Raw genomic sequence first — 144179 nt, 5'->3', positions numbered from 1 at the left:
TTGTATTTTAATGGGGCTAGTTCCAAAGAAGGGTCAGGGGATGGAGTAGTGTTTGTCTCTCTAGAGAAGAAGACATTTAGATATTCATTTACCCTAAATTTTACTTGTACAAATAACATAGTAGAATATGAAGCACTTTTACTTGGGTTAAAAGTAGCTACAAGTCATGACATTAAAAGGTTGCATGTTATTGGAGATTTTGAGTTAGTTATATCTCAGATTAGACAAACATATGCATCCAATAATAAGAGATTGAAATAGTACAAAAATGTTGTATGGGATCATATTGAAGCATTTGATACTTTTCGAAGCTCTTGGATGGATAGGAGTAATGATAAAATGACTGATCTTCTAGCTAATGTAGCCATTAAGCCTAATGACATTTCCTTTGCTAGTGTTTCAAAGATTGAAGGCATAATATGCCTTCAACCCTTGATAATATAGAGAACTAGCAGATATTTAAAGATGATAAAGATATTATGAATTTACTTTTGAATGAAGATAAATACCATGGCTAGGAGTTGGACTATAGTGCCTTGATTAAGAATATAGATGGGAAGGATATTATCTTTGGCCAAGAGATCTTGCAGCTGAAAATAAACAAAGTGCCTAAAAGGCTGGTAGTGCTAGAAAGTGTGTTTGATAATCAAAATAGGGTCCACCAAAAGGCCAAAGATAAGAAACCAAAAAATCTTGAAGAATTAAATCTTGGAACAAATGAGTCTCCCAAAAAGGTGTATATAGGTAAGACTCTATCTCCTACTACAAGAAAATCCTTGATTGATTTATTAAGGAAATTTAGACATGTGTTCACATGGCCATATGATGAACTTAAGGCTTATAGGGAAGAATTGTTCCAACATGTTATCCCCTTAAAGGATAATGTTAAGCCTTTTAGACAAAAGAAGAGACCTATCAACCCCACACTAGCCCCCAAAATGCAAGAGGAGTTGATGAATCTTAGGGATGGGAGAATTATTAAGCATATAAGACATTCTTTATGGGTATCAAATTTAGTGCTAGTTAGGAAGAAGAACGGTGATATAAGGTCGTGTGTAGATTTTATAAATTTAAATATTACTCCCTTGAAAGACAATTATGGTCTACCCAATATGGAAGTCATGCTAAACAGGTCACTAGCTTAGAGTTGATGTCCATGATGGATGGTTTTTTTGGTTACAACCAAGTGTTGGTTGATGAAAAGGAACAATTCAAGACAACCTTTACAACTCCATGGGGAACATATGTATATGTTAGAAAACCCTTTGGTTTAATCAATGTAGGGGGCTATTTTCCAAAAAGCTATGGATGTTGCCTTTGCTGAGTATATAGATTAATTCATGGTTGTCTACCAAGATAATCTAACTTATTCCAAGAAAGCCGAAGATCATTGCAAACACTTGGACAATTTTTTTCTCAAGGCTTTGGAATATGGAGTGTCCTTGAATCCAGAGAAATTCACATTTGGAGTTATAGAAGGGAAACTTCTAGGCCATATAGTATCCAAGGATGGAGTTGAGATTGATCTAGAGAGAGTTCCAACAATAGGCAAAGTTCCCAAGCCAAAAAATGACGAAGGTATTCAATCATTCTTTGTCCAAGTCAATTTTTTAAGGAGGTTTGTAACAATTTTGGCTGAAATTAATAGACCTATCTCTAAGATGCTTAAGAAAGGGGCAATGATCAACTGAGAGGGGGAACCATCAATGGGCTTTCAAGAAATTAAGGATGCAATAAAGAATGCCCCAGTGCTTAGGAAATTTGACTATGTAAAAACAATGCATATATTTTCTTTTGCTTCCTTCCACACCATTGCAATAGTTTTTCTCTAGAAGAATGAAGAGGGTTTTAAATAGCCCATTACTTTTTTAGTAAGTCACTCCAACCTATAGAGCTAAAATATGAAATCAATGAAAAATAAGCATATGCTCTTGTGAGGTTGTTAAAGCTTTTAGGTGCTACTGTTATAGCATTTTTTCCTAGTGATGTTGTAAATGATAGTTTTTTCCAACAAGAAGTGTCTAGTAAGAGGTACAGATAGATTAACAGAATCCAGGAATTCAACATTGAAATCCAAATTACAAAATTGGTGAGAGGCCAAGGGTTAGCTAAGTTGATGGCTAAGTCTAATTTGGATGCCAATCAAACAAATGTTGTAGACAAAGACCACAGGTCATATACTTGTGATATGGATGATTGTGAGTGGTATAAAAATGTTATTTATTACTTGCAACATATGGAAGCTCCATCTCATTTGACTGATAATAAAATAAGGTATGTCAAGCTACAAGCAATCAAGTATGTTATCATGATGGAAATATTTGGTGGAGAAATTTTGGAGTGTTACTAAAGTGTATTGATCATGAGGAATCAGTAAAAATACTCATTGAGATGCATTTAGGAGCATGTGGAGGTCATTATATTGCCAAGACTACAACCCATAAAGTAATGAGAACTGTATTTTGGTGGCCAAGCCTATACAAGGATGCTCATGTTTTAGTCATAAAATTTGATCCTTGTCAAAGATTTGCTGGTAGACTAAAAAAAATTGGGAATACCCCTTTAAAGCTAGTAGAAGTTCAAGCACCATTCTACCAGTGGGGAATGGATTTCATTTGGGAAGTATCAAACAAATCTAATACTGGCTATTCATGGATTCTAGTAGTAACTGACTACTTCATAAAATGGGTCGAAGGCCACTAGCAAAGTTGTGAACAATTTCCTACTGAATAAAATAATCACCAAGTTTGGATGCCTAGAAAAAATTGTGACTGATAATGTCATGTGCTTCAAATTAGAAGAGTTTGTATAATTTTGTGACAAGTATGGCATCACCAAATCAACTTCATCTCCATATCACCCACAAGGAAATTGTTGTCACTTAGGTTTGCACCCTTGTCTAAAGCCTATGCATGAGGACAACCTAGTGAAACATGGAAACAACCTCCAAGCTGTGGGACTTGAACTGTGAGGTTGAGTCTCCAGAGAAGGTCGGCTTCCTCTTACTATCAGGGTGCACCTAATTACTCTTGGAGGGGAAAAGGGAGAAGGAGAGCATGAAGAAAATCTACCTAATCTAATCTAAAGAGGTGATGCACCAAAATAGAGTGTTTAGACCAATCTCTACCCATACATGCACTATCGAACCAGAATGAAACCAAGGATATACGCATTCAGACTTGCTTTATTCTAATAACCACATACAGATCAGAGAACCAAAATGAATGACAAAAGGAAAGAGAAGATTCACTTATACATCATTCACAGGCCAAAAGAGATATAGTCATCCAGGTTACAGATATCCACAAAACACTAGTAGAGGCAAATAGTTCTTGTGCTTTCAAGACAATGGTTGAAGGAGATAAGGCCATATGTCATACACTTTAGAGGCACAAGGGAATTTACACTGGAATTGCAGAGCAATAGCAGAGTACAACAGAGAATGATCTGACCCTTTACAAAATCTACCAAAAGTTGCCTTTATAGTTCAGGCATAATTGAGATCTCTTCCAGCTGAAGTGACTTTGCAGCTACCTGCCATTAAGTCCTACAAAGAACAATCAAGGGGAAATCTGATCTGGATGCGGATCCAGACACAATGATTTGGAACAGGGCCCTGAGAAGATAGAAATGGCACCATTAATTGTCCTGGTCAGGTAGATGGGTCAAAATATGGGTGATTAAGTGTTCTTCTTGTTCTGCATTCATTTCATGGTAGTTGGGATCGATCATGAAGATCAGATCGCGCAAAAAACCCTATTCCTTATCATTTTTGGTGCATGAATAAGTAGGGTCAGCCAGTCAACCCTTTTCTATAAGCAGGACAGACCACGTAGACCAACAGCCTCTTTTTATTTTTCCGCCTCGCAAAATTCGTACATAGTTGACCATCTCTTTCATCACTAACTACACCAACTCCTCAAACTCTAGCTGCTATAGTTACACTAACTGCCAGTCGTTAATTGTCAACCTTGGCTCGACCCGCAAGACACGTGTCACCAAGGTGCTATGTCACTATGAATATCTTCCTCGCAGCTCTCCATAGCGAGATAGCACCCACCATGGATCTTTCTTAATCTAACGATCGTGGAGACTCATCGTATTTTTCACTTTTCTTTTCAACTTCTGGGCTCGCAAAATGCTGTCAACACACTTGGTATCTACTGGCATAACTTGGCATCATCCTTGAGGTTCACAAGATAACACGGGCCCACCTTGCATGTGTCACTGAGGCGCTATGTCGCTATGGTATATAGTGTACAACTTTTGATAGCGCAATAACGCCAACCATCGATCTTCCTAAAATCTGACAATCGTGAAGACTCGTCATAATACTATGCTTGTTCTTACCCTAGGCCCATCATACCTAGCACCATCTCGACAACTACACCACACTCAAATGACACCTAGCAATCCTTGGAACACATACCTTGGTGAGACCTGGCCCCCTTGATCCACGTGGTGAAAGGGTGCTATGTCGCTATGGTTAAAATTCTCGCAGTTCTCCATAGCAAGATAGCACCTACTATAGATCTACCTTAGATCTACGATGATCCACAAAATTGTACAACTGCATCTCGAGCTGGCTGAATGGACTAATGAAAAAATGCCACCGTATTCTGACCCATCTGACAACTACCATTGAGGATGAGATGTACTATCACTTTGAAGAAGGGCGGACCCATTACATCATCTATGCCACGTGTCGCCAAGGCATTATGTCGCTATGGGTATCTATCGTGCAACTCTTAATAGCGATATGATGCCAACCATGGATCAAATTCACATCTACGACACTCAAAACTCTTTGCAGGACTGCATACCTGGTTAATTGGATGGGTCAATAAGATCCGCCTACGTAATCTAACCTGTCTGACAGCTACCACAGAAGACAAGCCACCTGTTCATCCTGCAACCCACAAGATGGAAACAGACCCACATGCCACGCGTCACCGAGGCGTTATGTCGCTATGGTTAAAATTCTCGTAGTTCTCCATAGCGAGATAGCACCCATCGTTGATCTGAACTGATCTAACGACGAGCAAGATAGATTTGACCTCTTAGTGCATAGCCAATAGGAACTGGCCACATGCCAACTATTTGACGAATCCTTGCTGATATCTGACGGGGCACACCTAGGACCCACCGTACTTCCAAACCTTGCCGCAGGATCACTTTTTGTCTGGGCGCTATGTCGCTAACAGCGAGAAGCTCAAATTTTTTGATAGCGCCATGGCACCCACCATGGAACTGGCAAAACTTGACACCGGAGAAACAATCAAGGAAAAGGGGACCCACCTGACATGCAGCAGAAGGGCACTATGTCACTAACGTATCCACCGTGCAACTTCCCATGGCGAGATAGCGCCAACTGTAGATATTCTTTAGATCTGACAATGGAAGACTTGCGGGCCATAGAACATATTATAAGGTTTGATTGGGCATTTAAAATAATATTAACTCTGCACACTAGCCATTGGTGGGTAAACATTTGAAATTTGAATCTTGGCGGGGCGTAAAAAATGATAACAGAAATGAGCAGGAAGAATCTATAAACAAGAGTTTGTTGAAGATTATCAAAAGAATAATGGATAATAACATGAAGACATGGGGTTCCAAGCTACATCTGGTAGTTTGGGCTGATAGAGTGACAGTTAAGAAAGCAATAGGTGTTGTACCTTTTGATTTGGTATATGGAATTCAAGCAAGGATGCCTCATAACAACTTGATAGGTCTATACAATTACATCCAAATGTATGATGAGGATATAATAGATGGCATGCAAGAAAGGATGGATGAATTGGTTGGGTTAAATGAGATCAGAAAGGAAGCTTTTTCTAAGAATGCTAAGTTGCAATTACATGTAAAATATTTGTATGACAAAAGGACAGTTGCAAGGAAGTTTGAACCTGAAGATTTGATCCTAATGTGGAATGCTAGAATGGAAGACAAGGGTAAACATGGAAATTTTGATCCTATTTGGCTAGGCCCATATCTTATTCATGAAAAAAGGGGAGAAGATTCCTATCTTGTTAAAGAGTTATTAGGAAATATTTTGGAATTATCAATTCATGGACAATTCCTGAAGAAGTACTTCTATTGAAGTTACCTTTTTTTCCATGAACAATAGTTTAGGCTCTTCTACATTTGGAAATCCTTGTATATCTATTGTTTTCCCATGTTTTTTTTTTTTTTTTGTATATGTTGTGATTTTCCTATTGTGTGCGTAGCTCTTTGAAAAAGTTGTCAATGTGCCAAGTATGTGGTCTACTCAACCCATAGATTTTGAATCCTTATATGGATGCTATCTATAAATTATCCCCAGCAAGATCCACTATTGGTTTGGATATTGTAAGTGTATAATTTTTTCATTTGTGGCAATAGTAGGAAGCCCATATTTTGTTCTCTCGATCTGTGTTGTTCTCTATTTTTTTTATTTGTTGTGGTGTTAAGGGGAGCACCCTTAATCAAGTGGTATCAGAGCAGAAGTTCTTGAGTGTGTAAATAGATCCCTGATTAGGACAATTTGCACCAGAACCATGGTTTTGGATGAGTGTGTGGATAGAGAGTTGATTATGAGGCAGTTTACACTAGGGTTTCATCAGAAGTGCAAAAATACCTCTACAAAGAGAGCATGATGGAAGAGTTATAGATGTTATGCCTAAGAGTTTTAGAGCCCTCTAAAGACAGATACAAGAATTGGAAGAAAAAATGCATAAAGGAATAAATATTGCCATAAGAGATGAAAGTGAGGATGAAGAAGAAGAAGAAGAAAATGTTGAAGAAGAGGTAGCCCTAAACCTAGAAGAAGAGAGGCATTTTAGGACAATTTCCAACATTGGGAAAAGACCTAAGTTTGAGGTTTTCACATTTTTGGGAAATCTTTACCTGGAGGAATTGATCAATTGGATCAATGAATTGGAGAATACTTTGAGTATGAAGATATTGAAGATTCAAATGGGGTCAAATTTGCAAAGGCCAAACTAAAGGGTCATGCGAAGATCTTGTGGACGAAGATTTAGTTAGAGAGAAATAGAAGAGGAAAGAAAAAATTTATAAGATAGGTCCATATGATAGCTAAAATCAAGTGACAATTCATTGGTAGCACCAAGGACCCCTCCTCAAAATGGAATAGTTGAAAGGAGAAATAGATTAATCATGGATTGTGCTAGAACATTGATGATGGAGAAGAATGTATCACAAAAATACTAGAGAGACATTGTAAGTACAAAAATTTACACTTTAAACAGAGTGCAAGTCTGCTAGCATAAATGTTGATGGTATTCCTTTGGGGGAGTATCCTAACCATCGAAGAGTATTGACATGTCACATTCATGATTGTGTTTGTCATTGATGTCAATATAGCAGTAAGTCTGTGAAGATTGGTAGAGTAACGAACATAGATCATAGTTGTATGGACATGATTTTGATTGTTTGATGATGCGTGGTCAAGGACATGTTATATCTTGTGTCTTGATGATGAGGTCAAATGCATAGAGTCTAAGTTGAAGATTTACAGAAGCTATAAGTGATTTATAGAGAGCAGTATAGAGATAAAGTGCATGGAAAGTAGATTCTGGTGATCCTATTCTATCTTCTAACAGGGATATAATATGATGATGCATGGTTAGCCAATGACAGAGGATAGTCTAATGGTGGCATTAAAAAGTGCATAGGTCATAAAGTTGCACATGTGAAGTTTTATATATACTATGAGTTGACAGTGCTATTATAATTGCAAATTAATTAATTATCATCTTATAATTAATTGGGAAAGCCTCAAAGCTGACTCAAGAAATTATTTTGAAGATAGAGTATAAAGGAAAGATGTTTTCCTTGTTTGTAAGTGTGCATGATTAATTAATTAAATGTGAAGTAATCAAGGAAGTGTGAAAAGGAGCAGAGTATTGTGGCAAATGCGAGTGAGTGATCTAAGGGATTGTTGGATGCAGAGTTTGTGGTCTGGTATCAAGATCAGAAGGAGCAGAGGTCTAGTTGATAGGACAAAGAAAGAGGAAGGAATTACAATTCAAATATATTATTTTGCAAGGAATAATACATAGATCATTTGGATAGTAGGTTCATTGGTCTTGCCCTTGAAGCTATTTGGACACTGGGTCCATCTGTCTTCCATAATTCCTAATAGGGTTGACATAGCTCCTAATAAGGTTGGAATCTCCTAACAAGGATTCAAAGTCTCTTAACAAGGATTGATATGTACTAAATGTTGTTATAGACTCCTACATGGTCAATCCTCTAACAATGAATATTTATATTAGTATATCATCTTGTGGGTACCATCCCCACCGGGGTTTTCCCTCTGATCAAGGGTTTCCTAGTTAACATATATGGTGTTATTGTGCATGAGTATCTTCTTGTTTTTTATGATTATATTGTTCACATGGTTAAGTTTGATTAAGGCTGATAATTGTGATAATAGTTGGATAATTGATTCACGCACCCCCCCCCCCCCCCCTCAGTTATATTGATCGACTATATATTCTAACAATTGGGATCAAAGCATCAAGTCCTTGAAGAGAAATCTTAACAAATTTGGGAGATCCATGACGAATATTTTCAGAAAAGATAGTCTCAAGTTAGATAGAGGAAATTTAGACACACAAAAAGATGGATATCCTTGGTGAGTTATCAGATATTTGTAAAGATCTAAACATTGAGTTTCTTGATCCAGAATCATTTTGTTGCATGCAAAAGAATCAAAGCACAAGAAAATCCTTATATGAAGAAGACATGAAGACCAAAGAAGGAATTGATCTACTTATGAAAAGAGAGCCAGAAGGTATGAAAATTTTCATTTGTTGGACATGTAAAGAGCTTGCTCATTTTTCATCCAGATGTCCTATGAAAGCAAGAAAATGTAGAAAGAGTTCACTTTCTAATAAAGATAATGAGCCTAAATTGGTTAAGGAAGAGGAAGTAAAAAGAATAGTTAGCTCTAGTAACTATTATTGATGATTATAATCCAGAGACTAATAGATAGAATGTAGAAGTTTTCTTTGAGACTAACAATGATCTGCAAAATGATGTACAAATTATTGAGAAAAGAGGAGAAGGATCTAAACCAAGGGAAGATATAATAGTTGAGTTAGAAATTCCTACCTCTAATATAAATTTGACAAAGAATCCTCCTCCATAGTAGATAATTAGAAGTAAAGAAAAAGGAGTGATGACAAGAAATAGAGTTAATGAAGAGATATGTTTGATTTCTCAAGTTAAACCTAAGAGTGCAGATGAAGCCTATAAAGATGATCATTGGATTCAAGCACTGAAGGAAGAATTAGATTAGATTGTGAAGAATGAAATATGGGAATTAGTTCCAAGGCCTAAAGACAATAATGTTATTGGAACCAAATGGGTATTCAGAAACAAGATGAATGAACAAGGCAAAGTTATAAGAAATAAAGCTAGGCTTGTGTGTAAAGGGTATTCATAGCAAGAAGGAATAAACTATGAGGAGACATATGCCCCTATAGCCAAAATGGAATTACTAAGATTGTTCTTATCTTATGCAATGAACAATAAATTTAAAGTGTATCAGATGGATGTAAAATTAGCCTTCCTAAATGCAGAACTTGAAGAAAAGGTATACATTTAGCAACCTGAAGGATTTCCTTTGAAAGAAGAAAAAGATATGGTATGGAAACTAAAGAAAGCTCTGTATGGTCTGAAGAAAGCACCTAGAACTTGGTATGCAAGGTAGGACAACTATTTAGCAAAGCTTGGATTTTCTAAAGGTATGATAGATAGTAACCTATACTTGAAAGTAATAGAGAATGGTTGGTTGATAATAGTAATATTTGTTGATGACATAATATTTGGAGGTAATGATGAAGCAAGTGATAAGTTTGCTGAACAAATAAAGAATGAGTTTGAGATGGGTATGATGGGAGAAATGAAATTTTTCCTAGGCTTACACATTGTGCAAAATAGTAATGGCATTTTCATTTCACAACCTAAGTATTCAGAAGACTTGTTGAAGAGATTTGGCTTGGAAAGTTGTAAGAATTTTGATACACCAATCATAATTGGTCACAAGTTATCTAGCAAAGATGAGACACCTATAGTTGAGCAGAAGAAGTACAAATCCATGATTGGAGGTTTATAATATCTAACTCACACTAGACCAAATATAGAAAATGCAGTTGGGATTGTAGCTAGATTTCAAGATAATCCTAAGGAGTATCACTATGTAGGAGTAAAAAGAATGTTCACATATTTGAAGGGGACATATGATTATGGGATATGGTATGAAAGATTGAGTGATTTCACTCTATGTGCATATATTAATGTTGATTGGATAGACAGTATGAATGACAGAAAGAGCACCATTGGTGGAGCATTCTTTCTTAGAGGAAGAGTGGTTTCTTGGTTGAGCAAGAAACAAGATTGTATTTCATAGAGTATAGCTAAGGCAAAGGATGTTGTAGCAACAAACAATTATAATCAAGTGATGTGGATGAAGCAGATGCTGAAAGACATTAGGATAGAATTTTTAGAACCTGTTACCATATATTGTGATAACACAAGTATAGTGAGTATGTATAATAATTATGTATTGCATTCTAAGACTAAGCACAGATCTATTAAGTATCATGTTTTGAGAGAGAAGCTAGCAGAAAAGGAGATTAGATTAGAGTATGTGAATACTAAAGATTGGATTGTAGATATCCTTATGAAGCCCTTACCTAAAGATACATTTCAGTACTTGAGAGGTATGTTTGGGTTATGCCATTGCCCACTTTAGAGTAGATGATGCAAAGATTGCATTAGTCAAGTGGTATAGAGCACTATTGTTTGATTGGATTGAATGCTGATGCTTCCTATATTGGGGAGAATCTATGATGAGCAGAGTCACCAAGGAATTTTGGTATTTAGTATTGAGCAATGTCTTTGGACACTTGAGCTGGTTAAAGTCTTTTGACATAATGGGCTCTTTGTCATTGATGTTAGTGTGGAAGAAGAGTGCATGAAAAACATCTCCTAAGTATGTATGCGGGAGAAGAATGTCCTAAGTGTGTATGGGGAGAAGAGTGCATAAAAATCTCTACTCTATTAGGGAGATTTAGAAATATTCATGAATATCTCTACGGTGGAGATATACAACATGAAGTTGCAGAACAAGCAATATTCTAGAAGATTTGAAAAGATGAGAACAACAACAACAACAGTAAAGCATTGTTTGGTATTCTTGGAACTTAGATGTTTTTCATCTATGTTGCCATCAATGCCAAAGGGGGAGATTGTTAGCATAAATTTTGATGATATTCCTTTGGGGGAGTATCCTAAGCATTGAAGAGTATTAACATGTTACATTCATAACTGTGTTTGTCATTGATGTCAACATAGTAGTAAGTCTGTAAAGATTGGCAGAGTAGCATACAAAGATCATAGTTGTACAAACAAGGTTTTTATTATCTGATGATGTGCAGTCAAGGACATGTTGTACCTTGTGTCCTGATGATGAGGTTAAATGTGTAGAGTCTAAGTTAAAGATTTATAGAAGCTGTAAGTGATTTACAAAGAGCAGTGTAGAGACAAAGTAGTTTCTAATGATAGTTTCTAATGATCATATTATATCTTCTAGTAGAGATATAATCTAATGATATGTGGTTGGCTAATGATAGAGGATAGTCTAATGTGCGTAGGTCCTAAAGTCACACGTATGAAGTTTTGTATATATTGTGAGCTAACAATGTTATTGTAATTGCAAATTAATTAATTATTTTATTATAATTAATTGGGAAAGCCTCAAGGTTGACTCAATGAATTATTTTGAAGATAGGGGATAAAGGAAAGATGTTTTCCTTGTTTATAAGTGTGTGTGATCTATGAAATGAATGTCAAGTAATCAAGGAAGTGTAAAAAGGAGCAGATTATTGTAGCAAATATGAGTAAGTGATCCAAGGGATTACTAGATGTAGAGTTCGTGATCTGGTATCAAGATCAGAAGGAGGAGAGGACTGGTTGACAAGACAAAGAAAGAGGAAGGAAGTACAATTCAAATCTATTATTCTACAAGGACTAATACAAAGATCATTTGGACAGTGGGTTCATTGGTCTAGCCCTTGAAGTTGTTTGGACCGCAGGTTCATCTATCGTCAACAACTCCTAACAGGGTTAGAATCTCCTATCATGGATTCAAAGTCTCCTAACAGGGACTTATATGTATTGACTATTGTTATAGATTCCTAATAGGGTCCATTCTCTAACAAGGAATATTTATTATTTATATTAGTACATCATCTTGTGGGTACCATCCCCACTGGGGTTTTCCCTCTGATCAAGGGTTTCCTTAGTTAACATATCTGGTATTATTGTGCATGAGTATCTTGTTGTGGTTTTTTATTATATTGTTTACATGGTTAAGTTTGATTAAGGTTGATAATTGTGATAATAGTTGGATATCTAATTCACCCCCCCTCCCCCTCTTAGTTATATTGGTGGACTATATATTCTATCAAAGTCAAGAAAGGTACAAATATTACACACTTTGAGTTGTGGTATGGATATGCACCTGATATGAAGTATTTTAAAGTTTTTGGAAGCAAATTTTATATACTAAAGGATAATAGAAATGGAAAACTTGATGCTAAAATTGATGAAGGCATATTCCTAAGATATTCCACTAAGAGAAAAGCTTATAAGTGTTTGAACTCTAACCTAACAAAGTTGTGGAAAGTGCAAATGTGAAAGTTGATGAATATGTAGAAAAGAATAAAGTTGGTTGCAAGACAAAAGTACCTAAAGATTATAGAACATTCATATATGTGCATGAAGGAGATCCTTGCACCCTAACTAAGAAAGAGAAAAAAGTTACAAATCAACAACAAAATGTGAATGTCTAGTTGTAACAACAGGTTGTTGAGCAACAGATTGTAGGTGTAGCAACAAAAATATGATGTTGAGATACATGTAGAAAAAGCCGAACATCTAGAAGACAATGTCGAGCAACCAAAACCTACACCAAAGAGACAAAATGAACTTGAAATTATTTTTCAATATGAACCTGTAAAAGAAAAAAGAAGGAAAGAACCTGTACTAGAAAAGTATGTCAGAAGACACCATGCACCTAAGCAAATTATTGGTAACAAAGAATTTGGAGTTATAACAAGGAAAAGACTCAAAAGTGATACATGTTTACTTTGTGAGTTTGAACCTAAATCAATAAAATATGCTTTGGAAAATAAGGATTGGAGTCATGCAATGAATGAAGAAATTGAGCAAATAGAGAATAATAAAACTTGGACATTGGTACCTAGACCTAAGGAAAAAAATGTTATTAGAACAAAGTGGGTATTCAAAAACAAGCTAAATAAAAAAGGTGAAGTCATAAGGAACAAGGCTAAATTAGCATGCAAATGATATGCACAAGAAGAATGAATTGATTATGGGGAAACATTTACCCTAGTTGCAAGATTTTAAGGATTTAGAACACTACTTGAATATTTCTCTTATAAAGGATTTAAAGTTTACCAAATGGATGTCAAATATGCATTTCTGAATGGAATATTGGAAGAAGAAATTTACATTAAACAACCAAAATGATTTTTTGATCCTAGCAAGAAGAACATGGTATGTAAACTACACAAGGCTCTATATGGTTTGAAACAAGCCCCTAGAGCATGGTATAAGAGATTACACAATTATGTGGTGAAGATTGGATTTACAAGAGCTAATGATAACAATAATATATACTTGAAGACTAGTAGTACAATGAGATATTTTTTTTTAAAATCTTTATTGATGATATCATATTTGGAGGAAAATATGCATTATGAAAATAATTTGCAAATGAGATGAAAGAATTTGAAATGTTTGTATTTGGTGAGATCAAATTCTTTGTTGGTTTACAACTATATCAAATGAAGCAAGGTATCTTCATTACTCAATAAAAATACATTAAGGAGGTATTGAAGACTTTTGGAATGGAAGATTCGACACCAGTTAGTACACCAATGGCTACATGACATAAGTTATCTAAGAATGATGATTCTACTAATGTGAACCAAACATTATATAGATCAATGATTGGGAAACTACAATATGTTATTCACGGTAGACCTAATATTGCATTGGCAATTGGGATTGTTGCAAGATTTTTGTAAGTCCTAAGGAGAAACACATGATGGTAGTGAAAAGGATACTGAGATATCTAAAAGGAACAAAAGACTATGGCTTATATTGCAAGAAGAATGACAAGTTTGAACTAGAAGTGTTCATTGATTTAGATTGGGCAGCAAATGTTGATGACAAAAAGCACACAAGTGAAGGAGATTGCTTTCTAAGAAAGAGACTAGTTTCATGGACAAGTGAGAAGCAAAATCTCACTTCTCAATCAATAGTTAAAACTATATATGTGGTAGCAACAATGAATTGTTCAAATATTGTGTGGTTTAAGCAATTGTTGAAAGGGATGAAGGAAGATATCATTGATCCAGTTGTTATCTATTGCGACAACACTAGTGTTATAAACATATCAAATAATCTTCTGATGCACACAAAGACTAAGAATATTACTATCAAGTATCATTACTTGAGAGAGAGAGTTCAAGACAAAAAAGTGAGATTGGAGTATGTGAACACTAAGGAGAAAATAGCTGATATTTTCACTAAAGCTTTACCTATAAGAAAAAGAAGTGAGATTGGAGTATATGAACACTAGGGAGCAAATAGATGATATTTTCACTAAAGCTTTACCTACGGATGCTCATGAGTATTTAAGAGATAAATCAGGATTAGGGGTGATTACCCTAGACAAGGCTACTTGAGTTGAGATGGAATTCTACATCAAATGGGTTTATCATAATATCTTACAAGTTGATCCACACAATCCTACTTTAGGAGTTTCCTAAATTAGTAAAGGAAGGAAGAATGTTGTATCAGTCATACATAGATGACAAATGGAGAATTCAATACTAGCATAAGGATATCTACATGATCAAGATGTATGAGATAGCTAAAGTGTCTTTGGCATTATTGTAAAAGAGGGAGACATTCATTTACAATGGAGTAATATTCAGTAAGGAGAAACTACAAAGATGGAGAATCTATGCAAGGTATTGCCAGCAATACAAAAGAATCTGATTGATTTCATGATCTGTATGGATGAGAATCAAAATGAAACTGAAAAGAAAGAGATTTTTGGACACATAGATGAGAATCAGAAGGAAAATAAGGATATTAATGAAGATCTAATACTAAATGCAGAGGGAGATTTCTCGAAGCAGTACATGTTTTGGATTGCATAGTAACTAGAGGTGTTGCCATCAATACCAAATATTGAGACTACTAGAAACTACAATCGAGACAATTGTTATGTTGTCATTGATCTCAAACTTTATTGGTAAGACAATTTTATATCTGATTAGAGTGTCATAACTAGATGATTGATCGAGAGGATTTGAGAAGCAACATAACAAAAGCACCTAGAGGAAAGGTTGAGTCATGAAGAAACTGTTATAATTCTTGAGAATAACTGAGAGGAGGGGGGAGGGGGGGGAGTTGAATCAGTTATTCAAGGTCCAAATGCCATGATAAAACTTTTTATGTTTTCTCTAGAAATCCTTAATGGTGCATAATTGAACTTATCATGCATGAAATTTAAATATTGGAATAACTAAGAAAAGTAAACATGCATTACACCATAACACTAAGAATTTGATAACCCAGAAACCCTCCAGGAATAAGAAGGTAAAACTGGGTTGGGGATGATACCCATAAAATAACTGCACAATTGATTTTAACCACTTCTGATGGTTTTCCCTGTGAAAAGCCTGCATTGTTAAAGGCTACAACACACTGTTAAATGCGACCTTGTTAGAGGATTTCACCAAACTGTTAGGAATGGGCCTGGTTAAAGGACTTTGGAACATTCACTTGGAATGTCACCCTGTTAAAGGATTTACAACATGGCTATTAAACCAACCTAAGTCCATAGGTTTTATCTTAACTGTTACAATTGCTAGAAAGTAACAACAATAGCTTTGATCTTATTCAACTTACAACATAACTTGCAGATTACATATCACACTTCAGTTCAATCCTTTGCTTGGCTTTTAATCACTTCAATTCTATTAGCTTGTCTTCCTCTCAAGCTTTGTTTCCTTGAGTCTTCTTTACTCATCAAACCAATGCAATCATATCTGTGGTCATCCAGCGAAATAGAGTATTCTTTGTTCTCTTACTCCTTAGCACTTTTCTTTAGTAGCTCATGATTTCATACTTTCTCACCATCACTCTTCTGCTTCGTAACCTTATGACTTCTTAAATAGAAATTTGAAATATCTTTCCCGCTCAATTCTCCCTCTCCAATTTTAGGGTTTCAATGAATTAGGTAGGATACAATGTATGTACTCCATATTTCTTCTTCATCTAGAAACCTTTTCTAACATCCAATTGTATTCCCTAAAAACCTTTTTACATGGTGTTCTGTGCCACCAGCTCATCACTCTTATCTTCTATCTGGTTTACAAACTTCTAGGTGACAACCTTGTTGGCTCAGATCTAGCGAATCTTTGATTTCAAAATAATGCAGCAACTCGACATTATTGGTTTACTGATACTCGGCTTGTTCTGTGTTACTTGGCACTTGCATCCTAGTTGGCATCTATTTCTTTACTTGGCACCTGTTTCATGCTCGAACTTGATGTTTACTCGGCACTTGTTTTCTGCTCGGCATCTATATCTTTACTCGGCACCTGTTTCATGCTCGGCACTTGATGTTTACTCGGCACTTGTTTTCTATTCGGCACTTGATATTTACTCGACACATTCTAAAAGTGAACTTACTCGGCTTCAACTAAGAATCTGTTCGGCACTGACTTGTTTGCTCGGCTCTCTCTCTAATGAACTTAGTTAGACTTTACAAATGACTTAGCTAAAACCTTACATCTTTGATATGTTTCAGTGTGCCCATTCTCTGTGTCTTAGAGTATGTCATCAATATACTTTTTCATCAATGGCTGATCCTTGTATTTCATTACAACATCATAACTTCAACCTTTCTCTAGGTACTCTAGTTACATCTTATTGATGGCCTCCTCCTTGTCAATCAACCAATTGATAGTATTTGGATCACTAAAGCAATTGTCATTCCTGCAAGTAGCAAGTTTGACATCAATGACAAAACAATGATCGAGAACATTCTTTACCAGTTCCATTACTTTTTATGTATAATCTCTTCAGTCATTTCCAACAATCTCCCTCATGATCTTTTTCAATCATTTTCAAAAATCTCCCTCTTTGGCATTGATGGCAAACCAAACTGATCATTTGATCAACTTAGTTACCATCAAAATTACATATGTTTTTTTGCCACTTTCTATTTCTCCCTCTTTTGCTGTAGTTTTACTACTGATCATATATCTTTACTTTTTAGTTTCTCATAAGTCTCCCTCTTTCATATATATCTCCCTCATGAGTATCTTTCTCTTATTTTGTTTATTTTGATCAGTTTCTTCATATTTCCCTCTTTGATATAAATGCCAAAGATGTAGCATCTTTAACATGTGAAATATAGGCTTTGCATCTCATATTTTCTCCCTCTGTCACCATGCTTGTGACTGATTTGGAGTTTCTACTCCTGCTGTCATCCTCTGCATCATTCTTCTAATATTTCAATGGTTTATTCCTGTTGATGCAGGGCAGCTTCCTTGTTATTTTTATACTACTTGAGTTAGGGGTATTACCCCCAACTTGCCTCTAAGATATTCATAAGCATCCTTAGGCAATGGTTTGGTGAAGATATCTGCAGTTTGTTCCTTTGTGTGAATATACTCCATCTTCACTTGTTTGTCTTTTACCAATTCTCTGACATAGTGATACTTGATTGCAATATGCTTGGTTTTTGCATGCATTACTGGATTCTTGGATATGTTTATAGCACTTGTGTTATCAGAATACAATATCATAGGTTTGGTTACCTCTTCTTTCATTCCTTTCAATAAATGTGTGAGCCACACAATGTTTGTGCAATTGACTGTTGTTGCCACGTATTCTAATTTTGCAGTGGACTGAGACGTGCATGTTTGCTTCTTGCTAGTCCAAGTAACTAATCTTTTTCCTAAAAATAGTACTCCTCCACTTGTGCTTTTTCAGTCATCAATGTTACCTCCCCAATCTGCATCTGTGTATGCATTGAGCTCAAACTTTTCATTCTTTTTATAATATAGACCAAAGTTATCAGTTCCTTTGAGATACCTCATTATTCTTTTTACTACTATGAGATGATTTTCTTTGGGATTAGCAGAGAATCTAGCCACTATTCCAACTATTAATGCTATGTCTGGTCTGCTATGTACAACATATTGTAGTTTTCCAATCATGGATCTATACATTTTTTGATTAACTTCAGCTGATACATCATTTTTGGATAGTTTATTTCCTATTGCCATTGGTGTGCTGACAAGTTTAGAATCTTCTAATCCAAATGTTTTAAGTATCTCTTTGATGTACTTTGATTGTGTCATAAATATACCATGTTTTAGTTGATGTACTTGCAATCCAACAAAGAATTTGATTTCTCCAAACATAGACATTTTAAATTCATGTTTCATTTTGTCAGGAAAACTTTTGCAAATCACTTCCTTTCCTCCAAACACTATGTCATCTACAAAGATTTCAGATACAATAATATCCTTACCTTCTTCTAATTTGGTATACATGTTGCTATTGGCATCAGTTCTTTCAAATCTAATTTGCACTAGATACTCGTGAAGTCTCTCATACCATGCTCTAGGTTCTTGTTTCAGACAATAGAGTGCTTTATGTAGTTTACAAACCATATCTTTGTTGTTTTCATCAACAAAACCATCTGGTTGTTCAATGTAGACTTCCTCTTCCAATATACCATTCAGAAAAGTAGAATTTACATCCATCTGATAGACTTTAAAACCTTTATATGCAGCATATGCAAGTAAAGTTCTTACTCCTTCCATTCTTGCAACAGGGGCAAATGTTTCTCCATAGTCTAATCCTTCTTCTTGAGCATAACCTTTACATACTAGTCTAGCTTTGTTTCTGGTAATTTCTCCATTCTCATCTAGCTTGTTTCTGAATACCCATTTGGTACCAATCACATTTTTGTCAACTGGTCTGGGAACTAAATTCCAAGTTTTGTTCTTAATTTGATCAATTTCTTCTTCCATAGCTTTATACTAGTCACCATGTTGTAATGCATCATACATTGTCTTAGGTTCAATTTTTCTTAGTAGACATGATTCATTTCTTAGTCTATTCCTTATCATTGGTCTTGCATCTTTGTCACCAATTATCTATTCAGCAGGGTGATGCCTCTTTACATATTTGGACAATCTTGGTTTTGTCCTTGTTTCCATATTTGATCTTTCAGATTCAGGATCACTATGCACTTCATTGTTAGGTAGCTCTACATCTCTGTCATGTGTACTAACTTCAAAGTCAAAATGAGCATTTTCTTCATTCTGTAACTTGGCTTCTGAATGCAACTCAGCTTCTGAATGGAACTTGGCATTCACTAGTTGTGAGTTGGCTGAAACTAAAACTTGTTGTTGAATCCCAATTTGATTGATGGTATCTTTTTCAATGGGCATTCCTTCATAAGAATACACGAAGGTTCTATAATCATCCATTTTCTTTGGTTTTTCAACTTGGACATCTGCATGCTCATCAAAGTTTACATTTGCACTTTTCACAATTTTGTCAGTGTTAGTATTTAAACACTTGTATGCTTTACTTCTAGTGGAGTAACCAAGGAATATGCCTTCATCACTTTTTGATCAAATTTTCCATTTCTAGCATCTTTAAGGATAAAACATTTGCAGCCAAATACTTTGAAATGCTTTACATTAGGTGAATGACCATACCATAATTCAAAAGGTTTTGCATTTGTACCTTTCTTGACTTGTACTCGGTTCAATGTATGAACAGCCACACTTACAGCTTCTCTCCAATATTTTAGAGCAATAGTCTTTTCCATCATTAATGTTCTGGTGCAATCAATCACAGATCTATTTCTTCTTTCAGTAATTTCATTTTGTGGGGGAGTTCTTGGGGCTGATGTTTGTCTCTTGATTCCTTTGTCATTGCAGAATATCTCGAATTCATTTGATGTAAATTCACCACCTCTGTCTAATCTCAGGCATTTCAAACTTTTTCCTATTTCCTTTTCAACTCTAGCCACATACCACTTAAACATTTGAAAAGCATCAGATTTTTGCTTTAAAAACATAACAGTCATCATCCTAGAATAATCATCAACAAGCAACATTATATATTTGTCTCCTTTGTAGCTTTGTACTTCCATTGGACCACATAAGTCAGTATGGACTAACTCAAGTACTTCTTTAGATGTATAGTTTTTACTTTTAAAACTTGACTTGGTCATCTTTCCTAGCTAACATTGTTTGCACATGATAGTGCCAGGTTTCTTCAGTTTAGGTAAACCTCTGACTTTCTTCATTTTACTGATATTGACCAGATTATCAAAGTTGACATGACATAGCCTTCTATGCCATAACCACACATCATCAAATTTTGCAATGAGACAAGAGGTATTTTCCATATCAAAATAAAATAGATTACTTCTTGTTTGTTCTCCTTTTCCTATCAGTCTATCATCAGTATCATAGATTTTTGCAGTTTTATTTCCAAATTCTACTTTGTAACCTACATTGCCTAACTGTGAGACACTTAGCAAATTGTATTTTAGTCCTTCAACATAGTATGCATTATCACATGAAATTTGTTCTGTAAGCTTAATGGTACCTTTTCCTTTGACTTGACATGGAGCGTCATTACCAAATCTAACACAATTTCCATCATACTGAGTAAAGTTAACAAACTTACTTTTGTCTCCTATCATGTGATGTGAGCATCCACTATCTATGATCCATTTATCATTATTGTTCATGCATGTTACCAGTGTTGTTGGCTCTTCTTCATCAGATTGGTCCTTCATGGCCACATAAACAACTTCATCATCATTATCATCAAAATCTTCTTCAGCAATATAGCACTTCTTGCCTTTGTCTTTGTAATCTCTCTTATCATCTTCTCTTCTATTTTTGTACTTGTTGCCTTCCTTGTATTCCTTTTTTTGTGTACACCTCGCAGCAATATGTCCTACTTCATTGCAATTAAAACAAATGATAAGCATCTTACCTTTGAATCTTCCTTTGCCTTTGTGAAATCTTCTAGCTAGTAGTGCTTCCAATTGTTCCACATCTTCCTCATCAGTGCTACTGTCACTGGATACATATTTCATCTTTCTTCATTCTTTCTTTGATTTCACCTAATCAACATCTTTTAATGATAGCTTGGTTTTGAAAGCAGATTCAACATTCTCAGGTCTATAGTTATCAAAGTTAGATAACTCAAATGCAGTGAGTCTACCTACTATGCCTTCAAAACTTAGATTGTTTCCTGGCACACATCTTAGCTCTTGTATAGCTGATACTCTAATAGCATAGATAGGGAGCAAGGTTCTTAAAAACTTACTATTAACAGTATCATCATCTAATTGACCATTCAAGCACCTTATTGCACTTACCACTCCCTTTATTCTAGCAGCATACTGAACAACATTCTCACCTTCTTCCATTTTCATATCATCAAACTTTCCTCTGAGACTTTCTCTTTTTCCTCTTTGGACATTCTGATCTCCTCCATAAATGTCAAACAGGGCTTTCCACATTTTGAATGCAGTGTCACATCCTTTGATGTCATCAAATTCAGCATAGTTGAGTGCAGAAGCAATTTCCAGCATTGTTTGATTGTGTTCCTGTTTGTTTTTTAAATCTTCTACAGTAGGAGCACCAGTTGGATCAGCATGTTTAGTATCAATTGAGTTTTGGGCATAATCTCCTATGGATCCAAGATGTAGCTTCATCAATCTTTGCCAAGCAACAAAGTTGTCTTTGTTGAGCTTGGGAGCTTCTCTCTTAGGCATTTTGATCTTTTCTGCTTCTGGTCTTTTAAACTAAATCAACAGCTGAGGCTCTGATACCAATTGTTATAATTCTTTAGAATAACTAAGAGAGGGGGGGGGGGGGGGTGTGAATTAGTTATTCAAGGTCCAAATGCCATGATAAAACTTTTTCTGTTTTCTCTACAAATCCTTAATGGTGCATAACTGAACTTATCATGCATGCAATTTAAATATTGGAATAACTAAGAGAAGTAAATATGCATCACACCATAACACTAAGGATTTGATAATCCAGAAACCCTCCAGGAATAAGAAGGTAAAACTGGGGTGGGGATGATACCCACAAAATAATTGCGCAATCGATTTTAACCACTTCTGATGGTTTTCCCTGTGAAAAGCCTGCACTGTTAAAGGCTACAACACACTGTTAAATGTGACCTTGTTAGAGGATTTCACCAAATTGTTAGGAATGGGGCTGGTTAAAGGACTTTGGAACATTCACTTGGAATGTCACCCTGTTAAAGGATTTACAACATGGCTATTAAACCAACCGAAGTCCATAGGTTTTATCTTAACTGTTACAATTGCTAGAAAGTAACAACAATAGCTTTGATCTTATTCAACTTACAACATAACTTGCAGATTATAGATCACACTTCAGTTCAATCCTTTGCTTGGCTTTTAATCACTTCAGTTCTATTAGCTTGTCTTCCTCTCAATTTGTTTCCTTGAGTCTTCTTTACTCATCAAACTAATGCAATCATATATGTGGTCATCCAGTGAAACAGAGTATTCTTTGTTCTCTTACTCCTTAGCACTTTTCTTTAGTAGCTCATGATTTCATACTTTCTCACCACTACTCTTCTGCTTTGTGACCTTATGACTTCTTAAATAGAAATCTGAAATATCTTTCCCGCTCAATTCTCCCTCTCCAATTTTAGGCTTTCAATGGATTAGGTAGAATACAATGTATCTACCCCATATTTCTTCTTCATCTAGAAACCTTGTCTAGCATCCAGTTGTATTCGCTAAAAACCTTTTTACATGGTGTTTTGTGCCACCAGCTCATCACTCTTATCTTCTATCTGGTTTACAAACTTTTAGGTAACAACCTTGTTGGCTCAGATCTAGCGAATCTTCGATTTCAAAATAATGCAGCAACTCGACATTATTGGTTTACTGATACTCGGCTTGTTCTGTGTTACTCAACACTTGTATCCTGCTCAACATCTATTTCTTTACTTGGCACCTGTTTCATGCTCGACACTTGATGTTTACTCAGCACTTGTTTTTTGTTTGACATCTATATCTTTACTCGGCACCTATTTCATGCTCGACACTTGATATTTACTCGACACATTCTAAAAGTGAACTTGCTTGGCTTCAACTAAGAATCTATTTGGCACTGACTTGTTTTCTCGGCTCTCTCTCTCTCTAATGAACTTAGTTAGACTTTACAAATGACTTAGCTAAAACCTTACATCTTTGATATGTTTCAGTGTGCCCATTCTCTGTGTCTTAGGGTATGTCATCAATATACTTTTTCATCAATGGCTTAGCTGATCCTTGTATTTCATTACAACATCATAACTTCAACCTTTCTCTAGGTACTCTAGTTACATCTTATTGATTTCCTCCTCCTTGTCAATCAACCAATTGATAGTATTTGGATCACTAAAGCAATTGTCATTCCTACAAGTAGCAAGTTTGACATCAATGACAAAACAATGATTGAGAACATTCTTTACCAGTTTCATTACTTTTTATGCATAATCTCTTCAGTCATTTCCAACAATCTCCCTTATGATCCTTTTCAATCATTTCCAACAGAAACTACAATAGGCACTTGATTAGTTAGACTTTAAAAAGATAAAGTGATCATTTAATCATGCTACAAGTAAAGAAGACAATTGCATTGAAGCCCTGAAGAAGTGATCAAAGAATGACTAAATACATAGGCTTGCCTGAGAAAAAGAGTAGAAGATTAAGGAACTTGAAGTATATGTCGAGCGATGCTAGTGTCGACCGAGTGCTAGTATGTGTTGAGCATAAGTAGTGTTGATTGAGCATCAGTACATGTGCGAAATAGAAAAGTTAGTAGTGATCAAGTAACCCATTTATGACTGAGCATCAAAACACAATGTTGGTCAAGGGACAACATTTAACAGTTAATGAGGAAATCATGATTTCCAGTCAACACAATTGATTTATTGGAATATGTAAAGTGTGTTTAAGATAAGGATGAATGACCTGGAGCATTTAAATCAAGGGAAACTGTGTCTAAATGTTTTTATGCAAGAATTCAAGAAGAAGTTTAGAGAATTTTTCTAGAAGAGAAAAGAGGAGACAAAATGATAGAAGGATTCAATGAGTCTAACCAAACCCTAAGATCTATGGTGTGGTTTAAGTGGCAAAATATTAGAACTATCTATTTAAGAAGGTACAACCTAATTAGGTTGGAGTAGTTGTTGATGCTATTGAATGACAAACTTAAGCAGGAGGTTGAGGAGAGTTGTGAAGAGGTGAAGAGTAATTTCTTGAAGGGTTTCTAAGTGAATCAGAGACATATATGAAAATGGAGGCCAATCAATGGATCAACATGTCAGCCAAATTGTGATCTATATTTGCAAAGTGAGTTGTATTAGTTAGATCAAAACTGAGTGTTACTTTCTAACCATTGTATCAGTATTGAAATCCTTTAATCAAGATTAACCTAACAATCATATATAAATCCTTTAATCAAGGTGGCATTCTAATGGAATATTCTAAAGTCATCTAACAAGGTTGCTAATATTAATTTCAAATAGTCAATTAGTAGGGATGTTGACCCTAGGGGCTCTAACATCTGGAATGACATTATGAGAACGAAGAGTTTAGCTTTTGAAAAAGCTAAATGGAAATTGGGAAATGGAGAGAACATTAATTTATAACATGATAACTTTCTTAGACCAGGGCCTCTATGGAACATAGAGCCATTTAACAGATGGGATAACTATTGTATGGAAAGATATGGGAGCAAAGTGAGTGACTATCGGGTCCATAATGAGTGGATTGATTTGATTGAGATATCCCTAGAGCTCAAGCAATTGATGGATATGGTCAGGCATATACCCCTGTCCCACAAAAAGGATGCCATTATTTGGGGGGAGACTATGAATGGCAATTATATCATAGCCTCTAGCTATGAGACCATGAAAAACAATGGAAATGTCCTAGTTTGGGCCAAAGCTTGGTATTTGGATCTCATCCCAAAAATTAACATTTTTTTTGGATTATGCTCCAAAATTGTATCTTAATGGTGGAAAACCTCACCAAGAGGGGGAATATGATGCCCAATAGATGCATTATGTACAAAAGTCACAGTAAGAGTGTTGACAATATCTTTATCCACTACCAATTCATTAGAATTATTTGGTCTTATTTCCTATCTTTTTTCAATATGACCCTGTGCTTTCCTTCCAACATTTTGGAACTCTTTGATCAATGGCACCATGGGTTATTTGGGGATGGTATCAAGGACTTGTGGAATTGGACTATGCCCCATGTGTGTTGGGGAGTGTGGAAAGAGCAAAAAACATAATTTTTAGAGAGAGGGAAACAAATGCAAATGTTGTCTTCCACAAATGCCTAAATGTTCTATTATAAAACTACACTAATATTAAAGGCCCTAACCCCTTTCTTAGCACAAAGGGGATGGATAATAATAAGAGGAAAGATTATAGATGGACTCTTCCACTTGAGGGATGGCATAGAGAAAATTTTGATGGGGCAGACAAAGGCAACCCAAGAAAGGCAGGGGTGGGAAGCATCATCATAAATGCATATGGTAAAGGGATTGTTATTGTTTTTGCCCCTCTGGGAATAAAAACTAATCATTATGTAGAGGTGATTGTAGCTCATCAAAGTATCAAACTGGCTCAGAACATGGGAGTCAAAAATCTTTGGCTAGAAGGAGACCCAAAGAACATTATAGACTACCTTAATGAGAAGAATGAGTCAACGTGGACAATTATGAATATCACTGAGGAATGCATCCAAAATCTTAAGACCTTTGATAAAACTTATGCGGCTCACGAGTACAGGGAAGCCAACCAAGTGGCTGATAGTTTGGCCAACTAGGCAATCAAATACAATGAAGTGGTTAAGTGGACAGATGGGCAAAATTTTCTGCTAGATATTAATGAGCTGATTGAAAGGGAAAGGATCCCAGGTAGATTAGGAATCATAAAAGGTTCTTTATGATTGTTTATGAGTTATGGGAAATGTGCAAAAATGTGATGTGTAAGTATGAAAGCAATTGTACTTGTCACATCAACAATATCCATCATCTTACTTTGAGGATCAATTTTGGGCATAAAGTACACAATGCAAAATGAAGGTTCGAGAAAATGACTTGTGCCAATGATAATCTAGCTTCGAAGAGTATCAATACCAAGAAAAAAGCTTACAAAAAGGAAGAAATCATGGTGGGGGAAAGACACAGGAGGGAACATGAGGACAAAGCCTAGAAGTGGCACAGACGCTCCAAGGTGTGGAGCATTCTAAAAAAAGGAAAAGTCATAAATTTCATTAAACAAATCCATGGATGGAAACCCTCTGTTACACAGAGCATGGTTAAGAGCTAGAATGAGGGGTTTGTCAAGATTGATGGGGTGGATTTCATGGTAATGGAGGATGTCATCTCTACAGTGACTAGTATTCTCATAATGCGGAAGATGCTCTATAGAGATAGAAATATTTCTAGGCAAGTGGTGGTTGAATTCACCAATGATTTGGAGGAAAAGAAGGCTTTGGTGAAGAGAGGTACTTACTATCTTCTGAGCACCATTAAGCCACTATAGAGGTTTATGTTGAGGGTTATTATCAAGTACATTTCCCTCGACATGAGATTCAACCAACTCTACACCCACCATTTCGTGCTTCTCAACCATTTTAGGTATGGGGTAAAGATTTCTATCCCTTTCTATCATTACCCATCTATTAATGAAAATATAAATGACTATAAGGAGAAGCACTTTAGTAACCCAACCTTCCATGAGGGGCTATTGCTATTAATCTATGAATTTTTTAAGGCTAGGTCTATGAGGAGACAAATTAAGAGTATGAAGGAGTGAAAGAAGGGTAGAGTGGACTCAAATGAGTCGAGAGAGGACTATATGCCTTTTGATACTAAGGACAACCAAGAGATGCACTTAGAATCGGAGGAGGAAGCCTCCTGACAATATGATACTGGTAAAAAAACTATCAAAATGGAGAGAAAGGAGAAAACAATATCAAGCGAACCTAACTAGGGGTTTGACATCTCCTCAGATAGGAACTACAATGAAAGGACAAAAGGCATGGACATGGAGGGTGACAGTGTTGAAGGGGAAGAAGAGACCTATCTCAAAGAAGGGGAGGGCTCTGGGAGGAAGGGTGGTAAGAGAAGCATTACCATTAAAATGTCGGTCAACAAAGAGGAGGATTGTGAGGTCTAGGCCTTTAGGGGCAGGAAAAGAGGGAAAGCCATTGAATCCAAGGAGGATAAATAGGGGGTGGGTAAGGAAAGTGTCTAGGGGGTTATTAATCAGAATGACAAGGATGAGCAAGAGTAGGACTATGAGGAATTTAGATCTAGCCAATACAAATGCAGGATCACAGGCAAAGATAGGAATGTGGTGTGGAGGAATTTTGATACTATTTTTGTTAGGATGGGGATTAATAGAGAATTGCTCAGAACTTTGGTCAAGGAGAATAAATAGGGAAAAATCTAAATGGAAGAGTTGATTGACCCAACCCTTGTTATTTTCAGTGACACCACTAAGGAAAAACCTCAAATGGATGTTCTCAACAATGCTAAAAACAACACAGTGGATAGCTATCACACCACCAAATGGATTTTCCATGAAATCTAGGAGCTCAAATATAGAGTGAGTAGTTTGGAGAGGGAGAATTACAGCTTGCAGAATAGGAAAATGGAGGAAGAAAAGTACATGGATAACTGAGTGAAGGAAGTGAAGAGCAGGTCCAAACCATGGAGTGCTCAATGCATAATATTGCTAAACAAAGCCACAACATTCTCAAAGAGGCTAATGAGAACATAAAGGTGCTCATTAACAAAGTGGAAGAATACAGGGCTAGCAAGGAGGAGGATCTTCCTCCCAAGAATGCCAAGGACAGGTCTCCTAAGAATAGTTCGAGGAAGAGAACCAGATCCAACACAAAGAAGAAGGATATCTAGGAACCTAACAAAGATCCAACACAATTGGGTAAACATTGTGTTATTCATTTCCCTCTAAATTTTACAGGTACAACTCCCTTTACAAATGATTTATCAATAAGTTCAAAAGATCAAAACTAACTGAATGCACACTTTTGCTAGAAAGTGCTTAAGGAATGCTAATGTACTCTTGGGTACTAAGGTAGTAATTTACATATTCAAAAAATCAAGGAATGAAAAGCTCACAATCTTTCCACAAGTAAGCAAGATTTAACTAGGAATTTAAACTTTACAACAACTCAAATCAATTTTGGAGAAAGATAAATAAAAATGAACAACAAAGAAATAGTAGTAGATATCATACAAAATGAATCATCATAGCTCACAAAGGATTGAATCTGCTTCAAACATCAAGTATATATATATATATATATATATATATATATATATATATATATATATATATATATATATATATATATATATATATATATATATATATATATATATATATATATATATATATATATATATATATATATATATATATATATATATATATATATATTCAAAAAGACTTCCCCAACACAAAGTTGTTAAGAGAGGACTTTCATATATATTACTATTTGTTTATCACTATTTCCATATAATAAACTTAAAGTAGTACTAGCTTTATCAAAGTATTCTTAGGCTACTGAAAATCTAACCCCTCACTAGCCAAATTCTCTAGCATTTATAGTTCATTACAAACCCGAAAAGGCCTCCATTAAAGCCCAATCTTTCAGTTAGAAACAATTACAAGAACAAGAAACTTTTTTAAAATAGTTTGAAAAACAAAATATAAAGTAAGTGTCTTCGACTAAACACCTTTGCCAACCTTCTCTCCATCCTCCATGGTTTGCTTGACTAGTTTCTAGCTCTCGAAGGCATTTGTAAATTCTTGCATTACATGAGAATGAGGATTTTTCAGGCTAAGTAGCTTTGACCTACAAGCATCCATTTTCCACTTATGCTCTTTAATCCTGTGGCTTTGTCTTGGCATGAGATTCTTGTTTAGCTATAACATTGACTCAATGTTGGCCAAGGTGGTGAAGTCTTCGGAAGTAGGTGTATCATTGTCCTTGATTCCTATCACATCATCATTGATTTTTTTGGTTAAAACCTCAAAGTGCATGCTACCATCTCCAAACTTTAGGATTCCTATAGGGTTAATGACAAGCATATCCTTTAGGAGTTCTTTATGCATCCCAGTGATTTCAGTTTCCATTGATTGCATTTCTTCAATGGCTCCTTTATAAATCGACTCCTTCCAACCTATATTACTTTTGAGGATGAACAACATGCATGAGTCCACAATTTTCAAGGGATTTTCATTCAAAAACTTCAACACTCTTTATTTTTCAACTTCATGAAATTGGAATACAATAGCTTGGCATCAATTCTAATCAGCCTCTCATAGTGGAACAAGGATTTGAATTTCACCTAACAAGACCACCCCTTTTGTGTAGGTGGTAGTAAAATCTAGAATAAATTTACTACCTTCTTTACTATGGATCCCACCCATTCTTGTATTGTGTTTGAGAGTAGTTTACCCCTTTACTTTTGCTTAACCAATTGTTGGTTGTTTGATGAATTGGGATCAAAAGATTACAGAGTCTTAACCGATGGAAGGGTGCCCAAATTCATTAGAGAGTCTATATAAGTAGCCATAGTGATTACCAACCCCTTTAGTTCTTTCTTCTCTTTTATATCCCTTTTGGACTGAGTCAACATGTGGTCTACATAAAATTCCAAGAAGTGATTACTAGTGTCTCTAGTGATGGCCCCCAATTCTATAGTGGTGACTTTAAAACCTTCTACATCAATTTCCCTAGACTCATCTTTTTGTTTGTATGTAGCCACCTCTATTGTTACCTTTCTAGTTATTGGGTCCTTGATCAAATGTACATCACTCTTCATCTTTTTACTTTTAGAACCACAAGTTGCATATTTGGTGATGATATCTTTAACTAGTATAGACACCAGCTAAAGGTTTCATTTCTTGCTGACTGAATTAGACAACCATGATGGAATAATAGGAGTAGTGGTCATCCCTTGACTTCCTCTTGAAGGAGTCATGAATTTAGGTTGATTTGACTTAGGAGCTTCTATTAACTCCACATCACCATCTTGAATATTCAAGAAGCTGAGCACCTCTCCTAGGCCTTGTCCTTGAGTAATTATTTTCTCCTTTTGAATCTCCTACTGCATGAGTGCCTCAGATTTAGTCTTGGACCTGGTTCTAGAGGCTAAGATTTGTTTAGGAGACTATTTTCTTTTCTACTTATTGGGAATCGAAGTGCTACCTACAACATGAGACAAAATAAGAATGTCAAAGGTTAATGTTTCAAAGAAAGAAACCACTTTTGGGGATTTTGTAGTTTGTTTTTCATTGGCATCCTTCATGTTTCTTCTTCTTAACTAGTTATTTTTATGAGTGAGAATAGATCTGGTTCTCAAGTTTATATCATCTTCTTCACCCTGACTTTAGACCACTTCTACTTGTTTTAGTTCACTTACCTCGTCCCATCCTGGTTCAACAATATCTGAATCATCCTCAACTACCCCTTCTAATTGAAATTTCAATTTGAGAGAATTAATTTGTGGAAGTGTTAATCTTGAATAATCTTTCTTTATCACTTCTTTCTCATCATTACAATCTTGCCACAAATCTTCTAAATGAGGAACTGTAGGTGACTGACCCTTCAAGCCAAGTACTTTAGCTGCGAACTGTTTGCTGTCAAAATTCCTCCTTCCCTAGTAGGATCCAAAATTGAAACTAAGCAAGTTTCTTCCAACCACTAAGGCATTGATCATATTACTACAAGTTAAATAACCTAGCTTAATAGGGAAAATAGACTCCCACTCTTCCTGAGGTAGATTGTCCTTAATCACTGAAAAGAATTGTCTACAAATTTTAGCTATGATAAAACAATCTAGAGCATACTGAGGCTGTTTCACCAATTCTTCTTCAAATCCCCCTATTCGTAACTATGTGAACTTAAGAAATTGAATGAAATAGCTACCTTAAATTTGAATAAGCTTTTGGGCCTCCGAGGATATCCTCAACATTGGTGCTTTTTTGAGGTTCAAATGCACACTTTCTATCAGCACATCATGTGTTTTCCTGAAATCTTCCAACACTCTATCCCTTTGGAGCAAGGGACAATACTAGTAGGAAGTTACATCTTCATTCCAAGTTTCATGAGGAAGAGAAGTAATATTGTTGACACATGCAATGCAATAGGTCAGATAGGAAGACATGAAGAAATTTTCTTTAGACACCTTAGCATGTTTGAGTTGACTTCTCAATGAACTGGCTATTAGTTCTACCCAATCTAAGAATTGTTCTCCTTTTAGAATGATTTCTATGTAACAGTACATCTAATCTTCAAAGAGAAAAAACATCTACATAACCTTTAACCTGGTGCAATAAAACCATGAGGTCATGAACATGAGGTTTCATATGATCCTTGGTGATTATTTTGGGCAGTCTTGAGCTACCTTTATAATTAGTTTCTATCCATTTCCTAGCCAACATGTTACAATATTTGTTTGGACTTTCCTGATACTCAACTAGAGATCAGGTAGGGCTAAAAGAAACAAAGGTACACCCAGGCAAACACAATATTGATGATATAGTCTCCCTAGAGATGGACAACACTAGTTCCCCATCTTTATTCAAAATACTCTTGGTTCTCACATCATAATGGTCAATGCACAACTGAAGTAGCTCAGGACTCAAAAGGGCAAGGGAAAAAGCCGTAACTTCAATTAAACCACTTTTCAAGATCTCTAAACAACCATTAACTTCATCAGCTTGCTCAAGAAAATTTCCTTGTAGCTTCTCAACTTTGACACCTTCCAAATTAGTATTAGAAGTGATAGGCCTCTTACACTCTAAACTAGAAATATTTTCGAAGAAATGCTGAACAAACCTCATTCTAAGCAAAAGAAATAAAAGCCCAACATTGCTTTTGTTCTTTGAAATACACATAGAGGAAAGAACAAGGGATTTCTTGTATTCTCACTTGTAATCCACTAAGATAAAACTAGACCTCTTTTCTTTGCTTATTGTTGCTCCTCCTTCGATTCACCTTTTCACATGATAAAACAATCAAATGGGAAACTTATGCTTTAAAAGGAAAGGAGACATACTGGAAAAAGTATTGCCTCATAATGAGGTATTCATGACAATTTTGTTGTGGCTTGATTTGCATGCTTGAAATTGTGACAAGACACCTTCATTAAATGATCATCTTTTGTGGATGTCCTTGCAATAATTACAAATTTTTGACAAATAATCTGACTCCCGGATGAAAGATTTTCCTTCTTTAATCATGATGACAACTGATCTTTCATCTCAAACAAAATTAAATTAGACAAGATCTTCAATCATTACTTCTGACATCTAAATTAATTTCTCAAGAACCAGTTGTCCTTGGGGAATCATTAACAATTGTGTGCAAAACCTTCAGTAATAGAACTACTTTGATCTACTTCAAACCAAGGTTCCAAGAGGTTCGACGAGGTTCAAAAAAACATCTTTAATATGCTTAGTGGGTCCCACCTGTAGAAAATAATTAGTATCAAAATCCTTTGGTTGAACTACTTTGAACTGAGGTTCAAAGAGGTCTAAAGTGGTTCAAGAAATGAGAACTGCGAAAAACATCACATGATTAACCTCTATATGCAAAGCCTGGTGATACTTATAAGATATGAGACCTAGAAGGCCTTGTTCGATGTATGATTTTAGGCTTCAAAGGAAACAAGAGAAAGTTTTAAAAATGACGACTCAAAACTGAGGCTAACATGAAGGAGGCGACTGGTAGAATGTCGAAGCTAGAAATTCGTGCTATAGAAATACTCAGAGAAATCACTTGAGCTACCTTCCTTGCTTTTTGGCCACTCCTAGTTTTTTGTCTTGTTCCCTTGGTTTTATCAGTTTCTTTCTCTTATTTGTGGGGGGGTTGTTTCAGTAGGTTGCTTTTAGTTGAATTGATACCTTAAGCGTACTTTTTATGTTTTTCTTATGTGGTGTTAGGGTTTTAGGGCCCCGTTAAAACTTGTTTTCCTTAATAAAAAACAATGTGTTTTGTAACCTTTAATAGGGTTGGCTCTTAACATAGCCCACTTCAAAAGAGTGAAATATTGATGACATGTTACTGGTGTTTTTTTCCAAATTGGATTTCCATGTTAAATCCTAGTGTCAACTTGTGTGGATGTTGGTTGTGATGATTTAATGCTAATGTTTTACATTCTGCAAACTTGTTATAAATAGGACAATGGGTTGATAGTTGATGTTATTGATAATATACTATAGAGGCCGAGCTAATGGATGCTTAGATCTAAAGTAGTTGAAATGTTTAATTGTTCAATTGGTACATTTGGACATTGGATAATTGACTCACCCCTTGGGCTTAGTTATTGATGCAGGAGCATCCTGGGTGTAAGAGCAATCTTGTGTCACCCAAAAATATTTTCTTTCTTGTCTTTTCTATTTTAATAAGGACTAGTAGACAAGGTGGTTACTATTTATGGGAACTTGCTATTTTTAGTAAGTTTTTCATATGAGCTCAGAAAGTTCTCATTTTCTACATGAAGGTTCATTTTAGAGCTAGCTTAAGAATTAGAGAAGTTATTGAGGATTTTTGGTGGAAATATTTATAGAAAAATCTTCAAGCTCACCATTGGAGGCCTTAGAGTGCCTGGATGAGGTCTGAAGACTCAACAAAAGGGCGCTTGCACAATTTTGAGGATGTAGATCAAGAGTTTGCATTTCCAAAAAGTGGTTGTAATAGCTGATTGGAGCAACGGTTTGTGAGTTATGACCTTTTCAAGTCGGGCTACCCAAAATATCTAAAATAATTGTCAAAGATGTATTTGGCCGACTCATATATGTATTGTTAGGGTCTGTCAGCCCTAGGTATTAAGTTTCAATGTCTAGAACCTTCCTAGGTAGCATAAAATTGGGCAGCTCTGGGTGGTAATTCATAGCTTAGTCTTGCAGATTACTATATCGAAGGCGCCCATGTGGGTTAGCATTTTGTACTTGTGAATTCTATGATTCCGCATTTGTAGCGCAAATGAGAAATCTATATTTTGTTCTCAGATTTGCTATTGTTTCTTTGTTTCTATTATGAGTTTATGGTTTTAAGGGAACACCCTTCATCAGTTATTGTAAACATATTAACAACTATAAGTAAAATGCACACATTAAATTTTAGGAAAATGGAAGTTATACTTAATCTATGTCTTGGAACATTAGCAATTATAGATATTATTTGATTATGAATTAGGAACTGATTTGAGAAACTGATACAAGGATTTACTTTACTCTTGTATAATGAAGCTAATTTAAGCTCAAGTTAGGTAGTGGGAATTTTAACAAGTAATTAAGCATATTTAATAAATAATAATGAGATTAGATAAATGAACCAATATAAGGGATTCTATATTTGGTGGATAAGTAGTTATATTGGGTTGTCTAGTAACAACATTAGGGAACTTGAAGAGACATAGCCTTACTTAATTTTTAAATCCTTGAAACGAACCTTGAAACCCTTCACATTAGAAGATGGAGATATTAAGTATTAAAGCCGAACTAAGACATAACAACAAAATATAGAATGCTAGCACCCACACAAAAAGGCAACAAGGGACAACACACAACTGAAACCAATGAACAACAAATACACAGACAAAAAAAACAAAAAGATAGTCAAAGGCCCAAACTAGATAATACTCCATAAAAAATCCACAACTTCAATCTTGAGTTTCTCCATGGTGTTAGAAACCTTATTTACATCTAGGATATTGTTGGCACTCTATTTCATCTTCTTGGTGACATATCATGTTTTTTTCTTAGGTCCTATAGAAACCATCCCAATTGGAGCCTCACCAAGACTGTTGTCCTTGATATTCACAACCTAGATAACAACCTTCTCAGTTTTGGAATTATCCATCTTAGCAATGAGGATCCAAAGATACTTAACCAAGGCCTTCATGATCTTATGACTTTAATCTTCAATCCCTTTTAGGGTCTCATCTAGGTCAGCAATCCTATTCTGTGCTTCCATGATCCTTTCTCCAATCTCATTGAATTTAGAGATACATCCTTCTATCATCACCTCATCCTTATTCTCATTTTCTTTAAGATCAATAGAGGTGATGATATCCTTACCAACACTAGCAGCCTCCAAGAAATCCAACTTATTGTCCAAGCCTCTTTATTTTAACTTCATTTATTTTATCTCATAAAAAACCCATTTGGTGACCCTATAAAAATCAACAATGCCTTCCTTGGTAGTTTAGAGGACATTGATATAAAACAAATCTATATTTTAAATTCAGTGATTAGATGCCTTGTCCTTTTGAGTTCCCTAGACAGGCGTTACACTAAAGCCATACACAAATCTCAAAGCTTGACACTATAAAAAGAAACAATCTACATTGACAAAACTAAAGGGGTTGCAAATTTACAATTATATCTAGAGTAATCATTGAATGACCTTTGCATTCAATTGAGGTCTATTCCAAAATGCAAAACTTGTACACAATCTCAAGAAAAAAAAAAGTACAATTCTCTCTCTAACAAATAAAGAGACTAAAAATTCAATATAATTATCTACTCCATGTACTTGTTAATATGCACTTTACACTACAAAAATAAAAAGAACATATAGTTTCCTACTTATTTTGTTATTTCTCTATGGTTCAATAGAGTGCCAATTGCATAACTATTGCAAATGCTAGTGCAAGGAAACTTGGGACCAAAAATATTATCATTTAAACATAACCCATAATAGATACGAAATAAATAAACACTTAAACCCCACATGCAAGAGAATTAACACTATACCCACAAAAAATGTGACACAAGATATACCCTAGAAACCCCTCATTAAGGAAAAAATACAACCTTAAAAAACATCTATTAGCATGTATTATTCATTTAAAAACTATTACAATACAACTATGAAAGCCTTCAAAGCCATAGCCACAACCAAGCAATTCATGTGAAAGTCCACACATGCCATGCCATGCTTCCAACCTCCATGAATGCTTCCTTGGCTAACATGTCTTGCCTTACCTTTCTCTTTCTCACATCAACAGACTACCCTTGTGGTTGATTTTATAGAAGCAAGCTCCCACAAAACCACAAAGTGGTATCACATAAACTATGTGCTAAACCCATGTGCTAGGTCTAACCCATTGACCCACATTTAATATTGGGCATTTAAAGTATTTTCCCCAATATTAAATAATTACATCAAGTATTATCACAATGTTACAATACAACTCATCAAGAATATCCTATAAGAATCTCTCCATGTTGCACAACGATCTAGGTACTCCTAGTGCAACATTACATAATAAAATAAAATAAAATAAAATAATATAAACAATATCATGCAATGTGTGCAACAAACCTAATCTCAATACTTAGTTTAATTTATTCAGGTTTATTATTATTTATTTTGTAAACCTATTTATATCAACAATATGAAATGCAATGCTTTGAATTTTAAAGTAGAAAAGGATATAACTTATTTTATAATCTCAACTATAGTTGTTAGGGAATTTTAGGTTCAGATATTTTAAATCATTATTTTGTTTGCAAAGAGTTCATGACCTTGATTTCTTGTACTAGGCTTTTATCGAAAAATATGTAGTTATTACAAAAGTCATTTTGTAGTAATCATAAGTTGCTCCGTAAATCATTCCAAATTACTTACTCTATTGCTTCTAATAGTTACATGGTTTTTGCAGCACCCAGTTTTGCAACAGTTCAATTTTATTTTTTCTTCAGAACATTCTTCAACAATAATTTTAGAAAGTCATTCAATAACCTAGAGCCATTCCAATAGTCACAATTGTTGCAAAGGGTGGTTGTGCAATAATTTTATTTGGCCAGAGTGGGAATTAGAGAAAAAATATATGTTCTTGTTATGTAGTCTACAAATTTAAGGGTGGTAGGAAGGAATAATTTTAGATAAGCTTTTCATGTCTATCGAGTTAAATATCATGTCAATTTCAAAAAACATTTCTTAAATTTTTTTAGAGGGTCTTGATGATTGAGATCATGGTTGGGTTTGTGGAATGTAATGTAAGTTGAAAGGGGATGGTTGTGATAACGTTGTTGATTGGGTGAAGACTAGGAAGCACATGGGGAAAGGTGTCAATTAAGAAGCTATTTTACTAAACAATATTGATTGCTATGTGCTCCTCATTTTTTGTTTAAATTCATGAAGTCAATCATAAGATTGATCTATTTGGCTTTTTGGACATTGTAGGTAACAACTAAGTTGTTTTTAAAAGTGTTGTAAATTTTGGGGACACGTCTGGAGTGTTCTTGATCATTTCCCATGCCACAACATACGTAAATAACAAAATGATCATTATACCCAAGGAGTGTTCCCTAGCCCCCATCAAGTATCCAAAAAAGGGAAACAAAGTCCTAGAACTTTGTGACACGAAATGCATTTTCTTTTAATTATTTTCATGCCAATGAAAATCTTATTCTCTCTTTAATCAATGTTTAATTTTGATAAGGCAATTGATAGGTACCCATGCAAAATTCATAAACCATCCTTGTGTTGTCATTATTTCCACACAACCTTGAGTAGGACACATGTCCTGATGCAAGTATTTTTATTTTTCCTCATTCTCTTTTATGTCTATCATCAATTGAAATGGTGAAATGAATCAATTTAATGACATGATTGCACTGTCTAGGTCATATCAAGCCCCCAGTTTTTAAAATATGATCTATGTTAATGAAGTTATCTTTGTACTTGCACCCTTGAAAATGTATTGCATTCATGTTGCTTATTTATTTTCATTAGATGTTTTAGTAAAAATCATTCTTGATTTAATTTGAACTTGAAGTGGATTTGCTAACATCTCTATTAATTTTAGCCCTTGCATGCCATCCAATTGCAAATTAAAAGTTTTATCATTTTTTGATTATTTTGTCACTCCATTCCTACTTAAATTTGAGTTTGATAACCAATTATGGATAAGCTTATGACTCCTTCACTACTTAAACATTCAAACTTAAGTTCCATATGGGCTTGGTTGGATATGTTTAAGACTTGTTTATTGCAATACTATGGTTTTGAGGGGTCCTTGTCCTTCAACTAATTAAATGGTCTCGAACATAGATAGGCCTAAGTGTTTAAACCAATTGTATCTAATTACAAAAATTCACTTTTTGATCAACATAACATATTTCTAGCCCATCTTATCCTACATGTAAACACCATCTCCATCTTAAATGTTTAAAAAATACTTGAAAACAAGAGCTCTTTGTGAGCTGGAGTCCCTACCTTTGGGGTTAATAGTAGGATTATAGTTGTCAACATGTAGTTTGTTTCAAGATGCAATAGGAAAAAATAGAATTGAGAAATATCTAGACTACCAGGTCGGTCATTGTATAAGTTATGGTTTGGTGGTATTAAAAGTTAGAAGAATAAGAGGGTTCTAGATCTGGGAGAAATTATCTACAGCTGTGAAGATTAAAAATTGACCTAATTTGGTACTCTTGGGACATGTTTTAATAAGATAAGAGGAAAAGAAAAAGCCAAGGGGACGGTTAATCTGTGATAGAGCTGCTGTACATCATTTCGATCAATTAGGATTCGAACCTAAAACTCATTCATCAGTGCTAGAGTGCTCTACCAACTGCCCTTCTTGGCTCGCTAACTTTGTTTTTCATTATTGCACGGATTGCAGTACAACATGCTAGATGCAAAGAAAATTGTACGCAGTGTGGTGTTGCCATCACTACAACTCACACTTGGACTATTTCTGATAATGAAGATGACACCTCTTTGGCCGGTCATTCATTGTAGCATTACCTACTTGCTCGATTGCTACCATTTCCCTTTCACAGATTACAAACAACTCAGGGGATTCAAAGGCCGAGTCTTCAAAAGGGTGATCTCCCATACCACCACAGCAGGAGATGTGTCTAAAGTGAAAATGCAGAAGGATCCGAACAAGCCTAGAAATCTTGCAGAGATGATTGCATAATCTAAGCTTGGAAGGTCAGTCTCAGTGAACTACCTGGGCCAGAGATTTGTACTAGAGCGAACAGTAGGAGAGAAGATGCAAGTGAATATTATATTGAAGCCAAAGGATGGAGGGAGCATTTCAATCAAGGAGGGGCCAACATACTACATCATAGATAAAATGTGGGAAACTGTGCTCTACATTGAAAAAGTAGCTATAGAGACGATGTTTGTGAAAAATAATAAAGAAATATGGGAGGAAGTGGTCACAGGGGATATCATGGAGTTTGAAGAAGTTCTAGATGCAGTGATATTGGACAACCGTGCTGTTGTTCGTCTGGATCATGATTACTTTCTGCCTGTCAACTTATTATTAGCGGAAGATAAGTTGCGATCAACTTTAAACTTTGTGGGTATATTTTTATAGACTCAGAAGCAAGTTCATTGGGTCATATCTGCATGTCTAAGCTTTATAGCGGCAATAATGGGATTCAACACAACATTTCAAAATTTGCTCATTTTTCTAGTTATTGACAATTGCTGACAAGAACATTAAATACATCCTTATCCTTTTGGATTTTTTTTCTACATTTTCCAATTCAAAAAAAAAGATTTAAGGTGAGGAAAATAGTATCTGACCAATCAGAAAAAGTAATTTATGTTGTTATAAATAAATTTATAAATATACTGACTAAAACTTTAAGAAAAGCTTTAGAGATATGATTGCTTTTTCAAAAAAAGAAAATAAAAAATAGAGGAGGATAAACAAAAACATTAGTTCCCTACCTTGCCTTATATAAAGCAAGGACTAATAATTTTCTCCCTACTCTTCAATATATCTTCTTGAAGTAGAATTGCTCGTTTATTTTGTAAATCTATTTTTATACCTTTTTGTGATAGTAACATAGAGGAGACAGACGACTTAAAAATTAGATATTTTCTTTGTACTTTGTTGTTTGAATTCTTCTCTTCACTCTCTAGGTTTCAGTAAACATCCGATTGGGAGAATCCTTACGAGAGCGTGCTTACAATGCAAGTAGACACGGAGTCTTCGACTTATATTTATATCGAGGGTTTGCGAAGGGCAACCCTCGCAGGAAATCCATTAAATGGATAAAACTCCATGTATAAATCTCAAGCCAATTTGTGAAAATTTACTTCTGAGATGATGGAAGCAGAGGCGATTAAACTTTAAACACGGCTACCTGCTTTCTGTTTTTTCTCTCCATCTTACGGCTGGCCTTTCCCAGGCAGGATAAAATAAGCTTGGAAAGTACATTCTTAAAATCTGTATCCTTTCCAGTAGATTACTAAATTAGGAATCCTTATTTTGGAATAAAGATAGAGGAATGCATAAGCGATCAGAGCAGGTTCAGGGCGTTTTTAGCATCTAAGCGTGCCTTCATCAAACATATTATGCTTTGCATCAAGTCGACGGTATGCACATTATCTCCTATATGCTCAAAGACATTGACTTTTATGTTATTCTTCTTACACCCTTTTGAGTATCAAGTTGAAATTTTTTTATTCCCATGTCTGAGAATTTCAATATGGTTCTCATTATTTATTTCATATTTTCTCGTTAAGGTCTGTCTGACACGTTACCGTTAAATTCCCTGTTTGTTGCAATTTGTTCCAATGTACTGTGACTTTTGGAAACTTCAATTTTTTTGAATTGGTAAGATACTCGTCTGCAAGTCATTCTTTTTGTTTATGTTATCAGTGATGTCTTCTGCTACTGTTGATATGGTTTGTGGAAGGAATGGAGAAGCTGGTTCTCTTGGATAGGACTGGGAAATTGAGGTGGGTTGTTTGCAGGTTTTGGAGACATTTGGATTTATGTCGATTACCCGATTTAATGTTGTTTGTTTAGCGTTTAGCAACTCATCTGTGTTCTTTCTCATTACATTCATATTCTTTGTGAACACTTCTTTATCAAACTCATTCAGTGCTTTTTACGACCAACAATATCAATGAGCATATCCCGTGCACAACATCCTTTTTATACATTTTGATCACTCTTGCTGATGTTCAACTCTTTATCTTCTTCTATATTTGGTTCATTTCCATAAAAAAAAAATCTTCTCATCTTCCCTAACTTCTCCCTCCTCTTTCTTATCCGGAGGATTTGTGGTTACTTTTTTATTTTCATCTCTATTTCTTTTTCGCTTGATTTCACTCTCCTCTTCAGAAACGTCTAAACATCAAACTATAACGCTTATCTTATCAAGGGGGACACACGGCTTTTTCTTTTCAAACTCATCTTACATATTCTACGATTTAGTTGGATGACTAGCCATGGATTTTCTCTTCAACTTGTTTTCCCTAAATTTGTTTGAATCACTTAAAAATGATTTCTCTATGTGGGTTCTGGAAGGTAAACCTAGTCTCTTCTTTTTTATTATGTCATCGTTAAATTTTTTTGTAAACCTTCTCAACCTGTAGTATATGTTTTTCACATGTACGCAGAAAAGTATATGTAGGTAATGGCCCAGTGAACTCAAAAATTCCACTTGCGAAAGGCTACATTATCCTTCACGTTCCATGCAGACTTGTCTTTCATGCCGTTATCTACATATACTTTTTTGGGCAATAATCTGAAAAAACATATTCGGTAGCAAATATTGTGATAAACAACTATACTATAAGCTGAGAAGGTTTAAGAGAAAATTCAAATATGATAGAGATGAGGAGATTGAGTTTACTTTCAACAACTCACATGAAAAGATGATTTTTAAGTGTCAAAAAATTTTGGGAAAAGATGCTGAAGAGGAGACTAACACCTAGAGAAGAAAAAATATAGATGGAAATAGAAGGTATTAGTAAAGCCTCACGACGACGAAGAGGAAGAAGACGTTGAGGAGAATGAGAAGGAGAGATTTAATTGGAAATGAACCCAATGTAGAAGAGGATGATGAGCTGCACATCAACAAGAGTGATCAAAATGTTGGAAATGACGGTGTGCAAGAGGATCTGATATTGAATATGTCGAAAGGGGTTTCAGGCATCTAGCTAGTCGAGTTTATTAAAGAGATTGTAAAAAAACATAGATACTCTAAATGAGTTTAATAAAAAAAATATTAAAATTTATGAATTCAATGAGAAAGAACAAAGATGAGTTTTTGCTAATGAGAATATGCTAAATTGGGTCTTTGAAACAGGTCCAAGATGTTCCTAAACGGATTGCTAAGAGAATATAGTCCACAAACAAAAGTCTGCCACAACCATCTCAACTTTAACTTTATTTCTAGTTTTATTTGGTATCACACTGGTCAAAAGTAGTTGTTCAGCAATCACTTTCCCTGTATTGATTATTCTAAAGAAGATTTAAAGTTCTTTAAAACATTGGTGCAAGCATTCAGGATGATGCTGTTTTCAGGGAGAAGATAGCAAAATATGTTAGGAAAATTGAAGGGTGTGGCTGTATTGTCAGGTTAATTTTTTTTCCATTGGTAGATGCTAAAATGCAGTGCTCTTGTAAGGCCTCCATCATTCTCTGCAAAGTACTGTGAACTGTTAGCACAGTAAAATATTACGAATTCCACAATGATGGGCTCCCTTGACTGTATAAAGATGGTTGTTTTTCTGTGAAATTTCATTAAAAAGTATGTCAAGGCCATGGATGGTGAAACCTGGAGATAGGTACTATAACTTGCAGTTGGAACAGTGTCTAGGGCAGAAAAAGGGAGGTAAGTCATTGAGAAGGGTCAAGAAATAACAATTGAAACATAGATGCTCTTGATGAAGAGCAGAAGAAAATGAAACTAGATTCTCAGAAAACGAAGGCCATTACACATCTGCAAGCGTGAAAAGGATATCCTTTAATGAGGGGAATTGATCTTGACCATGAAGGCACACAAGGGAGGATGTTGATGATGACTCTAAAGACATAAAGCAAAAGATGGTTACTTTTGTTGAAGATGCAAAGCAATGGTTTAAGGGAAACTTGGTCTACAGACCATACTGTATCTAAAAACTACGAAGGGCATACTGTATATTAGAACTATGCTGCCAGATATGTCTTTCAGAGTTTTTGTACCGATGATCCCTGGCACTAGATACATATGCATCTCTTATGAATTAGCTCCCGTGGTGATCTGTCATGGAAAATCTGGAATGGGTTTTCCTTAATCGGATCCGTAACAATTTTTAGAAACCGATCTGGGCTTCAGGATAAACCAGAGCAGAAATGAAAAATTAAAAAAAACACCTCCGTACTGTTTCCCTAATTTCTGCCCCTCTGCTCCAGCACTCTCCCATCCCCCTCTCCAATCCTCTAACTTCCTAGAACTCAACAAAAGAAAAGGAAGAAGTAAAACTAATTTCTTATCCCCATTCCAAATGTTAGTTTTCAGATTTCATTTGCAGGCTTAGAGTGAACTACCTTTTTAGTTTTGATATCTATTGGAGGTGCTGAAGATGTCTTGTGACTGTGATCCAGCATTTGGGAGTATATTCAAGTGTTATTGAAGAGTTATAGGGAAAAAATAAATTTTGGTGAAGCTTTGCTTTCGTAACACAATTGGGAAAAGTAGAAACCTTTTCTTGTTTTCAAGTTCTTAGATGGGAGATCTCAAGGATAGTGGTTTCAGTTTCAAAGGAAATTTCAAAGAAATAGTTCAAGGAATAGCTTATGCAATGGAAAACCATGAGTCCAACATTTTTTTCCTATGCAAACTCGAGCTCATTTTCTTGGTGGTTGTAGTAACAACTCTCCTATATTTCATGACATATCCCAACTGCACATCCAATATGCAGAGAACAAAGATCCTTTGGAAGTGGGTCACTATTACATGAAAGAGTTCTTTGGAGGACAGCTCCTTGGAAACATTGACGAATAATGAAGCAAGGGAGTGGGCCAATGAGTTGGAGGATTTATGCATTATGCTTGTGGGCTCCCATTGAACTTTGAGAATTGCCATCTTAGAAGGAGCTGGTGAGAGGCATTAGTGAAGACCCAAAAGGGCTATTGGGCTTCTTATGAAGAGTCAAGATTATGCAATTGGAAAAGGAGAAGAAAAATGTGGAGAGGGCTTTCAAACTGGAATTCATGAAAAGAATCAGGGTTTTTATTCTTAGAGAGAAGATTGCAATAAAAGAGTTCTGATAATATTATTACAGTGTTCCTCGAAGAGGCTAAGTTCTTAAGAGCTTTTGACTGTGGAGAGAATATGAGGATATAGAATTCATTGCTGGCATTCTTACAGAGATGGGTGTGTCATTGCACCTCCAAAATGTTGTCCAGATCACTGTGGACTACGGTAAAGTTTGTAGAACAACGGTATTGTTTTGTTAGGCTGTATCTTATCATATTTGGCCTAAAAATGACAATGGCATTGTGTACCCCATTGGCTCAGTTTGATGCTGACCAACATGGGCAAGGTTGAGAGGGTTAGGGACATATGAGAAGACTAATGATATGCAAATATTTTTGATAAATCATTTTTTTAAGACCTATAAATAGGTGGTTCTTGTAACTGGGAGCCGCATACAGTAAGTTTGTTCTCTAGTTTATTTATTAAATTTCTTTAATTTATTATATATTATATTATACGCTGATTTTTACTTTTTAGTATAGTTTATACTTAGTTTTAATTAAAATGATAATAGTAGATTTGCTTTGTGTATCATATACCTTACTGATAAATAAATTGCGACACAATTGTCATAAGTTAACTTAAAAGGCAAAATCTACTTCAGTCAACAATGAACTGAAGTCAATGATAATTGGTGCATTTGGAGGTAAACATAAATGGAAAAAGTTGAAACATAAATTCCTGATGATGAATGGTAGAGGAAGGATGAATGCCTGATTAGTTTTTCAGAGTTAATTGTGTCAATCATCTGAGCTGTGAATAAAAGTGAGGTCACCTTGGGTTATAGTAATGATAGAAATGGCTCTATGTTAGAGAAATGGAAGATTTCACGGATACAAAAGATAAAGATCCTAAAGAAATATTTTAGAATGAAGTGAAGATTACTGTCACCTTTGCGTCTCTTAGACTGTTGTGAATCCCAGGTTTATAATTCTGACATTTAATTTTTTCAGATAGGCCACCCTGTCCTACACGTATGCCAAAGTTTCGGGTGTTTCTAAGAAAGTAAATAGGAATATTTACACATCCAGAAGTAGGATCTAATGCTTGTGTATAACTGCTGATTTCTGCATCTACATATTGCTATATGGTAGTGTGCTATCATGGCCAAAAAGCCATGGATCTGTAATCTCTTGTCATTTGAGTCCTATCATACCAATGCGTTCTATGAAGGGCTTAGAATCTTAGCATAAAATAAAAATTGTAAATTGTAACTCAACTTTTTGGACTTATATTTTTCATTGGTATGAGAACTGGTGAAGTTGGGGATGATGGCTATAACTCACCAATATAGAAGAATTTTTAACCAATTGTTGAATAGTTCACAAGTGCTGACACTAAATCTGAGGAAGAATAATAAATATTTAATGGCTTCAATAATATTACATAGAAGCCTGGGATGATAGGTTTCTTTATTTGAATCTGGTCAAACTTTTTCAATGTCCGCAAGACTACTTTGTCTGCACATGTCTCAGTTCTATGCTTTGTCAACTGCAGAAGCTATTTGAAGTGGGTGAATCCTATCTCGTTGACTTCTATCTATATTAAGGCTGCAATCAAATTTAGGGGTTCTGTTGCATACAGACTCCGGAGTCCTTACTTCCAATAAATCTTCTGATAATTCATCAAATCTCATGAGGAAAGCCCATAACTGATTCCATTTTTCTTTATATTTCAAGCTTCCATCTGTACCCTTGTTTTTTGTATTGGTAAATATTTGTGGAAGGCCTACCAGTTTTCCTTTGTAGACTTTCTACCCTAATTCTCTACATCATTGTGGATTAGTATGTTCATTCATTTTAGTTTTGGAAGTACTGAGTACATAAAAAATATGAGTGGATGATGAAGAATTATCAATCCCACTCAAGCTTGTTATTAATTCCAAACCAGATTTTGTTAAATCCCGTTATTAAGCTTAGTGCACACCATTTGAAAATATATAATATGTCCATTTGATTATGTATTAAATGTTAAAGAAGTACAGCTACCCATGTGACTATGTGTAATAAAATACAGAAGCCTATGTGAATGTCTCTGTTGTTGTAATCAGCATTAGGTAGTATTATGTTGCACTTGTGGTAGATTTGTAACTATCCAACTATTACTTTCTGTATAACTAATGTGCTCTGTATAAGGTGTTCTCTGTTGCACTGAATGTTATGTCAAGCTTTTATGTTTACTTTAATAAATGGTATCAGAGCCTGCAACTATTCTATGAGATTGAATATGTCCCTTTATAGGAGTAGTCAGTAAATTTGAGTGTAAACATAGAAAGGTCTGGAAAATTCGAAGAAACATCTGTATGAAGAAAATGCAGATTAAATTTCTTGGGAAAAAATAATAACGTTTCCAACAGACTGATGAGAGAAGGTGGGCTAGGGCAATCCTAACTCTTCTGCCATTCGAAAGAAGGCGAAGTCCTTGATGAAATTAATTCTGAGGTAAGCCATCAAGCTGTTTCCTTGACAAAATTGCCTTTAATAAATATGCGGTATTTAGCCGAGCCTATGCAGAGAATGTTACACAAATTAATGTGCAAACTGCAAACTAGTGATTTCTGATCACAAAGCTGAGATTTGTCTGTAAAGCTTGTTTTTTGCCTTCACTGGTCATGACTTTGGTTCACAGCCTGTCAACATTTTATGTGTTTGTGTAATGCGCCGCCTGGATATTCTTGGAACAAAGATAAATAAAAGCCCAAACATTTTTTTAAAAAGAGATAAAGCATGGCTACATACAACATCAACATGCAACTGATCTCAAGATCACAGCGGAAGACTCAACCAAATAGTCCAATCAACCAACGATCTCCAAATATCACTACTTACCAACACATTCATTAACCAGCTAAGTGGGTTAAACATACAATGTCCATTTCCAACTATAATGAACATACAATGAAACCTGACCAGATATCCTAGAAGTTGACTAAGCCTTAAATTGAAATATATTATACATCCCTTCACTATAGGAGGCAACAACTTCCCAAAGGGTGCCTGAAACACTTACTGAAACACATCCAACAAGTCTGAAAGTACTTGCTGTTTGCCCGCGCAGGTTTTTGCACAGATCCCGTGCAATACTTTCTAGTATCATATGATACTGTTTAGTACTACCGTGCGATACTTTACTAGTATCGCGCGATACTTTTGACAACTACCATGTGATACTTTTTAGTATCGCAAGATACTATTTACTCTTACCGTGCCATACTGATAAATTATCGCACGATACTATTTGCTACTACCGTGCGATACTTTTCACTATAGCCATGCTATACTTTTCTACTATCACCCAATGCTGAACCAATGTCGCCTAGGTTTGAAAAGAAACGCCAAACAACCAATTTAGAAGGAAAATAGAGTTAAAACCTCCAAACCAGGGAGTAGCGGAACCACCATAGTCGAGGAGTAAACACTCGAAAGCATAAGGAAGATCAAATAACTCTAACATCTAAGCCGTAGCATCTAATGTAATCATGCAGAAAACAACATCGCAGTGAACATACATGAGCATAAATCTACTATCTCAAGAAGGAAAGCACAAGCAAAGAAGCCATCGAATTAAAAACAACAGTGCTCGTTTCCTCCCAACCATAATGGCTTCATGAGACCTCAAAGGCCCTAACCATACCCACAAGCTTGAATCTCAAATTGCCAAGAAGATAGTCGGAGTTGTCTCATGAGATCATTCTTACCAATAACCATCAAATAACATTATAAGAACAAGTATGTACAACTTGCTAATCTACCAATAGCATCACTAATCCAAGGTAGTGGTAAGAAACATCATCTAGCAATATGATACAACATCATGATAAAGGAATGCATAAAGTAAACATACTAAACATCATATAGAACATGATATCAATGCATCCAAGATAAACCATAAATCACAAGAGAACATACTTCGGATACACCGATGTACCAAGTGAATATCTAACACTGGCCTCCAACTAGAAATAGACCATCTTTGTACACCGGTCCCTAGCAGTGGTATAGGTAGCTACGACTCTAAACCACGTGGTACCCGTAGGCCCACTCTCACCATGTTGATGGAGATAATGATCCGACCACAAACACACAACACAATTAGTCATCCATGGCTAACATTCACACCAAACAGCGCAGAGGACTGAAATCATGACCATGCAACAATGCAACACAATAGGTCCTAGTTAGATACTCAATGGGTCTACTATGTAGGGACTTTAGTGGAGAGTAGATCGCTTGGCATTTCGGAGCCCAAGTTAAACATCGTGCGGAAACTCTCCCTCAGGAGGCCATCACACTATGTCCTCAGATGAATCGTATAGACACTTGCCCTCAGATGGACCATATAGGCACATACCCTCAGATGAACCGTACAAATATTTCACATTTTATTATCTTATTTTTATTACCCATTAATTCATTTAGTTATCACTTAATAGAAACTTCTTCACGTCAACCTTGTCAGGAACACGACCTAAGGTTATGAGAGAAGCCCCTCCACTTGTCTACCCTACATATCCATGCTCATCACACGATGAGTACCTGTAGGCAATGCAATTTTCCAACCCAACCCCAATGAACATAGCTCAACCGAAAGCAACTGGGAGTTTCGGGTCTCTCAAGAACCTGACAAGTGCACGCTCACGTGCTCGTGTGTGGGCACACCGACTACACAAAGATCATAAACAACAAGGGCTGGATGAGAAACAATAAAAATACCAAGTATGACTAGATTACTCAACCGCTCTATATTCGGGAGTACGGACTTTACACGAATCCCAATAATGAAACAAAACCATACATCATAAACTCACTCAACCAGCCTAAATCCAGGATTATGGATTCTACACGAATCCTAGTGTCCATGACGTGGAAACATAACATGAAAGGAAGCATGGAGTACAATCCATTTTCACCATCCAAGGAGACAATGCCAAAATACCAACAAAATACGGGTGGCATGCAAATCGAGACAAGACTAAAAAGCCCAAAACTCAAAGTTCTCAGATAACAATGAAATTGAAACTGCAATTCAAGAATAGGGTCACAAGACCAAGGGTCTAATAAAATTCACCAAACAGGTTCGGATTCCCAATCTGGAAAATTTGGCAAAAGACACAAGTCCACAAAAATCCACTATGGAAACATAAGTTCGGATCGAGAGATGAAATGCTCCGGAATGTCCTATAACCATTCCGATTCCACGATCCTAATCGTTAAGGTGAGGGATATAAGATCCAATCTCTAAATAAGCCAAACAAAGATATGGGTGAAAACTCAAATGGCACACAAAACGAGACAATGCCCAAACACACAAAACTAAAGCATCTTGGAATTTGACAAAATTGAAAACGCACTGATCAAATGGTCCCAAACTAAGTAATATCAAATGAAATTTGACTTCCAAGCAACCACGTAAAAACTGGCAGCATAACAACGCCTAAACTTGCATTTCTAATTTCTTACGAAATAGAAATGCTCACCCCCGTCCAACTAGGTGATATGAATGCATAGAAATGGAGGGGAACACTAGTTCTTCACTCCCTAACATTTAGCAACACGAAACAAAAGTTGAAACAGAGTAAAACCAATAAAACCCAAAAGCCCTACCTTGTAGCCAAGAGGGCAAAATGAGAAATACCACCATAAAATGCCGGGGACCCTGAATCGGATGAAACCATTAGCATAGTGGAGCAATCTTGATACAAATCCAGCGAGACTAATCTCGCAACGATTTGCCGAGCCAAACTCCCGCAATGAGCCAAACATTGATTTCTCACAAGAGGGTTTGGAGGAATTCTCTCCAAAACCATAAAATAGCAAAGTGAGAAGTGAGAATAAATTCGCTTTTAGCCAATATATGCACTTTCGCAAAGTAACATATAAATTAGATTATTTCAATTAAATAATCTAATTGGCTCCCTTAACCCAAATTAAATCAGGTGATTCCAATTGAATTGGAATCTAACTATGGCAAATTAGCCAGCAATAAAATAAAGATTAAATCAAATAATTAAACCCTTCTAACCATTAAACAACATTCAATTTAACCTTTTTGGCGACCATTATGGAATCCTAAATGGACAGACATGCTCATGGGTCTAATCGCATAATGCATTATGAATCCGGATTTACCAATTAACCGAAGGGTTAAAATGGCATAATAAAGATACATTGCCCATACAGGGACGATATTGGTTCAACATGAAAGGTCTAATCACTAACTCCATGTGCCACTTTCGGGGATATAAGTCCCGCACAATAAACAAACACAATCAAGTGTAGATGCACAATAATAATAGCCAAATCGACAATTACGTGAAATCATGTAATTAATTTCATTTACATAATCATTTAAATAGCCCATTTTGCATAAATTACTGAAATGAACAAGGTACTAACACTATAACCAATGAATCCAACATGGACAATTCATTTCTAATTATTTAAGCATTTAATAATAAAATTAATAACAGTTGTTTAACAATTTAACTGACACTATGCACATTTAAGTCAATATGGTCAAACACATGAGTAAACACTACTGCAAGAACCTAGTCAAATAGAGTAGGACAAACAAAGTGCAACCACTGTTCACATCTCAAGGTAATCACAGAACAAAATCGTGATACCAAATCAATCCAAGTAACCACTGGCACGAACCTTAGTGAACCCATCTTACTAGTACATCATAATCTCATAAATCAGCCATAAGCATAATTAATCCAACTGATACAATAACATAAATCCAATCACCCCAAGGTTGTAGACTACTCATGGTACCAATCATGATCACTCACAAAGAAAGATCATCAAGGTTGCATCCATCAGGATGACTTATAGAAATGAAATGGGAGAGGCACTACAGCTTGTGCTTGAATTTCCTTGTATCACCTTTTTTCAGTACGGGCACTTGGGATTTTAGTGTTCTGCAGCTCTATAGGTATCGTTGAATGAAGAAGAGAGCACGGGAGTAAGATGCTATAGAGAGTTACATACCCTGTGAATGAAGAAGAGAGCACAGGAGTAAGATGCTATAGAGAGTTACATACCCTATGATCTGCTTACTCTTCTCTGTGAGAGTAGATTGCCACAATCTAGTGGTTTATTCCAGAGCAAATGATTGGCTCGGTTAGTGAAGTTAAAAATAAACTGGCTATTAGTAGTTAAAAATATTAGATTATTCTGTGAGCTTGTTATCCTTCTTGTTCTTCACACTTCTCCATAGCATAATACTGGTTAATATAAGTCAGTGCTAGGATTCCATTCCCTAAGATTCATTTCCTATTGTTCATCTTTGCAAGTTGCAACAATATAAATCTTATGGAAAATAGAGCAATAAGTGAATTTATCAAATCTCATAGAGCAAGAAAAGTATCTAGTCAAAAGTGATGGCAGGGGTCTGTGCACCATAAGATTGAGTTAGACATCCTTTATTGCATTGACACTTAGCAAATTTGCTTCTGTATATTTTTAAAGAGGTATTAACTGTGGCTACAGAAATTACTTTTATCACAGCTTGTACTTATTTTATTCAAGATGAAGTCTTGGCCGATATGTTGGTCAAAGCAGATCAAATGCAATTTGAGTACAGGGCTGAAAGTGATCATTCCAATGAGGAGAACACATGTATTTCAAAGTTGCAGCCAAGTAAAAATAGCAAGCTTGTAACAACTGCGAATGGTATTCTACTGCAACAGCAAGATATAAAATGTTTCTCTTGTAGAAATTGTTCAGAAGTGTTCTGTGAATGCTTTTGATATTAAAGAATTTATGAGGTATTGTTGATATGTGTTTGATGACCGCTTTAACAACAGAATAAAATACTAAGGCATCTTATCCTCTCTTGAGCAAAATCCCCTGTATGCTAAGATTGCAAAAGATCATATAGGTGATTCCAAGGTTCTTTTCTGCCAGGTCTTGACTTGTGTATAAGTGACTTGTGTATAAGTTCAATGGTTGATGTGATATTTGGTATCACAAAGTGACTTACATCTGCATTGTTGTTCATTTCTTCCATAATGTTGACTGGAAGTTCTTCATTAGATATTGCAATCTGGTGATGCTTCTTCTTTGAATGAACTTAAATGAAAGGGGAAAGAGTTAGAAGGATTTAAATTTACTCTTAAGGGCAATGATATCAATAGATAGTGCTCCAATGGACAAACTCCCAATACCCAAGCTCTGCTTTGCCAAGATCAAGTAGAATTCTTCTTCTAAGGGTTATGCAAAGAATTTTCACATGACATATATTTGCCAACATTTTGAACAATGGATATAGTAATGGAAGTTAAGTATCCATATAAAAGGGAACACATTTTTTACAATTTTGTCTCTTGTAATTCTTTTTTCTTTGTATTTTTAAAAATTATATTCCCTTTCCAAAAGCAGACATCACGTTCCACCTTTCCTGCAATTGCTTGTCCTCATGCAACTATATGTTTTCTTTTTAAGATTTTATAGTAGAATTTGACTTAAGACAAGTGTTCCCTCATCTTCTAGAGAAATGGTCTTAGACCATCTCATAATTGTTCCAATTGAATTTGCCCAAACCATGTTTGAATGATAGCATGCCTCATATTCATCTATATTTAGTTATGCTCTTATTTTAGAAACCAAAATAGGACCAAAAATGGAGTGTACACTTCAAAATATGCAATATATGTATGAATCTATGAAGACATGAAACATACACCAAGTACACATATTACTGACTTCGCATGTGAAATCAGCAACATGCTCGGCTATGAGGCCTTTCGGCCTATTACAGAAATGAGAATCACAATTCAAAGTCTCAGCTCGCATCTTCTAATCCAGATCTAAATCTTCTATTTGAATCCACCTTCCTACATCTAGCCAAGCTTCTTATATAGCTAGCTAAGCCAGAAGTTAGCTAGTGAAGCATTTAATTACATTATAGGTCCGGTCTTAGAAGAGTAAACCATAACTTAAGCAAAGGACATCATAAGATCACACACATTTAAGGATAGGTCCACACGGGGGTTAGGAGTTGGCTCCCAATTGCTCAAGACACCACGTCATCTCTAGAAATTGCGCGAACAAAAACAACATGCCTCGTTGGATGAAAAATGCAGGAAACAAAAACGACAAAGAATGACAGAAAACTCGAAGAATATGAAGCATCAGAATGCATGCACTTAGGACAAGGATCTATAATAGGACCTCAACATGATGCAAAGTGCGCACGACCTGAAACCAAAAGAAGCAACGACTACTTCACAAACAACAAATTGTACATAAAACAAGAAATAGTTTTTGGTTGATGCAAGCCTGCTTTTTAACCCAAGATGCTTTTGCATCACTATTTAGCTTTTCATTCTATGCCACAATTCTTGAACTTTCTTGATTTTCCATTAATGCAGGTACTTCTTTCTTCCCATGCTTGCTTAGACCTTTCATACCTCATATTTCTCCATCCAAGCCTTGTGGCTGCACGAATAGGTAAGAAAAAAGAGATTGTGTGAATTTAAAAAAAAAAGTTTTAATTGATACATTCTACAAATGCCGCTATTCCTATTGGAGCAAGAATAAGGAATGGGTTCACTTCTTGTTGTCCTTGTTTTTGTAGTGTGTTTCTCCATCCAAGCCTCGGGGTTGCACAAATATGTAAGAAAAAAGAGACTGTGCAAATCTAAAAAATATAGTCTTAATTGATACATTCTACAAATATTGTGTACAACAACCCATTGTAATACAGTTGTTCACAAACTTCTTTTTGCATAATGACAAATAATATGTGTATTCAATTAAAATAAATACAAACTACTACTTTCAGATTTAGGGTTATTTCATAATCTAGTAGCCAATGGTAAATATATTTAGATTTATATTTGATGATAACATACAATGTCATGTCCAAATATTATAATTTTAAAATTGCATTCCAAATACTAAGACAAATGCATTGATATTAACTTAATGTTTACTAATTGGACATGTAAAGAAAACAAATATCGCAAACCCAAATGATACTTTTCCAAAATTTTGCGAAACATTATAATTACAAAACAAAATCTCATTCTAGTTATATACTAATGTTTCAGTCAAAGTTGTACAACATAAAATAACAACATCAATTCTATTCAAAGTTAAAAAATACTCCAACAGAGACTTTGACCAATGAATCAATGTTTACATATTGAGTGCAGATGGCAAAAAAATTATATTTAAAAATTAACATTAATTAGTTTAATCAGTAAGGGATTTTCAAAGGGATCCAACCTCTTAAAAAGTTGACAATTATCAAAATTGTCAAATCCAAAGTTGCCTATTGGCTGTTCCCTTGCACCTGCTATGGTGTTAGTGCTAGTTTTATTAAATTCTCTTTCCAAAAGCAGACATCACATTCCACCCTCTTGTCCTCATGCAACTATATATTTTCTTTTTAAGATTTTTTAGTAGAATTTGACTTAAGACAGGTGTTCCCTCATCTTCTAGAGAAATGGTCTTAGACCATCCCATAGTGGTTCCAATTGAATTTTCCCAAACCATGTGTGAATGATAGCATGCCTTAGATTCATCTCTATTTAGTTATGCTCTTATTTTAGAAACCAAAGTAGGACCAAAAATGGAGTGTACTTTAAAATATGCAATATATGTATGAATATATGAAGACATGAAACATACACAAAGTACACATATTACTCCATGAAGGCACAGAGCAAACACGTGATATACACGTAATACACTCATTGTTAAATTTTCTTTTGTATGGACTAAAGAACAACAAATGATAGATGTGTCCTTCATACTAATCATGGTCTAGTTTGGTAGAAAAACCTCAAGAGATTGCTTGTAAACTGCTCAACTCAACTAAGCCCAAGAGCGCACATTGTCACGTCTTGGCCCACAAGTGGTAGGAACGTCCCACTATGGCAATCCCGTCCCTTGGGTGGCTTGCTTAGCATGGGAGAATAAATGAACTACAATTCCCTAACTCACTACCTCCCATTATTCTGATTGGTTAAGACATGCACATATATCACGCTAGTTTATTTGTAATCTATGCATAATATTTATTATTTGTTTCTTATGTGTACATAAATTACATCTTATTAATATTGTCTCAAGTATATATGTTTGTTTAGATACCTTTCCATTTACTAGAACGATTCCTTGTTTTATCCTATAATCTTGTAGGATGATAAGGTCATGCTTTGATACCAATTGTAATGTCCCCAACTAGAGGTTGTCAATTTCAATTGTTTATCACTCATTACTATGTAACCAAATTAATTTGATTAAAGAAAGAATATATAATTCATAATACATTTGGTAATTAATATATTTAAGCCCTGATCCCTTACTTCCCTCCTAAACCCAAGCCTAAGGGGAATGTGATTTACATGTTGTAGGGTGCTTGATACCAATCTATAATAGGTTCCCTCAAGGCTTTGGGACCCTCTTTCTATCCCATCTTTGGATTCATCTACCTTCTCGTGGATTTACTCTACCTTTCCCTACGCAACACCAACCTATTATCTCACAAGGCTATAGCCAAGGATTAAGGATTAAGCTAAAAATATTTTAATTCTTTTGTATTGCGCACACACACACACACACACACATTCATGTAATGTAGAACTATATCATTCTAATTATTATTATATATTTATTAAATATATATCTCAACATATATTATTGACCATCTTCACACACACACACACACACACATCTTAATTTACGTTGCATATATTTATTATAATATTATAATCTCTTGTTCCATTCTTATTATCTGCATGAAGGGTATCCAAATATATATTCTTCTCTTATTTCATGCCTTTGGGAATGATTTCAATCCTAATTAAATATCCTTGGTATTGAATGGTTGCATCTTATTGGGAAGAGATATCTTTTTGTCAATAATTAGTTAAAATTTCTTTGTATGCTAGTGTCTCTTTATATATGTGATTTTTCTTCTCTTTTCTCCCCCCTTCCAAATGGAATTCCATTTTTCCTTTTTTATCTCATGTTTGAGGGGGTCCCATCTTTTCATTTCATCCCTTTGACCATTCTTAAACTTAATAAATTTTAATTAAATTATTTTATATTCTATTTATTTTCTTTTTATAATTTTGATTATTATTAATTGAATCCTATTTTAGAAAGAGAACATATTTTTTACAATTTTGTCTTGTGTAATTATTTATTTATTTATATATTTTAATAATATTATTACATTTAAATCCAAAAGGGAACATCAATGGTCTCAGGTTCTGGTCCATCAAAATTAATCTTGATCTAGCCCAAATAGGCGAATCTCCTTGTTTTAATTAAAAGAATTAACAGTTCTCGCAACGTCGTATAATGAACGTAATATTGCTAGCAGGATTTAACTGTGTAGTTTTGGAGTAAAACTCATTGACCCATGTTGCATGAGTGGTGATTCACATGAATCCAGCTCTCATGAGAATAAATGGAACACTTAGCACTCATTGGATTTAGGTGATGCTCACAGAGGTGAATATCACAATAAATCCTAATAGCAATATCAAAATTTGACTTGCTGTGGAAAATATTTTCTACTTCTCATAATGAATGTTCTTCGTGATCACCCCCTCACTTTAATAGAACAACCTATATATATATTTATAATAATGATTTTGCAAGTCTTATATATATATATATACATACACATATATATGTGTGTATAACATGTGCATTGTACGCTTAACATCAGATGTGCATATGTACAAATGATAAGAACTATATATATATATATATATATATCTTTTCGTAGTGCATCCAACTTATCTTGATCATTTTAAGAGAAATATTACTGTGCAATCGATAAGTAAAATAGTGCTATGCATTCTTAAGAAATATATTACTGTGCATTCAAGTCTGGTTTTTATGCTTGTATAGATTGAACAACGTTCTCATCAATGCCAATCTAGTCAGATGATCATATAACCTTTGTACATTGAATCAACATTTTCTTTCGTGCTTGGGTCAATTGAATGTTCTTAAATCAGCTCAACCTGATTGCTTATTACAGTCTATTGAATGGAAATCTCCATTATACTTCAGTATTGAAATTAATCTTGAAGTGTCTGAAGCAATATCCACTGGAGAATCTGGTTACTGTTATCTTACAATTACATACACTTATTAAAATATTAGAATTAGATTGTGAATGTTGTATGGCATCGTAAACTATTCATGAACATGCATATGATTGATTACGATTTTGTTTTAATTGAATCTTGAATGGAATATAAAGCAGAGGGCAAACCTATTTACTGATTAATAAAAGGGACATAACCGGACTGAGACAAATGATTCTTGTGAATCTGCTATAAATTGTTGAATCAAAGGAAAGTTATGAACCGACATCCTCTACTAATCTTCAATTCTGCATGGGATTGCTAACTGTTTACAGGCATGCATATTGATTGATAATGCTCTTGTTTTAATCGAATCTTGAATGGAATGTAAACCAGAGGTAAACCTATTTGCTGACTTGTAAAGGGGACATAACCATACCAAGATGGATGATTCTTGTGAATCTTCTATTAATTGTTGAATCACTCAACAGTTATGAACCAACATCCTCTATTAATCTACAATTTAAGGGTAGATCTAAATTACGAAGATTAATAAATCTGATTATAAGAACCTAATCAGAACAGAAAGGTTTAATTTGTCTAAGCCTATTATTATTTTGCAAACCTTGGTGCATCCTAATAGGAAAACCTTGGGAAGGGTGATTATACTAACTGATAACCTGTGATAGTAAGTTGTTGAGGAATGCTAGTCCACCAGCAAGGTGATTGAAGTTTACTGAACCTTACCCTTAACCTGAACTACATAAATATGGGCTGAATAGGGACTTCCTTGTGGATTTTGAATGCGTACATATTCTCTTTAAGTTAGTGAGACACGGTATATATCAATAAGGAGAATGAAAACCCTGTCATGCATAGCTATAATGGATTCATCTTTCTGAATTGTTTTCAATATATGCTAATGAATTCACACTTATTGTGAATCCAAATTTGTCATACGAGTCGGTAATTATTTATGAATCTATAATTCTGTTGAGTCAGTATATTATTACCGGTTCCGCCATTTGGATAGGAATCCATATATCTTCATGAATCTGAATTCTGTTATGAACTTGTGTATCCTTATAAACCTTCATGTAGATGTAAATCTGAATGACAATTAGTATCGGGCACATAAACTACGAATGCATATAACTAAAATAAATTGCAACCAAGGTTGCATGGGTACTCGTACCCACACCCCTGGTACTCGTACCCACCGAGCACCCACGTACGCAAGTACCGGGTACACGTATCCCATGTACCGGGTACTCGGTGGAGAGCATCGTAGCTAAGGACCTTGATTAAGATTCTGATTTTTTTTTTGGTTTTTTATTTTTGTATTAGCTTCTTGTTTATCAAACAAAATTCAATACCAAATCAGTTTGAAACTTTGATACTCATTAAAAATAAACTTTATCACTGTTCAAGTCATAAGTTTATCATTTGCAATATGTCATTGTTATATGATTTAGGATCCTCTTGTTCATTTTTAAAGTCTGCCTTCTTTGTTATGCATCTAAGCATTTATCATGTATTATTATTTCAAACATATCCTCTTGTTCATTTTTAAAGTCTGCCTTCTTTGTTATGCATCTAAGCATTTATCATGTATTATTATTTCAAACATATAGCAAATCTGAAACTGAAACAATACATTACATTTGCAAACTTTATCACTGTTCTTGTTTTGAAAAACCATTGTCATGACTCATAATTTCAGATTTTTTATAAATATAAAGGTATAATTTTTAAATACGTTTGACATACCCAGGTACCTCCGTCCCCTATTATGAAAAATACTTTAAACATTAAACATTCAGCAATAGCATATATATATATATTTCAAATTTCTTGTTTTGAATGCTCAATGTCATGACTCATGACATATATTTTGATTTTTATATTTTCTATAAAATATTAATAATATATAAAAAATAGGCATACACACGCACCCCCGTCCCCTATTTTGAAAAATATGCGTACCCGTACCTGTTCTCGTACCCGTCCCTGTTCCCGTACCCACGTACCCGTGCAACCTTGATTGCAACTTATTATGAATTTGTTAAGAGTTGTAATCATTCTTAGAAATACATGGTGGTCCTAACACCTAGCCTCCAAACGTGTGGCACGACTGGATATACTCCAGGAGGTGCCCTTTTGTGGGGGTAATAATTAATCAGTACTTGATTTGCAGTGATAAACTAGATAGGATAATAACACTGTAATCCTGTGATTGGAGAATGAACCTTTAATTGGTAAAACCTAGATCATTATATAAGTATGATGGCTGCCATAAACTAGATAGGATAATAATACTGTAATCCCGTGATTGGAGAATGAACCTATAGTTGGGAAAACCTAGTTCATTATATAAGTATGATGGCTGCCATCAATAAGAATGTTGTATCATCTTCTTGAATTAGTGGGTCAACTCTATCTAGTAAGTTATAAAATGTAACAACATTTGGAAAGGGTTTCTTTTTTGATTCTCAGAAGGAAAATACAATGAAGGTGAAAAAATCAATCATATCAATAATGAATTATAACAGCTCTAAACTGTTGGCTAGGGACTCCCCTGTTGTGAACCGTTATGAACCATTGGACCTCTATTGCCAAGTTGGACAGTAAGTCCTACTATTGTCGGGGAAGACTGAATAAGTCTTAAGGGCTCAATACACGAGTATGGCGATGATACCAACAACACAAAGTACATTGTTTGTAGTAATAAAACCTTGGCCAAGGTGGTGGTATGCAATGGTGTAATAATCGTCGATTACTTGGTTCAATAGTGCACGTCTAGTCAAGAAGGTCATTGTCATAGGCAATGAAGTCTATAGGGTGTGACTAGCTAAGATTGTTGTGGGTTCTAAACATGTCTTAGATGGCAATAATGATTTGATTTGATTATTGCACCTCTCTTGTAGGGCCAAGCCACTTCTGAAAGGAAGTTGTGTGGGAGACTATAAAGTTGAGACAAAGAGGTCAATAGTTGGGAGTTAAAAGCTCTGACGACGCTTTCCCTCTTCTGGGAAGACATTCAGGAGCATTTGAAGAAAGAGAAATAAGAAGAAATACTTCCATTGTTTTAGGTTCTTTGATTTATGCAATGATAGTTCAATTATTGAGTTCTTTCTTTCAACTTAAACAATAGTTGGATTGTTTGTTAAGTTCATTTTCATTTGAAGGTAGTTAAATAAATATATTTTAGTAACTGTTACTTGTAGTTAGTTCAATGAACTTTGTAGTTATCATGTTAATAGAAAAAAGAAACTAGTTTCTTTCTGTCATTATCGGTTAAAATTTTTTCTTTAATTTTCTATCATTTGTTCATTATTTGTTAATATTATGTGGTAGTTAGGTTCAACATGTTACAAAGATAAGCTTGGGATTTGGTGTTGAGCTCAACATGGACTTTGAAGTTATTATGTTCATAGAAAAAGGAAAGTAGTTTCTTTCTGTTATTATCGGTTAAAATAATTTCTTTAATTTTCTATGATTTGTTCATTATTTGTTAATATTATGTGGTAGTCAGGTTTAGCATGTTAAAAGATAAGCTTGGGATTTGGTGTTGAGCTCATGATGGATTCTTGTCCGGCGAGCTTTAGAGCATTGATCAAGAATTATACTTTTTTATAGTCATTAGACATTGATTGATATTTGTCATATCTTTGAGGGATCATTGTTGAATAATTCAAGATTGTGATTCGAGAGTTTGAGACTAAGACCTTAAGAACAAAGCTCGAAGCTACACCTTTTCCGAGGTTCAAGAGACAACTTGATGAAACCTACTTGATTTAGGATTCGTTTCTGTTGAATAACTTGGATCTTTTTTGCAAATGTACTAACATGGCCATCGTAATTGATGTTTTCAAAATGCAGATTTGGATCTCATATAAATATGAGAGGAAGAGAGACATGTCTCTATGGTGTAAACATCATTTAAATTATATTAAATTATATTAACATGAATACTACACACACACACACACACACACACAATAATATATATATGTACTGTATACAATTATTAACATGGATAAGTATATATAGGAAATGATGATTACCAATAACAATAATGAATATTAGATCGAAACAATCCGACTAAAGCTACAACTTTAACACTCCCTCTTAGCTAGGGAGGATTTGTAGAACACATTATGCTCTCAAGTATATGAAGAGATATCGTCTCAGTATGATATTGAATTCCTTATGAGACTAAATTTCACACTTTTCATAACACACAATTCAAACAATTTTCCATAGCTTAAACACCACCTTAAGTGTGGTGTATAATAGTAATTTTGTCATGTTGTTCGGCAAGATCTGGCCCAAAGAACCATAACAAGTTGGTTATCATGGTGTCCATCAAAATCCGGCCCAAAGAACCATGATAACAGGTCTACCATTTATAAGATCGCCACCTTACAATGGTTACTTTCTGTTTGTTTGTTATCAAGACTTCCAACACTCTGGGTTAACAACTTAATGGAGTCTGTCATGATAACAGGTCTACCATTTATAACATTGTCACCTTACAATGGTTACCTTCTGATTATATATGTCAATGAAAGATCACCACCTTTCATTACATATCATATGTGAAATGAAAACCATCATGAACCAAGTCAGAGGGTGGTGCAAAGGCTTTCATCTCAATTCTCTCTCATAGAGAAGAATGCATTTCAAGGAATTTCACTTAGAACTTATCCTCATAGGGAAGATATCATTCACAAAGGATTGCACCTCAAAAATTCTCCCTCTGAAAAATGATCCTGGGAAGTTAGGTCCAATAGTTGCTCCCTTAGAGGCTCTCTTCCCCCAAGGATTCTTGTTAGACTCACTTTGAATTTGATATCAATTTTTTGGTGATAAGTCATCACTTCCTCATGATATACATAGAAGTAGGCCCATCAAAATCATGCAGTCACACACATGTATTTTTAGACTCCCTCTAAGTATCAATCTTCTAAGCTCCTACGTTGCCTTCGAAGAAGTGCCATAGTCCCTCTTAATGTAGAAGAATCTCATAATCTTAATCATCAAGGATGTTTGCTTCAAGAGCCTCACTTTATCCATCTTGACCATTAGGGTCTTTGGAGCTACTATCATTAAATTTAGTTTGCACAATATTTGGTAGCATATGTAAAGTGTCAACCTTCTTTTCCTGTATGAATATCCTCAACATAAAGGAAAAGATCAAAGAAAATAACTCTTATAGTATATATAGAATTACAAATAAATGAATAGATAAATGTAAAAGATACGAGTACTTATCTGCCCATGAAGGTCATGGAACATCTCCTTTCTCTAACGATGGTTCAAGTGGGAATGAAACATGGGTTATTATACCCCCCCCCCCTCCCCCCCCCCACAATGTAAAATTCCCACCCTTATATTGTTGAACACTTTTACATCACATTAAATATGGTAACTTCTTTCTAAGTTCCAACTTTCTCATTGAGCTTAACAATAGAAGCAACCTCATCCACGATACGCCAATGTCTAGATTGAGTATGATTGTGCCACATGAATGAATCTATAACTCATACGTTGAGTTTCATTCATCAAATAGAGACTCATAGATGGTTCAAATGAATTCTTAAAAGCTCCATTAATCTCTCACAACAATAGCTCAAATTTCCTCTGTTTATGCAAAGGTATTTGTTTGATCTTTTGATTAAACCTATATTACGCACATCTTTGCACTCTGTGTATTCCAAATTTATATCATTGGTGAATCCATCACAACGTGGTTTACTCCCTCTTAATTTGATTTCAATCCTTCTTTTCCTGCAAGAACATTCGTAGAGGAAAAGATCAAGGCAAATAGATCTTTTAGTATATACAAATAAGGGAGAGACTGCATTATTTAGTTAAATAAAATATTCAAGGATTAATACTAATCTGTACATCAATATTCTTTTATTAAATCTTTCATGCCTTTAGACATTAATATTGAATTAAACAAACAATTATTTATTACTTTTTATGTCCCCTTCTATTAGGTCGGCTTATTATGATCCTACAAAGGATATAAGGTTCACTAGAAGTCTAAACTTTATTTAATTATTTCTATTTGAACCAAGTTGCAAATATCATCACTAAATTCTATTAGAAATTCTAGATAACATCCATTCTCCACATATATCAACTTACACAAGGGATGGTAGAATTACAATTGCTTGAGCTTGGACACGACCTATGTGGAGCTCGCTTACCCCAACATGGGTGATTTACTCCTCCTCCAGTGCACACTCCCTATTTACTACATAATCAATGCAATGGTTCTTATAAACTTCTCCATCATTTACTAATAATAGTAAATTATTACATTAGATTCCTTACAAGAGAACAATTTATAATCACATTAAAGAATAATCAATTATCAATACGTATTTACACATTCTTATATTGATATTTCGTAGCAATATTATAAATTATTATAATATTAAGAATTAGTTTATTATAACATAACAACTCTCAATAATAATCTAATCCTTCATCTCTTTATAAAAATGAATAACCTAATTATGAAATGGAATAACAAACATACATAATTTAAATACACTTTCTCATGCCTTGTAACTTATGCGAGTGATGTGACCCTTCACAATATATAATTGAGAGCTGAACATTCCTCATACCTTTTTGTATATACTTGATCTTGGATCCCATCGCATTTGTATTTACACATTGTTTCCTATAAATAATCCTTCATATCTTCCTTAATAAACATTCATATCTTGAATATAATATTTATTACTTATAAACTATCTTCCTCAAATGTAATATTCTCAAGCCTTCCTTACAAATAAACTTAATAAAACATTCACAAAATATTCGACAGTTCCTTATAAATATTCTTCCTCATAAAATATAATATTACCTCTCTTCAATGAGTCATGCATTCTTACCTTCCTTAGTAATAGTGAGATATTCACACTAGTAAATTTAGGCCTAAATTTTGACGTGAAAAGGTCGAAATTTCGAAAAGAATAGGTCGATAAGGCGACCAAGCTTGCTGTCGGTCTTTTTTGGTCGATTTTTCGCCACATACATTTTGCGTCAAAATTTTGACTTCACAAAGGTGGACTTATCAACGCGAATTTCGTCGATTTCCCTAGTCCAACTTGAACTATTATTTCCTCATTTGCAGGCGCCGCTGGTCGAAATTTTGACGTAAAGCTACACCAATTTGGCATCTAAATTGCGACGAAAATGCCTTACTTTTCTACGCCGGTGCCATACAAGCAATGTCAAAGGCGACCAATTTGGTGTCGAAATTGCGACCAAAACACCTTCCCTTTTTGCGCATTTTCGTCGAAATTGAGACCAAGATATGTAGAATTTTCGACGAGCTATCCCAATTATTGTAAAAGCTTTGCTCTCATAGGAGCCTTCTAAACTGCACAAAACTTGATTCTAAAGCGTAATTGCTCGGTGCATGAGAGTCAGGGTATCGTGCACATTTCTACCTCCACACCATTGTTTCGTTCGTCATAGGATTTATTTCATACAAAACAATGGGAAGGAGGAAGAAATGTGCACCATATCCTGAGTCTCCACTGAGCAATTATGCTTTACAACTCAAATTTTGTGCAGTTTAAAAGGCTCCTATGAGAGCAAAGCCTTTGCAATAATTGGCAAAACGCATCTAAATTTTGGTTCCTGTAGGGAAGAATAAAATTAGGAAAGAATTATTTATCAGGAATGAAAGCCAATAATTTCATCTATTTTTCAAACAGATAAACATGACAAAAAAACTTACAGTCCCAATCACATCATCATAAGAGCGCATATATAACTATAACTATAACTATAACTATGTCTAAAACCAACATAATTTACAAATATCCACAATTCAAATATTATCCCTTGATGTTTTCTTTAATGCAAAGTTTTAAGTCAACTATGTTATTGCCCTGGATGTAATACCAAATTGTCATTAGGCTAAAGACTGTAGAGGGATTTACGATTTACAAATGCAAGGAGAACTACCCAACCAAAGTAGTAAATGACATGAAAAGTTAACAATCTAGATGAAATATTTCTAGCAATTGAACTGTACGTTATAGAAACAAAAAATTGCCTAAAAATAGACACCTCACTAGTTCATTTGCATTCGTAATGGCTTCACAAAAGTTGAAAGCTTACGATTTGTCAAGAACACAAAAGGCACTCATAGTTCAGCTGCATCAATAAAACTAAAGTAGTCAACTGTCATTTTACTTAGATCCCTATGAAAATGTTGCACTGAAATACAATATACATTGGAGTTAGGAATTTGGTTGACAACCAAAATCAATTGAATTGAAATAAGAAACTTCACCAAAGAATCAACTAAATATGTATCTTTAAGCATATTTTGCTACTCAAAATGTTATGACTTCTTCCTTCTTGACCTTAAACTCGTGACATTTTTTAGTTTTACAGGGGGAAACACGATCCCTCCAACTATTAGTTGTAAATGGCTTCCACCTTAGGCGCATAGAGTCTTTGAACTAGATAGATAAAATACACAACCATGTTGAAGACCATGGAAATAGAGGATAACATGGAAAATACCAAACAACAAGTTGGATGATGATGAAGACTACAACGAAGGTAGAAGATCCCAGACATCATCAATTAATACCAAACTACCAAATGGAGTATACAAACTTGAAAAGATAAGACACACCTTACAACTAAATGAAACTCTAGAAGCTACCATCAAATGGCATGACATTGAATCATTACCAACAAATGAATACAACATAGAGAAGCTACTAGATATGGTATTTCTATTCATTTTTCAAACAAAAGAGTGCAGTAGGTATGCAACCACGACTAAGGAAAGTGCAATTTCACACCATTTGCCATGTTCTAATATGATGATAACAGATGCCCAATAACCTCTTTCAATTTGCGCTCTTCCCTTAAATCAATATTTAATTCCAGCAATCAATCATAGGAAAATGTTTTTTTTGTTATTGAAATTTGTTGGTCATTAATTCCTGCCATGGTATATGCTTTAGAAATTGCACCTGCACATGCAATCCTTATATGTGTATAATTTCTCACAAACAAAAACCATTTGTTATATTTTTTGATGTTATCTTTATTATGTAAGACTTCCGTTAAGCACAAGTGCTTCCTTGGAGAAACAATTATACAAGGCTTTCTGCATTCAAGAATCAAAACAATAAAAGAACTTGAAAGCATGATTTTATTAGGAACTTAGCCACTTACTCGTCAATGAATTGACAAAAATATAAAAGAAAGTAGCTTTGGCTTCTCCTACCATAGCTTATTCAATCATCGTTTTCCCAGTACCCTAAGAGCAAATTAAATGTACTTTATTGTAAACAAAAATGAATTTCCAACATATAAAGAACAGAGAATAAATCAGACTGACTTATAGGAGGTCCAAATAAGAGGAGCCCTTTGCCTGGAGAGCGACAGCCTTGAAAGATGTCAGGTCGCAATAGAGGCCATATGACCATTTTTGTAACACACTTTTTGGCATGCTCTACCCCAGCTTCAGTATAATTTTGGAAAAATAAATATTAATGTTAATAGGTACATAGAAATAAATATGAATAATATTATCATCAATTCATTCAGCCATATTAAATTTACCAATATCATCCCACCAAACATTGGGATCCTGGTCCATTATCTCATTGCTAACATGCTCTATCAGACGTGGTTCCAAGTTACGCAGCTTATCAGGAAGCTCACCATCAGGAACAACAAGCATTTCTAAATTGAAAATATAGGACAGAAAAGAAACAACCGTTAGCATGCTTCAAACCAAAACTGCTAGAGATGGTTATTTATTTAGTTAAAATCAAAATCAACTGATCCTATTCAAAAACAATAGCTATGAGTTATTGTCAAACTACCTTCAAATTTGCAATACTTATCTTGGCACAAGATATTTTTATAACCAAACAGTTTGAAGGATCGTGACCAGAGCAAAACGCCCAAGAAACCAAGGTTATCGAAGACAAGCAAAGGTAGTCTGCTATGAAATATGCATGTGAATAGAGTATTTCCCAACCTGTTTGAACATTTGAGCTGCAAAAAGATGTTGATTATATACTTTACACTACAAAAAATCAGTATACACAGACAAGGTTGAATAGGCACTATAGCAACATATTTAGAACTAGTCAAACATCCAAATCACCATTAAAGAAAGGAATCATACATGAATAACTCTGCTGCCATCTTAAGATGAAACATAGTTGTCTCATCTTTTGGCTTAGAAGAATCGCTATCGTTGCCTAACCACAAAATTATTGTAGTATTCAACTATGTTCTTCATAGCCTATAAAAGCTGACTAAGGTTGCAACGTTTATAATGACTATAGACAAAAATATAAATTAAAACAAGCAATATTATCATTAATTTTTTTAAAATGTAGAATGAAATGGTTGTAAGTATGCATTTCTACCACATGCAAATGATGTTGAGATACAGACCTGTGCAATCCAATCTCCCAAGGAATAGACATCACCTCTTATCACCATCTTTGCCAAAACAAGATTTGTCATAAAGCGATGTTAGAATAGTTACTAAAATGGTCATAAATTATGTTGTTATAGTAAAAGAATACTTTAACTTAAGAAAAAAAGCTATAAAATATTAAAGCATGACATTGTGCTTTAAAAACTAAAAAGGTACCTGTAACGAAGAACTTCATTTCGACTTGCTAATTGGTTGTCACTATTAACTATAAGCTTATCTTTAAAGTTTGAGCTTCACTTGGTTTCGAGAATAGTTAAATATTCTCTACTTAATAGGGCCAACCACGTGAAGGTGGAAGCTCATTTGGCCCCTCCCCCCCCCACCTAACATCACTCTAAATTCCCCGTTAACATTTAATAACATTCAATTCATCCATTTTTGAAATATAACATTCAATCATTATAATCACATGATAACATTCATTAACACATAAAATTCATAAACACACAACATTTATGAATAATTCATTAACACGCAACATTCAAGAGTAAGTCATTCATGAATAATTCAGTAACACAGTATTCATCAGCACCCAACATTAATGAATAATATTCATTAACAATATTCAAGAGTAAGTCATTCATGAATAATCATATCTTTTTTGCTTTCTTGCTGTTTCTTTTTTTTCATAAAATTTCTAAGAGGAATATCAATGTCCTCGTCATCCCCCTCCTCTATTGGTTCTAACACATGTCTCCTCCTCATCTGTTCAGGAACATCATGAGGCCGCTGCACCAAAGGGGGGTTCGCTGCAATAACAAGTACTTCATGAGTTAAATTTGCACCATTTTATATTAGTGAATTATGAGTTTTTATTTAAGTAAAAGAACTATAAATCAAAAAGTTAATTTAAAAGAACAAAACATAGATTTTCTTTACCTGAATGTGTGACATGATCTACCTGTTGATCAGTCTGAACATCCTCCAGCACTCGTTCAGCACGACATGATTCTATATCCTCAACACAAAAAGGTTACACCAAGTTCAATTAAAAATGTTAAATTGTATTAATAATTACATAATTAGTTTTAAATAACAAATGAGCACCTCCATCGATAGTACAATGCACATTAGGGGCTTCATGATGCTGCGTATGATCTGTGTCACGATTAATAGGTTGCATTGCAATGTCATGCACATTATTATCAAATAAATTATTGCTCAAGTATTCAATTTCTAATATATTTTTTGGCATATTTACCTGTGCACATGATGCATGAGACTATTCGGTTGGGGCAATGGAAGCTTGCCGTAGGCGTTCAGCCACCGCTGCATAGCCTTGCTTGAAGGCAATTTTTTTGTGTTCTTCCGTGACCTCCAGATTAAAATCAGCACCTTGCATTTTTTTATTAATTAACAAAATTATTTGCATTTTATAAATAATTTTTCTTTGCAATTCATTTATTGCTACTTACAACGCGTGCTTTGATTTTCGAATATCCCCCAGAGCCAAGTTTGTGCTGCCCAACCTTTTCCAGCCTCGCCTTTGTTGCCTTTGATGTGTCTTGCAAACTATGAAAAGTTTGAAATATGTTAGATGATATAGATATAAAGATCAGTACTAATTAGTCGATTATTATATATTGGTATGAAGGTTTTAGCATAAAGTAGCATGTTCCACCAAAAATATGAAAAAATGGAAGAAATTATAGCATCATACCTTTAATTGACATGTGTAATCATGCTATTTATCCATGATAGATCTAGAAGGTCATCAAATATGGTTGCCCACATGTCATCAATATTCTTGGTACTCTTTGTAATTGGTAATTGGTAATTGGTAATGACTAAGAATTGCTTATCATATTAAGATTTTTGGATGTAATTTTAGTGTGATTACTGATTGGAAGAAGTTTTGTTTTACTCAACACAACATCTCTCTACTTTTCTTGAGCTTTTAATGTAAACTCAGTCTTCAAGCTTCTAATTTTGAACTCATCCAGAAGGTCTTTGAAAACTTCGTAGACATTGGTCTTGACCAAACAAGTCAAATGATTTTGCCATATAAACCAAACAATCAACTTTGCTGACCATAGATGTAGAAGGTCATGAAAAATGACTGCCAAAATGTCATCAGTCCTATTGGTGTTTCTGCCAATTTTAATGGGTAATGATTGATAATTGCTTTTCTTATTGCAAAATTTGTATATAATTTTAGTGTGGTCATTGATTGAAGCGTTGTTTTTGTAAGTATATGCAGTGGAGATGAAACAAAAGCTCTTTTTGTTTTTGGAGATTCATATACAGACACTGGAAATTACTATCCTGGTATGAAAAATAGCATAGTTTCAACATGGAAATATCCATATGGTATCACTTGGCCTGGGCACCCATCAGGCAGGGTATCATCTGGCAGAATTCTTACTAATTATTTAGGTAATCTTTCTCAAAATCAATTTCTAATGATCTCAAAGGTCCATATCAAAAATTGTTGTTCATATCAGGAACTGTTGTTGCATATTTTAGCCCAAAATATTTGGATAGGCAATATAAATAGAAGTCAATTTGCCTCAAACTTTTCCATTGCTATGTACTGGTGTTTCCAAGTGCTTTACACCATCAGCTAATATAGGTATATGTTTGACTTCTCTCTAATTATATAATGATTATAGATCATGGTATTGACTTCTAATTTTCTAAGTATAATAATGCTTAAGGGTCTTGTCTGCAATTTTGTATATTTATATTTTGCACTGTGAACCTAGAAATTCCCCCAAATTTTATAAGATATAAAAATCCTATCAAAAAAATCTTATTGAAATTGCATTTGGAAGGCAAGCCAAAACTTTTCAAAGTAATCATATGAAACAAAAAAACCATGACTCTTTAGGATTACCATAAGATCCTTTGAAAATCCTTTTTCAATCCATCCATATAACTCCTCATAATTGATGCCCTCTTCAGGATACAATTATATTAAAATTGAACAAGCAATTTTCAATTTTAAAGTCTTGATAACTATGACAAGTTCTCTCCAGGAGTGCTTCTCTTGTATACTCTGAGCCATGGATCGGAACAATCCTATTTCCTTAATCTATTAACATTAAAATGCTCTTATCTACAAGAGCTTTTGGATTTGATTGTGTATAGTTTTTTAAGCATGGATGTTTCAAATCAAACTCTGTGCTCTATGATTGTGTATCTTTTTTCTTGTGGCCTCATATGCTTGGTTTCATCTCTCTTATGCTTGATTTCATCTTGATGATGGTTCAAAATGTCAATGCTAAAAAAACTATACAAAATCAAATCCAGAAGCTCTTGCAAATAATTGTCATAGATTGTAAAAATCTGTTCTCATTGATTAAAATACTTCTTTTCTTTATGATTATATTGCCATGGTTTTAAATATACAGGTGAATGCATTTACCAGAGTTTGTGTTTTTTCTTAAATTTATGCAGCCTAAATCTTAGGTCTTCCATCTCTAGTGACCTACAGGGTTCCGATAAGTTCAAGCCATCATATACAAGCAAGGAAAGGCATAAACTTTGCAGTAGCATACAGTGGCGTATTTGATAATTTTGGAATTCCAAAGCTGAGTGTCCAAGTTGGGAATTTCAAGGATTCCTCCTGGCCTTTAATGGCTTGTCGTTTCTTTGGTTGAGGACTTAATGTCTATATCTTTTGTAATCCTTTGGGTTTCAAGCATTTGTCAAAACCTTTTTTACTAAATAAAAACATGTACTGATTATACTCAATATAAATCTACCATCCATTCTTTTAAAGAAGGTAGGTACTATGGCTCTAATAAAGATCTTGTTTCAAAAACTTCTATCACAAGATCTCCATTGATTTACCAAATAGAACCTATGCCAATTAACAACCAAACCTGTTAATACAGATTAATAATATTCCTCTAAATATGTAGAAAAACACAAGTAACAAATATATGAAGGCATCTAAAAAGATAGAAAACATGGAAAATGTACAAGATACCCTCAAGCCAAGAAGAGATTGAGAAAATGTGTCTTCAAGTGACCAAAATTGTCAGTGAGAGTAAAAATTCTTGGGAGTATACATAAATTCTCTATGACTCTCCTCCACCTGTAGTCAACACTCACTAAGATAAGAATGACATTAAATGTTAAATCTACCATATGAATCTATCAAATCAACAAGGGGTGTGTAATCATTAAGATCTGATTTATAACACCACAGATCTATTCTGTCAGGAGGGAGTATTTACTATTACAAACCTGTTGCCAAAGAATTAACTCTTATGATCAATTCACTAAATGTTCATGGCTATACCTTACACAATTGGAATTTATAGCTTATTTTTGATCCATACATCATGTTATAATTCCGTCGTCACATGATAGTTATCCTTAGTGTCTTTGAGTCACCTTACTACAAGAGTAAGAAAGTATAAAAATGTCTGCACCAACCAACAATAGTCCATTTCTCATGTTGCACTAGATTGTTTCCATTGCCAATTTAATTTTCAGACCTCCAACATAGATGGTCCATTTAGTAGATTTAAAGAATAACATATATTTAGATGTCCTAATATATGTATAGGTTATTATGCATATTGACCATGTGCAAAAGTGATTCTTGGACTTCCCGATTTTGCTTACTATTATGTTGAGCACGATGCAATAGAAAGCATATGAAATAAAGATCTTCTTTGACTATTTTAAAATGTTTACATCTCCTTTTACAAAGCTACCATTTTAGTACACAATGAAAATGGGTTATCGATCGCTTCTTTTTGCACTTTCTATAATCAACTCAGTAGAAGAGACACCAATTGAACTGACATGCATTTGAATTATAAAAAAATAGTGCTTGTTTCTTGATATCCATTCCGTCTTTTTAATTTTCATTATATGTTGGGATCTAGTATTGATTATAAATGATGATTTTCTTAACATCAATAAAATGATTAGGCAAGAAAAAATTGGAATGTTGTAGTTAGTTAGACCTTTGATGGGTTTTGGGTGTGGGACATCTAGTTTTTTATTTGATGGTTGGGTTTTTGTCCTAATAGTCTTTGAAAATGGGTTTGTTGGGAAATGATGATGTCTCTTCCTAAGCTCAAATAATTTCCCCTATTAGTTTAATTACATGTGTGTCACCTTTTACTATATCTATAGGCAGAGCTAACATGGCAGAGAAATTAGTGAAAAACAATGTTTAGGATTCATACTTCTCCCAAGCTCATCTACAAGACTCAAAAGTTAGAGGAACCAGCATTCAAAAAGTCAAAGAAAGCTAATTCATACCATACATTCAACAAAAAAATTCATGGGTCATTACTCATCTCAAATATTGAAGGCAAAGTTGGAAACAACACCATCTGGTATGAAAAGTGAACAACATGTAGCATCTTCCAACCACACACTTTCTATTTGAACATCTAGGAGACACAAGTATACTAAGCATTGTAAAGGAAGTGATGACATGAAGGATAAAGGATTATCAACATCAACAAGATAAAAAACATAGATGAAAAACAATAATTTTGCTGCTGATGAAAAAAATTGTGGCTCCAAGGAATTTTTTTTTTTTGAAAATCTCTGAGGAAGAGAGACACTCAGAATTTACTGCTAGTCATTGGGACAAAAGATTCATTCTTATCAGCTATAAAAAAGTTAATCAATTGGATGTAAAAGGCCTTTTGGTGGTGGAGTCTATAATTGATGTAAACACAAACAATTCTACTAACAATGTTCTTTATGACTCAAAAGTAAGTTTAGGGTCACAAATAGACAGTAATGAGATAAATAGTGTAAATCTAGAAAAATGTAATTCTGATGTTAAGTACATGGATGAACCTATACATTTAGATCCCATGGAATGTATTTATTTCATGGGTTCCTTTGAAGAGGAAGAAATTGACTTTACACAATTTCCTGGGTGGGATATTTATGGCAAAGTAGGAATCAATAGTTTGTTTGCAAAAAATTATTCAATAGAGTGTAGAAAAGTGGAAAATTAATCAATCACACATAAATCATACCTAGATTATCATCTAATATTTGGAAATTTTATATTGAAATGTCTATTTCTAGCACTCCAAATGTTTTTTTATGGGTTCTAGTCTTTTTTGGTTGTGCATAAATTTCAAAATTACACGTTGGTAACATGTCTCTAATGTTGCATCAACAAGAGAGAAATTCCCCAACACCATTTGGATGGGATACAAGTACAAAATTTTGCCTATGTGAGGGCTTTCCAAGATGCTTTCATGAAGTTATAGAGGTGTACATAGAGTGCCACCATGGCTCAGCGCTAACTAACACCTATTGCTTAGTGTCTGCAATGTTGACTGCCACTCTAATCAATCATCTACCCTTGTGACATGAGATAAAAAGAGTTAGTATAAAAACTAGCGTAGTTTTTTCTCAGATGTAAATAGAATGTGGTATTCTAATTTGATGAAAACACCTAAGTTTGGTGTGTGTGAGACACTGTAGGGTCGTAGGTAGAGCAATGGGTGAGCATGATGATGAAACCATAATAGATATAAAATGACTAAATATCTATAATTCACTTGCATTAGAAATTTTATCTAGGGTATCCAATATACATTAGCGTTACATCAAAAAGTGAGGTGTTTACGGCACTGGGAAGCACTGGCCCTAGGAAATGATAAGTCATCTTGTGTTCAAATGACGAGGCAATTTGTCAAGGATTATTTGTTTTTATGATATGAATTGTATTATAAATCCATGGGACAATGCACAGAATTAAGGAATTTTGATGTATGATATTGTGTTCAAATGATGAGGCAATTTGTCAAGAATAATAGTTATTTTTTATGATACGAATTGCATTATGAATCCAGAGGACAATGCACCAGATTGAAGAATATTGATGTATGATACAACTATATCTTGAGGATAACTGTTGTATTCTGGCTGAATGGAACATGAATTAATGAATTTTTTTATTATAAACAAAATACATACACAAAATTTCTGAATACAATAGTTTGTGTCCAATAGAAATATGCATATACATAAAAATTAATAAATACAAGAATTCACCACTCAACTAATGCATGAAAATTAATTTCAGAATTCACCAACTTGGCCAAATGAAATTGCATAAATACGTAGGGTTGTTGAGCTATCAAAGGTCATTCTACAAGCTGATCCACCACTACCTCACACCCATTGGGGAACTACAACCTTTGTATTGTCAACTATTTAACAATTTAGTTCAGGTATGAATTGCAACCTCTATATTGTCAACTATTTCACAATTTAGTTTAGGTGCAAACTGCAACCTCTCTATTGTCAACTATCTTAAATTTAGTTCCCAACATTAATTGGAGATACCTATTGTTGTTTTAGTATGAATGCTCTATTGTAGTTTAGAAACCATTGTTGTTGTATTAAAAATATCAACATCAATAATTTATGAACCACAAAAAATTTATTGAAAATATTAGCATTTCAGCAAAGCCACAATGCTTATACCCTTCTAAAAATGTTAAAGACAAACATTCATTAGATTTTATTTAATAGGCTAGCTGGTACACATACTGTTATAAACTCCTAGAGTAATTCTCATTTATATCCCATCGTAGACCCAAAACTAAGATTGACTTGCAGCTAAGAATGATTTTCAATGTGTATGGATAATCAAGTGGCTTATGAAACTCATAAATTTAGATACAAGTTTTGTTCAAATCTCACACCTTCCTTTCTTCCTTGCATCACGAGACAACCACTAGCATGCCTAGTGGCCATAAGACAATATGCATACCATTCTTATTAAATAATATAAAATAAACAGAACACATGCATATAGATTGTGCCATTCATTACTATTGATGTATGTGTTGAGAGCTCCCTTTGTGCCATTCATTACTATTGATGTAAAATTATTTTCAATGCAAGAGATGCAATATGAATATTGCATATTTTTGAGCTTCAAGCATTGTTGGAGGTAACTGAAACAACAAGCAAGATATAAACAAAATGAGTTTATTGCAAAGGCTTTACAATTTATTAGTTTGTCAGCTGGGGTTAGGCTTCAATGTGATATAGGGTTATCTTTAGGTTTGATTAGGTTTCAAATAAATTATGCTCTTTAGAAAAGGTATTTTTGGCATATATTACATAGTATTTTAAGGATAGGTAATGCTAAGCATGACATGTCATATGAGTCTAGTAAGGCTTAGGATTGATGTCTATCACAATGAAGGGGTCAATTAGGATACAAAGTTGTTCATAGGGGAAATGTAAGGGACTGATGGGGTCTGGCTGAAAAATCATGTTAATGCTTGTAGAATCTCTACTATAACTTCCACGACCAATGAATCTTGAGTAGTGAACTATAAAAACTAGTAATGCACACCTGCTTTAATAATTTGATCCACGAACAACTAGAAGAATTTAATGCCTAAATGAACAGTTCCATTCTGCCAAGGCCAAGACTTAGATGCTGTAATGGACATAATATATTCAAACACAATAATATGATAACTTTTAGGTCTAGAATGGTTTGCAATATGTTCGGAAGGGTTTTGATTTTTTTGAGGATTTTGAAATATCTATGGGCTAGGATGTTTTGATATAGTTTGAGTTTTAAAAACTGTAGTTTGTTCGTAAATGAATCAAATGATTATTTCATTTCTATGTTCTTGACTAGTTTAGGGATAGCAATTTTTGATAGATGTAGGGTGTAAAGCTTTTAGTAAGTGGATAAAGTTTATTTTTTGAATAAATATGGAGATTCAATTTTTCAAAAAAAGTTCTAGGATTTTTGCAAATCTAGGAATTGAAATGTTTTCGAAGTTTAAGTTTTTAGATTGTTTTGTTGTTTTTTTAAATTTCTAATTCATTTAGAAAATTAGAGCACGTTGATAAGTTTACCTTGTTTTTGTACAGGTAACAAGGCATCATGGTTGACAACTTATAGGGGCACAATTCCCACTTTCTTGCAGCGTTCCTACATTCCTCCTGAAACTGTAATGCCCCGCTAGGGAACCCAAAAGAAATTAACCTAAAGTTTCACTAAGTTTGCCAAACATTTTTTTTTGAAGGAGTTATAACTTAACAACAACATGAATAATATAGCGGAAGCAATAGCATACACATAAGCACATAACATAAAACATATTACAATTCTTAAGGGTCCCATGACGTTGAATCACATTTAAGTTTAATTAATACTAAAAACCAATATACAACACATCCACATTAAAGAATAACTACAAGTAAAAATCCATTGAAATAATATACAATTATCTTGAATGCCACTTGACAATAATCATAATGCACAATCATCCACTGTATAGGTCATAGGGTATGAAAGGCTGAAAGAATATACATCATAAAAATAGATTACATCATCTCGTAAGATCTACTATATCAAATACAATACAATCTAGTACAACCATCCATCATAGTATATAAGAGAAAAATGAAAGAGAGTATAGAACAAGGAACTCCAGCCACGGCATCGAACTATCGGATCTCAATGATAAAAGTAAAAAGCACTACCACCCGACCTCGTGGTAACCCGAAAAGGGTCCATTCACACTGTGCTGAGGAGATAGTCTCAAGTTCCAAACATGATAATGATCCCAAAAGTCAAAATCAGCATCTAGGTCAAGGAAAACCTAAAAGCAATCTAACTCAAGGTACTAAGACACAAATGACATCTAAACCTAGAGGCAACAATGACATGTAGGAAATCTACTATGTAAGTGTGGAAGTGTCATCACATGAGCCAACTCTAAGGTTACCCAGGCAACCTGATTAAACTCAACCCCCCTAGTGACTCTATGCAACACTAGTATTCTTTCGTACTGACAAGACATACTAACAAAGCAAGGTTGCAAATAAGCATCCTCTCTGCTCACATCCTAGCTTGTACTAGCACTCGAGGCATGGGTGAGGAATAATAATGATTCTTATTAATTCATTTTACTCTCATTTAATGTAGTTTTATCACTTATTAAAACAACTTGCAATGGGTTATCGATAGCCTCTTTAGAGCCTCGGCCTTCATTGCAAGCCACTTTCCAACATGGCATACATATAATCTACCCTAAGCTTAGTAAAAGTAGTAGGTCTCATATGACCATAAATCACACATCAATTCTCAAATAAACAACTAAAAAGTACTAAAAACATCATTGATCAAAATCATAGGTTTCACCAATACGATCATCCTAATAGGATTGATGCAAAATCAAGTACACATATACAAAACCACGACATCACCTAAAAACCATAACTCATAATCACCTTAGTCCTATACAAGCAATTCGGAAGCAATCCAAAGATAATTGATCGAAGAATCAAAGGTTATATTAGAAAAGTCACACCATTCACCTTAGTTCCACAGATGAACACTAGAAAGAAATAACCACCAACAGATCAAACTCATCATACAAACACGCAACACATCACTAAGGTTGGGTATAAAAGATCGTATACAAAACATCATCATGACATCACAGAACAAACCTCCAAGCCTCTGGTAAACATCCTGATCTGGTCAAAGAACTAAATCAACCCCAAACCCAACACACAAGAAAACATACAATTGACAGTGTAGTTTGATAGTTTTAGTTTGGTTTTGAAAACACATAGTTTGAGTTAACAGTAAGGTTCATGTTTTTTTTCGTTTTCAAGCACAAGATTTGATATACAAGTAGGGTTTCAATTTTCGTCTTTTCAAAGTATCAAGTTTTCTAAGGTTTTCATATTATCAAAAGATGTAATAGTTTTCCTTTTAATAATATAAATCATTTTCATTTTAAAATTACACAGTCGAGCAAAACCCGAGTTTATCAATTAACCATTCACAATTTACAGTTTTAATTCATTTTAATAATTATTTAATTAAATACTTTAATTAAATATTATCAAAATTCAATTATCATCAATTTATTAATGATTATAATTATTTATTTTAAATTATTAATAAACAATTAATCTATCAATAAAATAATACTCATTAATAATATAATATTATTAATAACATTTAATAATTTAAAAGTCATTAATATTTAATATATTAAATAATATTAAATAAAATTAATATTAATAAAAAAAAAATTTAAAAACTATTTAAAAAATGCTAACCTATGTATGTTTTAAGCCTGTTGGCTAGGAGGCGTTGCCACGGTACGCCACAACAGCAGCAACAGTCGCATACTGCCATAAGGCAGTACTTATTGCTACGACAACAATAGACTATTGTGCAACCTGCCTTTGCAGCCGTAGGGGTGGGTGCGGGATTGGTGGCCCCTCCCACCTTCAAACTTATCATTTTTTTATAAAATATTTTGTTTTACAAAACAAAACAAACCCAAAACAAACTCACCCTAATTTATTTTTATATTTAATAATGTAATTACATAGTGATTACAAATTACAGTGTATGTATATATATATATATATATATATATATATATATATATATATATATATATATATGTACATATGTATATACATATGTATGTATGTATGTATGTATATATGTATATATGTATGTATGTATATACATATGTATATACATACATATATATACATATATATATATATATATATACATATATATATATATATATATATATATATATATATATATATATATATATATATATATATATATATATATATGTATGTATATGTATATGTATATGTATATGTATATGTATATGTATATGTATATGCATAAACCTAGTATAGAAACCCAGATTAATCAGTCAAAATTGATAAAGGAACTTAGTTTTGATTTCAAAACCCACATTCTGATTTTAACAAGTCCATAACAAATCACCCAATTTAAAGTGAATGAGGGTTTCCAATCTCAAATTAACAATCCATATATAGATGATTTCAAAATGAAGAACAATGAATTCACCTACAAGGGTTTCAATTTAATTAATTTGTTCACAGATGAAATCAAGAACAAAGAAATAATAAATTTCAACACAAGGGTTTCAACCAAATCTAGAATTCTGAAAACAGATATATCCCAACATGAAGAAGATAGGAATTCAAAGAATAAAAAATCATTGTACAAATAAACCCACAAGATTCTACCTAAATCTGATGCTAATACGACAACGCACAAAGCACACAAGTATTTCCCTTTCTTTCTAAAAACCCCCTTCTCTGAAATTGCTCTTCCAAAATCTGGATATTGCAAAAATGAGCTCAAGATCTCTGATAAAGAGTTCTCCCCTAAATTTAAGACTTCGATTGTGCAATCACACGGGGAAGAGTTGTTGATCTTTATCTTTATTATTTAACTATATCTTGATTTTCATACACAACCTTTTTGCCATTTAATTAAAATATCTTTTATATATATATATATATATATATATATATATATATATATATATATATATATATATATATATATATATATATATATATATATATATATATATATATATACTTGAGATGTTTTTGATAAAAATATTTATTAAGTAATAATAATATTTAGTATTTATTTAAAAATAAACTCCTAAATATATTATTATTAAATTAAATTAATATTATTAGTCCCAAAATTAGACTTTAATTAAATCTTTAAATTTAATTCTTTTATTTAATTAATTTTTCAATTAATTAAATATAATTAAATCTCAAATTTTTCTTATAAAATTTTTATTAAATTAAATCATTAATTATTCTTTTAATTTGTTATAACAGAAACTAATCACTTACCCACAAGATTGAAATGAAACCCCTAATAAAGTAAAAAGACTAGATCAAACTCAAGGGTTAAAATCACAAATTTACGTCACTTGATGAATTCAGCAGGGTAGACAACTTAGATAACTTGTCCTACTTTTTAGGACAATTGGCTTAAGTTTAGGATTTGGACTCAAGAATTATCTCCTCTCTTTTACCATTAAGATACTGCGATAGGGTACACTCATCCTGGCAATTCAGGGAAGTCACAATACCCGGTACCTGCAATCTGCATAGAATCCATGCATGTATATACACATATATTCTAAACTAAACAAGCAATGGCGGAAAGTGGTGCATCGTGTAGATCCTGACTAGCAGGTGATTATGACTCCCTCCCTCAATCATATTAGAAACATCATACATAAAATGAAACATACAGGTACACCATACACATGCAAGTATGAGATAAGTAACCATAGAAAACACATATAAATAATTCATCTAACTATCATAATGAAATAATTGGAGTCACTGTATACAATCATCATCGAAGAATAATCATGTATACATTAAACAACTAGTACCAAAGTAACTCATCCTATAATCAACTGAGTATGAAACAATATCCAACAATCTAAAAATCAAATACCACTAAACATCAAACATAATCATAAAGCTGACCTAACAGAGTTAGACAATAATTGAAATGTCCCTTTTCTGATTTTGCATGATATTTCAAGCCTCAAATCAGATCTTTAAAATCAAACAACTAATATCCCAAAGATCCACCAAATTTCTCAAGAAACCCCAAATCGGGTATGCTGAAAATAGTGCTAAAAGCTTCACAACTTCACAAATTATTAATAAATCTGAAAATAGAATTTTTTACAAAAATTTCAGCAGCATAACAGCTTACAAATTGACATTTCCAGATCCGTATAGCCTTTACACAACAGCTCAAAAATGTAGGACAAAAACTATGCTCATCAGGCTCCCGAATTAGCACAAAATATGCTCGAAAACACCACAAAAATACTAATAATCTATCTCAGAAGTTTAATCACGTCCCAATACATATATTCAGCTCTATTTTAACATTTAAAAGTCTGATATACAACAGCAACCCAAACTGATATGAAATACTCAACTGAAAACACCAAACTCATACAAAAAACACACCAAAAAACTCACAAATCTGCACTGTTTAGCACAAAGGCAAACTCTGTATGAGCATGCACATGGAATGGCTTCAAACTCCCGTCCTTAGCCTTCCTGGAAACCTGCAAACTCCCGTTCTTGGGTCTCCTTCTCCACAGGTTTGGCAACCTCTGAAGAACAACAAGAAAATTAGCAAAAATCAAGTTCTGAAATGAGCCCAAAATGCCTCCAAAACCCCTTAAAAGAGGGCATAACTATAACTCACGTCCAAGAGAGGTTAATGAAACATATTTTAATAATAATTTTCATTTATTAGTCCAACGGTTTCCAAAGATTAACCCCCTTTTTCCGAAACTTCACTTTCTTGGGCCTGCCTGCCTTAGCAAAGATTATTATTTTTTAATTATTTGAAAAGGTGACATGACAAGTCCTCCCCTCCCAAACATTGCTTGTCCTCAAGCAATGGCTGAACAATAAATCAATCAATCCACCTGGATCCCAAATGTAGTCATGAACTATACTACTACCAATTAACACAGGCTCCTGCAATATCCTCTGCAATATGACCAAGACGAATCCATAATCAAACTGACAATTATAGCTCAACCAAACTCCAAAATCACCACTATCACAGTCAAAAACCCATGAGACACAAACTCTTAGAACATTAGAACCCAAGTAAAGTGGACAAATCAAACTGCCAACACCATAAATACCATCAACGCATCCCACTGGCCTATACAGAATGTATAATCCAACTCTGCAACAATGGTGAATGCTCTCAAATGAAACTATACCAAGTATGGAGAATCCACACACTGTACAACTCCTACGGTCAACACAACTCTGTAGATCATCTGCCACTGTCTCATAACCACAACTCCCATGCACCCCTGATGGTGAAAAGCCATCACAAGATAAACAACAAGAAATGGAACCCAAACCAAATTTTCCTGCCATCAACTCCTCAACACAAGGATCATTTGCTAATTGATGTACATGCCCTGCTAAAGTATCACTCCAAAACTCCTGCTCTAAGTCATGTATTATCAAGCTATCAATTGCAGGACCTATCGCCATGTCGTGCCCATCACAACTCTCATCCTGAGGCATCAAACTCACAGTGTAATGCCGATAGAATGCGCCAATCTCAGTCAGTGGCTCATATTGTAATCCAGATGAACTAACTGCAATTGATCATTAACCATGTTGGAATTGACTACTAACTCTGAAGATATCACCAAGGGAGTAGTATTACTAGTAGGAACCATGCCAACTGTCGATTCACCAACATCACACATGATCTTTGATACATCTCTAGTCTCTGTGCCATCAGTACTAGAGGCCACCACCATGTCAGGCATACAACAATCTGCTACAACACCCAACTCAACTGAACTTGACTCTAGTGGGAATGAACCTGATATGCCAATGTTAGTATCAAGGATGGATGCATCCCCATCTCCACTGTCTCTGACAATCTCGGCCATGGACATCATTGAATCACCAAACACCATAGCTTGTGACTGTATAGAATCAGGTAAAGACTGTAGTCGCTCTAACTCCATGGTCACCTTAGCCAAATGAAACTGTGACTCCTTGAAAGCCAACTGTGTACTCTCAAGAATCTTAGAAGTCACCTCAAGCTGCTCAGTAAGCTCACTCACCTCATCTTCCTTGGCCAACAATGCATCATATGCTGTACTACCCCACTCCATAAGATAATCTCTATTGGCTACCAACTGCATATAATTCTGTCTCAAAATCCGAATAGCCTCCCATAAAGAGTGGATCTCTATCAAGGAAAGATAACTTCCTTCCTGCTCATCACTAGTAGGAGAACCCCATCCATAAATTGCTAACAACTGACGAGCAGCATCAAAATGTTGGCAAGTGATAGCAATGTCTCGGTCACTAACTCTCAACTGATTAGACACATGATGGCACTGGCTTGACTGTCTCCTACAAACCTCCTCTGATGCACTGTCTAAAGGAGTATAATCAAAGTCACTAGTCTCTAGAGTATTACAATCCATATCCTGTGAATCAAATCTAAAGCTCATATCAACATATGAAGTATCAAAAACATTAGCACTGCTGTCCAACTCCTCTGCACCCAAGGAAACTAAGTTTTCAAAACTGCCCACTGTAGCCTCCTGGATGTCATCAATGCCAATATGATCCTGGGACTCATCTGTACACACTGCCAAATATGAAAGATCATCAACACATTCCAGCAAATATGGTCGACTGGATATATGAACAAAGCCCAACATCGGTGTATAAAAACTAATACCAACATTAGACAAGATACTGGCACAAGAAAAGACAACTCCATGTAATCTGCTAATCAAATCCATGATAGCACCCAAACAAACACTGCTACCAAAAAGTGTTAAAGATCTCCAGTCAACTGAATCCCAAATGCCAATATAGCAATCTCGAGTCCATATCCGTAAACTAGAATCAACTGGTAACTCAAGAAAACTCCTCACCCAAGTAATATGACCAATACCAACTAACTTCACATACCTGTCATGATGAGATAATGAATTCACAATACTATCTTTGTTCACCTCCAGCTGGCTGGACAAATCATGTGAAGTACTACCAGCCTCAACCTCATGTGGTGAAGCATCTAACAGTGCCTGGTACTCTTTCTCAGCAAAATCATGAATGCTCAATGTCTGCTCATCTCTACCAGGTATCTCACCATCCTGCACAACAACATCCTCATAATCATCATCTGAACCCACTACACTGTAGTCACTGCCTATTGTAACTATACCATCCTGAATACCTGTAGCATCACCCTTTGATGACCTGTAAACAATTGTCTCAATTTGAGTATCAAGTTGACGATTACTATCAATTTGTGTAATATCCTTTCCCACCACCTCCTGTGGCAGAGTAGAATCTGAGACCTCTACCTGGCTATCAGCTAGTTTCTCAAACTCTTCATGCAAGTTCTTGGTAATTGTGTCATTTGCCCTGTGAGAAAATCTGCCAAATAGAAATCCAGTCAACTTATCCACCTTAGCTGGGTCAGACAACATGTCATTCATTATACGGTGGTGCTCAATCAACTGTTCAGACATGTCATGGCTTATTTTCATAAGTTTATCTCGAATGTCTAAATAACCATCCTTTCTACTGTTTTGACTCTGGATATCAATTGTCCAAGATCGTGTCCTCTGAGACTCTGTACTATACCTGTCCATTCTGGATAAAGTAGAGTGTAACCCCAATAGGATATAACTTCTTCAAACACCAAGAACTAACATGCAAATGATTAGAAGTAGCATGCAACCATAAAATTTTTCATGTAGCTGATTAGAAGCAACATGCAATCATCAATGATGACATGCAAGATCTGGGTAGTTGTCAAAAATGCAAGATCTGGGTAGTTGTCAAAATTGACATGCAAGATCTGGGTAGTTGTCAAAACTGACGTGCAAACTTCTACAACCACCAAATTCACCAAGAACTAACATGCAAATGATTAGAAGTAGCATGCAACCATAAATTTTTTCATGCAACTGATTAGAAGCAACATGCAATCATCAATTATGACATGCAAGATCTGGGTAGTTGTCAAAAATGCAAGATCTGGGTAGTTGTCAAAACTGACATGCAAGATCTGGGTAGTTGTCAAAACTGACATGCAAACTTCTACAACCACCAAATTCACCAAGAACTAACCATGCAAATGATTAGAAGTAGCGTGCAACCATAAATTTTGACATGCAGCTGATTAGAAGCAACATGCAACCATAAATTATGACATGCAAGATTTGGGTAGTTCTAAAAACTGAAATGCAAGATCTGGGTAGTTGTCAAAACTGACCTGCAAACTTCTACAAACCCTCAGGCTGGCAAGATCATGGCTCTGATACCACTGAAATGTCCCTTTTCTGATTTTGCATGATATTTCAAGCCTCAAATCAGATCTTTAAAATCAAACAACTAATATCCCAAAGATCCACCAAATTTCTCAAGAAACCCCAAATCGGGTATGCTGAAAAATAGTGCTAAAAGCTTCACAACTTCACAAATTATTAATAAATCTGAAAATAGAATTTTTTACAAAAATTTCAGTAGCATAACAGCCTACAAATTGACATTTCCAGATCCGTATAGCCTTTACACAACAGCTCAAAAATGTAGGACAAAAACTATGCTCATCAGGCTCCCGAATTAGCACAAAGTATGCCCGGAAACACCACAAAAATACTAATAATCTATCTCAGAAGTTTAATCACGTCCCAATACATATATTCAGCTCTATTTTAACATTTAAAAGTCTGATATACAGCAGCAACCCAAACTGATGTGAAATACTCAACTGAAAACACCAAACTCATACAAAAAACACCCAAAAACCCACAAATCTACACTGTTTAGCACAAAGGCAAACTCTGTATGAGCATGCACATGGAATGGCTTCAAACTCCCGTCCTTAGCCTTCTTGGAAACCTGCAAACTCCCGTTCTTGGGTCTCCTTCTCCACAGGTTTGGCAACCTCTGAAGAACAACAAAAAAATTAGCAAAAATCAAGTTCTGGAATGAGCCCAAAATGCCTCCAAAACCCCTTAAAAGAGGGCATAACTGTAACTCACGTCCAAGAGAGGTTAATGAAACATATTTTAATAATAATTTTCATTTATTAGTCCAACGGTTTCCAAAGATTAACCCCCTTTTTCCGAAACTTCACTTTCTTGGGCCTGCCTGCCTTAGCAAAGATTATTATTTTTTAATTATTTGAAAAGGGGACATGACAATAATATAAAAAGTCAACTAGGGGTAGGCATTATAAAATCCACGAAGGCCACAACTACAAAGGAGATATTGTCAAAACTTGAATCACACTAGGTTCTGCTTAAAGAAGTTGTTATGGAGCTACATGAGATGCAAAAAATTGAACAAGAAAAGTAGAGGATTTCCCAAGATATTGCCTCCAAGGATTCTGCAATGCGTTTCTTCGTAAGAAAATTGAAAGATGCCCAACATGGGAGCTACAAGATAGGAAAGCGAGCCAAAAAATAGAGTCAAGTGTAGATGATCTTGTGGGTCTTAGTGATTTGAAAGTGTCTGAGATTAACATCTATGCCCATCGAATAAGCTACACAACATTTGCACCTCCAGAATTTGCTTTTGGGCAAGCTCCACTCAGGGGATGCAATACCACTTGCTCTTGAGGAGGAGAAAATGAGAGCCTCTCTATTGTATCAATTTGTAGACTTTGATGTTGGAATTCCTAAAGAAGCAAGCACAAAGGCATTGCTTGTTGCAATTTTGGAGTCGTTGCCTCCAAAGACAATGACTAACAATCCTATGTTACTAGAGGTCATACCCAGTGTGCTTGATCAACAATTTTTTTTTTAAAACAAATTTAATATTATGGAAACTTAGTAACATTTAACCATTCAACATATTACATCTCCAAAGAAAAGTCACAAATTTACTGCTAGAAGTAGTAATTTAGAACTTCTAGGTGGATCACTTCCAAAGGAAAAATAAATATCAACATAGTTCATTAAGGCATATTTCCATTTAAGAAGACCATCTTGTGTGTGTCAAATATACGTGTTGTCTTAACCTTGCAAAATATGTCATATCAACCAAAAAAATCATATAGAACCAAAGTAATGAAAATACCTTATGCTTTAAATATACCTAGTTTATATAGGATGTATTTTATGAATGAAAATTAGACAAGTTATGTGTGCTTAAAAATGGTTTTATTTATGAGAAGAAATTCCCATAATTGAATTGAACAACTATGAAGGGATTGGGGTTACCAAAAAGAAACTTGTCCAAAGAATTTCCAGCTTAGGGTTTGATGATTCAATGTAAGCCTTTATTTGTTAAGATTTTTTTATGATAAATTCAATACCACATGACTTACCTAATTTTGAAAGCAAGTGGTCATGTATATCTTGTTAATCTAATCGAAGATAAGCTCGTGCAGGGCATCAAGGGATTAGAATAAAAAAACTTTAAAATAAACTCCAAATTAATTAGGTGTGACAAATTAGGGTGAACATACTTTGGTCTATAACACATTTGTCTTGGCAAATCTACTTTTATGCTCAATATGCCTACAAGTTTCACACTTTATTTTTCATTGTACTAAACTATCATTAGTGTCTATGGTATAACTATTATATTGTAAGCATCATTTTTGTAAAGCATAAAAGATTTTATAATCTGAGATTTTTTATACTCGTAAACAAGCATGGTTTTTGAATATTTCTTATGAATAGCAAGCACTAGTTTGAATTGTCTCTGGAACAATCCATGATCAACCTCTAACCTAAACCCAAAGAGAAGCTCTTAAAGAGCGACATGAATTGCTAAGCTGAATGGCTGCCTAGCCTTATTTTGATGAGTTTGTGAGCATGGAAGAAAGAAAGGGAAATGAGCAAAGGGATCTAATGTTCGAATGATGATAAGATGACCACAAAAGTTAGGGAAACTATCAACATGCCCATTTCAAACCCCATTACAACCAGCATTCCAAGCAACATTGACTATATTATGATGCCTATGATTATGACTAGAAATATGGCCAATAGCTTCCAAGCATTATTTGCTACGCCCATAGGGCAGGTACAAGATACAAAATCACACCCATTATGATCGAAGCTCTCAGGGGTTTGAGAGTCGCTCCTTACCATGATTTCAGAGCTTTCATTGGAGGAGTCACCACAGTTGTGGTGACTTGTTGATCCTATAGAGTCCTAGAAGAGATGAGCCATTCAATAGTCGAGTCTACCACCAAGTAAAACAAAGAAGATTGTAATGATGTGTATAGATTTAGACCTCAGAATGAGGGTTTTTCTAGTAGCGTGAGATGAAAGATAAACATATGAGTACCAGTTGTGGATGGAGCTCCTAGAGCTATGGAAGCCATTTTTCTCACCATCCTATAACCTGCTTATCGGTATGGTACAATATTTCTTAGCGAGTGATAGTGATATTTCATATTGCAGACGGTAATGGTGGAGTTCTTTATTGTGGAGGGTTTTAGACTTCATATTTTCTTTTATCGAGATGCTTTCCTCTAGCAAGAATATTTTTCATGAACATTATAGAGTATTAGCAGTTTGCAATAGTGTGATGCTTTTTTGCTTTTGGCTTCCACATAAATGCCCCTTTTCGATAGTAGTTCAACAAACTCAACTCTATGTGAATAGACTGTCACACTCTTTAAAATGATAACCCTATTCATCATTGCTTTCAAGATCTGCACCCTTATTGAGGAGAGCCTTAACTAATTTGATATCCTTTGAAGGCAGTGCGATTAACCATAGTCCTCTTATGTTGATCTTTACCATTAATGGTCACCTCATACTCAAGGAAGCATTTGACGCTTTGCAAATCTTGATGGGGATGATAGTTGGGGCAATCTATTAATATTATCAGATTTCTACAATCTATAAATTCTTTTTTTTCATTAGATTATATGTATCATATTAAAACATAATAGAAGAGAAAAACATTCACCATAAGGCAAAAAGAGAGCAAAAGAGATAAAATGAACAAAATAAAAATAAATAAGTCAACAAATAAACTCAAAAATCCAAATATCTAAGAAGAAAAATACTAAACAATGAAAAACCCAAACAAGAAACAAAACAAAATAGATCACCCACCTATATATGCACTAAAATATATATGTGAGTAATATAAAGAAAAATATATAAAAATAATAAGAAGTAAGAATATAATTTAAAAAACCTAATAATTTCAAAAAAAGAGTAAAACGTGCGAACATATAAAAAAATAAAATATAAAAATGAAGCAAATAAAGACAAGAAAGCAAAATAAAAATCAACACATAAAAAACTTAACAAATAAGCAAATATGTAAATCTATAAATTAGAAGAAAATTAAGGACAAAAACATAAAAACAAAAATGTAAAGATACTCTACAAATAAAAATTATATGCACCTAAAATGTCAATTGTATAGTACTAAGTATACAATTAGTAATATGTTAAAACTATATAAAAGAGAAACTTAAAAATGAAGTAAAAAATGCATAAAGACAACCCATACATATATGTTGAGCACACTATAAAGTATATAATATATGATAAATATATAAGAAGCATAAAACTAGTAAATAAGAAGTATAAAATTAATAAGAGCTAAATAATAAAATAAAAAAGTTCAAAGATTAACCAAAAGAAATCAAATGGAAGAGAATAAGTGTACAAAAAATAAAGAAGATCATCTACAAGTATGAACATTATAATAAGCTCACTAATATCAAAATCTTAGAAATGTAAGAAGCTATATAAATATTTATATAGCTATAAAAAAATATTAATATTTACATACATAATATACACAACACATATAGGCAAGTGCCTACAACACAATGGTGAATTGCGAGCCTCTAATCTAAGAGGTCTTGGGTTTAAATTTACTCGAGCTTAATAAATATTAATAATAATTACTCACAAAACATAATAATCAATCTTGGCTTTAGCCTTTTACCCATACAAAAAATGTGATAGCTGATTTTAATAGCCTCTTCAAGCTTCTTCTTGTAGTAGTTTTCCTCCTTATATACAATTTGATTATTCTCCATAAAATTGTGATGCTTGGTAGAAGATAAGTGCTTTGCTAACATAGATTTGTGGACCCTATCATGCTTGATACTAACATCATTCTCACGGATTCTGGTAAGAAAGGAATGACCTATTATACCTATATAGGGTGTGCCATAAGAACAAACAATCTTATAGACTCTAGATTCTAGAAATGAGTCCGTGGAGTCCTTGAGAGTAGGGACACAATTTCTTAACCAAGAAATGGGTTTGAAGGCAATATGAATGCTCTTTTTGGATAAGATTTTCACAATTTTTTATGAGACACCATCCACAAATGGAAGGGAAACATACTAGGGGAAAAAGGAAACAAGGAGGGTTTAAAATTAGAGAAAGAAAGATGGAAAGACCTGGCTAAAGAATGTGTTATACAATATAATATTCATCCATCATTCATATTTTTGAGTGACTAATTCTTAGTGACCAATTGCTTAGTCATTTATTTAATTAGTTATTTAATCAATTATCTTTGTCTAACCTTGTGATTTTACTCGATGATCAAATTAGTCACTTATTTAGTCACTTATACTTAATATAAAATATAAAATATTACTAGAATTTGATCACTTTTAGTCACATGACTAAATTTTTTAGTTTTGTGACTAATTTTTTTAGTCACATAGTCATTTATTTGCCAAAATTCTACTAGTGAAAATTGTAATAGAACTCAAAAATGGCTCAAGATAAGACATTAAGATCCTATAACATCAATGTATTCTCAGATACTTGTAGAGAGGATACATCATAAAGTTTGCATCAAGAAACTGGACCGAACAATACTTAGAAAAATACAAAAATTGTAAATGACTCGGACCTTTTCTCTAGCCTTGGGATCTCACTTATATAGTATGAGATGCAACAACCTTTAGGCATAGAGAACTGACAACTGTCCTTAAGATAAAAGATATTTACATTGTTATTGCCATAAAAGACAAAAATTTGTGCAACAAAAAAACTTTATATCATAAATAGTCTGTTGTGGGACCACCTTTGTTACACCTTCAAATGCTACAAATTTCGTGATTTCCCCTTTTGCTATCAGAACTCTTTATAATATGTAGCCATTAGGTTTGTTAGTGATGTGTTTGGCTTTGATTTCTACATATTTACTTCAACTTGAAGCTCTCCATTTTCATCATCATGTACTGTTAAAACAACAATTATCTATCAGTCCTTAGTTACCACATCATCAGTTGGGATTGTTAGAGTAAATAATTATTTACCCTTTTACTTAAGTTTACTTAGGTTAATGCATTTGTTTATTAGTTTTATTCTAGGAGTTGTTTACAACACAGGAGTTTGTTCCTATCTAAGTCATACTTATCTCCTCACCTTGATCGAGGACATTCCACCTTTTGTGGACATATGCTTAGTTGTCATACTTATCTCCTAGCACTTTCTAGCTTGTTCTAGAAGGCTCCTTAAGGCCTTTATATTCGGGCTCTCCTATTGTAATTTTATATATTTTCAAGTCAATATTGTATAGCAATATTTTTTTCATTTTTGCAATATTTTCTCTCTCAAGTCCATTTAGTTTCTCCAAGCTCTACCCTTCCTTCTTTGGTTTCTCTTCAACAGGTTATTTGCATGCAGGTGATCTTGGTGAGTTGTGAAGTTGGATTTCATCAACTTCTACATGGTATCAGAGCTTCCCTGCTACTTCCTAGTTTGAAAGATTTTTGAAGTCACGATTCAGAGACACAAACCCTAGTTTGTTTGTGATTTTTTCTTCAATTGAGAGGAAGAGCATTTTTTTAGTATTTGGAGAAAAAGGAGAAAGAGGGTTTGACATAGCAGATTTGACATTTTTTGGGCTTTTTTCTTTATTCCTTGGAGGTGCGATGGTGGCGATTCAGAAAAAAATTGTAGAGGTGATTTTCAAATAGTGATATCTCCCTCATACAGACTCATTTTTTTGAGCAATTTTTTTTGTTTTGGGGTAGAATTTTGTGATCTACACATTGGTACAGGAAATTTGACATCTCTATTCCTCAATTTTTTTGCAATTCAAAAATTCCATTTTTTGCACCTTAAAAGGCTTTGTTTGGGCTCATAGTTTGACATCTCTATTCCTCATTTTTTTCTATAATTCAAAAATCCCATTTTTTGCACCTTCAAAGGCTTCATTTGGGCTCATATGGAGACATATTTGAATGATTTTTTTTTAAAGTGCATGATTTATTGTCTACTTTTTAGATCTTGAATTAGTTTGGAGTAATATCAAGCTCCTATTTTTGGTGTTGAAGTAGAGGCTTCAGTTTCCTCCCTCTCTGCATCCAAAATTTAGGTTCTTTTCTCAGTTTTTGTACTTTCTATAGTTGTTTCTTTGGTATTTGAGGGATATATTTATGCATTGTGGGGGGGAGCATTTCCTTTTCTGTAATTTACTTTAGAATAGACCCTTTTGCTTCTGTCCTCTCTCAATGTCAAATCCTTATGTGACACGACTAACACTGCACAACTATCACACCCAGAAAGCATAAATGACTAGGTTCTCATGTCACGAGGTCTATGGTCATGTTTGGATGAGAACCAACCTATTATGCAGGCCCTTTTGAGGTTCTTCAGCATAGAAACAAAATGGATGAAGCCATGGGATTGATTGCACTGAACATCTCAGATAGTCTCTTGTTTCACTTGGATGGTTTGACCACTCCTCAAGCTATTTGGACCAAGTTTCACAACTTGTTTGGCATAGTGAATGAGTTTTGGACACTACAACTTGATGCAAAGTTGACTTCTTTGATACCTGACAACTTTCCCAACATTGAGGACTTCTTGATGAAGTTCAAATCTATGCATACAGTTTTGCAGAGATGTGGAAAAAACAAAACAGATGATGAGTGTGTCTTTTTGATACTTTCAAAGTTGTGAGGACAATATCATATATTTTCTTCCACTTTCTACTCCACTATGGATGCCTTGGGTACTAGACATCAAATGCCTTCTTTTGAGACATTTTGTGATCATTTGACATGGGAATAGTCCAAGATCACTCAAATGGATTCACTTACAAGTTTATAGTCACAAGCATTACTTGCCAAGAATACACAGGAGCAGAAGTCGAAGTAGATATCTGATTCCTCCTCTCAGCACTCTATTGGTTCATCATCTTCTTCTAAGAAGAAGGAGAAAAAGAAGACTAAGACTCCTACCTATTCCTATTGTCAAAAGGGATCTCATGATGAGTCATGTTGTTTTCAGAAGAGATTTGATAGCTATGAGAAATAGATTGCCAATTTGCAAGCTCTCATTTAGAAGAGCATTGTTTCCTCTCCATCCTCTTCTACCTCACAAGGGTCTTCTTTTTAGGCTTCTTCCACCTCATTGATATCTACACTAGATCTTGGAAAGGGTCATGCATTACATGCTTCCATTGCATCCCCTTCCCAGGTCCCTTGGATACTGGATTCAGGTGCTTCTCACCATATGACATCTTCTCACAATGTCTTCTCTACTCTTGAGGCTTCTCGCATTCCTGATATTTGCATGGGGAATAACATTGCCCTACTAGTCTGCAAGAAAGGTTAAATTAGCATTCAAGATGGTAAATTCAATGATGTATTGTATGTTCCATCTCTGTCTACAAACCTTCTCTCAATTTCTTAGATTATATGCAATGGACCAGGGAAGACGGTTGAGTTTACTACAGATTTAGTCTTCATTTAGGATCGTGCAATAGGAGGTCTTATTGCTATAGGGGCAGTTGATCCTTCCACCCATCTCTACACTTTCTTACTGTTTGGTCCACCATCTCCATTATTAGAGCGCACTTCTTCTCTTTCCCAGGAGCATCATGTGGTGCAATCAGGATACTTGAACCTTTGTATTGTTCTTGAGATCCCTGTTTTGACTTCCACACCACATCTATTTGTGATGTTTTCTCTTTAGCAAGATTCTTCTTCTTCTCTACCTAATCCTCCAGCTCCATTCATCAAGCCTCCTAGTGCACCTATTGCGTATTCTACAGTGGACATTCATGACATTATCAACACACCTGCCTTGGAGATTCCCTTTTAGGATCCTCATATTTTCTCCTTTGAGCATTAGCTAGGCCTTCTAGTTTTCCCTCTCATTCAGGGGTTCCCTTGTTTTGCTCCCTTGTTTCCTCTGCATTGGAGTTTCATTGGTTTGATTATTTCTCTAGGGGCTCCATTATTCTTGGGGGGCTTTGGTGTCTTTTCTATCTCTCATGGGGGGGTGGTTGTACTTATGGTTTTGAGAGAGTCTCTTGAAACATTTGCGATGGAAGTTGTCCTTGGGGGGTCTTGTTGAGGCCTTCCTTCCTTATTTTTTTAGCATGTTTGTATTTACCTCTTTTTGGGGGAGGGTTTTTCCCATGAGGTTTTCCCCCTTTCCCCATTTTTAGAGGTTGCATTTCTTTGCATTGTACATGGGTACCTAACATGGCCTTGCTATTGGGACCCATTCTGCATTTCATCTTAGCTTTTGTAAGCTTAAGTGTATTCCCCTAAGTTCACTTAAGGGGGGGTGTTAGAGTAAATAATTATTTACCCTTTTACTTAAGTTTACTTAGGTTAATGCATTTATTTATTAGTTGTAGTCTAGGATTTTTTGACAACATGGGAGTTTGTTCCTATCTAAGTCATACTTATCTCCTCACCTTGATCGAGGAAATTCCACCTTTTGTGGACGTATGCTTAGTTGTCATACTTATCTCCTAGCACCTTCTAGCTTGTTCTAGAAAGCTCCTTAAGGCCTTTATATTCAGGCTCTCCTATTGTAATTTCATATCTTTTCAAGTCAATATTGTATAGCAATTCTTTTTTCATTGTTGTAATATTTTCTCTCTTAAGTCTGTTTAGTTTCTCCAAGCTCTACCCTTCTTCTTTGGTTTCTCTTCAGTAGGTTATTTGCATGCAGGTGATCTTGGTGAGTTGTGAAGTTGGCTTTCATCAACTTCTATAGGGACCACTACACTTGCCACTAAGGTTGGTTGGTCTTCTTTTTCTTCCTCTACATGCATTGATGTATCCATTGTTTGACTCTCATCTTGTTACACATCCTCTTCTTCTATTTCCAATTGCTTTGAACTCACAAGGTCATCCGTCCATTTGTTGAAAATTGCATCATCAAGCCAATCAAAGCTCAAGATTTCACACTACTTGTTAACAACAAAATCCTCTCAGATGGAATTATGAAATAGTTGCACTTTAATAAATTCTTCGTTTGTTATTGCCCATAACAAATTTCCCCTCTCATTAATGATTTAATTCATTCCTTGGCACAATAAATCATCTAATTCTTTCCCCCACTCTTCCTTTCCTTTTATCTTACCAATCTTTTTAAGTGCTTCGGGAAACAAATCAAAATTTTCACGCGAATACCTTGAAAGGAAAATCATTATTCTTTTTTGGACTGCAACCCTCTTCTCATCAAACTCAGATAGATTATTAGTTATATCAAAAGTTTTTCATATATCTATTCATAGGATAAACTAATAATTGAGATACATATAAGGGTGATATCTTTATCTCTTCCACTCCATTTTTGTGCAATAGGCTTCAAATTATCTTTGTTACTTCTTATTTCATTCCACATATCAAGGATCTTCATCAATTGCTCATAAAATGCTAGCCAATCAATCTTATCTACTAGATATAAGACTGTTTTTCTGAATTTTTCTTCATATTGATTATTCAACTCAACATGCAAGGCCTGCAACTTATTCTTTTCTTCCTCAAACTCCTCAAAATTATAGAATTCTAGCCTTTGTGGAGGTTAGGCAGCTCTACAATTGCAGTTGACTTAAATGGCTCAATTGGGGGGCGAGGGTGGACAATTTTAGGCCTACTAGATTCTCCCACTTTCCTCTTTCCTAGCTACTTATCCATCAAAGATACTTGAGTCTCTAGCTACTGTATCCTATTTCCTTTTTCCTTATACGCCTTTAGTATTTCTTCAAACTTAGCATTGAGCTCTAGGAATTTTATTTTCTCTTTTCTAGCAACCACCATCCCAAAGTCCACAATTTCTTTAGTCATTTTATTTATCTTCTCACTGTCCACTTCATCTGCTTTGTATACTATGAGAGTGCCTGTATGCTCAACATTTGAAATCTTTTGTATCTTAGTTTTGTCTCTTTTCTTTATAGACCAAATCACCAATGCTTGGTAATCATTGCTATGTTTTACTCCTCTATGTGCTTGTAGGATTTCCTCCTCAATCTTATTCTAAACATCCTTTTCTCTCCTAGCAAAGTCAAAAATCATAGCATTGGCTATGTCCCACTCAGCTAATATTAAAAATGCTAACTCTTTTAATAACTGTCTTCCCCCTTCAAGGGTCAATTGTTCAAAATATTCCATGAATTTGGCCTTAACCTCCTCCTCAATCTCAGAGTCCAACTTATTTGGTTGCTCTACTTTGATTGATTTGCACTTATTTTCAAAATTGCCAATGTTTTTTCTCCATAGAAATTGTGCAAAGGCCCTAGATTTTACAAAATTTTCATCATCAATGAATTTTTGAGATGCTTGTGAAATTATAGGGTCTATCTCCCTACCTTTATAATCTACAACAGTAAGGTCAAAAGATGGCACAGGAGGCTCTTTAAGTACTCCTTGAAAATTAGCAGTTGTAATCACATTCTTCCCCTCCCCTCCAATTTGTTTAAGTTGTTTTCTCAGAGATGCCTCATCATCTATTCTAAGTGGAGTTTGGGATGGTAAGTATTCTCTTTCTTGAGAGGATGATCCTTGTTCTAACTTTTGTTTCTTGGGGGCACTTGTGTTAGATGGGCTTTCTGATCTTGGCCTCTTGTAATGAGGGATATATTGTACATTCTGAGCACAAAATATCCAACTTTTCTTTGCAATGTATACTGACCTAGGGTTACAATCATTCTACTATTTAATCTCCTCTCTACCTCAGCAATTTTTTTTGGATGTTCCTTTGCCAAAATGTCCTTTTTCTCATTCAAAGTTTGCATTATCCCATCAAAATGATTCATCAAAATGTCCATTTTGTCCCCCCAATATTTATTATCTGACAAAGGATTATATATGGGCTCAAAAGCATTTATAAAGTCAAGGAATATGCGGTAAACTATCCACTTTTCTTTTCTAACTTTCTATTCTTGCAATAAAAACATATTTTTGATGACATTCTCTGGGAAATACACAATTTCTGTCTGAGCCTTATCTTTACTCCTTTCTCTAAGTAGGTCATAGAATCCCTCTAGATCAATATAAAAACCATGTGATTAGGCCATTTGATACTTATCCAAAAAAATTCCCAAAGTTCTCCATCTCTTCTTAATAACGACAAAATCATGCACAACAGTAACCATTAGGAAGAATGCACCTTTGGATTTTCCTAGTAAATCCCTGTCATCAATTCTCCCAATCTACCACAACAATTCTACAATTCCTACCTTTAAAGGTACCTGATAGGGTAACACATGGGGTTTTTCCAAGAAACCATAAAATCTAAAAATAGTAGAGATAGCATATGGGATGATATCCCCCCAATTGTGACTTACCAACAACCCTTTGGCATGATCCTTAGATCTTATCAATCCTAATAAGGGTTGTGGTATTCTAGGGCTATCCCTTCTCAACAACAATCTAAGCCTCGAAGAAAAATATCTATCAAATCTAACAAAACTAGCATTTGTGACCTCCCATGTCATGTCTACATTCCACAATTGGAGTAGGAGTATTTCTCCATCTCTCTCCAATTCCAATTTCATCTCTTTGGAGAAGAAAGTAAATCCTTTATACAAACGTATGTACATTAACATTGAGTACTAGCAAAAGGGCCTATTAACCTTACCTTGTGCTATTTCAATTAATCCATTGTGAATCTCCTTAGCTTAAAAGGTAGCAAAATCTAGGATAGAACTCATTCCATAGTACAAAGTCAAGGCTATGATAAGAACAAAGGAGCCTTGGATATGATCTTGTTCATCCATTCCAAATATTTTGCAAACAAAGAAATATAAAGCTTGTGCCCTAGGATTAAAATATTTTTTCAGTAAGGGTTCAGAGGTATTCAATGTGACCAAAGGCAATGAGCCAATTTTAGCAAAATGTTGTTGTAATGGCCCTCACTTTAAGTATACCCTTTGTGCATCATATTTGTCCTGAAAATCCTCCATATCAATTTTCTCATTTGCAAAATGGTTAGGGTATAGCTTGAAAACTTCTCTGATTAATTCAAGTGAAACCCTAAAAATATTATCACCCACATGATTCTTTACAACCCTAGTAATTGAATCATATTTCTTATCCATATCTACTAATAAATCACCATAAAAAAAGACTAGGAAAAATTAATTTTCCTATATCAAATTCCCAAGCATTACTCATCGGAGTATCTAAATTTCATTCTACAAACCATTTCTTAAATAGTTCTAAATCTCCCATAGAGACCTCTACATCCCTCAAGTAATTTTCCTTATCATAAAACCCTCACTAACTAACAACCTAGGATTTTTTGGGATAAAATCTCTACCCTTTGCTATCTCATTTACTGATGGAGGCATTTGTTCAAGAAAATCATCATGCACTGCTCTTTTTAGGTAATCCACCTTCCTAGAAAAATCCTTACGAGGAGGCATTTTCTCAACTTACCCTAGCACAGTTATAATTTTTCAATTTTGAGAAGTTTCAAACAACTTACTCGCCTTTTTCTTGCTAATTTTTCTTAGTGAATTAATTTACAAATCACTAAAAAACCTAAAGAATTTTGTGCCCTAGCTCTAGAAACACTTGCACTCTGATAATTTTTTGATTTCGTGGCTCAATAATGATGAATTTAAAATTATATTGTAGCATTAAGGTCGCATGAAGTGGCACTAAACAAAATTAATTTTTCTAACAGTTAATTTTCATGTTGTGCCTTGAATTTGAATTTCCTCTGTTGATCCTAAAGGATCAGATGACCTATTTTAAATTCAAAAAGATTGTGTTAAAACTTTTGAAAACTTGCCACGCATCTTGCAAGTGCTTCCCCACTTTGACTAAAGTTCAGTCATTTTCATGAAGCGATGAAGTGCTGATCATCGATCTTTGGAAGATTGACAATAAAAAAAGATCACTCTAACTTTACAATCAAGGCTTTAAAAATGTGGCCCCACTAGTACATTCATATCCAACCTGGCAAGTACATGTATTGCTTTATCAATTACTACATTCCATTTCATCACATTTTTCCACGTTGGCATGACTCGATAGTCTTCTTAATGAAAAGTCCCACTTTGCCACATGCCATGCAGGCACTTCTCCACTTTGGTTAAAAACCCTCCACTTTCATATTATGGGAACGCATTGTCCGTTGATCTTTTCAAGATCAATAGTGTGTGAAAATCATGCTTTCTTGGATCTAGTCAGTGAAACTTAACCAATAAAAGCATTTCCTTTTCTCCAATGTGTCTGAAAAGTGCCAACTATGCATACTGCATTATTATCTTTCAAATACTACGGGCCCACGACATCATCATATGCCACATATCTTGCAGGCACTTTCCAGCATTACATAGACCTCAAGCACTTTCTTATAGCAAGCAAGTGCTACCCAGTGATCTTCCAAAGACTGATGACTTAATCATATGGTATTAAAAGGTAACCCCACTACTTTGACTTAACCAATGACATCGCTAGAAAATCAAACATGTACTGATCCTTATTGATAGCCTTGAAAAAGTTTTGACAAAGTACTGACAAGCTCCAGTCTTTGCAGCATAGTTAAGATCCAACATCACCAAGTGCTATGTGGCACCAAGGCCCTTGCCCACTTCACATAAAAGTCATGAAAATTCACATTGTGGGTGTGCACTCACCATTGATCTTGGAGAGATAAATGGTGAACTAAGACAAACCACCACAGTTAAGATGTTTCACCAAAATGCTTAATAAGATAACCACGGTTAGGGGATGTTTAAAGGGAAAAAGGTTTATTTTGTGAAAAGTAATAAAATAATTACAAGACAAAAGAAAACTTAGGATAAGAGCCTCCCATGAAATTTCATTTTAAATATTACCTTTCATTACTTTTGAGGGCTAGGGCATCAAAACAAAGGTTTATGAATTTTTTTAAAAGATTTCATCTAGGGTTTTAAGAGACTTAAAAAAAATTTAAACATAACACTAGGGTTTTTCAATGTAAGGTATAACAAAATTATAAATGGTGAGAAACCAAGAAAACAATCTAGAGGGTATCAATTTATGTTTATTTAGTTTGTGATTTTCTCATAATATGTTAGATATTTTCCCATTTTCAGGTCCTACAATTGGTGAACCCGATGTGAAGGTCATGCTTAACTAACTTTAGTTTCTTGTGTTTGTGCTTGTAGGTGCAAGGTAGGAGCTCACATGGAAGGGTATAATGTCTATCTGCACTTCTTTATCATACCTAGATTAATTAGGGGGCCTTGTAACATGATAATATGCTCTCATTTATGCATTTTATTAGCATGCTTCCCTAGGGTGCACTCTACTTTATCAACGCGCATGTGGGACCTCTAGGAGGCATTTTTATTGGTCTCGGAGTCACCATAACCCCCATATGTTGTTCACAGCTTACCAACTATGGTTAGAAAATACCAAATATGCCCTTCTAGGCCCCAAGTACACTAAGGGCACACTTTACATTGTCTAAGCATACTTGGTTGACTAGGTTTCAAAATTTCAATTTTTAGGTCTTGTTTAGGCATCATTTCCCCACAGTCTACACTTGGTCTCCCAACTGTGCACCAAAACTACCAACTATACCCTTGTGGGGGCCCTAAGTGCACCATGGGTGTAGTTATCACTATCTAATCACACTTAGGGGTCTCTTGGGTCATTCTAGTCTTTTAGAGTGTAGTCTGCTCTATGAGAGCATAATTGGTTCACAAAAATTACCTATTTTGATCAAAATCTACATCTAGGGTTTCAATTACCTTCTAGGACCTAGAGTAGATGATTTCTTGTTATTGATGATCTATTTGTAGTGTGTTTAAATCATTAGGAGAAGAAAATCATTGAAAAACTACTAATGTTTGTTTGTAGAACATTGTTGAAGACCCATGTGCTTGTCCAAAGTCTATGTGTAGTTTTTCTAGATTAGATAACACTTCGTTTGTGCACTAAAATGAACTTTCTATATTGCTTGGTGTCTATGCATTATTTAGAACCTTAGGAGTTGCATGGACATATCCTCGTCCCTCTCCATTCATGGATCTTGGGTGCAAGAGAAATCCATGCAATTTCTATAGATAGGCATGCCTTGGACCCAAGACTCACCACTTGGTGAGCCCTAGGAATGACCTCAAAGTGATAATGGGCCAATGCTAGGTAATCATTCTAGCTGCTATTAGAAAATTGATATGATTGATGTCATGTAGATGGTTTTGTTGCATGATAGCTCTCCTCTAGTACCCTTGTGGTGCATCAAACCCTAGTTCTTAGGGCTAGGAGACCTTCTAAGGAAGTTTATCATTCACTTGCCAAGTGGAATGCCTGCACTAAATGTTTTGTAATAAAGGACATAAACCTTTCTATCTACTAGCTTAAGGGGTTACCCATGCCTATGAAGACACCCCACGTACTCACAGTCCTTAGTAGAGGCAATAGTTTGTTGGGAAGTGATGACCCTTGGGATTCAGATCTTGGTAGCCTCAAGAAGTGAGTGTGTTGTAAGGGGGAGTCTGTGGTGCCAAGATCCTAGGTTGTCTTTTGTGGATAATTGTGGTTGAACTTCAGTTCAAATGAGAATTTAGTGGATATAGTTTTAAAGCCTAGGTTTTGGTGTATCTTTTCACTTTAACAACAACTATTCATGTTTATTGTGTTTGCATGTGTGGAAAAAATTAATCAAGATAAAACCAAATTGGAAAATTTTCACCTTGGATACTATTCAAACCTTGTCAAAACTTTACACATTGTCAAAACATTTCACAACATTGTCAAAATATTGCAAACTTTGGTCCAAAATATTCTATACCTAGAAAACATGGCAACTTTTAACCTTAGGAATGCTTGGCATGACTTCGATTCAACCTTTGAATAGTATCCACTTGCATTCACCATATTTTGAGCCCCATACTTGCATCCTCTAGGACTTGTATTGCATCTCTTTAGTCCTTATTTTGCATTTGTTATAATCCATATTGTATTCCTTAGGCTTCAGTTTGCATCCCTTAGTCTTTGCATTTCACCCTCAAATTTGCATCTTGCATGTCCCCATTTGCATTCTTGCACTACCCAACCTTCATCTTGCACATTTTAACCATCATTTTGCACCTTCATTTTGGTCTTAGCATGGTGATCTACCATTTAATTCACTATCACATCAATCAGGAAACTACAGAACCCAAAATCACCTTAGTTTTAGCCTAGCTTACCAATTGCACTCTAACTAGCCTCAAGTGAACCATGGTTGCAATTGGTACTATCTGAACGTAAGTCTAAGAACCCAGTTTAGACTTCCAAACATCATTTTGGGATGTTAGGAGTGTCATTAGGTGCCTAGTTAGGCCCCCCTATCTCTACATGTCCTAACCTTCTCTGTCATTACTTTAGGCTTCATTACTTAGGTCGTAACCCACATTTTTCATCTTCAATCCAATAATAAAATCATCCCCAACATCCTATCTCTCTGGTATAGCAACTTAGTAATTACCCAGCTAAGAATCGACACACATTCAACCTAGTCTCCCAACTATGCCATGAAACTACCAACTATGCTCAAACTGGCCCCAAGTGCACCACAGGCACAATTGGTGTTGTTAGAGTGCACTTGGTGACTAGCAAGACCATTTTGAGCCTCCAAGCTACATTTTGGGACCCTAAAACTACATATGGAAGTCTCTATAGGTCCTCATTTTGCATATGACCCAAAAACATCAGCTTGCACCCTAAACCTCATGCTACATCCTAAGACCCTTGCATATTGCATATCCCATTAGCCTTACCATCATTTGTATCACCCTAAATATCATTTTGAATTGAAAACCTTTGAACTTAGTCAAAACTAAAAGCAAAGTATGAGTCATAGAGTATCTCCTAGTGTTGATGGATGATGGATCTTGACTAGTGCTTTTGTCATTTTTATCATTTTCTTTGGTCAAACTCTATCCATGTCTTGATGGATTTTACCTTGTCATCTTTATCAACATGATTTTTGTCATTTATCTCTTTTTGGTCAAGATCCAAAGTCCATCTTCACAAGGTTAAATTCTTAGACAAAATACTTTCCAAAAATTTGATCCTAAGTTCATAACCTTGCATGCACCCTTGTCATAGAATTTTTACATTCCTAGTCTCCCTAAACATCATTTTGACTTAACTTAGGTGCATATTCACTTCATCTTGCACTGTTCAAAACCCTAGCATCATTTAAAATATCAAACCTTATCAACTTGTCTATCAATCGACTTGTCTCCTTGATATAATATCCTCATTCTTGCATGTCCCAAATGTCATTATCAACCTTATCACACCTCCCTTCGCATGATCCAACTTGCATACATCAACTTCCAACATTATTATCATGTTTAAATTCCAACCCTAATCTTCATTTTGCATACCTTAGGATCATTTTCATCCCTTTTAGTCAAAATCCAAAACATCATTTACATTTTCATTTGCATAGTTTCCCTAGGACATTTGCACCTTGCATTTCAAAACCCTAGTTCATTTTTCATTTCCTTAGGTTGCATAAAATCCCTAAACATTTAAAAATAAAATATAAAACTCATATCTTGCATACCCATTTATAGTTTTCCAAGTTTTACCCTATTTTACCAACTACACACTTTAGGTGCATAGTTGGTAGTTTTAGTGTGTAGTTGGGAGTTTTAGAGTGCACTTGGTAATAAGGGATTTCATTTTAGGTTCCAAAACCCTAATCTATACTTCCATATCTTGCATTGCATCCCTAATCCCTAGAAAAAGACCTAAAAACACTCAAATCATTCACATTCTACATATTGGTCACCCTAACACCTCTTTTTACTAGCTGCATAGTTTTTGCTTACCAACTTCTTACCTTCATGTCCCCAATTGCACCAAGGGCTCACTTTTTATTGTCTAAGTGTAGTTAGTAGTTTAGTTGTACACTTCGGAGGTAGATTGACCATTTAGCATTTTCTCTATTGCATTTGCATCCTTAGGTATCATGCTAGCATTTACAAGGTCTTAATCAACTCAAAGACCTAAAACACTTTATCAACCCTTGTTTTCCAAGGTATAAACACAACAAATGTTTGATGAAGATGAAATTGAAGCATCACAACCCCTTTAAGCATGCATTTGTAAGATCATAACCATCAAGGAATGACACAACCAACTCTAAACAACACACCTTCTATGAGGTCTCCTTCAAGCACTTCCCCTACACATGAAATGGTTCAATGGAGTCATAATTTTGAACCCATATTCGTACCTATAACACCATGATGTGGAAGTGTACCTACAACTCCCAATGATGAAGAAGCTCACCCATTTGAATTTAGTAAATCTACCACAAGTACCTTTAATCCTCTAAATGTACATGGTACTTTACACCTAAGCGATGCTTCTGACACAAATTACATGGAATCAATGGTGAAGAAATGGCTAGGGTTTTACCATTGTAAGACTTTCTACAAAAACTTTAAACTTTTGGTGGCCCAAATAATTGTCAAATTTAATCCACACTTTGAGGGACCTAAGTCCATACATCAAAACAACCCGACACTCAAAACCATGCTACCCATATTAATTTGGACTTAGTCAAGGGTAAACAACCTTTGGAATTTTCAAACACAATGATGACACCCATAATATCTCACCAAGAATAAACCATTCATATCCTTCAAATTACATTGGAACACATTAACATCAATCCCTTGTTTGAAAAACTTCCATCGATAAATGGAAACAAGGCTCTTGCTAAATATCCTAAAAGGATGTTATGACTTGATCTCAATCACATAATGCAATAACAAGATGTGCCTAAAGGGACTTGCACTCTAGGGATGCCAAACATACCTCCTTCGTAGGAAAATCAACAAAGCACACCCTTGATCCTAACTTTACCAAATGTTATGGAGCCTCCCATGAGTATACCATGTGAAATATCAATTCTAGCATCTCCTATTGACATAAAAAGGAAGAGCCTTATTGAAATTTCACACATTCTCAAAAGGAATATGTCTCATTTCCAAATCAATATGATGTCCCAAGGAGAAACATCTAACACACAAAGGTATCAAAACAACAACTCAAACATGATGTTCAATTCTCAAGGACATAACCAACTTCAAAGACAATAATGACTTACAATGGTACAGGGACTTGACATTTCTAATGCACAACCAAGTCCAAATCCACTTAACATGCATAGAATATATCAACAAAAACATCAACCAAAAAAAAAACATCAAGTAGTACAAGGATCCAATGTCCCTAACATGCAACCTAATGTAAATCGACTTGACTTTCACATAATGTACCAACAAAAATTCCAACAACAACAAGTCATGTTTGCTAAACAAAAAAAGCAACTACAACAATAGTTGGAATACCAAAGATGCCTTGAGCAACAAATTGCCTATCAACAACACTTATTACAACAACAACATATGCCATGACAACCTCAACAGATACCTCTACAATAGCAGTCACATACATGGTCTCACATGCAACCAACAAAGGTGTCTCAACAACAACCACAACAAATGGCACAACAAAAATCATAACAAGTGATACAACAACAACCTATGGTACAACAATCACAATCAATACCACAAGTACCCCAACATGTACCATAGCAAGGACCCTTTTGTCTTTGAGGTACTAACATACCTCCACCACCTAGTGACATGTCATCGAACTCTTCAAACATAGAAATGTCAAAACTGAGTAGACATAGTTCTTGCCATAGCAAATGATCTACTTGTAGACAAAAAAGACTCAAAGAGGAGACTATCATTCAAAACCCTAATGAAAAGTTACTACAACAGTTCAAAAAACTATCCAAACAAGTTAGGGCATTGGGAGTCTAGAAGAAATAGGCTCTATACATAGAAAAGGACTTACATCCTAATCCATTTGATAAGAGTCTATATATGCCTCCATTCCAAAAACACTTCAAGGCACGTAGATTTGAAAAATACCAAGGAAAGGGCAACCTGGTTGATCACATCAGGGAATTTTGTGCCTCTTGTACCAAACTTAGCAATGAGCACACCTACCTCATGAGACTATTCCCTCATTCTCTAGGTGGGCCTGCACTCGAATGGTACTCTAAACTTCCTGGTAACATAAAATCTTGGTGAAAATTAGCAAACAAATTCATCTCCCACTTTTCCTTGAACATTACAAATGAGGTCACACTTTTTGATTTGTGCTCAACTAAATAGAAGATAGGAGAACCATTTATTGTTGTGATATGTAGCCTAATTAGACTCAAAGGTTTATTTGGTGTAGTTTCCCTCCATATTTTTTCTACGGGGGTTTGGGGGCAGTACCCCCAAGACAACGTCAAGGGGCAGTACCCCTGCAAGATCCTGGGGTAGTGCCCCAAGTGCACTCCCTATCATAGTATAGGGTGAGGTCAAGGGGCAATGCCCCCAAAAATCAAAGCCAAAAATGACCTTATATTGTAAAAGGTGTCAGCTACTATTTTTGTATTATTCTAGCCCTAAATTTGTAAGTTGCAAAAAGCTTGTATAAAAAGGCTTAAGATTAGGAATTTTCATAATGAGTGATGTGAAAATTGGTTCTTGCAGTAGTATTGAGTTGTAAGGGATTACAGATTGTAATCAGGTTGTAATCATTGGATCATAATAATATTGGACTTTTTGTTGGTGGACATAGCCTAGGGGTTGGGTGAACCATGTTAAATCTTGGTGTCTTGTGTTCTTTATGTGCGATCTACTATTTTTTGATATTGGTTATATTTGCATGTAACTATTATTTCTGTCTGAGGTTAATCCTAATAGCTATCACATTCTTATTAAGATGGAGAACTTAGTTAGTCAATGCTCACTGAACATTCTTGAAAAACAAAAAGTTAATCTGTGCAGTGAAAACCTAGTCCCAGACTGAATGTATGAAATCAAGATCAAAAGTCCAAACATCATTTCCAAGTTGATGAAAAAATGGGCTAGTATTGAAGACGCTCTTATCCATAAGGGCATCCTCAAAGCAAACAAGGAAAACACCAACACAAACTCATCTAATGATAAGGAAAAAAATTTCTCCAAAAACAAGAATGTAACCATTGATGGTATTGTGGATGCATGAATGATCAATGCAACACAACCTCAATTGACTCTAAAAGGTGAAAACCCTACCAATTCACAAACTTCGAATCAAACACCACCTCAACAATAGAAAATTGAGACTTCTATGCAGGATAGACCTCAAAGAAATCCTAGAACCAAAGACATAAAATTCACACCCTTGGAGATACCTCTTGATACTGTACTTCAACAATTACTCAGTAATAACTTCCTATAGTTACCAACAATCAAAGACAAACCATTAACTAAATCAGAATGGTGGGATGACAAAAAATTCTATGATTATCATTGTACCAAATGACATAAAACCTCATCATGTTTCTAGCTAAAACATGCAATACAAGACTTTATTGATGATGGTGTGATCATAGTTGATCCTTCACTGCCAGCATCTAACTCTAAGCACTATTTTTAAAGATCCTTTAGGTAATCATGACAAAGAAAAGGCCTCTAGTTCAAACTCAAGCTCCCAAGCTAATGTAAAATACACACACACTAGATATGACTACACCATCAACTATTTCCATGGGTCTAACTCCCACATATCCACCTTCACCTTAAAAGTTGAAGATTGTCATTGTGTTGTCACTACCCACCACACTTGGATTACCTTACCTAGAGCCCCAGCTAGACCTATAGCCCTAGTTAGACCTACCATTTCTTCTAGATCCACATCCCCTGGTAAACCTGTTGATCCCACTTCTTTAGATTATAGTATTGTTGAACATCTTGACAAGACCCCTAAGAAAATATCCATCTTGGATCTACTATGTACATCACCCCAACATTAGAAGATCTTGGATCAAGTCCTTAAAGAGTTAGTTGTCCCAGATAACATTGATGTTTCCCAATTCTAGGTCATGGTTGGGAACTTATCTACATCATACCATATCACCTTATCCCCCCAAGATATTCCTAAAGATAAACCCAACCACAATGACCGCCTTCATCTCCAAGTCTTTATCCATATCCCAAGGTTAGATGTGTCTTGATAGATGGTAGAGCAGGATTGAACATCTGTACCCTTAAAGTTGTCAAGGGTCAAGGTTACTCTAAAGAAGATGTAGATCACTCTCATAGGATCACAATAAAAGCCTATGATGATAGTGAATGCTACTCCAAGGCTGTCATCATATTACCCATTAGATTTGGTCCAACTATTGAAGACACATTATTCTAGGTCCTAAATATCGAAATGAATTGTAACATGATACTAGAACACCCTTGGATCCATGCTAAGCAAGCAGTGCCTTCTACATATCATCAATGTCTGAAGTCTTCCTACAACAATGTGGAGGTTAACATCCCTAGTGGTCTAGATGCTTTCCAATTTTGTGCTAATCTAGGAGATGCTATTGCATACCAATTCCAACAAACAATGAAGCACAATCCATATATTCCTCTAAATATGTGGATGCTGACATACTCCTTAGCAAGGCTAGAGAAAAGCTTAAGATTGAAGACAAAGGGTGTGAGAATACTTTATGTCTTGAGTATCCCACGTTAGCAAGTCACCAGTTTCTCCCCAATCTTATGGTAAATCACAACTATTACAAGCACAACATTCTGAGATTAGTACACAAAATGACACTTATACCAATTTTATTAGTGGTGGTCACCTACATCAAGAACATGTCTATGGGAATACATTTATCTGTATTGAGAAAGAAAAAGAAGAAAAAGAACCCACTTTTATATCTCCTAACAAGTATGGACCTGGGTTTACTATCACACAACAAAAAGGAATGATTGAACCTATCACTACAAAAGGACAACCTCCTAGTTTGGGGCTTGGATTCAAACCATTACAAATACATCCTCCTAGTACTAAGGTACCCTCATGTAAGACTATGAATGTTTCAAATGATGAAAATGCTCTGAGGATACCCAACCTGAAACCAATAGTCATCAAGCTTCTGAGCATGACCCCAATGATACCACTAAATAAAAAATCCATATATATACCTTCAACCAAATCCCATTGAACATTGATGATGACATCACCTCAAGTTATCCTTAACTATTGGATTGAGACTAGAGTGGACCACTGATTTTTAATTTATTTGACAATAATGACGATCTCACAACAAACTTTCAAATATATGAAGGCATTATGATTAATAATCATAAAGAAGAAATTTACCATAAAATAAATACATTGGCATATTTTAGGGATTCATCTCCATCTTCCAATTGTAAAATTGAAAGAAAAGGAAAAAATAGCAAGCATACGTCTCTTGGTAAAAACTGAAAGGTGTCATTAGACCATGAAAAATCAAAAGTTAAGGAGCTCCAAAGGATTCAAGATGAAAAAGATGATGCTATGAATATCAGTGTTCAATAAGCCATAAAGTATTTTTGAGCTCTCCCAATCATCCTTCATGTGGGAAGTCATTGGTTTCAATCCTCCCAATCCTTCCTTATAACCAATTGTTTATCCCCAAATCCAGCTACCTAACTTGTCCAACACTCAAAATCAAACCTCTATCCAACAAGCCTTTGAATACATCATCATCAATGATATCCCACACAATAGATCCATTGACTTAATTATCCTCAAATCCCTTGATTTGCAAGAAGCAGACACTATCTTACATACAGTACACGATGGTATATCTCAAGGCTTTTCCAATGGATTGATTTTAGCTACGGACTTGGAATTAATCCTGTGTAGTTATAGTCACTTATGGATTTAGAAGTTATCATCTAGAAGTACCAAAAAAAGATTTCTTCTCAGTATTTGTCCACAACATCCATGATTTTTTCTAAAAGTCTTGAAAAAATGGTAAAAAATGGCAAAATGTCTTGAAAAAATAGCAAAAAGTAATGAAAAATGAAAAGAAAAATGTGAAAAAAGTCATGAAAAAATGGGTATCTTGATGAAACCTAGAAAATAGGCATCTTGGCAGGAAAATTTGAGTCAAGAGAAATTTTTTGTCCCAAAGTGAAAACCTGGCAAACAGGCACTTTGGGAAAGTACCATGTTGAAAACTTGGCAAACAGGTGCCATATGTAATAAGTTATTATTCCTCCATCTATTAGGATTCCATCTAGTTTCTACCCCTTCTGTCATTCCCTAATCATATCCTTGATATTGCAAAACATCCCTAGTCCCTTATTATGGACCATGAACTAGTTAATGTCCATTGTTATCTTATCTAAGCGTCACTAGTTTATACATACTCTATCTTTGGCCTTTGTACATAGTCTACATCTTGTCGGGGGGCATATTACCTACATAGTGCATGAGTTTGAACTTGAACTGGTGGCATATCCCTAACCACATCATTATCCATTGGATCTATCACATATCATATTGGAGCTAATACTTGAGACTCCTTACGATCCTAAAAAATCCTAAAAATTCAAATATGATCCTAAACAAATAACTAAAAGTCATAAAATTTGTCCGGAACAAATTCATAAAAATCATAAAAGATCTTAAAAAAATTCACAAAAATCGTAAAATGTCTTGAAAAAATTCATTAAAAATCATTAAATGTCCTAAATAAATTGATAAAAATCATAAAATGTCTTGGAAAAAACCACTAAACATCATAAAACGTCCTAAAGTAAAACCTAAAAATCATAAAATGTCCTAAAGAAATGAGTCACACAAAGCATCAAATATCCCCAAAAACCTTAAAAATCACAAAACCCACCAAAAATTTGTAATAAACCTTGTACATACTCACTATGGATTATCACCCCTTTTTCATAAACACTCGCACTTTCTCAAACTAAAACTCAAAGCATGAAACTTTCATGCCAATCACACTATCTGAACAATGTGAGCCAACAATTAATCCAATGTGTCACTATACTCCTATCAACTAAATCAACAAATAGAGCTATCACATAATCAACCTATCAAATACTATCTGAAGACCTAAAATACTAAAAATCAAGTAATAATGGAAAGAATAGCTATTGGCTCACATTGTTTAATGAGTGATTTATTTTTTCTTTGTTTTCATCGATCATGTTCCTATGCCTCTCAATGATATAAATTGATCTATGAGAGTGGTTGGGATGGTTCATGGTCATCTTTTCTTTCCTTTGTATTAAAGCAATGTACATTTGAGAGTCTGGGGTATGTATAAATGCCTCAGGAAGGACAAGGTTATTTTCTATCTGTATCATGCTTGTTTATGCAAAAGTTTTGCATTGGCGTTGTGGCCCTTTATGCCATGATGCATTGCATTTCATCTGCCATATCAAAATAAAACTCCAATAACATGTAGTGAACTTTGTGAAAGTAAAATTCCTCACCTCATACTCACTATTCCTCATTTCATCTCCTCTATCTTCTTTAGTCTTCTTCATTTGCCACCATGGTCTTGTACTTTAATACACCAAACTCACCACCATTTTGCATTTCTATATTTATCAAAAAGTCTAGAGAAAAACCTAAAGCAATACATATAGGCATAACCATGGCATTACTATGATTTTACATTTCATTTTCCTTCATTCCATGTCATTTTACATCTCATTAGACATTTATTCATGAGGAAAGCATGTGGAAAAAATAAAGATGTCATTTCCTAAGCATAACATGTGATAAATAAATGCATGATGTCATCATATCAAAGTTCACATAGAAAAGCATAAATTCATCCATATAAAGCATATAAAACACATGCATAATCGATCTCATATAGTCATCATAACATAGGTACATCTCATAAATGTCTCACAAAAGTGTCAGAGTACATGGCCATGGTTTACATAAATATTAACTGCCCGTAGGCATGAACCATAAAAGAGCATAACTGAAAAGAGCAAAGTAGAGAATCCCCTTTGTACATGAACATGTCTATGTCACCTTATGTTGTCCCCAGCCTCATGGCCTCTATTTGGCCTCAAGGATGATCCCTCTACCATATGTGGTGTCCTCATCAGTCCCATCACCCCTATACTTCTCTGTGTCCTCTATGTCCACTATGAGTGAGATCTCTATGCATGGAAGCTCTCTACCCTTTGCCCTGGTGGCACTACCATCTCATACTAATCGCTCTAGTATTGTATCTACGTATGTGCCTTGGTCATCATCATAGCCATCTCGTGCCTTGGTCATCATCATAGCCATCTCTCAAAAGTTTAGATCTCTGATGTTGCTAATGAACTCTTGTGACTCCTGCACTGCCCTCTCTTCCATGTGCAGTACAAAATCCCTCCCTGCCATAGTTTGATCCCTCTCTGCCATAGCCTAATCCCTCTTTCCTATCACTACATCTCTCCCTACTATCATTGCAACTCTCTCTACTACAACCCAATCTAACAGACTTTGGACCCCTCTAATCACCTCCATAATCTCTAACTAGCTAGGCCCTACCTGCACTAGTACTAGCATCATCTTGGTGTAATCCACTAGATCCCCCTCAATGTCCATGACTATTGTATCTACACCCATGTCATCCTCATCACCTCCTAATCTTCATCACCCCACCCTCCTCATAATCATCCCCATCCTCTCCCTCATCATCATCTCCATCACCATCCTTGCCACCACTATCCCCAGCCTCCTCATCATCTCCCTCATCCTCATCCCCCTCATCCTCTCCCTCTCATCCCCATCATCATCCTCCACATCAACATCCTCATCATAATATTTTGCATCATCCTCTCCATCCTCTCCATCCTCCCCATCATCATCCTCATCCCCTCCCTCCTCATCATCTCCCTTATCCTCCTCCCCATCCCCATCATCATCATCATCCTCACCTTGCTCTACTTGTGATCTTGCTCGCAGTACCAGCACTGTTGGATCTATTAATGGCCTCAAATGATGCTACACAAACTATCTATCATATGTCGATATCATTCATATGTCAACCACATCCACTATTTCTCCCCATACCCTCAGTTGTAGCTCCTAGAACTTTGCCTAATTCACCAATGTCCTGATAGGTGCTCCGAATACAACGCTAATATGAATGTACCCCAAAATGAGGTGATCCAAGAATTAGTAAACAAACACATAGTGGAAAATGAACAAAAGGAGTGAGGTTTAGATCTAGAGAGACAATATATCATATATTCAAATCAAGAAGTTTACATCCAAAATGTTTGGCCATACGGCCTTCTGTGTTACAGCCATTACAAAGAAGAATACATCTTTCAAAGAAAACAGATCTCCATACTCAAATACAAATTATACCTCTAAGCTACTCCACCTAAGACTTCCCTACACTCCATCTAAGACTCTTCTACCAAAATTAATGATTAAGACTCTGCCCAAGATCCCTACATATACTATTCTAACCCAAAAGTTGGCCCAGAAGGCTAAAAACTAAAATTAAATACTTGAAGAGCCACAAGTTGGCCTGCAACAACAATTAAATGTCCATAAATCTATATCTAAGAAAAATTTTGATATCTCCTCGCCCCAATTCAATTAGAATTCATGCTTTCAAATGTGGGTAGTGCTTTAGGTCTTCTACAACCCCTTAACTTTTCAAAGGTTGACTCACCAAGGATAAGTGCGCATCCACCCTAAAAGTCAAGTACAAAAAATTGTCACATAGAACTAATAGAAATTGATACTCTGGAAGAATTTTCATATCTACAAACTAATGAGGAATTAGAACTTGTGCCTTTGAAAAAAGGAATTACTCCAGGCCCTCTTTAACATCTAAAAATAACATCCTCTCATTCATTGTGAAACATTAGCTACATGGTTTGCAATAGGCACCCAAAAACAAGATAAACACTATTCTAGCAACAAGGTAAAACCAACTCAAACTTCAACTCAATCCATCCAATCTCTATGAAATCATGAGGAAAGGTTCTCCAATGTGTCTACAACAAATCCATAACCATGAAAAACATATCTCTACCAAAATCCAATCTCAATGCTCCTACATCATAATCCCTAGGTAAATAGAAAAGTATGTCCCATACTTTGATGCCCAAAGAAAGATCTGCAACCAACTTCATCTTTACCAAAGGATTCCACTTCATCAAAGTCAATAGAAAAAAATTGAAAATTAACCATCTATGCTTAATCCATTCAAAAATTATAATCTTGTCCAACTAATCAACATACAAACTCAACTAAAAATTAGAATGCTCCATCTATAACTTATCATTATAATCATCCATAATATCATCCTCATACATGAAAACCAGACCAGCAAAAATATCCAAATCATAAACTCGTTCATCAACAATATATAAACTTAGATCCATCATACAAAAAGCATATAAATCCATAAGATAAGAATCTTCCATCAAATCAATAGTAAATGAATCCATATCATGAACATGCAACAATAACCCTATTTCATCCATACTCATAACAGTATAAATATTCATTGTTCCAACAACATGTAAATAAGTAGCATCATCAAAATCCACATTAGTAGTAACTTCCATATCCTTTAGCATCTCAGCAGAAACATATAAATTTAGATCCATATCAGCAACAACATCATGTGAATCCATCTTCTTACCACAAGCAACATCTAGATCTACATCATTCATAATAGAATGAACATAAAACTCTAGATCAGCAATGATAGCAATAGATAAGTCCTCAATCACATCCATTCCAACATTAACATCCTTCTATGTAACAACATCCAATTCCTTACAAACATAAGTGAAACTCTCCTCTTCAAAAATCTCATTACGCACAACAAGATGCTCTATAATTTCCATGTCAGATCTATCCATCTGCTCATGAAAACCAAAAGATACTTGCTCCATTTTAGAAAAATCATCATGTACTTCCACGATCTATCTTATTATCTTCATAATCTCTTTAACTAGACAACAAACCTTCTTTCTAATCCTTAGATGCCGACTCAAATTAGGCTTTTCCAGATCATCAATCCTTTTATATAAATCATCCCAAAAAGAATCATATTCATTGAGATTCTTCCATGATTTTGTGCTAACTCAATAGCTTCTACTCTGGCTACAAGTTTCCTTAGCATGTCCAACAACTCTAGTTCAACATTTCTCCTTCCTTGAACCATCTTTACACATACAACTAAAAATCAAATAGTGAGTCCTCTGCAAGTGTAGGCCAAATCTGTAGACCTGCCACCCTACACCAAATCACCAACTAGCTAGGACTTCCAAAATTAAAAAATTTCTCTAATAAAATTTTCCCAACCAAGATCCTCATACAAACTACCTCACACTTTGGTGATTTTCTTGCACATTTAAGAACAAATGTGCTTTAATACCAACTGATGCAACACTAATCCGGATGTACCCCAAAATGAGGTGATCCAGAAACCAATAAACAAACACACAGTATAAAATGAACAAGAGGAGTGAGATTTATATCTAGAGAGACAATATATCATATATTAAAATAAATAACTTTATATCCAACATGCCTGGATGTATGGCCTTTCGGGTTATGACCATTACAAAGAAGAATAGATCTCTAGACTCAAATATGAACTTTTACCTCCAAGCTACTCCACCTAAGACTTCCCTACACTCCACCTAAGACTCCTCTACCAAAATTAATGATTAAGACTCTACTCAAGATCCCTAATTACACTTAGCTAATTATACTAATCTAACCCAAAAGTAGGCCTAGAATGCTAAAAACTAAAATTAAATACTTGAAGAGCCACAAGTCGGCCTGTACCAACAATTAAATATCCATAAATTGATATCTGAGAACAATTGCAATATATCTGAGCTTTGATTGAATTATAACTTTTGATTTTAACTATTAGGTCCTATACAACCCTTTAAATGTGAAAAGATTGATTCACCAAGGATAAGTGTGCAGTCAAGCATAGAAAATTATTGTGTAGAATTGTCAAAAATTGATACTTTGGAAGAATTACCATATATCCCAACCAATGAGGAATTAGAACTTGCACCTTTGAAACAAATTAATCTAGGCCCTCTTCAATCCTTGAAAAGAGAATCCTCTCATTCATTGTGGAAAATTAGTTACATGGTCTGCAACAGGCACCCAAAAACCAGAAAAACACAATTCCAGCAGCAAGGTAAAAACAACTCAAACTTCAACTCAATCCATCCAATCTCTATGAAATCATGAGGAAAGGTTCTCCAATGTGTCTCCAACACATCCCTAACCATGAAAAGAATAACTCCACATAAATCCAAGTTTTATGCTCCTTCATCAACTCCCCACTCTCAGATCTCTGCTTTAGACCGTGGAAACAATGTTAGACATGTCGACACCTCCTATATCTCTCCAAACTATCTATGTACCCACTCAAGTAGGTACATCTCTATCACTAGGTGACCAATAACTATGCACACTATCAGAGAGCACTCCTGTTTGTAGTATGGTAGGTGGATCTCATCATCTTCCCACTTGGGGCAATCTCTATAGGGTTTCTAAATAAACTACGTCGTAGTATACAACTGATGCCTAGAGAACCAAGTGTACCCCAGTGGTCCTCATGCTAGTATGTCTCTATAACTATATGAATATGAAATATCCTCCACTATCTCCCTCTCTATGAGTGCTCAATGTAGATAGTACTAAAACATCCCCAACATGCATGGTCCCCAAGAAAATATGGTCCCATCCATGACCATCCTCTCTAGCATCTAGCCCCATCTAATGAGGAATCCATCTCTATGCCTATTAGGTATTGGTAGTCCACCAATAACCTAGTAGATCATTGCTATTAGTTTCTCATAGTGTGCCACTAGTATCTCCCATTTGATCTCATAATCTTGGATCCCTAGCTTTGCATCTCTACATCTAAATAACCAGTGTAGCAGTGCTCACCCAGTAGTCATGTAGTACACAACTAAGTCCCTATAAATCAAAATCCTAAGGATGCACCATAAATCCTCCAAGGTCATAGTAGCCTCCCCCATTAGTAGATGGAAAGAACTAGTCTCTAAATGCCATCTCTTTCTCAGCATTGTTAGTAGGGCTTTGTTCCCTCTTACCTCTGGCATAAACGTGATGTGGTAGAGACCAAGTCCTACCAAGATCTCTTGCTCACTAGCAGTCATCTAATGATGTAGCATCAGGCTCTATGACCTATGTCCCCTTGTTTGGGGTAGATCCTCTTGCATAACCATGTTGCCTATGTTAACCTTCTATGGCTTTGTATCTAGTTTAACCTAAATTAGACCCAAGTTTGACCTAGTTTGACTTTTGTTTGAGTAATTTTAAATTTTCTAAGCATTTTTGACTAATTTAACTTTTTTTTGAACTCTTTCTAGGGTTTTGAACGTGTCTACCAAGTTTTAGATCACTTCAAGCTCATTTACATCATTTTGACACTCTGCCATCTACCAACTATTTCTTCCATATGAGTTAGGTTTGACTAAGTTTGACTATTTTTTACAATGTTGGCCTAAGTTGACCTATGTTTTCAACTCTTCCTAGGTTTTTGAACATGTGGTCCAATTTTCAAGTCATCTTTAGTCTATTTGCACCCTTTGGGCCCTTTGCACCGCTCTTTGTCAGCATCTGACTAGGTTTGACCTACATCTAATCTAAGTTTGACCAATTTTAACCACTTTGGCTATATTTGACTAAATCCTAACCCTTTCCTATCATAATCCTGGGATTTTTCTAGTGTGTCCCCAATTTTGGGTTGATTCGGGTTCATCTAGACCATTTTTGGAGCCCTTGAGCATCCTAGGGCACAATCGAGGCCCCCAATTGTGTCCATGGCACACTTGGTCATGCCAAGTGCACACTACATAGTTTGATGCATTTTGGGTGTAGTTGGGGCATTTTGATGCCCTAAATTGGCCCTAGGACCCTGTTTGAACCTCGTTTGACCCTCGACTGACTCTTAAATGCCTAAAAAGTATAGCAAAACATAAGGTACACAAATTAGGCTTAGATGTACTCATCGAAGGTCCTACATCTGCCCATCATTGGTAGGTATGTGCTAGTTCACCATGGTGTTGCCCCCTAGGTAACTAGTCCATTCTGCTTGCTCTAGAGCTCTTGTCTACCAAATGTGAGGGTGAAAATGACTTTCAAACCCTCTCCAAGACTATTTATATTCTATTGCCTCCTAGATGGATGTGCAAGATGCACTTTCTGTCTTGGTCGTGATGCCTTTTTTCACTCTTGAGCCCATAACTTTTGCATTTGAGCTCTGATTTATGATTCGTCAATTGCTATGGCTTTGTCTTCTCATTGTCGATATAATTGATCTATCATATGTCCATGTTGGTCAATTTCTCAAGGCTCACCATTATATATCACCATTACTAGGGCATTCTTTTATAACTTTTTCATCAAGATCTTTGACACAATGCTCTAAAGCACATTGCATTGAAGAGGGGCAAAATGTAGATGCTCAAAAATGGTTTGTGTCTATGGTTTAATCACATTTTCATACTAAATTGTCCCATTTTCTCATTTCACTAATTCTAATATTTTGACCAACACAATTATATGTCAACAATATTCTTCATCATTCATATCTATTTTTAACATCATCAAAATCATATCAAATCAATCCAGAATCATGCCAAATCTACCTAAAATCAATCCTAATCAATGCAAAAATGTTAGATACCTTAAATCAATCATCATCTATCTAATCCTAGGCATTGTTGTGGCTTTTGGTACCTCAGAAACCTATCAATCTATCATACTTATCAATCTAACCTTAGTGTTGTCATGGTTCTCAGTGCTAGGCCAAACTATCATTCACATTATCTGATTATTGACATTGTTGAGCCTCTCAGTGTTAGATTATGACATCATCAAATTAGTTCAATAACATTGACAACATCTATCGATGTTATTATGATCAACCCTATCAAACAATCTCGATCCTATAGCATTTACAATATTAGTTAAATGTCACATATCCTTAATCCATGTCATGTGTCCTTGGCATGTTATTAATGTGAATCAATCATTCAATTTGGACATGGTTTTGGTCTACCCATTGTCATCCTAGTCAATCTGCTTAATCATCACATTTCATCAAAGGATATTGTTGCACTAATCTAATCAAATTGGCCAATCATCTACTAATTTTCTCTATAGGATTAAATGTCCCATAATTTAATCCTATGTCATTCCAATCATATTTTGTCTTTCATTTTCTAATCATTTTTCCTAATTAACATCATTAATTAATTTATTATATTAATTAATCGATTCATCATTTGAAAACCATGAAAATTCTCAATTTCCTAGGTTACATTTTCCACCTCTAATTTCCAAATTCCTAATTTCCATTTGTGAGGAATAATAAATTTTTAATTCAAATATTCCACATAATATCAACATCATTGTGACACATGGGAATCTTACATTATGGATTCTCCATCTACACTTGGCTAAGAATTGTCATAATCCATATATTCTTGTTCCTTACACATATCTATATTTGGCTTCCACTGTCATAGATTTTTGTCTTTAAGTGGGTTTGAGGTGTCACATGACGCTTCATAGATCATCTTCCATTTTCAGCCATGTTGACTTTTATACATCATACAATCCTACATTTGACATCTTGTGTCATATGTGTCATGGATTTCCTAAAGGAATCTCTTTCCAAGTTGTGTATCCAAGGTGACAAGTCCAATTCTCTCCTCTTGTGTGATGATTATAAATTGAGTATTATTTCTCTAATTTTTGGTCCCTCAAGCTCTTCAAGTCTTTTAAGTCCTAATGCCCAAGTCCATAATCATCAACCTTAAAATCACTTCCTCTAGAATTCTCAGTACCATTATCACATCATAGATTTTTTTTTCAATTGTGTGCATTATAGGCAATTGGAGCTACATAATATGGAGAAGAAAGAAAGACATGGGAGCTACAAATGAAATTGGAGTTTTTACTTTATGTTGCTTTCTTTGTTTATTTGGATTTCATGGTAGACTATAGGATATCAATGTATGTTTATTGAGTTTGTGATTTTCTCATAGTATGTTAGATATCAACCCATTTTTTGGTCCTACAATTGGTGAACCCGACATGAAGATCATGCTTAACTAACTTGGGTTTCTTATATTTGTGCTTGTCGGTGCAAGGAAGGAGCTCACTTGGAAGGGTATACTTTTTATCTTCACTTCATTATCATACCTAGAATAAATAGGAAGCCCAATAACATGATTTCATGCTCTCATTTATACACTATATTAGCATGTTTCCCTAGGGTGCACTCTTCTCTACCAGGGTGCACTTGGGACCTCTAGGAGGCAGTTTTAGGGGCCTAGAGGGTATTAGCATATGTTTATCGAGTTTTTGATTTTCTCATAGTATGTTAGATATTAGCCCATTTTCTAGTCCTATAGGATAATCTTGTATGTTTTGAGTCATTAAGGACTCTTGGGTTTTGGTATTTGGTATTGAACAATGTCTTTGGACACTTGAACTGATTGAAGAATTGAAGAACTGGTTGTAACAATTGGTAACAATTGTTATCTTGTATAAAAAGTGGTATTTTTTATTTTTTTAGGCCTTTGACATTGATGTGAATGGGGGAGAGAATGTGCATGAAAAACATCTCCTATGTATGGGGGAGAAGAGCTCATAACTATGTGTGAGGAAGAGATATTTCTTTAGGGAGATTTAGAAACATTCATGTAAAAGAGGCAAGAGTATGCACCTAATGTGCATCTAATATATAGAGATCTTTTGGCATGTTAACAACTGATGTCAGTTCTAGTAGCTAGAGTATTTTAGACTAATAAAGAGGATTTGAGATTAGAACAACAACAACAAAGTACAGTTTGGTATTCTTTGAACTTTGATGTTTTTCATATATGCTGCCATCAATGACAAAGGGGAAGATTGTTAGCAAGAATTATGAAATAATAAATTGGGAAAGTATCCCAAGCATTGGAGAGTATTGATATGTTGCATTCATGACTACGCTTGTCATTGATGTCAACATAGTAGTGTTTCTATGAAGACTGGGAAAAGAGTAGTCAGAGATCTTACAAGTATGGACTATGGTTTGATTTTCTGGTGAGGTGCAATTAAGGACATGTTCCAAACTATGTCTTGATGATGTGGTTAAGTGCACAAATTCTAAGTCAATGTCGTACGATAGTTACACCTAATTTATTGAGAGTAGAGTACAAATAGAGTATTGGGAAATAGTATTCTAATGATTGATTGATATCTTTCATCTAAGATGTAATAAAGAAGTGAGCAATCACAAAGTGATAGCAAAGAAAAGTTGTGTAGTGATGTCAATGAGTGTGTACGCCTTGGTATCGCACATGTGAAGTTTTGTATAGATTGTAAGCCAATAATGCTATTTTAATTATAATCTAATTAATTATATTATTATAAATAATTAGGAAAGCCTTAAGGCTGACTCAAGAAATTATTATGAAGATATGATATAAAGAAATTTTTTTTCCTTATTTGTAAAGTGTGAATGTACTTGTATCAAGTGAGATGCGACGTAAAGTTGCAAAGTGCAAAAAGGCGTAGAATTCTTAATGAATGTGACTAAGTAATCCAAGGGATTATTGGATGTTTAGTATGAGATCTAGTTAAAAGATCTAAAGGAGAAGAAGTCTGGTTGATAGGACAAAGATAGAGGAAGGAAGTTCATTTTAGTTCTATTATTCTACAAGGAATAATACAGAGATCATTTGGATAATGAGTTCATTGTTCTTAACCTTGAAGCTATTTGGGTAGTGGGTCCAACTGTCTTCCACAACTCCTAATAGGGATTCAAAGTCTCCTAATAGGGACTCATATGTATTGAATGTTGTAACAAACTCCTAACATAGTCTATTCTCTAACAAGGAATATTAATATTAGTACATTATCTTGTGGGTACCATCCCCATTGAGGTTTTCCTTTTGATTAAGGGTTTCTCTAGTTAACATATCTAGTGTTAATTTTGTTTGAGTATCTTGTTGTGGTTTCATTTTATATTACTCAAATGGTTATGTTTTCTTAAGGTTAATGATTATGATAATAGTTATATAATTGATTCACCTCCACCCCCCTCTCAGTTATATTAGTGGACTATATATTCTAACAAGTTGAATTTTTGAATGGGTCAAAATGTGTGAAATAAGAGGATTAATGAGCTAGTGTACTTAATGAAAAAAATGAGTTTATTATGTGATCAAAGTAAAGGATTCAAGGCGAAGTTTCTAGAAGTATCAAGAAAGAAGTAGAAGGAAAATGCAATGGATAGATTCAATGAATCTAATCAAACCCTGAGATCTATGATGATGTTTAAGAAACAAAAGAACAAAGATACCTATTTAAGGAGGCATAAGGGATATTTTCTAAGGTTGTTTTTTTTTTATTCATGATTTTGTGGAGAACCTATGAAGAACAAAGTAGTAGAGGAAAAGTGAGGAGATTAATGAAGTGTGATTTCTTGAAGGGTTTTCAAGAAAATTAGAGATGGAGATTATAATAAAGTCTACCCAATAAACCAAAAAATGAGCTGAATGGAGATCTAAATTTGCAAAGTGGGTTGTATCTTAACAGATCAAATCTAGCTATTAATTTCTAACCAGTGTGGTATTCAAAATCCCTTAAACAAGGTTTACCTAATAGCCAATTGTAAATACTTTAATCAAGGTGGCATTCTAATAGAATGATCCAAAGTCCTCAAACAAGAACACTCCTAAAAGGGTGATTAAATCTTTTAATAGGGTTACACCTAACTGTGTATTTTTTAACCTTTAATAGTATTGGCTCTTAACTAAGCTCACTTTAGAAGAGTGAAAAGTGATAGCATGTTACTTGGTGTTTTTTCCCAAATTGGATTTCCACAATAAATCCTAGTGTCATATGCTTGTGAATCTTATATGTGTTATGTATGTTATTTATTATTGTTTATTTTCTATTACTCGTCATATAATGAATAGAGAGCTAAGTGATGGATGAATGAGTTAAGTTGTTGATGGGTTGTTATATTAATTGAGTGGTTTCATGAGTTTGAAAATGTTCTTTAAGTTGGTAAACATTGAATTGGGACATCTAGACCTGAGGATAACTGATCTCCCCTACCCTCTCAATTATTCTATCATTCTAACAATTAGTATTAGAGATTTTGTGCTTGTGAGGAAAGTCTGAAGGCACTTAATATAAAGATCAAGATGTAAAAAAGAGAGGTACCTAAGTTGAACAAAGAGAACTTCCTAGCATTGAAATGATTGATGAAATTACATCTATCTAGAGTTGGAGATTATGCATTGTACTACCTAGAAAATAAATACATTGAAGTTCCTAGATCCATGATTATTAAACAAAAAAAGAACAAGCAAAAGCATAATAAAATGATAATAGATTTGACATAACCCATAGTTATGTTGAATTTGATGATATGAAGGAATACACTAATGCAAATAAAATGTTGGATAAGTTGGCACAAATCCATGGAGGGGGGAAAAAATGTGGTATGTTCTAAAGTGGAAAGTTTGAGAATCAAGTTTGATGACATGAGAATGAAAGAAGTGGAAATTGTTGCACAATATTGTGGTTCAATAAAGGAGGTTGTCAATTCTATTAGAGGAGTTGGAGAAGACTTATCTAATGAGAATGTGATAAGTAATGTATTGAGGACTTTACTTTCTATCTATGCAATTAGAGTATCTACAATTCAAGAACTGAGATGTACACTTGTTAATGATCTGACCTTAGTCTAATTAGTAGAATTGTTGCATTTGAATTGTCAAATTTTGATAACTATAAACCTTCTAGCATTTAATGTCCTTTCAAGTCTCAATTAACCCTTGATGGATCTAAGAGAAAGAAAAAGAGCAAGCATGTGGATAGTGATAGTGAATCAGATGTTGATCTTGATGAGTTAGAAGCATTGTTGGAAAGAAGGCTACCAAGAGTAAAAGGAAAATACAAAGGTTAAATCTCTATTATGATTTTCACAAGTAACAAATTTGGTCATATTGCTTCAGGTGTTCTTGATAGAGATGAGAAGGAAGAAAAGAAATACAAAAAATACTAAGGAAGAAGAGACAACCCAAGTAACAAAGACTACAAGGGAAAAGGTAAGAAATCTTGTTACATTGTTGAAGAAGATGGTTTTGATAGTGATTCTTATGAAAATAATGAAGAAGTTATTTATGTTGCAATGAAAGATGAATATGATAAAGATGAGAAAACTACTTTAATTCCACATGTGAATAAGAATGATAGATGAATAATTCATAGTGGTTGTTCACATCATATGACTGGTGATACGAGTAAGTTTGAAAAGCTAGAACATTATAATGGAAGTGGTGTTAAGTTTTCAAATAATGCACCATGTTATGTGAAAGGTAAAGGATCAATTATACTAAATCATAAAATCAAGTGTGATAATGCATATTGGGCTTATGGTTTGAAATATAAATAGTTAAACAATTTAGGCTACCGATTTAAATTCTTAAACAAGAAGGAAAATATTTATGATGCTACTAGCAAATTAATTGGAAGTGGTGACCAAACAAGAGGTGAGTTATTCTATCTAGACCTATCTAAAGATACTTGTCTATTTACACACTATGAAGATATTTGGTTATGGCATGAGAGGTTATGTCATGTGAACTTTGATAATTTGGTAAGCATTAGTAAGATGAAAAGAGTAAGAGGATTACCAAGATTGAGAAAACCCAATAAAGTGATGTGAAAAAAATGTCAAATGGGAAAAATGACAAAGTCTAGTTTCAAGAGAAAAAACTATTGTTCTAATGATATTTTGGATTTGGTTTTGTTGGAATTCTTTAGAATAACTAAGAGGGGTATAAATCAATTATCCAAGGTCCAGAAGTACAATTAAAACTTTTCACAACTTAGTGAACCCATATCCATAAAAATATTTTCATCATGCATGCATCCATTAGATTATGAAATCACTTAAACTTGTAGGTTGTTGTCAAAACAATTTGCAAAAATGTAAACATGAAACATAATAGATTCAATAACACATTTGACACAATGATTTAACATGGAAACTCAATTTGGGAAAAACCACCAATAACATGCTACTCATTCTCACTCTTCTAAAGTGATGCCCTGTGAAAGGCCAACCCTATTAAAGGTTACAATACACATTTTTAAATGTGAACTAGTTAAAAGATTTCAATCACCCTGTTAGGAGTGAGCCTTGTTAGAGAAATTTAGATCATTCACTTCGAATGTCACCTAGTTAAAGGATTTACAAATGACTATTAGGTCAACCTTAATCCAAAGGATTTACCCTAAACTGATAAAATGATTAGAAAGTAACAATAAAGCTTGATCTAATAACAACACACTTGGAGATTATAGATCTCTATTTTAGTCCTCTATTCTATTTGGCTTTCAGACATTTCATCTTTGATAGCTTATCCACCCTTCAAGTATCCATACCCTTAAGCTTTCTTGCTTTTCTTTCCAATGCATCTCTTCTCTTAGGTCAATGAATGAAGCAATACCCTAGACTCCTTGTCTTCCTTAGGTTCTTGCACACGAAAACCCTTGCTTCACTAACCATCTCTATAAATAGAGAATCAAGATATTTTATTGTTCATCCTCCATCCTCCATTTTAGGATTAAGTTAGATTAGGTAGGATTCAATGAATCTACCCCTTTATTTGATTTCATTTCCTTCTAGAAACTTCTCCTTCAATCCTCTTTAATTTTGCCTCAAAATAGTTCATCATGAATTTTATGCCACCAAATCATCAACCTTATCTTCCACATAGTTCACACAATCCAAGAAATCAAACTTGTCGACTCATATTCATTGAATTCTCAATCTTTCTCATAATGTAGACACTCGGCATTAACTAGCTTATGATGCTCAGTACATACTATGTTGCTTGACATCTATTATTAAATCACTTGGCATGAACTAAAGTTTATTGTTCTTAGCATCAACTAAACTTTACTCAGCTTACCCTAAAATTGACTTTTCTTGGCTCCAACTAATTTTCTGCTTGGCTCCAACTAACTTTGCTTAGCACTTACTATACAAATTGTTAAGCTTGGCATATAAACTTTGTTTAACTTGTTCTTCTGAACTTAATCAGTGTAACCAACCCTTGCAACCTTAAGTAGATTATTAATGCACTATAATATCACTATCTTAATCGATTTTGTACTCCTTTTCCGTATCATAACTCAACCTTTCCTCTAGGTGCTATTGTTACCTTATTTGATCAAATCCTCTTCATCAATCAAATAAATAGTAGTACTTAAACCATATAAGTGATTATCTTACCAGCAAGTAGCAAGTTTGACATCAATGACAAAATAATGATTGAAATGCATTTATCATGCTTTTATCAATCTATTTTCAACAATCTCCCTCTTTGACATTAATGGCAAACCAAATGAACCAAACTTGATCAGTATAACCAAAAAAAATACCAAAAAAAGAAATAATTCCTTGTATTGAAATCTCTCCCTTTATCAAAAACTTTCATCTTCTAAATAGGTTACAAGATTCTGTTCTGATCAACAGACAATCAACTCATCCTTATGACTCCCTCTGGATCACTTCTTATATCTCCCACAAAATTATCTCCAACTAGGTAGATGTAATTAGCAGGTACAATTCCTCCCTTAGCAGTCAGAATTAAGCAGATTAGGATTTCTCGTTCATCTTCCTCAACTGTCATGAAACTTAGTACACTTTCTCCCTCTTTGACAACAATGTTAAAGACGTGCCATCTTCATATGCAGATATGAATTTTTTTAGTTTCTCCTTTTGTCACCTTGCTTGTGACTAATTTGTAGTTCCATCTCTTTGATTACTTTAGGCAACTCCTAAAGTAAAATCAATTGCATCAATGTGTAAAACATATCAATCAAGCTTGTTTGATGCAAGGCACTCCTCATGCTTCTTAGATAGCCTTTGATAAGGGTATCACTCCTATTTTACCTCTAAAATACGTATGAGAATCCTTAGATAATGCTTTTGTAAAGATATCAACAATTTTCTCTTTGGTGTTGACATATTCCATTTTCACCTCTTTATCTTGAACTAATTCTCTCAAGTAATGATACTTGATTGCAATGTGCTTAGTTTTTATATGCATCACAAGATTCTTTGATATATTTATAGCACTTATATTATCACAATAAAGTATCACAAGTTCAGTGATTTCTTCTTTCATACCTTTGAGTAGCTGTTTGATCCATATAATGTTTGTACACTTTACTATAGTATTAACATATTTAGCTTGAATAATAGATTGAGAAATGCATTTTTGTTTCTTGCTAGCCCATGTAACCAACCTTTTGCCTAAAAAAATTGCTCCTCCACTAGTTCTCTTTCTATCATCAATATTTCTAGCCCAATTAGCATGAGTATAGGCTCTTAATTCAAATTTCTTATTTTTCTTGTAGTATAGACCATAGTCCTGTATTTTGTTAAGATATCTCATTATTCTCTTAATAGCCATCAAATGATTCTCCCTAGGATTAGAAGAGAATCTTGCAACTATCCCTACAAGTAATGCAATATCTAGTCTGTTGTGTACTGCATATTATAATTTTCCAATCATAGACCTATATAATGTTTGATTCGCCTCAGTTGAATCATAATTTTTTAACAATTTATGTCTTGTCACCATAGGTGTACTTACTAACTTGGAATCCTCCAATCCAAATTTTTTCAATATCTCCTTAACATACTTTGACTGAGTTATGTATATACCATATTTCATCTTATGTACTTGCAAACCTACAAAGAACTTAATCTCTCAAAACATAGACATCTCAAATTCTTAATTCATTTCATTTGCAAAGCCTTACATAAAGTATCTTTACATCCAAATATGATATCATTAACAAAAATTTTAGATAACAAAATTCCTTTTCGTTTCTCTATCTTAAAATATAGATTATTGTTATCATTAGTCCTTTCAAATCTAATCTTCACAAGATAATTATGAAGCCTCTCACACCATGTTCTTGGTGCTTGCTTCAAACCATATAAAGCTTTGTGTAGTCTACATATCATGCTTTTTTTGTTAGTGTCAAAAAATCCTTTAGGTTGTTCTATATAAACCTCTTCCTCCAATATACCATTCAGAAATGCAGAGTTAACATCTATTTGATAAACTTTGAAACCTTTGTATGTAGAGCAAGCATGCAGAGTTCTTACTCATTCAATCCTGCAACAGGAGAAAATGTTTCTCCGTAGTCTATTCCTTTTTCTTGTGCATATCCTTTATAGACTAATCTTTCCTTGTTCCTTGTGACTTCACCATTTTCATCTAACATTTTTCTATATACCCACTTGGTACTAATCACATTTTTGTCTTTTTCTCTAGGAACTAGAGTCCATGTTTTATTTTTCTCAAATTTTTCAATCTCTTCTTCCATGGCTTTTCTCTAGTCCACATCTTCTAAGGCATCTTTTACTATTTTGGGTTCTTGCATGCTCAATAAACATTTACCATTTCTCAACTTGTTCCTTGTTATTGGCCTAGCATCTCTATCTCCAATGATTTATGTAGCAGGGTGATGTCTCTTGACATACTTAGACAATCTTGGTTTTGTTCTATTTTCTTCATTTGGTCTCTCAACTTAAGAATCACTTTGTGCATCTTTGTTAGGTAGTTTAGCATCTCTTTCATGTACAATAATCTTAGAATTAGAATGTGTCTCAACTTCATTCTGTAACTCAACACCTAAATGTAGCTTGATTCCTAAATGCAACTCAGTATTCATAGTATGTGACTCGACAGTCACTGAAACTTGTCATCGGTTTACAACTTGATTTTCAGCATCTACTTTAGTAGGCATACCTTCATAAAAGTATACAAATGATTTGTATTCTTCTAGTTCCTTCATAGGTTCAGTCTCATATACTTATGTATATTCATCAAATTTCATATTTGCACTTTCCACAACTTTGTTAGTGTTAGTATTTAAACACTTATAAGCTTTACTTCTCATGAAATAACCAAGGAATATACCTTCTTCACTTTTTTCATCTAGTTTACCATTCCTAAAATCTTTGAGAATATAGCATTTGCTTCCAAATATCTTAAAATATTTTATATTGGGTGAGTATCCATACCATACTTCAAAAGGTGTTGAATGAGTACCTTTGTTAACTTGCACATGGTTCAAGGTATAGACGGTTGTACTTACAACTTCTCTCTAGTATTTCAAAGCAACATTCTTCTCCATCATGAGTGTCATAGCATGATCCATTACAAACTTGTTTCTCCTTTCAAAAATTCCATTTGTGGAGGGATTATGGGAGCAGATGTATGTCTTTTGATTCCTTTTTCATTACAAAAAATCTCAAATTGATTTAAATTCTTCTCCTTTGTTAGATGTCAACATTTTATACTTTTATCCATTTCTTTCTCAACTCTTGCTAAATACTACTTAAATATTTGGAAAGCATCAAATTTTTATTTTAGAAACATAACTGTCATCATTCTAGAATAATCATCAAAAAATAGCATAATGTACTTATCTCCTTTGTAGCTTTGCACTTCATTGGTCCACACAAGTCACTATGAACAATCTCAACTATTCCTTTAGAGGTATGAGTCTTACTATTAAAACTTGACTTTGTCATTTTTCCTAACTAACATTGTTTGCAAATTATATTGTTAGGCTTATTCAACTTAAGAAAACCTCTAACTTTTCTCATGTTACTGATACTAACCAAGTTATCAAAATTAACATGACATAACATCTTGTGTCATAGCCATACATCATCAAATTTTATAATTAAATAAGTAGTATCCTCTATATCAAGGTAGAATAGATTATCTCTAGTTTGATCACCTTTTCCAATTAGTATTCCATTAGTATCATATATATTAACAATTTTAATCTCAGGCTCAATGTTACATCTTGAATTATTCAGTTGTGACACATTCAACAAATTATAGTTAAGTACTTACACATAATAATTATTGTCACATAAAATCTTTTCTGAGTTTGATAGAACCTTTTCCTTTTATCGGATATGGTGCATCATTACTAAACCTTACACTATTTCCATCATAACAATTCAAGGTAATGAACTTACTTTTATCTCCAGTCATGTGATGTGAACACCCATTGTCAATGATCCATCTTTCATTCTTGTTCACATAAGACACTTGTGAAGTTGCCTCATCCTTATCAGATTCATCTTTCATTGCAACATACACCATTTCATCATCATGATCATCAGATTCATCTTTTGTTTCCTCTTTAGCAATGTAGCAAGATTTCTTGCCTTTATCTTTATAATCTTTGTTGTCTTCATCTCTTCTACTTTTGTACTTGTCACCACCTCTGTAGTTCTTCTTCTCTAGACATCTAGTAGCAATATGACCAACCTCATTACAATTGAAATATATGATAGGTAACTTACCTTTGAACTTTCCTTTACCTCTGTGAAATCTCCTTGCCTGTAGTGCTTCAAGTTGATCTTCATCTTCCTCATCTATATCACTGTCACTAGACACATATTTTAACTTTTTCTTCTTCTTCTCATTGGGTTCCTACAATGACATCTTATCTTTGAAAGTATATTTAATATTTTCAAGTTTGTAATTATCAAAATTAGATAGCTCAAAAGTAGTGAGCCTACCTACTAGACCTTCAAGAGTCTAATCATTCCCTGACATACATCTTAATTCTTATATCACAAAAACTCTAATAGCATAGATGGAAAATAATATTCTCAAAACTTTGCTTAGTATAGTATCATCATCTATTTTACTAGTAGCTCCTCTTATTGCATTAACAACATATTTTATCCTAGAACAATATTGAGAAACATTCTCACTTTCTTACATTCTCATATAATCACAATTACCTCCAAGACTTTCAACTTTACCTCTTAGAACATTTTTGTCACCTCCATAGATAGTGTGTAGAGCATCCCACATTTTCTTTACACTATCACAATCCTTGATATCAGTAAACTCGGCATAGCTTAGGGTAGAGGCAGTCTCCAACATTATTTGGTTGTGTTCTTTTTTTCTTTTTCAAATTTTCAGCAGTTAGGGCTCTAGTAGGATCAACATGCTCTGTGGTGATGGCAGATTGTGTATGATCTCCAAGTGCTCCTAGGTATAGCTTCATTAGACTTATCCATGCAGGATAGTCATCTCTATTAAGCTTGGGTACCTCTCTTTTTGACATCTTGAGCTTGTTTCTTCTAGTACCTTCAAACTAGTCCTCTTAAGAAGATGACACATACCAATTGTTGGAATTCTTTAAAATAACTGAGAGGGGGGGATGAATCAATTATCTAAGGTCCAGATATACAATTAAAAAATTTCACAACTTAGTGAACCCATATCCATAAAAACATTTTCATCATGCATGCATCCATTAGATTATGCAATCACTTAAACTTGTAGGTTACTATCAAAAAAATTATAGAAATATAAACATGAAATATAATAGATTCAATAACACATTTCATATAATTATTTAACAAAACCTAATTTGGGAAAAATACCAGTAACATGCTACTCATTCTCACTCTTCTGAAGTGATGCCCTATGAAAGACCAACCCTATTAAAGGTTACAATACACACTATTAAATGTGACCTGGTTAAAGGATTTCAATCACCTTGCTCAGAGTGAGCCTTGTTAGAAGAATTTAGATCATTCACTTAGAATGTCACTCGATTAAAGGATTTACAAATGATTATTAGGTCAACCTTACCCTAGATTGATACAATGATTAGAGAGCAACAATAAGGGTTGATCTGATAACAACATACAACAAACTTGTATACTACAGATATCTATTTTAGTCCTTCATTTTGCTTGTCTTTCACACACTTTAGTTATGATAGCTTGTTCACCCTTCAAGAATCCATACACTTAAGCTTTTTTTCTTTTCTTGCCAATGTAGTCTCTTCTCTTAGGTCACTGAATGAAGCAATACTGTAGATTCCTTGTCTTTCTTAGGTTCTCATACATGACAACCTTTGCTTCTGACCAACTATCTCTATGAATAGAGAATTAAGATATTTTGTCATTCATCCTCCATAATCTATTTTAGGGTTAGGTTAGATTAGGTAGGATTCAATGAATCTACCCCTTTATTTCATTTAATTTCCTTTTAGAAACTTCCTCTTTAATCCTCTTTGAATTTTCCTCAAAATGGTTCATCATTAATTTTTTACCACCGTCTCATCAATCTTCTCCTCCACATAGTTCACACAATCTAAGAAATCACACTTGTTAGCTTAGATTTGTTGAATTCTTGATCTTTCTTATAATGCTAACACTTGGTATTAACTAGCTTTGGATGTTTGGCACATAGTGCATTGCTCAACATCCACTATCAAATCACTCAACATGAACTAAAGCTTACCGGTGCTCAACATCAACTAAAATTTACTTGGCTTACACTAAAATTGACTTTGCTTAGCTCTAACTAATCTTCTGCTTGGCTTGCAATAACTCTGCTCAGCACATATTGTGCAAATTGTCAAGCTTGACAGACAAACTTTGTTTAACTTGTTCATTTGAGCTTAATCATTGTAACCAAACTTTGCAACCTTAAGTAGACTATTAATGCACTATAATGTCACTATCTTAATTGATTCTTGCACTCCTTTTCCATATCCTTACTCAAACTTTCCTTTAGGTTCTATTGTTATCTTATTTGATCAAATCCTCTTCTTCAATCAAACAAATGATAGTACTAAAATCATATAAGAAATTGTCTCACTGGCAAGTAGCATGTTTGACATCAGTGACAAAACAATGATTGAAATATGTTTATCATACTTGTATCAATCTATTTTCAACAGGTTCATACTAAATTATGTGGTCCTATTGGAGTGCAAAGCAACTATGGAGAGAAATATTTTATTCTATTTGTTGATTATTTCTCTAAATGATAACTGTGATGTTTCTTAAAGAAAAAATTGATACATTTCAAATACTTAACTGGTATTTGGATAGAGTTGCGAAGTAAACAAGAAAGGGTCTGAAATGTTTAATATCATATAGAGGTGATGAGTTCACATCAAATGAGTTTAACCAATTCTGCATTGAAAGAGGAATCAAGAGACAAATGAGTCTAACAAGGACTCCACCATAGAATGAGATAGCTAAAAGAAGGAATAAATCAATCATAGAATGTGAAAGAACATTGATTTTGTAAGTATTGCAATCTATGCTCTAGACTAAGTTCAAGTTGAGAAAGGTACAAATAAAAACCCTTTTGAACTTTGGTATGGCTATGCACCTAATGCTAATAAGTTCTAAGTTATTGGAAGCAAGTTTTACATATTGAAAGATGTAAGGATGGAAAAATTAATGAAAAGACTGATGAAGGTATATTCCTAAGATATTCCACTTAAAGCAAGGCATACAAGTGTTTGAATTCTAACACTAACAAAATTGTGGAAAGTGCAAATATTAGAGTTAATGAATTTGGAGAAAAGAATAAAGAGGAATGCAAGAAAAAACCTAAAGATTACAAAGAAATTTTCTACATCTATGAAGGAGAGCCAAGTACATTACCTAAACTAGAGAAAGAGATTGTTGAGAATCAACATGCTACCAAGCATCAGGTTGTAGGAGCTGAGTCATAGAGAGAAGATGTTGAACATTAGAGAGATCATGTCAAGTTGCAGCTAGATATACTTGAAGAAGATGAATATGGAGAACCAAGTGAGATGCAACAAGAAAAAAGGAGACATAAAACTTTCTTAAAAAAATATGTAAGAAAGAACTACCATACACTTGATCAAATCATTGGACAAGAAGTAAGTTGAAGAATGATACATGTTTACAATGTGAGGTTGGCCCTAAATCTATTAAATATGCTTTAGTTAATGAAGATTGGATTAAGGTAATGAATGAGGAAATTGATCAAATAGAGTAGAACAAGATATGGACATTGGTACCCAAGCCAAAGGACAAGAACGTGATTGGAAAAAAATGGGTATTCAAAAACAAGCTAAATGAGAAAGATGAAGTCTAAAGGGAAAAGGAAAGACTAGTTTATTAGGGAGATGCACAAGAGGAAGGAATTGACTATGGAGAGACATTTGCCCCAGTTGCAAGGCTAGAAGGAGTGAGAACTTTTCTTGCATATGTTTCTTACAAAGGTTTCAAGGTATATCAAATGGATGTTAAATATGTATTTTTGAATGGAATCTTAGAAGAAGAAGTCTATATTGATCAAGCTAAAGGATTTATTGATTCTACGAAGAAGAATACGGTATGAAAACTTCACAAATAATTATATCATTTGAAAAAAGCCCCTAGAGCATGGTATGAAAGGTTACACACTTATTTGATGAAAATTGGTTTTGCAAGAACTAATGACAATAACAATATGTACTTGAAAAGTGAATCTAAGAACAAGATATTGCTAGCTATTGTTGATGATATCATATTTGGAGAGCATGATTTTTTGTGAAAATCCTTTGCTAATGAGATGAAGAAAGAGTTTGAGATGTCAATATTTTGAGAGATCAAGTTCTTTATTGGTTTGCAAGTTTATCAGATGAAGAAGGGAATCTGCATTACACAATCATAGTATATAGAGGGTGTTGAAACAATTGATTAATTGTGTATTATCTTTGATGTTACACAAAATATCATATCATTGTCAGTCACTATATGTTAAGCTCACTTGGGCATTAATGATAGTTTTTTGTCTCTACCGAGTACTCCAGAGTTTTCCTAGTTCATAAGGCAATATCTACCAAGTTTACTTAGATGTCGAAGAAAAGTTTGTAGAAGTTGAGTGTTAATCGAGCTCACTCAGTTAATTAAGGAAATGTTGAATGGAACTAGTGTTAACTAAGCTCAGTGGGTTACCAAAGGAACTTTGTGAATATGCAATGTTAACCAAGTTCACTTGGTTAACACAAGAAAATTTTATTTGAGTTAGTGTCTACCAAGCAGGGTCAACTAACAAAGGATTTTCTTGTTTTGGCATATTGAGTTCAATTGAATTGTTTGTTGGTTCTAATTGACTAAGGAGATGAATTTTAATTATTCTAAGTTATATTGTAGTCAGCTTGACAATATGAAAGATATAAATATAAGGTCAAGTTGAGATTTAAAAAGTGTTTGAAATGCATGAGAGACAATTGAAGATTTAATGGTGCTAAGAGAAAGTGAATTAGAAGGATCAGAAGAATATCCTTATGGAGCTGAAAATATACATTTGATCAAGAAGGATCAAGTATAAAAGCTAGAATTGAGATCTATAATCAACAATTTAGTTGTATGAGAAATAGGTTATCTCTTTTTTACTCTCTAACCATTGTAGCAGTGATCTAAATCTCTTAATAGAGTTGTCTTAACAACTATTTGTAAATCCTCTAACAAGGTGGAATTTCAATTGAATTGTTCAAAGACCTGTAACAAGGCCACTCCTAATAGAGTGATTAAATCCTCTAATAGGGTCACACCTAATAGTGTGTTTTGTAACCTTTAACAAGGTTGGCTCCTAACAGGGCTCACTTTAGAAGAGTGAAAATCAATAAGTAGTTACAATTGGTGGTTTTTCCCAAATTGGATTTCCACATTAAATCTTGGTGTCAAATGTGTTCATGTTATTTCTCTTATGCGTTTGCACCTAAGTTAAAGTAATAGTAATCACATATAATATCTTAAGACTTTCATGCTAAGTATTTACAGAGCATTTTTTAGTGATTATTGAGTTACAACACTTTTATCTGAGTTTACCGAGAATCAACAGAATTCAATTTTTAGAGTTTATTTTGTGTTGACATCTAAGGGATTTGTGATTTATTTTATTAGTAACTAATTCAACCCTCCCCATTACTCCTCTTATATTTCCAACAATTGGTATCAAAGCTTTTGGTGCTTGCAGAGAAGGTTTCAAGGACCTAAGCTAAAGATCAGGATATCTTATAGAAGAGAGATTCTCAAGTTGAATTGAGAAAAATTTGTAGCATGGCAAGGATTTATGAGGTTACATTTGGAAACTATCACTGATTCAGGCTTTAAGTATATTGATACTAAATATAAGACTCCTACTACAACATTATCAGTTGAAGATATTATTGAAAAGAAAAATTATAACATCATGATGATTGACATTGCATCTACTCTTAATTATGTTGAACTTGATGAAGTCAAAGACTATACTACAACTTATGATATGTGGATTAAATTGAAAGACATTTATGGAGGATATGATAATGTAGACAAAGCTAAAGTAGAAAGTCTTACAAGACAATTTGGTTAGATGAAAACAAGAGAAGATGAAAATATTGCAAAATATGTGGAAAGAATCAAAGAAAGTGTGAGCACAATCAAAGCATTTGGATGAGACATTGAGGATAAAATAGTTGTGAGCAAGGTACTCATAACTCTTCTTCCTATCTATGCAATTAGAGTGTCTACTATTCAAGAGATGAGATGTGATCCAAATAGCAAAATATTTTTGGACGCTCTAGTTGGAAGATTGACATCTTTTGAGTTGGATAACTATGATAACATGTTCCTAGTTCCAAAGGTATTAAGTTTGCATTTGAAGCCAAACTCTCACTCAAGAAAAAGAGTAAGAAATCAAAGGCTAATCAATCAAGAAGTGAAGAAGAAGAAGAAGAAGAAATTTTTGACAGTGACCTTAAAGTTGTTGAGGCCCTTTTGCAAAAAAAATTCTAAAGGCAGAGGAAAGTACAAAGGTATGATTCCTCTGATCTAATTTTCTTGTGAAGAAGTTGGTCACATTGCTACAAGATGCCCAAATAGAGAAAACAAGGATGAAAAGAAAATAAATGAGTACAAAGGCAAGAAAGAATTAAAAAACTAGAAGGACTACAAGGACAAAGGTAAGAAATCTTTTCTTATGGCTAAAGATTGTAATAACAGTGATGATGAAATGGAATATATTGTTATAAAAGATGAATTTGATGATGAAGGAGATAAGATGGCACTTATCTCTCATGTTATCAAAAATGATAAATGGATTATTGATAGTAGCTGCTCACATCATATGATTGGATACAAAAAAAAAGTTTGAGCACATGGAATATTATGATAGTGGTAGTGTGAGATTTGGAAACAATGAATCTTGTTGCATAGAAGGTAAAGGATGTATCTCATTGACCAATAAACTTATATGTGATAATGCTTATTGGGTTGAAGTAATAAAACACAATCTACTAAGTGTGGCACAATTGAATAACATTGGATTCAAGGTAGAATTTATGAATGGGAAGGCCAATCTACTGGATGGAAAAGGAAATATGGTTGGATCTGGAAAACAAACAAAAGGTAACCTATTTTGCCTAGATCCCAATGAAAGTTCATGTTTTAGTATTCAAATAGAAGAAATGTAGTCATGTCATGTGAACTTTGATAATTTGGTTAAGATAAGGAAAAATAGAAGAGTAAGAGGTATTCCTAGCTTGAGGAAACCTGATATGAGTCTATGCAAAAACTATCAAATTGGTAAGATGGGAAAGACTAGTTTAAAAAACAAGAACTATCATTCTGAAGAAGTCCTAGAATTTGTGCATACAGACTTATGTGGACCTATTGGAATAGAGAGTTATAGCGGAGATAAGTTTTTCATTCTTTTTGTTGATGATTATTCTAGAATGATGACTATAATATATCTAAAAGAAAAATTAGAAGCTTTTCAAAAATTCAAGTGGTATTTAGAAAGAGTAGAAAATGAAACTAGAAAGAATTTAAAATGTTTGAGATCATATAGAGGTGGTGAATTTATTTCCAATGAATTCAATGAATTATGCATTGAAAAAGGAATTAAAAGAAAAGTATTAGCTCCAAGTACACCTTAGCAAAATGATATAGCTGAAATAAGGAATAGATCCATCATGGATTGTGCAAGAACATTGATGATAGAAAATAATGTTGCAATCAAATATTGGAAGGAAGCAATCAGTATTGTCATGCATACTTTGAATGGAGTACAGCTAAAGAAAGACTCAAACTCCTTATGAACTATGGTCTAGCTACAAACCTAATGTAAATTACTTGGAAGTATATATGGTAGCAAATGTTATATCTTGAAAGAATCTAGGAAAGGTAAATTTGATATCAAAGGTGATGAAGGCATATTCCTAAGATACTCTTGTAGAAGTAAAGCATACAAATGTTTGAATTTGTCTACTCATAAAATCATAGAAAGTGCACATGTGAGAATCGATGAGTTTGTAGAAAAGAGTGAAGAAGAAAGAAACAAAGAGCCTGAGGATTACAAAAGATTTGTTTACTATGAACTTGATACCCATCCAAATATATTTGGTAGACAAGAGGCTTCACCTATAGAGTCCCCAAAATCTCCAATAGCTATTGAGTTGAAGACAATGCAACCTGAGTCATAGTTTGAAGGACCAAAGTCGCAGTCAAAGGCTATTGAGCTATTACTAGAGAAAACTGAGTCTAATGGACCCGAGTCACAAATTATGGAACCTAAGCTTAATATTGAAGTTCATGAAGAAATAAATAAAACAAAGTACAAATCCAAAGAACTTGTGCTAGCAAGATATGTCAGAAGGTATCATGCAACTAACCATATCATTGGAGACAAATCTAATGGAACAATGACAAGAAACAAACTGGAAGTTACATGTTTACTTGTTGAACTTGAACCTAGAAATGTTAAAGATGCTTTGGATAATGAACATTGGATTGAAGAAATGAATGAGAAAATAGAAAAAATAGAGAAGAATAAGACTTGGACTCTTGTTCTTGGACCCAAGGATAAAAATTTAATTGGTACAAAGTGGGTATTCAGAAATAAGCTAGGTGAAAATGGAAAAGTTTCCAAAAATAAAGCAAGGTTAACATGTAAAGGTTATTCTCAAGAAGAAGGTATTGATTATGGTGAAACTTTTTCTCTTGTTGCAAGATTAGGTGTTAGAACTTTACTATCCAATGCACCTCATAGAGGATTTAAAGTTTATCAAATGGATGTAAAATTTGCATTCTTGAATGGAATTATTGATGAGGAAGTCTACATTGAACAACCGGAAGGTTTTGTAGATCCTAGCAAAAGAGACATGGTCTACAAATTACACAAGGAATTATATGGTCTAAAGCAAGCTCCCAGAGCTTCGTATGGAAGATTTCATAACTACTTGGTACAGATTGGTTTTCAAAGAAAAAATGATAATAGTAGCATGTATATCAATAAAGGACTAGATAAGAAGATTGTGTTGGTAGAAATATTTATTGATGACACTTTATTCACAGGAAATGATGACTTGTGCAAGGTATTTTCAGGTAGGTATAGAACCATTATAGAACCATTATTAGGATGTTGTCAATGTTTACTTATTCATTCTTAAAACTATCTCATTGTTGATAATATAGGTCATCATCATTATTCTTATCAAGCCTCGTGACTTATAATCCTCTTATTACTTAACTCTGATACTTGAACCTTTATTTCCTATTAAGTTGATGACCTCATTGCAACTTTACTTTCTCTAAATTGTAGGGTTATAATTGATCCAATAATTTTAATACTAGAGTCTACAAGCATTCACTTGATACTTAAAATTTAGTATTAATCATGCTTATACAATAAGCCTACTAACATAATTAAACTCACATAACCCTAACTCAGAAGTTTGCATTTTCCTATCTTACCAATTCAATATTATATGTTACATACTTCTCACATTTATAATCATGTTGTTCGAGGTTTCCAAAGGTTACTTGCAGATTTTAATTGAGCTCTTGTTTGCTTTCCAAATTTTACCAAAACAACACATTTTAACTTGCAATAGGTCAAAGGTATCCCAATAGCTTGATAACTTGGTATACCTTTTAAGTGTTACCTTCATATTTACTCACCATTCATTTTTTGATTCAATATTTCAACCTAAAGGTACAAAATTAGGTTATGAAGATCAAAGGTTTCCTTTACTTATGTTGTAATGTCTAAATCAATGCCAGTCTACTTGATTACTTCCATACTCTATATGAACTACAATTTTTCCAAGAGTGATCGGGTCGGACAAAATCTGACTTCTACTAAAGTTGATGTGAAACACTTTGTCTTAGATTTTTAGGTTATTTACTCATTTACACTCACATGATTGAAAGATGTTTTAGGGTCCTTAATTTAGTTTTCCCTCAAGGTGATCATGCTTAATATAATTTTGAATTCTTTATGAGATCATAATATACTTTAATATAAATATAGCATTCTTACATTTAATTAGTTGTTTCAAGTCATTAAGGCTAGTTTATCAAATACAGTTGGCCATTTCAATCATTATTATTAATTTTAAGTTTTTCTTAGGTTTAGTCATCAATATCATTGTTTAGAAAGAATACATTAGCTTCTTAAAAATTTTCAAGGAGAAATCCCTACTTCGTATAATAAATTTTAAAATTCCACAATTGATCATGGACCCATTGTTGCCCAAGTGTCACAAAACTGGGCTCCGATACCAAAATTCCATGCCCAAAATAATGGGGTAAAAGCACACCAATTTTTTTTTTTTTTTTTAAAGATTAATAATCCACTATGTTAATATATACTACACTGGTCAGGCTGTGGAAAGTTGACAAAGGATTAAAGTGAGTTTTCGAATACATATCATAAAGATGTAGAGTTGGCATCTCATATGTACCACACCATTTTGAATCCTTAGGTTCTAGTGCTACAAGAACACCTAGATCAGGTTACATAATTTATTTGGTTAAATTCTTGTTAAAGTGTGACATCATATTTAAGAAGCATTTGGGTTCCAAGTTTTTAAGTTGAGTACTATATAGTTGGGTAGAATACAGTAAGGTTAGGTTCGCATGCTTCACTTTCCCATCATGAGGATGAAATTACACTACAACATTTTCACATTCAAATTTAGCACTAATTAATAGCTTAAATCACCTTACTTAACTATATTGCATTGCATATCATTTTATTGGGTCACTAACATGAGTTACAATGGTTATGATTCAATACCTTATCCTCATTACATTATACTAGTTCAATCTACTAGAGGAACTAATTATGCACTTAAAAGGTTACTTTATGTCTTGATAATACTTTATTCCAATTATGGGTATAACTAATTAGAACTACCTAGAACATTAGATGTATATCATTCAACTATTTATGACAATCAATTTATCTTCTAACAAAACCCAAACCATCATACCAAGCTATCTAGGCAAATTTAAATCCATCACACCTTTAAATCTTGATATAGCCATTTGAACTAATTAATACCTATAATTAAATACATATTATTACTTCTAAGGCATTTGTAGACTACTCAAAATATAGAACAATGGATATTTCAAACAATAATATTCTACCATAAAAGATATTTTAACTATACACTTACAAATCTAACCACAAAACTTCATCAACAAATACAATATATTTAATATATTTCAAACATGAAATCTCAACCTTATAATAAGTAAATAAATTAAGCTCTAATATTATTTCTTTATTCAAGAAAACTATCTAGTAACCTTTAATTAACAACCACTAACTATAATACTAACTACTAACTAAAGTGCTAACTCTAATGCCTTTTTATTAAAATAATTACTAACTAACTAAAATATTAATACAAAATAAAACTGACTAACTAAATCCTAAAATTACTTACTAATACAAGAAAAAAAACTTACCAAACACTACACCTAACTATCCCACCCTACCCCTTAACTTATCCTCTAACTCTTATAAACATCTAACCATATGCCACTTGGCAAGTGGGTCCTCCACCTACGTAACCTACCCCAATCCCCTTACACCTTAGCTATTCCCATCTCCTCCCACATGGGCACATGGCCCCACTCTTCCCACACTAACCTAGGGAGATGTGTAGGGTAAAGCGATGGAGGTGGGATGGGGTGTGGTCAAGCCCTAGCAATCTTAAAACCTAATCTCCATTAATGTGTTGCCCCTAACTAACCTTTGGAAGGCATTAATCCACTACCTCATAAGACATGGTGCTTGGAAGCCCCCACGTGGGCACAAGATCCAAATAGATCTTCACACTGCCCAAGCATGGATGGAGCAAACATGGGATGAGAGGTTGGAAAGGAAGGTCAAAAGGGTCAGTTGCCTCATTTTCTTCAAACCCAGTCCTGAAGGGCCAATAAAATTGGTTTGAAAGAATATGACATCAACCTCTTTATTGCTTTGACAAAATGGTTTTTATGTTTAAAGTTTAGTGGGTGAGACTTAGGATAGGATAGGTAGTCCCTTTTTTTATTTAAATTTTAATGTTATTTCATTTTTAAATTATATAATTTTCTTTTAAAATGGGATCAAAGATATTAAATGGGATCTTGAAAAAGAATATTCTCTGTTCTGAGGAGGGATTAATTTTTTCCCATACAAAAGGTAGATGCTCTAGGAAAGGTAATTTTATTTTCAAGAGTCCTCTTTTTTTTTAAAGTGTAAGATTTTCAAATACAACTTATTTTATATGGAAAGGGGATACATTTTTTTATTTTAAGGTTGAATTATAGCATTGTCTTTGATGTAATATTTAAGCATCTGAATAGGAATATCTTTCTTTCCAATATTTACTAAATTACAATGAAATACCAATTTAAAAAATCAAGTTTCCTTAACATAGTTCAAAATTCAAATTCCATAACTTTGTATAACATCATTGCACCTATTTATTGATAAACATATGTATATAAATTTGAATCATAAGGAATATCATATGAAAGGAAAATACTCATTTTTTTCAACATATGTGGGCTAGCCACTTCTTATTCATTTTATTCAAACATCTGATTCCAGGACTCCCTTGAGAAAGAACCAGGGAAGAAAACCCGAGATCATAATCATTTCAAAAATAAGGTTAACAATAACTTTTTTACAATAGGATCATTATCCAGTGGAGAAGTCTCCCATACATTTGAATTGAAACAACAACTCTGAATTCATGCTTGGCTCCATATCAAGGTAGCCACTATGAAAATCTGTAAATTACATCAAGGTAAACATGGAGAAATCAAATTTGACAAGGAAATAATCAGATTTAACACAAGGACACATACAACCAAATACTCCCATCCTAGGTTTGCACAACAAGTTCATTAACGAACCAAACTAGGGAGAAGGTGGATTTTTTCAATTTAGGAGAAGTCTATCACAACACAATAATAGATGCCCCTTCTAAGACTATAATCACAAGAACTTATGTTCTTTCACTTCTCAATTTCCAAAACACAAACATGGTTTGTACTAATGATTAGGGGCCCATATCACCCTACTCTCTTCCTCTCTTCATCATGAGGAGAGACTCTACACTTCTCAGAGTCTAACTGAAGCCCTCCTCCCATACATGACCACTTTTGCCCTATTCGAGGGTGAGTAATTCCAACACAACCCTTACAGTTTCTCTCATAAAATAAAATAAAAAACACAAAAAGAAAACAATCAAGAAAACCATCACAATCCCATCCCTTACATGTTTCATCATACATATGAATATACACACATGCAAAAACTCCACTTAAGCAATAGAAACACATCATGAAGACACAAGCTTAAAGGATTCCTACCTTCACAAATGGTTATGGCAACTGAAAATTTTAAGAAAAGTTATCCCTTCTTCCTCCTTCAATCCTATCTTTACTATCTCTAAAAGTAGAGATTGGGTGAACACTCTTCGACCCTCAAATTTGCAACTAAATAGGCTCCTAACTCAAGCACCTAAAAATTGCAATAACTTCATACTTGACTATTGCCTTCTAGGGCCTTCTAACTTAACCTTATCATTAAGGTAAACTTTATGGTGGGGTATAAACTTTTCAAACTCATGGTGAAGTTCTATTTTTAGCACTAAAGTAAAAATGAGATATTTGGGTGGTCACAAAAGTCAAT

The 144179-nt window shown here is 34.4% G+C and overlaps 1 long non-coding RNA gene and 1 pseudogene across 2 annotated transcripts; both read left to right on the top strand.

Annotated features, from left to right (window-relative positions):
• The first annotated feature begins 40138 nt into the window (after positions 1-40138).
• Positions 40139-71447, top strand: LOC149556632 (uncharacterized). Of its 2 annotated transcripts, XR_016364730.1 has the most exons (3): positions 40139-40615; positions 70054-70229; positions 71253-71447. It is a non-coding gene; the product is annotated as an uncharacterized LOC149556632 (long non-coding RNA). The 2 variants fall into 2 exon arrangements; XR_016364729.1 differs by lacking the exon at positions 71253-71447 and having other exon boundaries at positions 70054-70456.
• Positions 71448-74289: 2842 nt separating this feature from the next.
• On the top strand, positions 74290-87017 carry LOC149556631 (mediator of RNA polymerase II transcription subunit 4 pseudogene; annotated as a pseudogene).
• Positions 87018-144179: the final 57162 nt, after the last annotated feature.

This window comes from Cupressus sempervirens, chromosome 5 (assembly GCF_028749045.1).
Source record: "Cupressus sempervirens isolate cs-2001-9-10 chromosome 5, ASM2874904v1, whole genome shotgun sequence".
NCBI lineage: Eukaryota > Viridiplantae > Streptophyta > Pinopsida > Cupressales > Cupressaceae > Cupressus > Cupressus sempervirens.
This window is presented reverse-complemented; position numbering and strand designations above follow the sequence as displayed.